This window comes from Saccoglossus kowalevskii, chromosome 21 (genome assembly GCF_978046115.1).
Source record: "Saccoglossus kowalevskii chromosome 21, keSacKowa6.1, whole genome shotgun sequence".
NCBI classification, from domain to species: Eukaryota; Metazoa; Hemichordata; class Enteropneusta; family Harrimaniidae; genus Saccoglossus; species Saccoglossus kowalevskii.
Genome location: NC_140661.1, coordinates 12,352,472 through 12,496,650, shown reverse-complemented (window position 1 = coordinate 12,496,650; position 144,179 = coordinate 12,352,472). Strand labels below are relative to the sequence as shown.

Genomic DNA, 144,179 nt, shown 5'->3' with positions numbered 1-144,179 from the left:
GCGTCATTTAAAAAAAAAAACGTTCCAATGTTATTCCATGAGCAAATAGAAAACTCATTTCCGTTTGAATTATGAAATTTATAAAAACTTTTAAAAACGAATGAAATCAGTTTGTTGTGTCAATAGTGATAAATACATTCCCAGTAAAGCCCAATTCGTAAAAGAAAGGTGATATTTTGGACGATTTCTCAATGCCACAAATAAATGATAAATTCGTTTCGTTTTTCTGCTCAACTTTGATGAGTCGATAGTTTCAGATTTTACTTTGCAGTGACGTCATGATTTTAATTGATTTTTCAGATCATACAAGGGGAGCTATACGACATAGACGACGAAATGCTGAAGTCGTGCGACCGACTAGAAAGTCATCCCACGCTCTACACTAGAGAACATTTCAACGTTTTGAACATGTCTACTGGTTCACAAGACTCTGTGTGGTGCTATCTAATGAAAGATTTTAAAGAGGAATTATTGAATTCACCCATGTTGCAGAATTATGACGGAGAACGCATCAATTGTGTAGTTCCGGGTGAAAGGCCAACTGTTTCTGGCATATACAGCTTCGTCAAAAAATCGTGAGAATGTGACAGATATGTGGCATTTAACCATAATAGTGACGTAATAGGGATGACAACGTGTTCCACCTGTCTGTTCAAACAAATAATAATAACAAGCAGCTTCAGTGGATTTGCATATGTTTTACATGATAAAATCACAATTGGACACATAGTGCATCATAAATATAATAGACACAGAGTGATGTTTCGGTAAAATTGTTGTTTGTTTTCCTGATATATTAATTTAAAAGCGGGAGGGTCGTCACCTGCGCAAGAACAGAAGGTCTATATTCGTTGAGACGTTTCCAAAATGTCTTATTCCAACGTTGAATATTGTTTGTGGGCAAGTGAATGAAGACGATAGAATGTCTATTTGTGCAAACCATGTTTTATGTAAACTGACAAAACTATCGAAACTGAAAACATATCGGCTTGTCCGATCCGGTCTTCGTTGCAACACAGTCCCTATGATTGCAACAAACACATCATATTCCTCAGATACAGTACTAAGCGCTTTCTTTTGATGGTCAGTAAGATCGTTCACAGAGAAAAAAGCTAGCAACACGTCGATTTTTATATTCCACAATTTTAATTTTACCAAGTATGTGTCGTTTCTATCATGAGTTCTGATTGGGTAGTGCAATTGAGCCCAAGTGAATCTTATAATCGCTTGAGGGCGTGCGACATGTCAGAATAGCCTAAGCTGCCAATAAGAGCTGCTAAAAATGCAGGAAGCCAAGGGTTAACGTTGAAGCTTTGGCCGAATAAATGGTCCTTGGCTGGCGAAGATCGATGTCTTGTGGGATCGAGCCTTGATTACTGTTGCAATAGTTTATTGTATGGTATAACGAACGTCCAATTATCTAAATTACAGCAGCTAGGATTGTTTCGAAGAAAAGAAAATATGACTATATTACAACGGCTTTGATTTCTCTTCACTGGCTTCCAGTAAAGGATCGTATTGTATATAAATTATTGCTGTTAGTATACAAAGCCCTCAACGGCCAGTCCCCAAATATATTACCGAAATGTTCCATCCATATGTGACATTCAGATAATCTTCAAACTTACGTACTGTGTCATGAATTTGTTTTCGCGTATCTGTTGACCGACTTAATTAACTGATTATTAGCGAATTGCTGTGTTATGTCTGTCATCGTGTAGGCCTATTTGAAGTTTTGGACGGAACTTGGCTCAGTGATTTGGAACTAATTACAAGATACCGTCGCTATTCTGACATCCGTAGTTATTAATGTAGTGAACGATTAATCAAAAGATATGACGTATTCAGTACTTAGTGTGATTGGCTTTATGATTGAAGGTTACGCCCTAGAGTCTTTTTACTGCATTGTAATTGGTTAGAGTTTTGAAAATGAATAAAGAGAGTTTGAGTTGGTCTTGGCGAATACTCCACGACAGACGCAGTAGAGAGAGAAGGCAGTCCTGGAGAGTCGAGTCGAAAGTCCGAGAGAGTCCAGGGGCGAGCCTTGAGGCAGTCCAGTCTTGGGCTAGTCTTGAGTCAGCCTTGCGAGAGTCTTGGGGACTTTTCCCCAGGGCGCTGTGTCTTATAGAGTGCTCTAAAAGATCGACTAAGACGAGAGCTGAAACGTATTTCGTTGTGTGTGCCTTATTTGATTGTAAAGTTAAAGTGACTTTCCCGATCCCGTACCTCAAGGGGACGAGATATAGAGACGAGACGAGTTCCCCCCCTGACAAGTGTGGAGAACCCGAGAGAAAGAGAATTTACCCCTGATAACTGTACCATTTTCACGTTTAGTAACATATGGAAGTCATGTTTGAATAACGTTGTTGGCTAACACGAGTCTCGTGGAAACTGTCAATTAAGTCGTGATAATTGCGTTTACGGATACCAATCTTTTTAGAAACTGTGAGGAACTATTTGCTGTAAGATAATATCTGTGGAAGAATGGCTGAGGGTACTAGAGGAAAAGCTAAAAAGAAGGATACGAATGGGAGTACGATAACAGAGTACTTACAACAAGATGGCGACTATGACCAGTGTGCACGTGGTAGAAGTGAAGACGATACATGCAGTGTTCAAATGGATGAAATAACACTAAAAATGATTATCAAACAATGCCTTACTGATTTAGAAAAGAAGATTGATAACCTTTCTACAACAGTGAATGGTATTCTAGGCGAACAGAAGCGGTTAGGGAATAAGGTGAGCGACATGCGACAGAAATGCGTTGATTATGAAAAATATTTGTAGTTCACTTCAAATGAACTCGATGACGTAAAAAAAACGCAATACTGCACTTGAAATAGCAGTGAAGGATTTAACAACGAGGTTACAAGTTGCTGAAAAATCTGAATTAACCTTGAGGCAGAAGAGATACGCACGTGGCTATGATTTGAGATTCGGAAGTATAACTGAAAGAGAAAATGAAAATTGTACTAATATCGTTAAGGATATTCTCACTCAGAAATTCAATATGAAGGAAGGAATTGACGATGAATACTTGTTGATAGAGATTAATAGAGGTATATTATGCTCTATTTTGCAGTAACAATGTAGGCTATGATAAATAGGTAATTGTTTCCATGCTATGTCTATTGTTTTCTTGGCTATATGGGCAGGGTTATATTTTCTTGTGAAATTAAAATCCTGTATGCAGTTGTGTATTATTGAGCACAATGGTAATATGGGTAAACTTTGTTAAAGGATAGATTCTGCGAGACACTTGTTGCTAGTAAATGATTATCGACACAAGTTGTAAGTCTGATCTCCTGGAATTTGTCTTGTTAGTTATTGCTTGTTTGTATTAATTATTTGTTCCTTTTGTTGCTAATGAATACACTGAAGATAATTAACTTTAATGTAAGGAGTTTGAGAAGTTCAGGTTTAAAAAGGGAAGCAATTTTTAAATTTATTCAAAATCAAAAAGCAGATATTGCCTTGTTACAAGAAACTCATAGTACTTCTGAAACTGAGAACCTTTGGAAAAGGGAATGGGGAGTGAAATTGTTTTTGCCCATGGAACCAGTAATAGCTGTGGTACTGCAGTTCTTTTTCGTAAAAATGTACAATTGACAATTAAAAATAAGACCGTTGATTGTCTAGGTCGATACATAATTTTGGATTTAGAGGTCGCAAATTTGTAATAATTTTAAACCTTTATGCACAAAATGTTGAGAAAGAACAAGTTCAATTTATACGTGGTGTTCAATCTGTATTAAATTCAGATTATCCATATGGTAATTTTAAAGTTGGGGGTGATTTAAATATTCCTTTGGACCCAATTATGGATAGAAGACGTTCTGTTGCTGAAATAGGTCTCATTATCGAACAGAATTACTTAATTTTATGGAATCTGTACATCTAATAGATACGTTTAGGAAATTGAACCCCAATAGACATAGATTTACATGGAGGAGAGGAGACACAGCAACACGTTTGGATTATTTTTTGGTGTCAGCTACTTTGCAGGAAGTCTAGTGAAACAATGTAATAATGAGATAACAATTGAGCTTGAAACGTCCGAAAGTAAGCGGGGCCAGGATTCTGGAAATTTAATTGTGCACTTTTGGAGGAGCATGAGTATACAGAAATGATGAAATTATTAATTACGAATACATTAAAAGATAATAATAATTTAGATGATCAGACTAAGTTTGAATTTCTAAAATATAAAATTAGAGATACTACAGTTAGTTTTTCTAAAAAGGGAGCAAAATCAAACAGAGATAAGGAAAAAGAATTGTACATTGAATTAAAAAAAATGAAACAGAAAATAGACGACAATTTGAATGACGAAACTTTAATGAAATATGAAATAATATAGAGAGAATTGGAGGACATTGGATCTCGAGTTAAATGGTATCAAGAAGGAGAGAAAAGTACAAAGTATTTTTTAAACCTTGAAAAAATTAACTATAGGAAAAAAGTTATAAATGAGTTACGAGTAGATAAAAAAATACTGAGAAAATTTTAAAGGAGATTAGACTATATTATGTTTCGTTTTTTCAATAAAAATAATATACCTTGTGTAAAAAAAGATAAAATAAATATGACTGAAGGCTTGCTTAGTAAGAAATAAATTTACTCTGCTTTTAAAAAATAAATAAATCCCCCAGGTAGTGACAGGTTACCACCTGAATTTTATCTATATTTTTGGGATGAAATTGGTAATGCTTTGCTTTGCTCATTAAATTCTGGATATAATAAAGGGAAAATGTCAGTAACACTGAAACAGGCAATTATTGCTTTATTACCAAAACCAGAAAAAGATAATATGGAACTCAGAAATTGGAGACCAGTATCTCTCCTTGATACCGATTACAAAATAGCAAGTATGTGTATTGCCAAAAGACTTGAAGAAATGTTACCATCAGTTCTCCATGAAGATCAATCTGCTTTCGTTCCAGGACGAAAAATAATTGATAGTATAAGATTAATCACAGATATATTAGATTATTGTGAAAGTAGAGAAAACCCAGGGGCGGTTCTCTTCGTCGATTTTACAAAGGCGTTCGACACTCTTGAGTGTTCCTTTTTAGATAAAGCACTTGGATTTGGAAATTCTTTTAAAAAATGGGTATCAGTGTTTTATAATAATATTGAAGTTGTGTACTAAATAAGGGGTTCTCAACCGGGTGGTTTGGTTTAACAAGGGGTATCAGACAAGGCTGCCTATTGTCCACACATTATTTGGTATTGCGATAGAACTATTAGCGATAGTGGTAAGATCATGTGATCAGCTTCAGGGAATTCAATTGCCATGTGGTTATAATAAAAAAAATCTTGTTTTACTGACGATACTACTCTTACTTGGGAAATAATAATTCAGTTAAAATTACTCTTAATATACTGAAACATTTCCACGGGTACTCTGGTTTAGAGGTTAATCTCAATAAAACTGAGCTTCTAATACTTGGTAAATAGAAAACACATTGGCATTCAATTGAAAGATTACACCCCCTTTTGAGCCAATTGGGTATTTGGGAATATTTCTAGGACATAATAAAAAGGAAAACTTAAAATTGAATTTTTATCAAAAATACTAAAAATTAGTAGTAAATTGGATATTAGTCACGAAATTTGTCCATAAAAGGGAGGATAATACTTGTAAAATCTTTTGGAGCACCAAATTTATTGTATTCTATGAATGCAATTTCTATTCCAGAACAAGGAATAGCAGAAGCGGCGTCATCACTTTTTAATTTTATTTGGGGTGGCAAAAAACATATTAAAAAATAATACCATAATTGGTGATAGAAGTCAAGGTGGACTACAAATGACTGACTTAGAACTTCTAAACAAGGCTTTTAAATTGGCATGGGCAATACGTATTATCGAAACAAAAGCAGTATGGGGATTAATACCAAAAAGTTATTTGGGGGTTTAAAGTTTCTATTTTCTTGTAATTATGGGGTTGTTAAATTGCACCACAACTTACCAGGTATTTATGGAGATATACTAACTTTTTGGTCACATTTTAAAGCTTATAAACCACCCAGTAATATCAATGAAATAATATCAGAACTATTATGGAATAGTAAGAATATTTTGATCAATGACCATTCAGTATGCTATATCAGATGGCTAAATGAAGGGATAAAGTATGTAAGTGATTTGTTGACAGAGGATGGTACATTTTTGTCTTTTCCTTGTTTTATCACAAAATATGGCAATATCACTGCTTTTTTTGACTTATAAGGGAATTATTGAAGCTATACCAAATGTATGGAAGAATATTATACATCAGGGGCCTGTTCTCTAACGATTGATAATAGAGGCATATCTAGAAATTATGTCAATATTGGAAAAGGAAAAACACAAGATTTTTATTTATTATTAGTGAAGAAGAAATTTGAAACTCCAACGTATATGATCAAATTTAAGAAAAAAGAATATGCGGAGGAAATACAGGAAAATGATTGGAAAAAAATGGGTATTGCCATATAAATTAACAGTAGAAGAAAAACTAAGAATATTTCAATTTAAAATTCTCCATCGTATTTTGGCAACAAATTGTTATTTGTATACTATTAAGATTAGAAATGATAAGTGTGACCACTGTCAGCAAATGGAAACAGTTTTGGAAAAATTTTCAAGATTTATGGAGATTATACCTTTGACATGTAAAACAGTTATACAAATAGCAGATAATGACATATTGAAACCATTTAATTTTATTAGGGAAGTACTTTTTGTATTCAAGCCGTTACTTATCCTTTAAAGCAAGTTTGTATTTATTTTTTATTAGAAGGGTTAGAGACGTGATGGCTATTGAACAGACAACATTGTCACAGTCAAAAGACAACAAAAAGTGGGGGGGGGATTTGGAGTATAGCAATTGGCATTCTTTATTTGGTTTTTTTATTGGGGGCGGGGGTGGGGGTAGACTATGATTGTGTTCCCGTTTTGAACCTGAACGTTATCTTTGAAAGTTATCGCTTTGAACTTGGGTTTTCCTAGAATTTTAACCTTCTTAATTTTGAACTGTATACTGTACTATCAATTGTTTGTTTTGTCAATATTTGTTTATGTAAGTGTTTAAAAAAAATTAAAAAATTAAAACAAAACAAAAAAAACACATGGTGGTAGGGCATTTGCTGTACATAAGTACATGAAAACTTGTTTGTTTGAGAAAGCATATAATTTGTAATTATTTATGCAAATGAGACAATTATTCCAACCAACCGTGCAATGTAACTTAATGACTAAATAAAAGTATATAACGAAATCTCCGAGTCATAAATAAAGTAATGTAGAGCGATTGTATTGGTAAGTGGACACATACAATAATGAATCATCTTTTTTATGCTGATGATATTTTGTTAGTTTCACCTTCTGTCAAATCATTGAAAAAGCTTGTTGAGATCTGCGAGTGTTATGGTGAGGAGTTTGACATTCTTTTCCACACTACTAAGACAGAATGCATGTCATATTTTCAAAAACGTCCCAAGCGTGTACTTGTATGGTAAACCTCTGGTTTTCGTCTCAGTGAACAAGTACCTGGGCTATATGGTGTCATCAGATGGCAAGAATGAAGCTGATATGAAGCGACAACTGCGGTGCATTTATGCTAGGGCAAAATTAATTTTACGAAAATTTATAAAAAGTTCAGACTACGTTAAGTGTTATTTAGAACGTATTTATACAGTATATATTGTTTGAATGTTTGGTGTGATTATCGTACACAAATTGTGAATAGAGTGGCTTATAATAACGCTATAAGATTGGTCTTTAGCATTAAACGGGCTAGCAGCGCTAGTTGTAATTGCGTGAATAGAAATATTTTACTTTGAATCTCTTCAGCACAAGGCATTATATAACGTCAGTCAGCACCTACTTACGAGTGATAATGATTTAATTCGTACTTGTGTCAACTCTGACAGTTTTTTCTTATCCATCTTATCCAAATTTTGGACTAATCTTAGACGTTGTATTTATTAGTGTTGGTGTTTGTTATGTATTTAATATGGGACTTTTTTTGGCCTGAAATAAAGGATTAATAATAATAATAACATCATCGATTACACTGCCCTCTTGTGATGGTTACTTACTTGTTGTGTTTTTGGTTCACGGGAAAAAACATATACGAGGGCGTTCAATAAGTAATGCCCCTGACCCATTTCCCATATTAGGAGATTAATGAAACTTGGCACAGTTATCAGTCTTTCTCTACATAGGAACCATCCAGAGTTATGCATTTCTCCCATTGTTTGATGCAGCTCTGGACACCGTTTTTGTAGAACACCCCAGGTTGGTCCTCCAACCATGTCGTAACTTCAGAAATCAAGGCTGCATCATCTGGGAACACTTTCCTTTCAAAATCAACTTCATGGCTGGGAAGAGATGATAGTCAGAGAGTGCAAGGCCAAGAGAGTAAGGAGGATGGAGGAGGATTTCATAGCCACACACCCGTGCTTCTGATCTGGCGACATGCGAGTTGTGGGCCGGAGCATTGTCCTGCAGGAGGAGGATACCTTTGCTGATCTTGCCCGGCCTCTTAATTTCATCAAAAGTGAAGGGTAATAGACTCCTTTAATTGTGGCATCCTTTGCCAGGAAATCTGTCATCACTACTCCGTCCAGGTCCCAGAAGACTGTGAGCATGACCTTGCCAGCGGAGGGCTGCACTCTTGCCTTCCCTGGAGGTGGTGAGTCCAAGTGCTTCCACTGCATTGACTGGGCCTTGGTCTCTGGATCATAGTGATAGACCCAAGTTTCATCTAGTGTAATCAGTCTTTTGAACAACTTTGACTCATCCTCTTGATACATCTCCAAATTCATCCTTCAGCACTCAACTCGTTCTTTCTTCTGGAAAGGTGTGAGCAGCCTGCGAATCCATCTGCCAGACACCTTATGCACATGCAAATGGTCATGAATGATACTTTTCACAGACCCTGTACTAATCTTGACCTATTGGGCGAACAGTTATGCATCGATCTTCTAAAATGGCAGCCTCAATTTGACGGACAGATGCCTCATCAATGGCAGAAGAGGGACGACCACGTCTGGGAGCTGTTTCCACAGACTTCCGGCCATGTTTGAATTCACGATGCAAGTATTTCACAAGGTCATATGATGGGGCATCATCACCATAAGTTTTTTCATTTCATCAAAAGTCTCCTTTGGTGTGCGTCCTTTCAAATGCAAAAACCGGATCAATGCGCGACACTCAACTGGCTCCATTTCACACCTGACTCAGTTCAAACAGAAACAACAAAATTTCATGTAGATCAGACAACTGGAAGTGGGTCAGGGGCATTACTTAATAAGCACCCCTCGTAGACTCTATTTTGGTCAAAGTCAGACGTCTTCCTTTTAAACCAACCTGCGCTGCGGGAGAGACAATAGATGGGTGAGTAAACAACGAAGTTTGGAGTGTCGTCTTTTCTGGACGCATACCGTATTTAGGAACTCAAGTTTTCGAAATCTCTCAGTTCGCAGTTGCATTAAGTTCCAGAAGAAAGCCACTGTTAAGACATATATCCTCAGATTGTATTAGCCAGTGAAGTAAGCAATGTCTTCGACCTCCACTTACCAGTGTACTCTTAGTTAAAAAAAACGTTTCTAGTTTGTATGTATTCAACACATATATTAGCTTCACTGGGTGAGTAGTTTACACATTGTCCACTTTTCAACTATTACTATTATGTGTGCGTGGTTACGTACATCATTTCCATCATGCTAACACACAGAAGGTGTTGATTATCATAAACTTAACCAGATATAACCTTCGATGCAGAGCCTATGCCTAATTCAGATGAATTGATTGTACGTTTGGCAGATGGTAAATATTTTACCAAACTGGATTTGACAAATGGATTTTGGCAGATTCCACTCACAAAGGCAGCAAAGGAAAAACAGCATTTCAAACTTTGAAAGGATTATACCAGTTTAAGTATATGCCATTTTGCTTAGTTAATTTGCTGGCAACCTTGAGTCGCATTATGCGAAAAGTACTTTGTAATTTGTAACCATGTACAAGTTTGTTGGGATTAGCTAAATATTATAGTAGATATGTGCCTAACTTTGCCACTATTGTTGCACCCCTGATTGACCTGACAAGGAAAGATCAACCTAGACAAGTAATATGGGGTGATTCACAAGAAAAAGCTTTCACTGATTTGAAATGTATATTGAGCAAGCAACCAAGACTGCCTGATTTTAGTAAACCTTTTATTCTGCGAAGTGATGCTTCTTATGTGGGAATCGGAGCTGTACTTTTACAAAAGCATGATGGGTATTATTTCCCATTAGCTTAGAAAAAAAGTGTTTGGCTGTAATATGGACAGTTAGAAAATTTCAACAGTATTTTGTACTTTACACAATTTGTTCTGCAAACAGACCACCAACCTCTAATATATTTACAGAAAGCAAAATTAACCAATGGTCGTCTTATGAGATGGGCAATGTACCTACAACCTTTCAGGTATAGAATTGAAGCAATCAAGGGTAGTGAACATATTGGTGCAGATTATTTAAGTAGGATAGGTTTGGGATAGTTTGCAATTGCCAATTCTAATTTATGTAAGTCAGTTATTACCATAGCATCACTAAAGAGTAACCTGTGATCCTCCAAGACATAGGCCTGTCTTCAGGGGAGAATTTTGTCACGAGGTCAATTTTTAGTTGTATTGCTTATATATATATCTATATAGTGGTACACAGTGCAGTCATGTATGTTTGCATAACAATGATGGTGCTATCACAGTGCAGAAGGGTGGGCCACCCCCGTATTTAAAATGAATGCGCCATTATCCAAAGTGTGGCTGGTTGAAAATCATGATTGGCTGAATTTAACTATGTGATTATGTACACCTGGTGTATGGAGGTTATAAAAGGCAGTCACAACTTAGCCATGTGCTTTCTTTTTCCGTTCCATTTTGGTGAGGCAAAGTCCTGCGCTTTCATTTCAATTCGTGTTGTTTTTTCTGAGTTTATTTGAACATTGCTTTATAAACCGTTCCTGTGGAATGTCTACCTGTTCTGGGATGTAAAGTGGACCTGCTGCGTGCTGTGGAAACGGACATTATATGACTCTATCAAGTACTACACCGTGAGATGTCAAGTCAACAGAAACCCCTGTTCCGTAAAGTCAGACATTGAGTCGAAACTCCGCCGTACCCTGTTATCGATTGCTGCGTAGTGCAGGTGAAATTGTGTTTTGTATAGTTGCGACCATACTGTTTTTATTCGGCCATGTACTTTAGTGACTTGCGAGTCACATGTCAGACTGCTTGGCCCTTCCACCAGTGACACCATTAATAATTTTCTGTTCCCAATTACTCAAGTAATTGTTGTTGAAATCTGCACTGGTCTAACGTGGGCTGCAATTTGCATATCAAAAATATCACGTCATAGTGTGCACTTTGATAAGACCTTATGCACTCACCCAGATTTCAGCACAGCATATTTCCCTGAATATCATGCCTTGAAACCCGTTCAGTTCAGTAGGGACGTGCACCATCATGGCTAGCTGACGTGGCAGTATGTTAAACTAGTCGTCGTGTTTTTCATTTCATATTTGCTAAGCTTAGTGATTTTCTAAGTTATTTGTAAAGAATTACTTAACACCACCATGCCTGGAGAGGTAAGTCTGCGATTATTTTCCTATATATGTTCTTGTTAGTTCCAATTCACAAACAGTACAGACTAAGTGTACTTAACATTGGGCTAGCTTCAAGTTGATTTACAAATAGCTTAGTTTGCTTTCAAAATTAGTAATTTGCTTGAATATGTCAAGATAAATTATACACAGAATAGGTGAAGACTGTCTGTGAATATAGTACACCTTTTAATGTTTAGTAATATGTTAGTTAATGAGAAGTAGTTCTCTATGTTTAGAAATATTTAAATAGTTTGGATGTAATTCTGTAATGTATAAAGGTAATTTTTATATTCTATTTTATCAAAAAGTAATGTTATTTAACTGAAATGTTCATCTCGGGTAATGTTTAGTAAATCGTGGGTGTGTACATACTGGGGGGGAGTGACAAACAAGCATGGTACTCATAGGAGGCAGTGCAGTGTCGAGTAGATCACTTCATAGGCATTATGCGTAACTAGATGCTCTAGGTATGAATTATTTGCATTTGACCTTGCCTGTGATGAAACTCAAGGTGATTTCCAGCATCATCCGTTAACCATCTTGTGTCCCCAATAAATCATGTAATCGCTGTTGTATCTTTTGAAATTTGCAATGGCTGCACTTTGTATATCAAAAATGACAAGTTATAATCTGCACTTTGATACGACCTACGCACTTATGATATAACCATTGTTCTGAATGATCAGTGCAGATTTAGGTACCAGGCACAAAGTGTTAATTAAGAGGAGTAGGTTGTAAAAATCATTTTTATGGAAAGTACATGTAACCTACTTGCCATAGTGTGGTCATCAATAATGATGTTAAATGACTAATTAAACTTTTATCTGGTCAAATTTTTCGCTTTCATATAAATAAAGTTTGTTTTTTACAAATGTTACTTGATATATTTGTGAATTTCTTGGCTTATGATTATCAATTGAAAGAACAATTTGTCCTCACTTATCATTGATTTTGAGTGAGATGAGATGGTTTTGGACACCACAGCTATCGCCAAATGACACATCGCATGATTTGCACATGAATGTGATTCTGAGTTGAAATTTATAGCCGATGCTTGAAATTGACATTAAATTCAGAATAAATCAATTTGGACATGTTGTATACAGTATAAAACAGTTATTTCCCTTTGCTGGTATTCTCTTCATGTTGTGGTTTCACGTAGTAATAAATTGTTTTTGTTTGGTAATAGGATATACCAGTGGCAGACATAATACTACATTTATAGGCATGAAACGTGGATATAAGAGTAATGATAATAAGCAAATTAAAATTATCACAATGCTCAATCCTCCATACTGAAATTTGTTCAAACGGATTGTGAAAATTGTCATGCTATGGAATATTTGTCAGGGAGATGGTGAATAAATTCGAGGAATATTTCGGGTCAGATATTTGTATGATAGGAAGAAAACTAGAAAACCAACTGTTAATATGCATTCACTACTAATAGTGAACATTGTAAATGTAGTTTACAATTTGTCCACTTTTCAACTATTATTAATATGTGTGCGTGGTTACGTACATCATCTCCTATTTATTTATTGAGAACTCCACCAGATCACCCACTTCCTGGTTTTGCGCTGTCCATTGAGTTTTATTCAATACTCTATATTGCATGTTGGCAAAGTAAATATAAATTCTCTGTGTTCAAATTATGCCGGGAGGGGGGGGGTGTATTTTGCTCGGTTACCAATTTCACAGTAAGACAGATACTTAGTTTTTCAATTAAATAGAATAAGGAACTGTCCCAATTAATGACTTGCACATACGCGCAGTAACATTGTCAACAATTGATGGGTTTCTTTAAATGCTACAACTACACCATTGCCATCATACAAATGTGTGATCTACACATTAAACGCTCTAGGAAAATAATTGGTAGCATTCACCGTAACAGGTGGTACAAAAAGCACTTTGCAGTGTGGGTATAAAAATCGCTGAAATGCAATCACTCGTCATTATTGGTAAGCAACCGATCACGTCACATGGGACTTGTTCTAATTCCTACAAATAACGCTTGCATTTCGTCACCGCAAGGTCACCAACAACAATATATAATCAAAAAGCTTTTAACGTCACCATGCTATGTAGTAATACGGCATATGGCATCCCCAGCAACAGACCATTCATTACAACTTAATAGGTGTCTTCGCGCACAGCTCCTACGTACGGACTGAGAGATAGACTTGCTTGCAGTCTGTTGTTGTTCTGGAATCGCAACAGACTGCAAGCAAGTCTAGCCGAGAGGTCAAAAACGTTAGCCCATGCCAAGACGAAAATTACATTTTTGAGCTTAAAAATATACTTAACATACAGATTAATGTAGTGTTTAGACATTGGTTCGATAACATGTTTATGACTATTCTTCATAACTGCATCGGGAATAGCTAGTGCCTTTAAAATTGACACACATACTCTCTATGTAATTTGCGAGACTTTGCTACACTTTGGGCTCAGAGGTCGAGGTCACAATATCGACGAACACTTTGTAACCCCGAATTTCTGGGCTTATGATTATCAATTATGAGAACATATCCTTCAATAGCCAATAAATGAAAAAACGCCCATATAGCAAACAAACTACATTTTGCTTGGTACAAATTAGGCTTTCAAAAAAACATTGCAAATTTCACGTTTGAACTATAGTTGAACACATAACTGTAGGAAATATGATTACTGTAATTGACAGAATAAATTAATGCAACCACTTTGGATGGTTACTTGTTCTGTGATCTTTTATTCATATAATACAGCGATTTTACTTTACCATACAGCCATATTTTGTCACCATTTTCTTGCTTGCTGCCCGGTTAGTAAATGCCTCCCCCAATTTTCTCTTCTGGCAGATATTTAAGATTATGAATTTTGTTGCTACTGAGGTCATAAAAAAACTTAAGGTAGAGCATGTTTTCCCTGACACATTGTTTGCCAAAATTTGATCAATGTGCTGACACGGTTTTATAGTCAAAGTTCAGTTTAGAACATGGGCCAGCTTGTGTCCCAAGACACTCACCTGATTTCAGCACAGCACATGTCCCTGAATCTCATAGTTAGCAACCCATTCGGTTCACACCATGGCCGGCTTGTAGGGACGTGACCACCATGACTAGCTCGTATTTTTCATTTAATCTTTGCTATTAAAGCTTTGTGATTTTCAAAGTAATTCGCTCAGTGTAATTAACATTTTGCTAGCTTCGAATTGACTTACACAAAGATCAGCTTGCTTTCAAATTCAGTAAATTGCTTGCATACATGAAGATAAATTATACACAGAATAAGTTAAGATTGTCTGTGAAAATAGTACACCTTTTAAAGTGTTTTAGTCAGTGAATCATTTTAGATAAGTAGTTCTCATCGTTTAGAATGATTTAAAGTGTTGGATGTAATTTTGTAATGAAATGGGTGGAATATTCACATTCTATTGTGACAAAAGGTTATGTTGATTTAACTGAAATGTTCATCTCAGGTTCTGTTTAGTGAACTGTGGGTGTGTACATACTGGGGACCGAGTCAAAGAATTCAGTATGGTACTCAGAGGAGGAAGTGCAGTTTCGGGGCAGATCACTTCATAGGCTTCATGCGTTACTAGCTGCTCTAAATCGTCCATTTGTCACGAGGTCCGTCTTGAGTTGTATTTCTTATTTATATCTATATAGTGGTACACAATGCAGTCATGTATATTTGCATAATAATGATGGTGTTATCACAGTGCAGAAGGGTGGGCCACCCCCGTATTTAAAATGGGTGCCCCATTATCCAAAGTGTGGCTGTGGCAAATCATGATTGGCTGAATTTAACTATGTGATTATGTACACCTGGTGTATGGAGGTTATAAAAGGCAGTCACACCTTAGCCATGTGCTTTCTTTTTCCGTTCCATTTTGGTTTGCACAAGTGAGGCAGGGTCCTGCGCTTTCATTTCAATTCGTGTTGTTTTTTCTGAGTTTATTTGAACATTGCTTTATAAATCGTTCCTGTGGGATGTCTACCAGTTCTGGGATGTAAAGTGGGCTTGCTGCGTGCTGTCTAAACGGACATCTTATAACTCTACACAAGCACTATACTGGGAGATATCAAGGTAACAGAAAACCCTGTTCCGTGAAGTCGGACATTTAGTCCGCCGTGCCCTGGCAGGTCTGACGGCTTAATAAGGTTTATAGAAATTTCCCGCGTAGTTCAGGTAAAATTGTGTGTTTTTGAGATATTTGCGAAAGGTTTGAATTTGCCAGAAGACCAGTGGACTGTAAATTTGGGGGCTTTGTTAACTGAGGATGCCTTGATGGTGTATACTAGTATGGATAGGCATGATGTGACTGATTATGTCATAGTGAAAGAGGCATTACAACGTCGGTATGATCTCACCGATGAAGGGTTTAGGAATTTTTTTTTATCTGCTAGACCTGGTAACTTGGAGTCCTATAAACAGTTTGTGGTTGGGTTAAGCAATAATCTGGAGTGAGGGATCGATCTGTCCAATATTAATAAGTCTTTAGCGGTTTGTATGATTTGATTTTACGAGAATTCTGATTTAGCATTGTACCTCCATGAGCGCACTCCTGCTAATTATCAGGAGATGGCTGAATTGGCCGATAAATATAGAGAGGTCCGTAAACTCACGTGGGGGGGGGGCAAGAATGCATCTTGTGTGAATAAACAACAGAAACCCCAAATTTCGCGGGGGAATTATGCAAATCATGGTAAACCTCCACGTCTCATCAAGTGGGTCACATTGCTTCAGAATGTCCACAAAAGAGTTTTGATCGGAGGACAGGTGAGACTAACAAAAAACCAAAAACATATTACATATGCCATGAGTTTGGGCATTTTTCATCTCACTGTCCGAGCAGTAAGTTTGCCAAGCCAGTAAAATCAGCAGTATGCATTAGCAGTGATAAACGCCATAGTACAAGTAATAATCATAGTGGTCATAATGAACATAGTATTGTGAAACAGGCAAATGATAGCGATAGTGAGCTTGAGTAGTGTCAGCAGTGACCAGGTGTCTATGGGAGACTTACCAGTTGTGAGTGGTGCAGTTGGTAGTTATAAAGTTACTGTATTGAGAGAAACAGGTTGTAGTGGCACGGTTGTACATCATATCTTAGTTAATTCTGATTATTTTACAGGTGAAGAGAAATTGTGTTAATCGATGAGATGTGTCGTAGAGGCCCTGTGGCTAGAATTCAGGTCAATACTCCATATTTCACGGGCGAGGTAGAGGCTTTATGTATACAGAAGCTAGTGTTTGATTTAATCATTGGTAATACTAGGGTGTTAGAGGGCCAAATGAACCTAACCCTGATTGCAGGTAGAGCATAGTGAAATCCCAGTATCTAACATTAGTGATGAAACTAGTAGTGTGGGGACTAGTAATATTGTAGTACATGATTCTGGTGATAAGGTTGAATCTTTTTGAATCACTTGTGGAGTTAATGAATCTGATACTAATAATGGTGATGTAGATGTTACTGGAGAGGTGGTCATTGGTGTTGATGAAACTAGTAGCGGATTACTAGTAATATATTGAGGTGTATAATTTTAGGAGTAAAGACTTGATTTTGATGAGTCTTGTGGTAATGAGAGTGTTATAGATATGACAGGAGACTTAAATAATAGTATTGATATAGTGCATGCAGTACAGACCCGGGCTCAGATTAAAGCAGACGCTAGGTCTATGCGACCATTGGTGGTGCCATTAGTGGATGGTGATGGTGCAGGTAGTAGTGAGAATCCTGTTGATGCTGATGTTTTTAGGCAAGCTCAACTAGATGATCCTACATTGTGTTCGGTGATGAAGAAAGCAGCTTCTAATGAAGAAAAGATGTTTGGAAGAAACATATCAGTGGGATTTAAGATTAAAAACAAATTACTTTATCGTACCTTTCAATCCCCTAGAGTTGAGCAAGGCAGGGTAGCTGTTCAGGTGGTTGTGCCAACTAAATATAGGTTACAAGTTATGCGATTGCCCTAAAACGGATCACTACTGAGGTTGTAGCAGAGGCCTTTGTTGATATGTATAGTAGGTTGAGGATACCAGAACAGGTATTGTCAGATTAGGTACGCAGTTAGTATCAGAGACGATGAAGGAAGTGAATAGGCTTTTATCTGTTAAACATCTTACTTCTACTCCTAACCATCCGTGCTGTGATGTTGGGGTTTTCTCCATTTGAATTGTTATATGGGCTTACTGTGCGGTGTTCCTTGGTTATACTGAAACAACTTTGAACAGGTGAAATTACATATTAAGTCTACATATGAATATGTTTTAAACTTGAAGGAAAGGTTAGAACAAACTTGCAGATTAGCCTGAGCCAAGTTGGGCAAATCACAAGCTAAATACAAGATAAATTATGATGGACGTGCTAAAGCTAGAAAGTGTTGGGGACCCTGTGGGTATATTGCAATGCGTTGCAAAAGGTATAATTGATAATCAGGAGATAAATACATCCTATCCCGTGACTGAAATAGTATAGACCCATTTTATAAAGAGTTCTGAATCAATAGAAGACGTACACATTAACGAGCAACTCGATGTTTATCAGAAGAAATCTGTTAAACTTGTGTTCAAATATTTTAAGTTATGTACCTGGCAAATGAGAGGGTGTTCATGATATTAAGTTAATTTCTGATATTTCTTTGTAATTAAACCATCTGATTCCACCTATGCTTCCCCTGTGGTCCTAATTAAAAAGGACAATACTATTCGCTTCTGTGTTGATTATCGTAAACTTAACCAGATATAACCTTCGATGCAGAGCCTATACCTAATTCAGATGAATTGATTGTACGTTTGGTAGATGGTAAATATTTTACCAAACTGGATTTGACAAATGGATTTTGGCAGATTCCACTCATAAAGGCAGCAAAGGAAAAACAGCATTTCAAACTCCGAAAGGGTTATACCAGTTTAAGTATATGCCATTTTGCTTAGTTAATTCGCTGGCAACCTTTAGTCGGGATTAGCTAAATATTATAGTAGATGTGTGCCTAACTTTGCCACTATTGTTGCACCCCTGATTGACCTGACAAGGAAAGATCAACCTAGACAAGTAATATGGAGTGATTCACAAGAACAAGCTTTCACTGAATTGAAATGTATATTGAGCAAGCAACCAAAACTGCCTGATTTTAGTAAACCTTTTATTCTGCGAAGTGATGCTTCTAATGTGGGAATCGGAGCTGTACTTTTACAAAAGCATGATGGGTAATATTTCCCATTAGCTTATGCAAGTAGGGAATTGTTAGTGCGTGAAAAGTCGTATGCAGTGATAGAAAAAGAGTGTTTGGCTGTAATATGGGCAGTTAGAAAATTTCAACAGTATTTTGTACTTTACACAATTTGTTCTGCAAACAGACCACCAACCTCTAATATATTTACAGAAAGCAAAATAAACCAATGGTCGTCTTATGAGATGGGCAATGTGCCTACAACCTTTCAGGTATAGAATTGAAGCAATCAAGGGTAGTGAACATATTGGTGCAGATTATTTAAGTAGGATAGGTTCGGGATAGTTTGCAATTGCCAATTCTAATTTATGTAAGTCAGTTATTACCATAGCATCACTAAAGAGTAACCTGTGATCCTCCAAGACATAGGCCTGTCTTCAGGGGAGAATTTTGTCACGAGGTCAATTTTTAGTTGTATTTCGTATTTAAAATGTGTGCGCCATTATCCAAAGTGTGGCTGGTGGCAAATCATGATTGGCTGAATTTAACTATGTGATTATGTACACCTGGTGTATGGAGGTTATAAAAGGCAGTCACAACTTAGCCATGTGTTTTCTTTTTCCGTTCCATTTTGGTTTGCACAAGTGAGGCAGGCTCCTGCGCTTTCATTTCAATTCGTGTTGTTTTTTCTGAGTTTATTTGAACATTGCTTTATAAACCGTTCCTGTGTGATGTCTACCTGTTCTGGGATGTAAAATGGACCTGCTGCGTGCTGTGGAAACGGACATTATATGACTCTAAGCAAGTACTACACCGTGAGATGTCAAGTCAACAGAAACCCCTGTTCCGTGAAGTCCGACATTGAGTCGGAACTCCGCCGTACTCTGTTATCGATTGCTGCATAGTGCAGGTGAAATTGTGTTTTGTATAGTTGCGACCATACTGTTTTTATTCGGCCATGTACTTTAGTGACTTGCGAGTCACATGTCAGACTGCTTGGCCCTTCCACCAGTGACACCATTAATAATTTTCTGTTCCCAATTACTCAAGTAATTGTTGTTGAAATCTGCACTGGTCTAACATGGGCTGCAATTTGTATATCAAAAAATATCACGTCATAGTGTGCACTTTGATAAGACCTTATGCACTCACCCAGATTTCAGCACAGCATATTACCCTGAATATCATGCCTTGAAACCCGTTCAGTTCAGTAGGGACGTGCACCATCATGGCTAGCTGACGTGGCAGTATGTTAAACTAGTCGTCGTATTTTTTATTTCATATTTGCTAAGCTTAGTGATTTTCTAAGTTATTTGCAAAGAATTACTTAACACCACCATGCCTGGAGAGGTAAGTCTGCGATTATTTTCCTATATATGTTCTTGTTAGTTCCAATTCACAAACAGTACAGACTAAGTGTACTTAACATTGGGCTAGCTTCAAGTTGATTTACAAATAGCTTAGTTTGCTTTCAAAATTAGTAATTTGCTTGAATATGTCAAGATAAATTATACACAGAATAGGTGAAGACTGTCTGTGAATATAGTACACCTTCTAATGTTTAGTATGTTTAGTAATATGTTAGTTAATGAGAAGTAGTTCTCTAAGTTTAGAAAGATTTAAATAGTTTGGATGTAATTCTGTAATGTATAAAGTTAGTTTTTATATTCTATTGTATCAAAAGGTAATGTTATTTAACTGAAATGTTCATCTCAGGTGATGTTTAATAAATTGTGGGTGTGTACATACTGGGGGGGGTGACAGAAACAAGTATGGTACTCATAGGAAGCAGTGCAGTGTCGAGTAGATCACTTCATAGGCTTCATGCGTAACTAGATGCTCTAGGTGTGAATTATTTGCATTTGACCTTGCCTGTGATGAAACTCGAGGTGATTTCCAGCATCATCCGTTAACCATCTTGTGTCCCCAATAAATCATGTAATCGCTGTTGTATCTTTTGAAATTTGCAATGACTGCACTTTGTATATCAAAAATGACACGTTATAATCTGCACTTTGATACGACCTACGCACTTATGATATAACCATTGTTCTGATCGATCAGTGCAGATTTAGGTACCAGACACAAAGTGTTAATTAAGAGGAGTAGGTTGTAAAAATCATTTTTATGGAAAGTACATGTAACCTACTTGCCATAGTGTGGTCATCAATAATGATGTTAAATGACTAATTACACTTTTATCTGGTCAAATTTCGCTTTCATATAAATAAAGTTTGTTTTTTACAAATGTTACTTGATATATTTGTGAATTTCTTGGCTTATGATTATCAATTGAAAGAACAATTTGTCCTCGCTTATCATTGATTTTGAGTGAGATGAGATGGTTTTGGACACCACAGCTATCGCCAAATGACACAACGCATGATTTGCACATGAATGTGATTCTGAGTTGAAATTTATAGCCAATGCTTGAAATTGACATTAAATTCAGAATAAATCAATTTGGACATGTTGTATACAGTATCTTAAGGTAGCGAGACTATTATTTGTGTTGAAAATTACGATTTTCACATTTATTTATTAATTGATGAAATGCACTAAAAACTTTCATGTGATAAAGTCAACATAACATAGAATGTCATGTAAGTTGGTTAAAATGTAGATTTTCTGAAGGGAAGCAAGGCAGCCTCAGTAGTGTTTTCCAAAATCAACAACACAGGTTTAATCTGTGTGCCTATAAGTTTCAAAGATAAACTCAAGACAAAGCAATGTTAGGATGTGTTATCAGTAGCTATCTGACACACAATGAGCGTTTCCAAACATTTGAGTGGTTTGTCTCCGCCCCTGTTTGTTTCACAGATTAGTCATTTGCATACGAATGTTTCAGACACAAGGTCACACAGCCACTGAAAAAAAATCATTGATTTTGGTGTTTTCATATGCCGAATTTATCCAATTATAGCTATCCCATTCCTTTATTTTTTTGGTTTCCAATAGCCTTACACATTTGGATGTCCCTACACATGTTAAAGCAGACCTTGATGGGAAAACAAATTGATTGTGCCGATAAACAAGCTTGAAAATCCTTGCTGTTACTTCATGAACGTTTTCTAGGAGTTTATGTTTTTCAAAATACAAGGTCTTTAACAAAAAATAACGTATACTTATTGTCGTCGGATTAACACAAAATTTTCACAGCTTTGAGGTGACAGTGAGAGGAACTTGAATGTGTCCAGACAAACTATTTCATCGATTATTTACCAACGAGTTGTGGTTTGAGTTGGGGGCGATGCAACTAAAACAGTAATTGAAATTCAGCACACTGTTTTTTAAAACGCGTTGCTTGCATAAAACTGACCAGACACATTCGATTTACCAGACTATTGAACAACTAGAAAAAGTGAAAAAAATACTTCTTATCGCCAGCATAAATGCGTAATTATTTTTTTTACAGAAAAAGTAATTTTTCACCTTTGATTAAGTAACGAGTCATAGAATGCAGATACAGGCATGGCAAACACACCTTTGTAAAGCTTGAAGTCTGGCGATTCTAAATATATATATTTTCCTGGGTCTATTTGTAGTCATTTGGTCACAATTAGAAGATGAAAACAAGTATGCAAATAATAGTCCCGCTACCTTAACTAAAACATTTATTCCCTTTGCTGGTATTCTCTTCATGTTGTGGTTTCACATAGTAATAAACTGGTTTTGTTTGGTAATATGATATACCAGTGGCAGACATAATACTACATTTATAGGCATCTGAAACGTGGATATAAGAGTAATGATAATAAGCAAATTAAAACTATCACAATGCTCAATCCTCCATACTTGTTCTAAAACTTGTTTGAAATTTGTTCAAACGGATTGTGAAAATTGTCATGCTATGGAATATTTGTCAGGGAGATGGTGAATAAATTCGAGGAATATTTCGGGTCAGATTTTTGTATGATAGGAAGAAAACTAGAAAACAAACTGTTAATATGCATTCACTACTAATAGTGAACATTTTTACATTGGTAATAAAGAGATGTCAATTGACTATTAGCTAGTTACGTTTTTGGCATTTTGTTTCGGGCAATCAACTTTACAGGAAAGGTTACACTAAATTGGAGAATTTTGAATGGCTTTTAATTTTTGATTCCAATAGTATTTGTAGTAATTTGTGTCATTTTAGCCTATCACGTAAAATGGTAAAGCATGTTGAAAAAAAAGCCGTGATAACATCGAAAGTCTGATTAATAATTAATCCTCTTGTTAACCGTGTTTTGAATGTTTTTAAACGTATGAATCAATGTATGAATGGCCGGCATGATAGACTCGCCATTTTGCCGATTTTAGGGCTTCCTCATATGGTGTTTTGGAGGGTACAGCTTCATACTGGACAATACAAATATTAAACTCTGTATATATTCTAAGGACCCTTTGGTTTGTTTACAGATACAACTGCCCAGGCTTCACTCTTTTATCATATAGATTGAACAACGCTTCCATTATGAGACAAGTCAGAAGTTTATATGCTCGGGGTGCAAAGTACCTCAGCCCCATCTGTTTTTCTGCTTTGTTACTGAAAATATAATCCAGTACATTTGCTATACCATTTTTTTCCGCCCACTATAAATTTGCATATCTCGACCTTTAGCCTTTGAAAAACACCCGACGACGAAAGACATGATGAACAATTTGAATAATTATTAAATAACATATATTTGTCAACTGGTAGGCGATTCCAATGTTATAACATCATGTATGGACTGTTGTAGTTCTTGATGTTATTTTCGAAGTACCCCAAATCAACGTACAATTAATGTAGCTGTGTTGACAATGTTGTGTCGGTAGATAGCTAAAACACCCCGAAACCGGAGTATTTTTGTTGTTCGAGTAAAATATCGTTTATAGGCACCTTTATCGGCGATGGTTTTTTTTCTCAGCTGGGAGCGAATGGATTTTGTTTGCGGTAATTTGATATGATGCATCAAACAAAACTAATAAAATGTTGCATTGTAATTTTGACGTGATCCAGCAGAAATGCACATTCCGAAAAAGCGTCTCCCGACAAATTTACATTTTCGGAACGAACTCCCAGAATGATTACGAGTATCTCCTGATGACTACTCTCGTATGTGTTGTATGCAACAAAATAATAAAATCTCACATAAAAGTATTCCCAAACTGAACCGAAACGACCACTGGTGCCATACTAAGTCATTAAAACACGACATTCCGCTGAGGCTGGAGTTACTATGGAAACGAGAAACGAAAACATGTCATCACGCCTTTAAATAGGTTGCAAGAGACAACCTGAATATTTTGAAAAAAATAATGCAAACTCTCTTGAATGGCGAGATATCTTGACAGATTCACCAAACTATGTAGGTATTCCGAACACAAAGGGTCAAACGAGGTGCACTGTCTGCGGCCCGACCACGAACTTCCACCAAACGGCGTAACATAGATTTCTTGGCAGACATTCAAATCGAGAACAAACTTTTCACCCTGCCAATGTGAAACTTTCCGCTCATTTTGTGGTAAATTCAAGCGAAATATATAGGACGCGTTCGATTTTATGCAGACACGATTTGTGAGACTCGATTGGCAATGGCGCCAATCATCGTCACAACGGTTTTTGACATTGCTGAAGAATACTGAACACATTTAGATTGGGCTGCCCACTTCAAAATGTCAGGCATATTTAGTAGGACAAACAGGGATCAACATTGTTGAGTACTCAGTACAGGTCAAATAATTATGGGGTTATGTTTAACTTGCCAATACTGTTATGACTTATCTTATTATAATTTTTCTGTCGTTACAACCTATTTAAGGTAAAAGCCTACTCAGAATTTTTGACAAAATTGGTCATAAATCGCATGACAATGTTTATTAGTTTATTATGTACAATCATGAAAGTAATCTCCTATGGTACAATAAAATAGCATTATTGTGTGTGTTACAGTTAAGTTTTTTGGGAAACGTGTCCTAATATTTCTTGAAAATCTATATTTTTAGAACAATTCCATAGAACACAATGTTAAAGAAAAATTGCATTTTTTTACACTTTTTAAAACCCAGATTTTTTAAATAATTCAGAACAACAAAAAGTAACAATATATGATTTTTTTCAGAATATGTCACCAGGCTAGATTTTGATATATTGCATATCTCTGCCATAGGAACCTATGGTAAAAGTGTTGTAATAGTGTCAACATGACGACTTTCCACATAAATACTACCTTCAATTTCTCGAAAATAAGGCTGGTGACCCCAACGGTTTTTAAGTCAATATCTTGTATTGCGTTGGAGTACAGTTTATTGCAAAATAATAAATTCTAAGGATTTTATTTCATGAGTATGCTTCTACCTTAAAAAATTAAACTGGCTGTTGAGACATTCAAATATCAATATAGCCACGAAAATGAATTTCCATACATAATTCATTTCGAGTGATAAGAGAAACAATCGTGACAAAATAGAAAGCTGTCTCTAAATCTGCATAACAATATATTATAGATAATGCATATTGGCATTGATTTTGTGTTCACAATACTCGTGTTTATCAACTATATAGTCACAGATAGTAAAATGTACGATGAAGGTTTGCTAAACCAACCTCTCAATATCAAACTTGTAACCCATCATTCCAACTATATTGTCGCGACGTTATGAGATACAGTGTATGTATTCCTACACATGACTAACACAACATTATGTTTTAACTTATTTATATGTGACGTGATGTTACTATTACTACCATTCTTAGATGTACAAAACTGTGTATAAAGCCGCTGCTAAAAATGATCGTATGGCGGTGTTACGTTTAGTGAAAGCAGGACTATCGGTTAATGTTCATCATGGTGGTGTGTATGGGGTAAGTCACACATTGTGTCATATCTGCTAAAACATGGACGTTCATAGTGAAACGGACAACCAACTCTGTTAGTTAGTGATCACAAAACGATACAACAATACAATTTTTAATGATCATGATACATAACGTTAAAAAAAACTATGCCCCAGTCCTTGAGATATGGCAGAGTAAGGGTAGACAAAATAGTCATTATAATTAATTAAAATAATTATGTTTGTATTGGTAGTGCACGACTCTCAAAGTCGCATTCCCGTTTTTACATTGGCGCCGTTTTTCGTGATATGCGTGAGTTTGCATAAGACCAGTCTGAGTAAGGATCAAAAAATGTTATTGTATTGTGATCCCGACCAAGAGATGCATTACCTATCTTATATTTTAAATATACTAGTATGGTACATTTTTATTAAAGGACTATCATAAAGCACAGCTGACATTTTCAATAAATTGTAGGACTTTCTTATTGTCCTAAAACACAATTTACTGAGCTACAAATCCACATTGGTCTTTGAGGGCCTTTTAAACTAGATGGAATAACGTCTCAGATTATGTTGGCATCATTCATGAAACTGTCTCAAACGTTAGAAAAGAAATATAATTGCGCATATAATTATTCCATATTCTTCGGAAATTATATTACATTTTTTACAAATAACAGTTAGCAGCTATTTACGACTGTTTTTATGTGATAAAATCGTTTTTTTAACATTATTCATACACGTAGTTACGCAAACTTCATCATACGTTTCTATTTCAGGGTAGATGGACTGCATTACATTATGCTGCAAGAAGTGGATATACAAATATAGTAAAAGTGTTGATTAACGCCAATGCCTATATGAATCCTCGCAACTTTCGTGTGAGTATATTCTTAGGGGCATCTCTTATGTCACAGATGTACGGCGATTCTCAAATGTTAATGCCCTTGGTGCACATGCTACAAACCTAGTTGCAGATTAATATATTTGTTGGTTCTGAACTTTTTTTGTTTAAATACTCGTTTAGTGCAGGCGACGCTTTCCATGAACGCCTAAATAACAGTTATTCATATGCCGTTTCGTCTGAAAACATATGCATTTACCATTGTTTTTTCTGGATAGATCCCCACTGCTTCTCGTGAAGAATTAAATTGTGGATCGTTGATATTATGCACTTGACAATTTGTTCAGAATTGAATTGCGTTTTTATCTAAATAAAAATGCTAATAATTTAATAGCACATGCTCAGGATATGGTGTAGATGAACTAATATCGGGATTGGACACAGTGGCGTACAGATATAGCGTCCTTGAAATGATGTTGTTTCATTAAAGTCAGCGTTTGTTACATGCAGTCAGTGAAGAAGGGACAAAGAGTCATGTTAGGCAATTAAGCAAAAATTACCAAACATTGTATGATCACATATTGAATACCAGAATTATCGTTTAGCATGGTTAGAATGCATATTGAGTTGCAGATTGTTACAGTATCATTACTGTTAGACTTATTAGGTGTACATGTTCATGACAATGTAGCAAACAATGCCAATGGTCAAGTGTTTTAATCGAGTAAAGCGTTAAGATGCTATGCTGATTCTGATAAACGTGTTCTGGTGCCTCATTGAGACCTGCAACACGTACTAAACACATACTAAATAGTGGAATCACACTCAAGTAGATATATCAGATTTATTAACATAACTAAAAAGGTGTGTGGGAAGAAGTCAACAACCCTTGTTTGCAGTTAAAATTACTGGCAAAATTACTATGTTTATTGGTACCCAATATTCTCATTAACTATATACAATCCACAATTCTTCAATTTCAACAAAGATTCACCCGCTGATTTCACAGTGCTACCCGCTGATTACCAGGGCATATTGAAACTGACAATTATGTGAACAGAAGAAATATAAAAAAAAGAATGTGATTAAGTCATCAAAAATATAGTTTAAAATCACCTGCTGACATTATATAACTAACCATACTACTAGCACATCAAGAAAGACAACTGGGTGATTTGAGTCACCTTAATTGCAGTGGAATTCTTGGTTTACTACATCACCTACCAGAAAGTCTGTGGAAATAATAAATTTCAATTATTATTAGGCTTAATTACAGATTACAGCCCCGAACGGAAACAATTAGGGAATGTACCCGGGTCCACAACAAACACCCTAGGGTAGCATTCCCTATAGAAAAAAAGGCCTCTCCTGAGAGGTCACCCTCACGTGTGTGAGGCCTGGTCCATTCATTCTCCCTTGTTTCCACTACCAACTGGTGCAGCAATTTTTCAGCTCCACTGCTACGCACGACAGGAGAACAGGTTACAGATTTATGACTGAGATTGTGACTGTTGGTGATCAACTCCATTACGGTAAAGGCTTTCTATTAATCGGGCCCCATTTTTACCTGTTTTAGTTGAATCGCCGGCTTAGTTCATTCCAAATTCTGGCGTGGTGAATTTTCTCGTTTTTTTCATGATCTCATTTCGTAATTTTTTCCTGACTGCATAATGCCTAAGTCGTTAAAAAGGACGTCCCGACGCAACAGTCAGGACGTAGGACATGCTCATCCTGCCTTAAACAAATGCCCGTTTGGATCCCCCGCACATCTGTTGCCATTCATGTCACTGTTGTGTCAGGGACTCAGGGGTATTGCCTAGAGGGTCTCTGTGATCAATGAGACCCTAAAACGTGGTTGCGAGGCGAGGTGGAAAGCTGAAGGAAAGCGATTAAAAGCTGGTAAAAAGCTAGCGATGTAATGTCTGATTCAATGAGTGAAAAAAATTTCTTCCTCCACTCACTTCCGATCGACAACCGAGATTGTTGGAGAGTTGTCACTCTCTGACGATTGAGACAAGACCTTCAAAACATTTATCTCTGAGATGATAGACATTGGCCAATAACGTGGAAACACTGGTGGCGGATCTAAATGAAGTTAGTTTCCTCGTTTGATGTTACCACGGCGGACAAACACCGTTCAACCATTTTTGCTGGAATCGGAGTTTCCAGTTACCATGGTTACCGATGTTGGTAAACAGCGTATTCTCACTGGGGTGCTGACATCGACACAGAGTACCGAGGTGGAATTGGTACAGCCTTTAGTGACTGAACCGGTTCAATCCACCGAGACTTCATCTGTACCGACACAGCCTGAGTTGCTTGCGCAATCACAGGGACTTACCTTACCAGTATTAGTCAAGTTGACCAGCTCTCCCATGGTGAAGAGATGGCTTGGAAGGCCTGGATACATATGATGCAGGAGGGTACGATGCAGGAGGACCTAGGGTGGGGGGGCAAGTCAGGGGGCACGGGCTGAGATACTGCCTGTCCCTCTGCCACCAGGGCTAAGGTCAGGTGTGTCCCATCCCCCCAGTAATCTCTTTTAGAGGATCAGTGGGGGACAACTCACATCAGTAGGAAAGGGAGCGTCCACTTTTTTTTAAAGAAGGGGGCCCTCTCCCTGGAGCGAATCGCCTTTTGCGTTCTCTTCTGTATTCCCCACACTCCCCTCAGGCTCAGGCTGACCAGGCATCGCTTTCTGCGTCTCACCAAGCCACGCCAGTTCACACTCACATAGCAGCACAGCCTGCTTCACGGGTTCCCTGTCCTGATCCCGGTACCCATACCATTAAGGCGAGAAGCGTCAGAAAAAGACCAAGACATGTGGCTTTTGTGGTGGGCGTTCGGACACTTCTGGGGACCAGCGGGCCGCGAAGTGTCTTTGAAGGTTTCTCCGGCTGCCTAGACATGGATGGTGGTACGACTCCAGGTCTCCCTCCCCGGAGTCCTCGGGCTCAGTCTCCCATCTTCGTCCTCCCATACTGGAGGCTGAATTTCAGGAAGCACTAGCTCCGAACCTTCATCCCCTCCTTCCCGTGGGATCGCGCCTTATGCAGTACATACCAGCTTGGCGCAGGAGAATTTCCGATCCCTGGACGCTCGCAGTAGTGTCGCATGGGTATCAGATTCCTCTTTGGTCTCCTCCTCCTCCTCATCCTCTCTCTGGTCCTTTGCAGAAGGACGAGGTCAAGGTGGAGACGATCCAACAGGAAGTAGCCAGCCTTTTTTAGAAAAGGGCGATACACCTAGTGGAGAATGTTTACGAGTTTACCGCCCTCCCTTTCAGTCTGTGCATGGCACCGTACGTCTTCACCAGAGTGCTGCTACACTGGTCGTCGGTCTATCTGAACCTATTTCTCGACGACTGGTTATTACACAACCGAGACAGAAGTGTTAGTGGAGCACGTACGATTGATGCTTATGCTCCTCCAAGAGTTCAACCCAATACCGTCCCACAACCTGTTTTTTCTGGGTATGCAGTTTGACACAGAGCAAGGACTTGTTCACCCCTCTCAGGAGCAATGCGACTCCCTTGCCAGCCAACTCAGGGTTCAATTGTCGGACCAAGTGATGGCAGACACCCTTGGTGGAGGCCGCACAGAACTTGGAAACGGGAATACCCCTAGATCCGATGACTCCCTCACTGACTCTCATTACAGACGTCGCTCCAGGGATGGGGCGGTCATTTGATGGACCTTCAGATCCAAGGGATGTGTCCGTCTGCATATTCGGACAGCCACATCAATTGGTTGGAGTTGCAGACCGTCCTACTCTCATTGAAACATTTTCAGGAAGTCGGACACCACCACAGAGTCATGCTATGGACAGACAACACTTCAGTAGTGTCGCACTCCCCCACTTTGTCGAAGCTAGCGGAGAAGATTTTCCTATGGTGCCTGGGAAACCAGGTGGAGCTATTGGCTCACCACCTTCCAGGGCGGACGCCCTCTTGAGACTAATTCAGTTCCAGAATACCGAGTGGCAGATCCCCCAATGGGTGGCAGACCATCCATTTAGTCTCGGGGACGGGCCCTGGATAGATTTGATTGCCAATCACAGGAATGCCAAGCTCCCGACATACGTGTCACTCCTCCCGGAGACAAGTGATTTCACCACGGATGCTCTATTGATCTCTTGGAGTCTCATGGATGCTTAAGCTTTCCGACCCTTCCAACTGGGGTACCTATTGGCTAGTGAAGGTCTGGTTCCCAATGTTACTGGAACTTCTAGTCGAGTCACCATAGAGTTGCCAAATCAGTTGTCCCAGCCGGACAGCACTGGGGCCTCGCTCGAGCAGGTGCTCCGAGCAGGGTTCTTGAGATCTCAGAATGTCTTCATTAACTATTACTTGAGAGACCTCCAAGGGAGGGTCTCTACAGGTTGTGTTCAGTGGTGATGGTCAGACAGTGTTCGTTGATCCAGCCTGCACCATCAAGGGGCCCTATGTTCGAAAGCATTAGTGCGATAGTGTCTTCAGCCGAAACCAGCCTTCTTTGCTTGATGGTGCTGGTTTCGATCAGTGCTATCGAACCCCAGCAATACACGGTTTTTGATGCATTAGAATTGTTGGGGCCCTATTTTATTGTTCAGTCGGCTGGCTTTAGTAGCTTCCCTAAATTGTGGGGTCTACTCTCGAGGTACCCGGTCCCTGAAGAGTCGTTCGAGTGGTTGTATCCCTGGACAAGACTCCTTGTTAGTGAGTAGTTTTAGATTTCTCTTTGAGCTGGGGGTATCGTATCAAGTCGAGTCAAAATGGAACAATCGTTATACTAATTAATTAATTGATTTATTACTTAATTAAGAAGGAATATAATGATATATACATTTATTAGAACGACATTGTAACATGCAGTCGCACTCTCATTGGATTATCATTTATTTAAAGAACAAGACACCATTGCATTTAGCTGTGCTATATAATCACACATCTGTAGTGAAAGTATTATTGGAAAATGGTGCCGATTCTGAAGTTACCGATTCTGTGAGTACAGTCAATGAGTCAGTGTTTTTATTTTTCATGGTGTCGTCACGTGTTACCACTAACCTTAGTTTTAGCAGGATGGATACTTTTCATTTCTTGATTTGTACCATATAATTTGTTAAATCTGATTACTAACCGTGGTGTATGCAACAATGTTACGTTACAGCTGAGATATATTACAAAGCCACAGACGAATGCCATTCATCATTGTAACACACACAATTGCATCAAACAAGATTCCTCATATTCAAAGACAACTAGCAGATGATATTTGAGGCATGAAGCCTGTTTTGACCAACCACTATAGAATGTCCAAACCACGATGAATTCGGAAATTCTATTGAGCTCAAAGCTCAATCAATAATGAGGCACCCCCTAATCACAATACCATCCTTACCATAGCCACATTCGTGTCTAGCTTGTCGAGTCAGTTATTTTATTCCTGTTGAAGATCAGACTGTTGATGATTAACTATTTGTCAAAGCCAACAAAAACTGCCATTTGCCAGACCCTGCCTAAAGATGGTTCACGCAATTGAACTCCATGTTACCTCATTGGCATTCAAAGATGGACCCCCACCCCTGAATCGTGTCCTTTAAACATGATTTTTGCATAAATTTAAAATGAATGATGCCACATCCTAGAATATAAGTAACAGAACAGCACCTTATAAAACATGTTTACCAGTTACTGTTATTATTGAGGGTGATGCATCAGACTCGTGATCGGTAGATTCTCGCGCTATTCTCATTCTTTTAACATTTAGGGCACTAGCACGACCTCAAATGACATGCATTATCAATCATACTAATTCTGAAAACGGATCAAAACATCTTCAGAACTTTAAAAAAAATATGGAAATATAAAAAACTGGAAACACTATTTATAACTCGCCAAAACTGAAAACTGTGTAAATTCAACCAAATCTATCTTGACACATCCAGGTGATTTCCTTGGTATCCCCTTCCCAACACGAAAGTATTTGTATCATAATCTGATTGGTTTTAGTTTTAATTCATAGTCTCAATACTGAAGCAATGGCAATCATATTCTCAATCAACAAAACAGTACTGAATAATGCTAATAAACCAGGTTGGAAATTGACATAGTTAGATTAAAATTGATGAAATTCAGAGTATTTTTATTCCAAATCTATCACAGAATATATTACAATATAAATTAAGTACAGTTTTCATTTATTTCTCAGAACACTGACACTCCGTTACTTTGGGCTGCAATGAAAGGACATACACCAATGGTGGAAGTATTAATAAATAACGGTGCTGATGTGAATGCTGTAAACAAAGTGAGTATGTTGTTGGTACAGGTGTATTATATCAGTGTTTACATTACTCTTATTTAATATCTGGTGATGGAAACATATTGCCATATATCATGGGGTATGGTATGAATACGCAATAACCCCCAGCCAAAGGCGGGTATACCACGAGATATTGCACAATCCACGACATACATGTACGAGCCGCAGGCCAATGCATATATGGAGTGAACTGTGCAACATCAAGTGATATACCCAACATCGGCGGGCATTATTGCTATTATATTATACCAGTATATTGACAATTCGATAAAATTAGTAAAAAAAGAGTTTACTTTCATCTACTAAAAGATCATGATTATGGCCCTTGAACATGAATATTTATAAGAATAGTATGTAGCTGTACGCTGAATGCATACGACAAATACATACGCAACACAGTTCAAATACAAACTAATTTTTATTCCGCATGAAAACGAACAGTATCCACGGTGAATAGAGCAGCATAAACACAAAAATTAGTGTAACAAAAGATGACCTTTTACTGACTGCGTCAACGCCATTTGAAATACAGAGTCGTGTACAGTTTGGATCATTAAAACGACGGATTTTCCACGTTTTTATTCCGGTTTTTGTACAATTTGGATTGTAATTTGCCCATTGAAAGTACAGTTGTGAAATAAACCGGTTTTGTGACTCATCATACTACTTGTAACTGTGGATATTTGACGTTCAAGTAGTTGGTTCGACCGAAATTTGAGACGCGGTGTGATGTGGTGTATCATGTACGGCGACCTTAGTCCCAACATCTGACCTGGATACATATAGTTTTGTGACAGTATGACTGAAAAGTTTTGTTATTGTTGTGGTGTAAGTTTGTTGATGTAAGATCGGATTCTCACATCGTTTTTGTGACACGTACATGATATGCCTTGTCTCAACTTCGGCCGAAATAAAGACTTTGCATGCCGTCGCTCTAATGCAGTGGTTGGTGTACACTCGGCACAAATCTGCAGCTTTCGAAATTACTAATTTATTTACTCATAGTGGAGAATTACAATACCATATATCGTTGTCGAATTCTGCGTTGTCCTGTGTTCTTTGGAACAGATGGCAATTACCCGGGTGCACTGCAATTTTGTCAACTAGAATTCGAACGCTGCCACGGAACACCGGATGTTATTGGTGGCATACATTTTTGTCTGTGACTCGTAGTTTTTTTTGCATTTTTTGTCCTTCAATCCCTCAATCTCGTCTAGTACTTAAAGATAATGTTTTCTTTGTTGGAGGTTTGCAATCCATCTCAGTCACAACACAGAGAACATAGCGTTCTGGCGGTCATTTAGGCATGGTGTTGAGGGACGGTGGTTTAGGTTTGTGTTGCGAACGACAATCACCCAACGACCGACGCTCACAACTTGGATCCACCATTAACAAAAAGCAATATTATGGTTATATAATTTTTCAGATGTTTTTAATTCGGTATTTTTTAATAATAATACCGGTCTTATGTATTTCCGTATTCAACCTGTAGTCAATTCATGTTCCAGGACCACTAGGTTTAGCCGTGCATTATCAGCCAATATACCATTAATTGCATGTGCAAATTTTGTGTTTGGACCAATCAATATACTGGTATAATATAATATACAATACATCGCGAAACATTGAAACAAGTCATGTTTATCAACATTTGTGTTGATAAACATTGATTTTCTCACAATCCAATTCGCCATTCTAATGAAAATCACAAGTATGAGTTTTGACCTGGGCGCGCCTTTAGAATAAGCTACTGTATGATGATGATAAAAGAATGTGCATCTCATTCTTAAGACTATCACATAAATATGTTCAGCATGAGATTATAATGTGAAATATAAAATTAATGCTTTCATATTCATACCAGGACCAGAATACTCCATTACACAAAGCTGCAAAAAAAGGATACGCTCCTATAGTAGAGATGTTATTAAATAATGACGCAAATGTGAATGCTGTGAATAAGGTGAGTGATCATGTTGTACATGTAGCGTCGTATTAAATTCAGCTTCATGATAATCCTAAGTTCCTTGCTTACTTGAGAGGCTCATACATGCTGAAAGAAATGTACGATATTCATTGTCTGTTCGTATTGTTTGCAATAAGAATAAGAAACAAATTTATGAATATCCACATTATCCCAATGAAATTTTGTTCATATTTTTATTTTGAGTGCCACCCACTCACGTGCGAATTTAGGAGAAGACTGCAAAAAAATGACGAACCCATTCACGTCAATAGGAGCGTCAGTAATCGAGTTTTGTATTACTAATAGTTTGAAAATTGCCAAACGCAACCCCACTGCGTGCCATACTATTATTTACTAGTCAGAAATATAGATAAACTTTGCATTGCGACATTATTTTGCCTATCTTGGCATCAAAAGTGCGAAAAGAAGTCAAAACAATTACTAGCACAACCGTCAGTGCTTAATCGTAATATTAATAAAAATTATGAAAATAGTTAGGGTCGTTAGTTGGTAGGTTAAATGAATCCTGCAAGAAAGGCATACGAGATTCACCAGAGAACAAATTTTCAGTTTCTTTTGGAGGATCGTCTTGTAGAATCTGAGACAAGTTTGATACATCAGACGCAGTGGACTCCAGTTGGCGAACTGGATGTATTCGACGTTACTGCATTTTTTAAATTTATGGAGAATGGGAAAGCGTATTGTATTGGTCGACATGTAAAACTGTTCTCGGATGGCATAGAAAAAAAGAAGGCAGTTTTTATTGTCTCGTTGTAATTAGTAGGCTTGATTGTCGTTGTATTGGTAAACTTCATGTCGGAATCGTGCATCTGTCTTAGTATTCGATGAAGGGTTATTTAAGTTGCATTTCCACGAGTCTTCCTTGCAATTGCGTTGAATATGGTCTAACTTATATCACTTGTAACACACGACTTCATCAATTGATAAATAAATAAGGTACACTTGATCGTCGTATGATATATTAATAGTGTCATCTAGTTTTAATTACCTTTTTGGCAAAAGCACAAAACGGCGAAAAGAGTTCACGTTTCTGTTCAGGCTTTTTACATCCCAAAGGTATTGTACGGATCCCACTGACAATACGGCCTTAATTAACTAGTTAATTAAGCCTCAAGAATATTATTTGGCATAAAATGACTTTTGTGGCTGGTTTAAACGGCGATTAAATGTAAATACGGGTATTTCCAAATCTGACACCATTTGTACATACCTTTTCGCCAGACTTAAGGGAGTCGAGGGAAAAAACGTACAGTGCGATTCACCTGGGAGGCAGCATTTATATTTCTTGCCACAACAGTATTAGCAATTGCTTGAATATAGTCTTCAGTATTTATACCAGGTATAAATTAACACTTAATTCCGTGGTTTCGTGCAAGTCCTTCAAATGGGTTGCCATGTGGAAACTTCAGCATGGCGGCCGCCATATTGGATTTATACAGTAGTGGGCCCACTATCAGAAAAACGAGTACTAGTAGTACAAGGAAGGACAGTGACCAAATTCCGAGTTAGGCCTACCAGTATGTTCAAAAAATACATAGAATGTTGTACAAATATAATAAAGTAGATAGAGGCAGTTTTTGCAGGCGCTCAGTTCAGACGCGTCCCTATGTAATTACATACATTTGCTCGACAATAATCGCCATCTAACTTAATGCTTTCGATTTTTTACCAGTGCCACAACACTCCATTACATATAGCTGCAAAGAATAACCATACAGATGCAATAGAGGTGTTATTGAATTATGGTTGTGATATAAATGCTGTCAATAACGTGAGTGTGTCGCAGCAGTGATATTATAGTTAGTTTGAGAATTTTCATCTACTTACTATTATACCACCTTTAAATTTCTGCGCTACAAACACGTATACAGTCTTACAATGTTATTGTGTCACATGACAACTTGAAGCAAGAGTGCTCCAATCGCTTCTACCAAGCCATCAACAGAGCTTTGACTAGATGAGAAACGAATAAAAATGTTTTTTTTCATTTTCGCGGCGAACCTGTGTGCAATGTACAGGTATTAGTGTAATTTAAAAAGGATCAATCAGTTTCGTAATTCTCTTGGTCTACTATATTCTCAAAAAATTGCGGTTGAGTAAACCATATGTGAAAATTTGTCGGAACGAAGATTCTACATAGAGTCGTGTCGTTTCAAACTTAATTTAATGGTTATTGTCATTGGTTTAAACAGTTTGTCAAGACGTCACTGGATGCATGTACAAAAATATGTCCTATTGTTTCACTTTGGATGAGTTTTTCATTTCAAATCAGTGTGAGGCTGTAAAATGTGTCAAATATGAGTTTATTAATGAATAATTTCGTTATTTGCTCCAGGATCCTATTTCAAATCATAAATCAATCATAGCAAAACTGTGTAAAATGTTTATCTCAAAGAGTATCTGAGATATTTAAATGAACACAAGTACAATCACAAATGTTATTATGTGACCTCATTCAACTTGTACCTTTTTTACTAATGGTAATACATATTGACAAATACATCTTGAAGATTTCCAAATAGTGTACGATAGTAATAATTTATCATACTTCTTTATACTAAAGAAAAATATGACTCCTGTTGATTGGGCACTCAAGGCAGGTTCACGTGGTGCGCTGCAAGTATTGGTAATGAATATACTGAAAAACGTACATCGAGTAAGTCTGGTGTTAATAAAGATAGTACGTGTTTGTTTATAAGCTATCTTCATCGCCATACACACAACATATGGCGTGGAAACATATAAATATTATATTACATATTCAGTGGCTGCAAATCAAACTTTTATGATTTTATAGTTAAACAAATTATGATGTAATCCATTTATTTACTTTAATCTCTTTTTCATTAATCATAGACAGACGACATGACACTTGAAGAGATACTCCGTAAACCACTGGTGTGTATGACTTCAAGTTTATCATTATATATGCATAGTTAGATAATTTGATTGAGAGCTATTTTGCCCCAGTTTGTAATGACAAAATTCAGATTTTTTCATTCAAAAATGGCCGTTCATCACACTTCCAATGGTTCGTATGTATTTATATTCAATAATCCCTTAAAAAAATTAATAAAGTATAAAGTGTTCCATAATAGTATTCAATTACAGCGAGCGCAAGATATTTACATACACCTTACTCCCGCACCCGGTAGGCAATTACCCAGGGACTTTGCAACATCCCCAGGCACTTTCCTAGACACTCCAGTGACCGTTGTAAGCGCAATAAAGTTACATGCACGCCTACGTGACAATTAGTCAAAACAACGGACCAGGGTTTCAGATGGGTTCAACTATTACAACGTGTAAGCGTCCAGTCAAATATTCATCGAACAATCATGTTTTACTTATCGTTGATAGAGGACACTTTATTATTTCATGCATACATAATGCTCGTTTATTTAATAAATTCTATTTTGAACGTTTCGCGAAAATAATAAACCTAGTTGATACAAATATTTAAAAACGTAATGTAATACCCTCGTGAGAACAGTTTAGTTTTGAATGCAGTTTCTTATTTTGAACAATTATTGCTATTATGTCAAGGCGTTTAGACGAAGAAACTGAGAGCGAGATTATTCGCCTCATGCGAATGATCGACGACGGGGGAAGTTGGACTAGCAAGGGTGACGGTTCAAGGGATTGTGCGGCATTTCTGTCGCATCGTTTGGATACGTTCCGAGAGGAGTAGCGGCCGTCGTCGACTGAATTAACGTTACTCAAGAAATTGTTGAGTTTATCGATTTTTTTCTGAGATCTGAAGGATATTTGAAACTGTTATATGGTGACGGTGTGGAGGTGAAACTAAGATTCCAGGGAAGAATAACTGGGCGATGAGTATTCTGGAAAACTGGCAATGGGACCAGCCATAATGCGAAAAATTGAATGGGACACTCACAACTAATATTAATAATATTACTAATATAAATCTATTCACAACATCTCACAAACTACCTATCAAAATAATTGATCTTTATCATTTCTTGTTAATATTCAATCCCAGTTTTATGATCGTATTATATTTCTGCCAAGTGTTCCAATTACCCCTCGTTTCTCGTGGCCACACATCACCGAGTCCGGTGTTTTGATTAACTGGCACGTGAGCTTGTATGTAACTTTATTGCCTTTACAACTGTCATTGGAGTGTCTAGGAAAGTGTCTGGGGATGTTGCAAAGTCCCTCGGTAATTGCCTCGCTACCGCGTACGGGAGTTAGGTCTATGTAAATATCTTGCGCTCGACGTAAGACACCTTCGAGAATGTCTTCATTTAGATAAATGTATAAGCATACCTGTCTATGCGAGCAAAGGTATTATATTTAGCATACATAGATATCCATTTCTCAGCATGTGAGGTCATATCCACCACAAAATATAGTCTCTAAGCCAAAATAGTTTCTTGAGTTTGCAAATACTGTCAATTTGCTAAACACGACCAATAGCTTAGAAAGTTGGTGTTCTTTCGTTTATAAACCATATATTATAACTGTCTCTTTTCAAAATATATTTAGGAAGCCATTCCGTCGATCAACATTGCTGCTTATCACAAAGAAGATTCCGACTGTGGAACTATCGATCTGAATGACACAAAGGCTGTGGATGCAATAAATCGTCTGTACGCGGAAGGTTACAATGTATCAGTGGTCATTAGCCAGAATAGTGGTGCTATTCAGCAGTTGAACACGCTATTCAAGAGTCGCGAAATCCACACTTTGTTGCTCAATGATGTAAATATAGAAGGTGTCGACCAGTTAAAAGTTAGTACCAGATTATACGTGTCCAAAATTAAATCATTTAACGATAAAAGGGTATTTTCCTGGCTTATGCCAACAGTTAAGCGTATCACATATATGCAAATTGATATACCAACGCTATGGAATATTGATTTGCTCGCTGACACACTCATAATATGTGACTGTACATTCCCCAAACGTTTGTGCATTAATCGTCATGAGCGATTTACATCATTTTAAAAACATTACTTTCTTTAGTAATTGTTTATAATAATAAATAATTCGTCGAAGATGTTTTCATTGAAATATTCTTTTTAATTATTCTATGATGTATTATTCATTGCACATTAAGTTGCTAATGATATGACAAAATGACTAGTTACCGTTGGACAGTTGCATATTGAACTGCTTTATTATGATTATCGCTGTATCTTATGTAAACATTCTCCTTATCTTAAAAAACAGTCATCTACATATGTGCGTAATTTATCTGTGTGATAGTCTAGATATTATTTCATTGTACCTGCACTCGCAATTAGCTGAAAGTTTTATTTACAGTGCAAACATCAAACATGTTTTATGTAATTATTAAAGCGTTAAGCATAATCATAATTACACATTATTGGTAAACAGGAATTAAGCCTAAATGTGACATGACAATTTATAGAAATACCAGTCATTATTTATAATATATCAGATTCTCTAAAAGCATATAGCATAGGAAAATATACATAACATTGAGCCAGCTTTTCTGCACATGTATTATTCAGACTTTTAGTAGTTATATTCACAATTAATATATGTATTTTAATGTAATTACACCAATAAAGTGTTGTATTGTATCTGCCATAATTCATACATACAGTCACATTATTTGTTCTGTGTATCTGGTAGTTCATAATCCCATAACAATTCAATGTACTCCATGTATGGGGGTGCATTGTTCAACATGTACTTGTCAAACACATCTAATAACCGTAGCTGTTGTGGCTCATGTACCAGAACCTCCATTGGCACAGACACTAGCTGCTACTTATTAATTTGCTACTAAGTTCACACAGTGGTGCATGAGCTACAGCCATATTAGGGAAATTAGACATGGAAAAGGCCATTGTTTGAATAGTACCTACGAGCAGGTGCATATGGCACACGATCTGAACGAACTGAAATTTTGTCTGAAGGTAGAGTTCAGGTTTCGGTGTACATAAACTGCCTTTGTGATATTACACATTGCTGATTTCCCGTGTAAACTGTGTGTCTCGCGTTGTGGGGAACCAAGCCAACCAAGGGTAGGTGAGTGTTTTTTGCTCAGCAAACTGTATACGCCGTGTGTCTGTGTGCGGCTCTTAAGTAATTGACATAATCATACTGTCCCTGGGTTTAGCACATAGAGCATTCTAATTACAAATAAATGTCTGATACTAGTACAAACAAAATTACCCTGGGTTAAGAAAGGGTGTGGGAGCAATGTGACAGCGAGAAAGGAGGTATCAATTTCCCAATGTTCGGCAAGTGGTCCCAACAACGTTTCATGTGGATGCCTTGAATATAGACACGATTCAATTTTGCCTTGAATTGACACCCCTTTCAGAAATGTTGCAGTCGACCATAATTGGTATGTACAGTGGGGGTAGGTTTGTCCAAGCAGCTTTTTAATGGTGAGAAGTAAGATTGTAGTTCCTACTATGTCTATGCACATGATTTTGACGCCGAAGGCTAGTGCTTTGACTTCTGTTCATCCGTCTGTCTTTCACCACTCTTAACTTCGATATGTTCTGTCCAATTTATTTCAAACATATGAAACATATGAATTCAACATATGCACAGCAACTATTTTTTTGATTTAACATTTTACTAGCAAAAATGCCGGAAACTGCCATAACGTATACCGCAAACGCAATTCTAGCCTCGGTGGAAATGACCGTCATTTTCGTGTGAGGATTTCTTTGCGCAATGCTTATATGGACAACATTCTATCTCGTCAATTTCAAAGGTAAGACTGTGCTTATTTTGGTATTTATACATTTATGAATTATAGTTTGCGTGTTGTATCCCGGTTTGGTGACCGTTAGAAACTCTCGCTATTATTGAAAGAAATGATTGTGTAAATTGAAAGTTTACCTCGTAATTTAAGAGGCTTCAAACAAACAGAATACAAACAGTGTGGCGGCGCAGCCATGCTCAAAATCATTACCACCATGCTTGCTTTCGACACCTTTACCTTGTCTATGATTTCCACAGGTGTTGTCCTATAAAATGCATCCTCGCTGTTCATAAACATGCATAAACAATAACCAACGTAACGGAAGTTTATTTGGGCCGGCGTGTACTCATTGAAAGTTTTAGTCTATTTAGTTTTCAAAAGTAGAAAGTTAATAAACATGACAACGTACTAGACTAGAATTATTGAGAAAACGCAAGTCAAGTTCGGTCAACAGAGACTATTTGAAACCAATAATGAAATTGAGAAATAATGGATAGTTCCAATTGGCGGCCATGTTTTTTAACTGTTGACAATGTGGTATTCCAGCACATGCGCAAAGCTATTAAGGGAACAGCAAAACAAAAGATTAGGGAGGGAGGGGTCAAATTCACGTAATCCTCAATTAGGTATATTATTTTTAATAATTAATTTGACAACTTTGTGGAAAGGAAACAAACACTGGGGAATTAGTTCATTCTAGACTTTGGTAGAACATGTTTAAAATAGCAGTGTAAGCTGATATGTTTGCGTACTAGGAAGAATCTGTACATAAACATGTTTTTTAATTAATTTAACAGTCGATGGAAGCACATGCTACAACCTCTGCTTTTGGCTGAATGTTTTTTTGCAGGTGCATACCCAGAATCATTTTTTTCTCAGAAAGCAAAGCCAGTACTATACCATTTATTATACCTAGTCATTACCATAATTATACGATAACTGATTACCGTGATATAACTGTTACAATTGTACGATTTAATACACCTGGTTCACTGTACCAACACTTCTGCTCAAAACTTTCTAAAAACATTCAGCTCAATCAAGCATCTGTATATTGTTTATATTTTTATTTCTGTTAAGTTCTATATACTAAAATAGGTCAACTAAATATTGGGGGTTTATCATTTAATACAGAAATCAAATAGCAGAAATTTCAAATATTACAAAAGCATATTATTCGCTGTGTGCAATGAATGCAATGTAATGAAAGACCCAGAGACTGGGATCGGTGTGTTGCACCTTTGCTATTTGCGCACTAAGAGGTCCCCAAGCTAGTTTAGGTTTTTCGCTATTCGAAAGGGTCTATGGATGGACGGTCAGGGGACTGATAACTGTTCTGAACCTCGGAAATCCTAGCTTCAGAAGTTATAGTTATAAATATAATTCACCTCGTATAATACTCATTGAGGGTGACCAGGTACTACTCAGATGGCATATTATTAAATGTGTTGGGGCAGTTTGAAAGTTATATCAAACAAACATCAAAGAGTAGGCTAAGAAAGGTTCTGATGTTCTGCAATCATCCTTGCTAATTCCTGAAAATTCGGAATGCAGTTCAGAAGTAGAACCTAACCTAACACAACACATGAACTGTGGGTTTGATAGAAGGCCAGTCATATGGTCATGGTGTTGATGATCCCGACTATAAATTTACACAATTGATTGAATTTGTACTTCCTGGTTAAGTTGGTAATGTAAGATATAGCACAAACATATTTGGCTGCCCCGGGAGACCAAAGGCCAACATGAATATTGAACCATTGACCTCTAAACCTTATTTCACTCTTTTGCCATGTTAGAAATGATAATAGAGAGATCAGACTATACGCGTCTCTCCAATAGTGATGAAAATATGTTTTCACAATTACAGGGTGGACACTACTACTAACCAAAATCGACCTAACCAAAGGGCTTTGGAAAATATATCTACCCCAGGAGATAGACAAACACAACCTATTCAACATCCCTGGGTCTTTTCTGGGTGTAAATACTTCATGGCTTAGTCATGCAGCATTCAATCATATTATACATGCTGTATTGTATCGTATAATGCTAGATCATAAAATTTAACAAGACTTAGAAACCTATATATAGATACTTTTACTGACATTTTCAACTGCATGGAGAAGGCTGCATGGGCTTACTTCAATATCATTTAAATGTCACATGGTAGGGATAGGAGAACTGCAAACTGTTTGGGATGACTGTCTGCTGTTCGGCAGGACCTACAATCAAATAATTTGTTGATTTGGTTGGGGTATTACAGAAAAGTCATCCCCAACTTTGCAGCTACCTCTGCCTCACAAAAAGGACCAACATACATTGTTTTCATCCATCTTGGGAGTTTCAGGATTATTAAAAAACCTATTTTCATTCCAGATAATATTTTCTTTATTCTTTTCTAGTTTACTGGAGTATAAGTTCATGTACAACTGTTTTATCTCTTTGTTTAATTCATCTTGCTCACTTATCTCTACACCTTCTTCCCTGAAAAATCTGTTTATCAGACTTTTATTATTGTATTTCTCCATTTGAAGAAAATATTTTGTGTTTTTCTCTCCAAATTCTATCCAGTTACACCTAGATCTAATCATTAATCATTCAATGTTCTGTTCAAATTCTTTCTCCATTTTTTCTCTAACTCTGTCTCTCTGTGTAATTAGTTCCTCAGTTAGCTTATTGCTCATATTTTTTTCTATTTCTGTTAATTCCTTTTCTAATTGTAACACTTTTTGTTTTCGTTCAGCAGCTCAAATTTTACCAAATCTCGTTGATTCTTGTTTAATTTTAAATGTTATCCAATCCCACTTCACCCCAGGATCCTGAAAATATTCTCCTTCCTGTACCCAACCAATCAGTTTGTTCTCAATCAAATCCAAATACTTATTATCTCTAAAGAAACTATTATTTAGTTTCCAGTAAGATGGCCCATGGCCACTTTCTTTCCATGACATTTCAAGAGTAACTGCTGAATGATCAGTTAAAAAGCATGATATAATATCTGTTGTCTTAGTATTTGATTGTAGGCTATCACTAATTATGAAATAGTCTAATCTACTTTGCACTACTTCAGGGTGGAAGCGCCTCTCAAGTATAATCTTTTTTGTCTGTATTTCTCACCCTCCATATATCAATTAAGCCAAATGACTCCATTATTTCTATTGTTAGTGTTTCTGCATGTTTCCAGGGTGTTGGATCTCCCCCTTTACAATCATTTTCCAGATCCATCACAAGGTTATGGTCACCTGCCCAGATAATGTTAATATTGGGGTCTTGAACATATTCTTTAGTTTTCTAAATATCTCCTTCAAAAATAACATATGATTAACTTCAATTGTTTGGTACATATGAGTTTACAATTACAAACTGTTTCTGAGCGATGTTAACAAATGTGATTAGAAATATCCCTTTAAGATCGTTTGTTACTTTATTAATGTTGAAATCTACACCCCTAAACACGGCGAGGACTCTCCTGCTATTGCTGGACCCATGCGAAAAAATCGTATGTTCCTTTAGCTGAGATGCCCAGTATTTAACTGTTTTATCAGTACTTTCCCGAGTTTTCTGTAACATAATTATGTTTGGATTTTTTTCTTTAAGCCATTTAAACATTTTTTTCCGCTTTTTATATTGTCCAAGACCTCTGACATTAAGACTTACAAACTTTATATTGGAGCCAATAACGCGCCTGAATTTTCTGTCAATATGAACACAGTGACAACCACGAGGTACCTCAAGTTTTCAACTCATTTTTTAACAATAAAACACTTAACTAACAACAGAGTAAACCTCTCTGAAACAAAACTCAAACAATAATTAAAAGAAACTCTTACTCCATAGGCCCAAACACGGTTCAGTGAAACCACAGAACAAGACATTGGGTAGCCTAACAAAAATTAGCTTACAATCCCAAAACAATGTCCAAACAAACAGAACGCCTCCCCAGTCACACACTATTATTGTATACAGCTGTGTTCGACATGTTTACATTTCATTACTAACCGATTATTGTTAATTCCGACTCTGTCTTCAATCAGCTGTTTCTCCTCCTGTGTATTTCTGTCCATCTATGAGCACGACGCCATTAAAAAACCGCACTTTATCGAAGGCTTCCTTCATCAAGGGCCTCATTTTCTTTTTTGTGTAATCCGATTCACAAAGGTCCTCCTGTACATAGATACCGCTTCCCTCGAATTTCGGTTTATTCATGAGAATTTCACGGCGTGTGGGTCGTCGAAGAAATTTTGCAATTATATGTCGTGGACGTTTTTTGTGCTTGTTGGCCAATGCGATGTGCGTACTCTGCTTCTCCTTGCTCTATGCCGCGAGAATATCATTTTAACCTCAAATTCTCTTCTTTCAGTGCTTCGATTTCCATTCTTGCCTCTTTCAACTCTGTTTCCATTCTCTCTAGATCTATCTGCGTTTCCTTGTAGTCTAGGTCTCTATGATTTCCTCCATTTGATCTTGGAAATTGGTCTGTCGCTAAGCCTTCCTAACGATCCTTGAATCTCTCTGTTGTGTGCATCGGTCTTTCTATCCAACCTTTTCAGTAGAGTGAACACTATTTCGATTGTAATTTCTCCCATGCAGTCATCGTCTTCGTCGCTTTTTGCACTGTGGTCTTTGCACTGAGGGTTATTTGTTGACTGTGATGTGTCTCCTCGTGGTGACCCAGTTTGAGAACTGTCCTTCCCGGATTTTATTTATAAAGTCATTGATTGAATCCAACCAGCCAGCCAATCAACAAGCACAGTGCACAATAACGTTATTTGAAAACATTCCAATGTTATTCCATCAGTAAAAAGAAAACTCGTTCACGCTTGAGTTGTGAAATGTTTAAATACTTTTAAACATGAATGGAATCGGTTTTTGTCAATGGCAAAGCCTCAATTAGTAAATATAAATTGATATTTTGAAAGATTTGTCATGAATTTGTTTTTGCGTATCTGTTAACCGACTTAATTAGTTGATTAGCGAATTGCTGTGTATTGTTGTCATCGTTTAGGCCTATTTGAAGTTTTGGACGGAACTCGACTCAGTGATTTGGAACTAATTACGAGATAACCGTCGCTATTCTGACTATTAATTCTGACAGTTGGTATTCGTAGTTATTAATGTAGTGAACGATTAATCAAAAGATATGACTTATTCAGTACTTAGTGTGATTGGCTTTATGATTGAAGATTACGCCCTAGAGTCTTTTTACTGCTTTGTAATTGGTTAGAGTTTTGAAAATGAATAAAGAGAGTTTGAGTTGGTCTTGGGGAGTACAGCAGAACAGACGCAGTAGAGAGTCCAGGCCTGGAGAGACTTGGGGCGAGCCTTGACGCAGTCTAAAAGAGTCTTGGGTCAGCCTTGCGATAGTCTTGGGGATTTTTCCCCAGGGCGCTGTGTCTTATAGAGTGCTCGATTGACCGACTAAGACGAGAGCTGAAACGTATTTCGTTGTGTGTGTCTTATTTGACTGTAAAGCTTAAGTGACTTCCCCGATCCCGCACCTCAAGGGGACGAGATAGAGAGACAAGACGAGATTTCCCCCTGGCAAGTGTGGAGAACCCCGTGGAGAAGAATTACCCCCTGATAGATTTCTCAATGCCACCAAAAAGTTAAAATGTTATAAATACGGTTTGTTTTCTGCTCAACTTTGATTAGTCGTTATTTTCAGAATTTACTTTGCAGTGACGTCGTGATTTCAATTGACTTTTAGACAATACAAGAGGAACTACCCGACATAGACGACGAAATTCGTGCGGCCGACTAGAAGGTCATCCCACGCTCTACACAAGAGAACATTTCAACGTTTTGAACACGTCATCTGGTTCACAAGACACTGTGTGGTGCTATCTAATGAAAGATTTTAAAGGGAAGCTACTGAATTTACCCATGTTGCAGAATTATGACGGAAAACGCGTCAATTTTGTAGTTCCGGGTGAAAAACCAACAGGTTCTGGCATATACAGCCTTGTCAAAAAATCCTGAGAATGTGACAGATATATGGCACTTAACAATCAAGGTGACGTTCAGAAAATAATAATAAAAAACAGCTTTTTCGTAATCCGTCATATCGTGAACAGCTATTTTGAACCACCTGGACATCCAAATACCCTAGTTACCTCGGGCATGCGCATTCGAATTTTTCTGAGTTGGAACGCTTATGCGAGAGCGAGACTGAAATTAGTGGATTTGCATATGTTTTACATAATAAAATCCCAATTGCACGCTTCGCTGCATTATAAATGTAATAGACACACAGATTAGAACTCGGCCATTTACAACTCCGCGGTTAAAACTGCACAGAGTGATGTTTCGGTAAAATTGTTGTTTGTTTTCCTCTGCCAAATATGTTTGTGCTTTTCATAAATACAGTTTTTTTGTAATTTTTACTGTCAATGTTTTCGACGGGTGCAGATTTGTTCTCTCTAAATCTAACTCTCGATTTGTCACAACGAATCTGAATTAGTCGCTATGCGTGTTAACACTCAAAACCCTGACAAAACCGTAATGTTTATTATTGATTATATCTTCTGGTACTAGACCACAACAAATACCAGTCACTGTATAATTATTTTACACCTTTCCTATCAGTTGTGTCTGGCGACGAAGCGGTCCTCGTAAATGTGGAAAAAGGTCGTCACAACGATGTAATACGTCCGTGAACGGAAAATAATATTTTTAAATTTTTGTTTTGCTTGTTTAATTCTATACACATTTTTTGCACGAGAGAATGTCTTCACTTGAACTTCACACGCCATACGTAGGATAAATGTCGCCAGTAACGTAGTAAGTTACATCCGGGTACTTGTACAACAAACGGCGAAATGCGAGTTATCACATGCCCACCACAAAAACATGTTCATTTTCCGGCCACAACATTTCTGAACAATGTAAATAAATGCATGTTTTTGTATTTCAAAAATTATGAATTCACACGTTAATACAGAGTAAAGTAACAGAATTAGTCGTTCATGTTTCGCTTGATAGACTTCCACTTACTTTATTTATTTATTTATTTATTTATTTATTTATTTATTTATTTATTTATTTATTTATTTATTTATTTATTTATTTATTTATTTATTTATTTATTTATTTATTTATTTATTTATTTATTTATTTATTTATTTATTTATTTATTTATTTATTTATTTATTTATTTATTTATTTATTTATTTATTTATTTATTTATTTATTTATTTATTTATTTATTTATTTATTTATTTATTTATTTATTTATTTATTTATTTATTTATTTATTTATTTATTTATTTATTTATTTATTTATTTATTTATTTATTTATTTATTTATTTATTTATTTATTTATTTATTTATTTATTTATTTATTTATTTATTTATTTATTTATTTATTTATTTATTTATTTATTTATTTATTTATTTATTTATTTATTTATTTATTTATTTATTTATTTATTTATTTATTTATTTATTTATTTATTTATTTATTTATTTATTTATTTATTTATTTATTTATTTATTTATTTATTTATTTATTTATTTATTTATTTATTTATTTATTTATTTATTTATTTATTTATTTATTTATTTATTTATTTATTTATTTATTTATTTATTTATTTATTTATTTATTTATTTATTTATTTATTTATTTATTTATTTATTTATTTATTTATTTATTTATTTATTTATTTATTTATTTATTTATTTATTTATTTATTTATTTATTTATTTATTTATTTATTTATTTATTTATTTATTTATTTATTTATTTATTTATTTATTTATTTATTTATTTATTTATTTATAAATGCACACCACAACAAAAGTAGAGTAAAAAACACATATTTTTATTGCAAACAGAAAACTGAATAAAATTGCACTAACTACAAAATACAAAACTATAAAAATACAAGACTGTAAAAAGGCTGGGCAGGGGGCCCCTTCGGTCGGTGGGTACCAAGGTCACGCAGGACCAGGGTCACACAAGGTCAAGGATTTCCTGCAAGAGCCGAAAATTTGGGGGGTGGCCATGAAAATGGCCGCCGCGCCCTTTAATGGGGGGCAGGATGGAATCCTTAGCCCAAGCGAAGGGCATGAAGAATGAGAGTGACCGAAGAGACCCCCATGAAGTAAGTATTAGTAGGTAGGAAGGAACACTCGGCCCAGGGGACATGCAAATGGCGACCTGGGGGAGTTGGGGTCCTGGGTGCCAGGCAGCTGTGCAACCCAGGTGGATGATGGGAATGGACTGCGGTCCAGTTAAGAGCATGGACATGGTGACAGGGGAATGTTTGTAGGGAGGAATACACTGTGCTCTCGACCTACGCTGTCAATGTATGTGGGAAAGGAGGAAGGAACACTCGGCCCAGGGGACATGTAAATGGCGACCTGGGGGAGTTGGGGTCCTGGGTGCCAGGCAGCTGTGCAGACCAGGTGGAAAATGGGAATGGACTGCGGTCCAGTTAAGAGCATGGTGAAGGGAATGTTTGTAGGGAGGAATACGCTGTACTCTCGACCTACGCTGTAAATGTAAGTGGGAAAGGAGGAACACTCGGCCCAGGGGACATCTAAATGGCGACCTGGGGGAGTTGGGGTCCTGGGTGCCAGGCAGCTGTGCAGCCCAGGTGGATGATGAGAATGGACTGCGGTCCAATGCAGAACAGGCACAAGGTGAATAAACACAAGAATACACAACGCAAGTTATGAAAACAATGTACTGAATCATATCGTGATTGTTAATGTTTTTTAAAAGCGAGCCACAAAAGCCAAACAGGTGTTTGGCCGAAAATAGATGAGTTACACGATTGACAATGCTTGGAATGCCTGTCTCAAAAGCTGTTCAGGTGTTTGAATGTAAACACGGTAGCAATTACTAGACCATCTACCAAGCGTTTGAATGAGGTGGTCGGGCAGATGGACACTTGCTGCAGTCGTAGCTGCTCCGATGCGAAATGAATGGCCGGCAAAAAGCTGGGGCTGCAGGCCCAGTCTGGCGAGGAGAGTGCGCAATGAAGTCGTAAACACATCACGGTTAAGCGGAGTTCTTTCAGGCAGCAAGAACAATGGGTCATTAGGTGTAGCATTCATACTTTTGCGAACAGAGAAGAATTGATGAAGTGTAGATGCTGGACATGACTGGTTGTGTGTAGGGAACAAACGAAGTTCGAACCCTCGTCGAAACTGGTCGGTCTTTGAAGTTTTTATACGAACTGATGCACAATCAACCTGTCCTGCAACCATGATAAAATTGACGTCACCAACGCAAAGGTTAAGTTTGGGATTGAAGGTTCTTGCATTGCATGTCAGTTCGCTGCAGCGAAGAAAGCCAAAGAAGGCGAGCAGGAAAGCTGTTTCGAGCAACAGGTCAAAATAAGGCCCGAAAACGCCATTACGAAGTAGGGCGCATAAGCCCTTTAAGATATCTCCAGTTATTGGCAAGCGTGGCCGAGTTGTGGAACCTTGCAGGCGGTGAATCCCTCGAAGCACGTGTTGGAGACGGAGGTATGGTTGACCTTGAGATGTTGTCAATGGGTTTGGGAGGCCTCCCACAATATAGTGATTTCTGATTCCCGCCAGGTAGACTTTGATTGTCATGAATTTGAGATGGAGAAATGTCGCACAGTGAGCGACAAAGTAGATCAGAATGTCCTCGGAAATTGGTGGGTGTGTAGTGGACCGACCCTGGATGCCAAACATGGCAGTGAATCGGAACCATGTACGTACTCCAGTAGAATATGTTCCGAGAGTCCTTGTGCTGAGTGATGCATGTTGACAAGCCGCCACTGCTTGATTTAGCCGAACATTACCACGGAGGGAATTTGGCATGGAGTTGCACTGGCTGTTGGGGCTGCCTCTCGAAATCGTTGGGCCTGGAAACGAGAAAGAGAATCGGCAATCGTATTAATTTTCCCTGGAATATGCTCTGCATGAAACATAAAATCGAATGAAGCTGCAGTGATAACGAGGCGTCGCATAAGTTTCATGATGGCTGGTGATTTTGATCGACCCTTGTTGATGATATGAACTGTTGCCATGTTGTCGCAATTGAACAAAATTCGTTTACGACACCAGTAGTGGCCCCACAAAATAGAGGCAACGACGATTGGGTAGAGTTCTTGGAATGCAATTGATAGTTTGGGGTCGTCGAGTGTTAGCTCTGGGGACCAGCGTTCATGAAACCAAAGGCCGCGGAAAAAACCACCATGACCGATGCCACTGGCGTCCGTATATAGTTGCAAGCCTGTTGCTGGTGTCAAATTGGCCTCAAGAAACATGGAAACCCCGTTCCATTCAGAGAGGAAACTGCGCCACATCAAGATATCTTGTTTACTCTCAGATGATATTGTGACATGGTGGTGTAATTTTTTGACCCCTTTTGACAATTCGATTAGGCGAGAAATGAAAGTACGTCCTGGTATGATGACTCGACAAGCAAAATTAAGGTGGCCAAGAAGACTCAAAAGTTCACGCTTGGTACAGGTTTTGCGAGTGAGAAAAGTATCGAGCAATTTGCGAATACGAACAAGTTTATCCTCGGGTAAGCGAGCTTGCATTTCAACAGTATCCAGAGTGATACCAAGATATTCAAGAACTGTTGATGGACCGACTGTCTTGTGTGGTGCTAAAGGGACCCCTAGGCGACGAAATATAAGTGTCAAGACCGCCATGGTGCGGTCTGCGTCAAAGGTAGGTGCATCAACTGTGAGGAAATCATCTAAGAGATGGAAGATAGTGTCAATGTGATAGTTGTTATGCGCAATCCAGCATATAGCAGAAGAAAGGTTGTCGAAGATCTTGGGGCTAGAACGTGATCCAAAGGGAAGACGAACAAAAAAGTAGAAATGTTTTTCCCAAGAAATTCCATAAAGGTGCCAAAGTGAAGGGTTGATAGGAATCAGTTTGAATGCATCCACAATATCGGTTTTACATAGCCATGCACCTTTCCCTTTCCTTTGAATAGCAGAAATGGCATCGTCGATTTTAACATATGACAATGAAAAATCATCTTTATCAATTAAATCATTGATGCTTGGTGTATCAATATTGTCACGTGGTGATGAAAGGTCAACAATTAATCGTTGTTTGTTTGAGTATTTTTTTTCCACGACACCAATAAGGCTACAACGATATACCGCAAATGGTGGTGTGGAAAAAGGTCCCATTAGGTAGCCTTTCTTGACTTCTGATGCAAGATGTTTAGAGACCACTTCAGGCTGACTGCGTGCAGAAAGAAGGTTGGGACATATAAATGAGGTTTTTGGTAGGTCCCTGATTCCTGTATCAAAACCATCTTTTAAGCCACTAATGAGGTATTCCACAAAAGACTGATCTGGGTGAGATAATAATTCTTGGGCAAGAATATCAACATTTATAGGTGTAGACACAGATGTAGGCAGTCAGGCTTTAGTTTGATTGTTCAGTGACTGGCATGTTCTGTGTGTTGCATTGTGGTCGGGAGAATGGCAAACGAGGCACACATGTACGTAAGAACAATTATTGCGTTTACAACCAGTCAAAGAATTAAAATTGTTGCAAATCTCTTTTCCTTGATATGAAACTCGCTTTCTTCCATTCCTGTCATGAGTTTGGGAAGGCTGTGCATTGTTGCCGTTAAAGTTTGGTTTTTTGCCTGTAGAAGACAACTGACGACAAGCCTCCGTAGTATGAGTCACGCTGTTACAAATATTACACGTATTTGCCTGAATACCCGCGAAAATAGAGGTGAACAAAGTAGTGTCTCGACGTGACCAATCGACTTTCACATTGTGGTTCAAAAGCAGCGCAGCAGCCCTTGCCGAGAATGCACGATGGTATTCGTAAAACGCCAGTCCTTTAAAACCTCTAGACATATCAATAATGTCTCGTTGGTAAATGTCAAGTTCGATACGGCGATCTGCATAAACATCGCAGATTACATTTTTATAAATCGAAAATGCAAGAATGAATTCTTGAATTGTCAGAGCGCGAGTTAGCCTGCTGTCTTGAATCGGTTTCAAAGTATAAGCCTCATCGCCCACGACTATGTGACGGTGACCGTCAGTTTGAGTGTAGCCTGGAACGAGTAGACAAGCAAGATTAATGTCCTTACCTGCCAAAATATCACGGCGGATAGATGGCGACACCAGTTCAATACGAGGTAGTTGATCTGACGCTACTCCGCGAGATCCGAACACATTGCTGTGAGATGAAAAGTTCTCAGTGGGATGTGCGTCGATGGGGCTGCTATCGTGCCATTGTTGTCTGTGCGTCTCCTCATTAATTATTGCGGGAGCCTGTCCGATGTTGCGTGGCGGGTGATTTAAAGCGTGATCGGCAGAAACGATGTCATTTGTGGCGTTGCTTTCAACTATAGGATTATTTCCATGAGAGTGATTATGGTGGTAATGCGTTACTGGATTTTCGGGCGATAGGTTACGTACCGCGGTATTTTGGGGTGCCGTTGATTGAGTCTGTTGTTGAAACATTCGCGTCAAATTAGAAATAGATGACTGCACTTGGACCTGAAATTCAGCAAACATATCCTTAGTAACAACTGCCGCACCGGGAGCCGAGGCTTGAACATTCTGGGCAGTAGAACTGTCCACATTTGGGCGAAATTGAGTAATAACGCTTGCAGTATTATTCCTTTGTTCCGTTGCTAATTGATCCGGAGTTCTTGTTGCTGAACGCGTTACTGGCCGAACGTACGGTGCGATGTGTGAAGTAGCTGATTTCTTGCTGGGACGACCTCTTCTAGGCATTATGAAAGAAATTGATCTCGAGCGGGAGACAAAAGATTTGATTTAAATTGACGCAGACTGAATAGAGTAATAGCGAAATAGAGCCAGCGAAGCGTAGCAAACTATGAATGAATGGGGAACAAAGAAAATCTAAGAAAAGAAGTGACGCTACGTGTCGAGTGCAAAATAAAGACTGATTGGCTGAACAATGTTGACCAAAGGAACAACTCCCTGGTGGACAAAGGTCAAAGGTGACTGAAATCGAGGGGCATGTTGCTTAGTGCATTTACAAAAATAGATTTGACACTGCAAATCTCCACTTTATTTATTTATTTATTTATTTATTTTATTTATTTTATTTATTTTATTTATTTATTTATTTATTTATTTATTTATTTATTTATTTATTTATTTACTTATTTACTTATTTACTTATTTACTTATTTACTTATTTACTTATTTATTTACTTATTTACTTATTTACTTATTTACTTATTTACTTATTTACTTATTTACTTATTTACTTATTTATTTATTTATTTACTTATTTATTTATTTACTTATTTATTTATTTACTTATTTATTTATTTACTTATTTATTTATTTACTTACTTATTTATTTACTTATTTATTTACTTATTTATTTACTTATTTATTTACTTATTTATTTACTTATTTATTTACTTACTTATTTACTTATTTATTTACTTATTTACTTACTTACTTACTTACTTATTTATTTACTTACTTATTTACTTACTTATTTATTTACTTACTTATTTATTTACTTATTTATTTACTTATTTATTTACTTATTTATTTACTTATTTATTTACTTACTTACTTACTTACTTACTTACTTACTTACTTACTTACTTACTTACTTACTTACTTACTTACTTACTTACTTACTTACTTACTTACTTACTTACTTACTTACTTACTTACTTACTTATTTACTTATTTATTTACTTATTTATTTACTTACTTATTTACTTATTTACTTATTTACTTATTTACTTATTTACTTATTTACTTATTTACTTATTTACTTACTTACTTATTTACTTATTTACTTATTTACTTATTTACTTACTTATTTACTTACTTATTTACTTACTTATTTACTTATTTATTTACTTACTTATTTATTTACTTACTTATTTATTTACTTATTTATTTACTTATTTATTTATTTATTTACTTATTTATTTACTTATTTATTTACTTATTTATTTACTTATTTATTTACTTATTTATTTACTTACTTACTTATTTACTTATTTACTTATTTACCAAATCACCCACCTCCTGGTTTTGCGCTGCCCTTTGAGTTTCATTCAATACTCATTGCATGTTGGCAAAGTAAATATAACTTCTCTATGTTCGAATTATCGGTTACATATCATAGTAAGTTCACAGTGGGATAATTATTTAGAATGGAGAACTGTCTCCATTATTAAATGCAGTACACAATAGCGCAGTAACATTTTCAACAATCGAGGGGTTTCTTTAAAAATGCTACAATGACACCCTTGCCATCTTGCAAACGTGTGATTGGTAGCATTTACCACAACAGGTGGTACAAAACGCATCTTGTCGCCATTTTTTTTAAAATCCAAACTGCAGTGTGAGAAAAATTATTGTTGACAAAATCTAGACAGTGGACAGCACGATGATTGTTGTGCTTCAATGAAAGCTACATTTAATGTGTTTGTCGTAAACCGAAATGCAGTCCCTCGCTGCTATCGGTAAGCAACCGATCACGTCATATGGAACTTGATATAATTCCCACGAATAAAGCTTGCATTTCGTCACCGCGTGTTCACTCACAACAATACATAATAAAAAAGCTTTTAACGTCCCAGTGCTATGTAGTAATATGTAATTATCTTTTGATACGGCACCCCCAGTAATAGACCATTCATCACAAACTAAATGTGTTAACTCAATTTTGTATTACTGTACAGTTTATTGGGCTTGATACAGTGCCGCGGGCAAGTCAAAATAGCATCTAATACATGTAGTTAGTTTTGTTACTAAGCAGCACACGGAAGACAGGTAACAACACTAAACTCGAGGAAGACATAAAAGTGCTCTCTGGCTTGTCCGTTTTGACCGTGGCTTAAAGAAAATCATTGTTCGCTATTCTTGGTATATCCTATATCATGTTCAAAATAAAGATCCACATCGAAGGATGTGTTATTTTATGAGTAACTATTCATTTTTGAGTGTTTAATTTTTTCCAGTTTTTCACAGGCTTAATGAGCGGTGGTCGTTGGGCTACGCATGCGCGAGATGTGGGTTCCATGTGATCAATGATTCGACTTTGACTGTTGCAGTCCAACGGGTACAAATTGAGAAGCTTAAGGTTACCGAGCATTACGTAACAGGGTAATTTCCTTGGCGTTTCTCGAAGTTATCAAAGGAATCACGGGCGGTAAGTAGTGCGCGTTCCGTCCGGGTCAAAACTAGTACTCGTAGTTCCCATTAGAACACAAATATCGCACATGCGCGTCGCGACGACCACTGCTCTTTAATATATACGTTTTAATGTTAACACCAAACTTAGATGAATTACCCCAAGTGGCCTATGAGACGACTGAATTTAGGTGAAGCGAAAGCCTCGAGTCCTATCTAAACAGCGAACATTTGTAAGGCAACAAATAATAAAAAAAAACGTAAAATGTTTAGTAATTAGTCGTTGCCTAACCCATTTCACCGACTGGATATCAACCAATGGATAACCCACGTCTTCAATTAACATCAACCCATGCCGTTGCTGTTGTTGTTGCTGTTGCTCAAGAAATGTTAAAGCTGGAAGGTCTTCATCTGCGCATGCGTGGGAATTTAGTCCCAAGCGACGATAACAACACACGCTAAAACGAAAAGGCTCTGGTAGACGCTTGTTTATAAACAATGATGGCCATCTGACGTATGCACAGGTGACGACTCCCACACTTTAACTGGTGACGAGTCTTCTCCGCAAATACCGGAGTACCATGGTCACTCATCCATTTCACCACACGGATCTCAACCATTTTCAGTTAAAGCGACTACTCGTTTACATAAGTTCTGGTAAAACACGCCTTTTGCAAGGATTGTTTAATTGCGCTGTTTCTAAATAGTTGAACGCCCTCTATAGTTCAACAAACAAATGTATGGCAATGACTCTAGGTGGCGCTATGATTATCTAAAGTGCCTAAAAAAATAAGAACATGCACTTACTGTGATCTGATTCCCTTTGCGAGACGCATCGGGAAATGTGTGTAAAGTATAAAGGTTCTGTTCTGACGTACAGAGAACATTATCGAAATGCGTTCCAGCCCAGAAAAGTGATAATATTTATAAATCATTGCATGATCTAATGGTAGTTTTAATATTTTGACAATAAACTTAGGTTAGTGCGAGGATTTTTTTTATGAATTAATTGTCCATAAACTACTTTAAATTTAGTCAATTTCTAGCCGCGACGTCATCGGACTGGGGAGTTCTTTCCCAGGCTTCTCGGACTTTGTTTTCGTCCTTGGAGCTTTGCAGCCGACCCTTTGTACATTTGGTATTGCAAACATTGTCGCCTAAATATTGGTGGCCACAATGGCACCTTTTCGTAGTTTCATATAACGTGTAACTTATTAAGCAAAAGGAGGCGAAGCACTAATGTCGGTACGCCGCAATGGGTCTTCACTGATGTGTTTGTATCCCAAACAATATGATATAGTCATAATGTTTGTTTTTTTATCAAGATGGAATATGAGACTAAATTATTTGAACTCGTATATATTTCCCACCGCTATCTATAGGGATAGACTGTTTAATATAAAGGTAATCACCTAGGTGTTTGGATATTCTGTAGTACTGAGTACGATCATGAAAATGTAAGCAAAGATAGTTATGAACGTTTCATGAATTTCAATTAATAGTTGACCAACCACAATGTCCCATTGAAAGAACTTCAAGCTGTGGAAAACGTTTATTGTTTTCTGAAACAAATATGATGATACAACTTTTAATTTCTTTTAAAGATTTTCCTCAAGCTTTAACTAATTAAAATCTCCGTATAAATACGAACTCCATATAGTTTCTGGTGCTTTGTTTTGGAGGTAGTCACATTTTACCGATAGAGGGAGTTTCTTGTGTGGGTGAATAATTAATCGCCAATAGAGGGCGGGTGTTGAATCACATGAACTTTCACCCATTCTTGGCAGGTCAAAGTTGATTATTATGCGCGCAATCATAATCAGTACTTTGTCATCGGCCTCTTTTGTATATTTACGGTGCAATTCCGTCGCTACTATGGCCACCAAGACACATCGTGTTTTTGTTTACGGGACACTGAAACGCGATAAGCCAAACCATTTCCTGATGAGTAATCCAGAGAATGGGAAATCGCAATACATCGGTGAGGCGCGGAGCGTGGATCGGTGGCCATTGGTGATAGCGACACCGTTTAACATTCCCTTCGTATTAGACAAGAAAGGCCACGGACATGTGAGTATTTTAACAACCACCTCTGTCTTTCCTAGATCAATTGGGGAATGGGATATGCACCGTTATCCGTAGCTCTGTACGGTACAGGTACATGTTTGCGAATGCGGGGTGCTAGTTTTCACAAGGACCGTCACCAAGTCTCAATTTAAATACAGTCGTACCACCAGAAACTTGCAATGTACGCAAGGCTGCGTCACCTTTTGAAGATATTGTGTACGGTAGCCCTTGATTCATGGCGTTGTCAGAATGGGCGTTATTTATACTGGTCGTCAGCTGCCCATTCAACACCGTCATGCAAAATGAAGCGTATTTGTCTAATAAACAATATACGGAATGCGCATGCGTACTGTTACGGATAAATCGTCGTTCTGGCAGTTATAAGTTTGTGTTTGGATCATCTTTATTTATTCAAAACAATGCAAGTTTGTTTTCGGCACATGCCAAGATCTCTAATGTGAATGCCACTTGCGATGTGAATCCAGGGCTATATATAAAAATATATGCAATTAACCAAAATAAATAATTACAAATTATTGCAGATTCTCTTATATGATTATCACTACACAAAAACTTCCTTGTATTTTAATTTAGTTTTTGTTGAATTTCTCATTCTTATAATTTTCCTCATGTCGATAATTATAAACAATTTTGAGAAACCACTGTTTAGTAATTTTTGTTTAATCATTGTTATTTTCAGACTTAATTTTACAGAATTGTCACAAATTTAATTGATTTTCAGATAATACAAGGGGAACTTTTTGACATTGATGACGAAATGTTGAAGTCGTGCGACAAACTAGAAGGTCATCCCAAAGTCTACACAAGAGAACATTTCAATGTTTTGAACATGTCGACTGGTTCACAAGACACTGTGTGGTGCTATCTAATGAAAAATTTTAAAGACGAATTATTGAATTCGCCTATGTTGCAGAAATATGACAGAGAACAGATGAATTTTGTAGTTCCAGGTGAAAGGACAGATTCTAACATAAGTTCCTTTGTTAAAAAACTTAATTAACAGCAATAATTGGAATTATGTAATCTCGATAAAGTAACATGTACTGGAATTTATTCTCATCATCCCAAGTTTGATTAAAAACGACAAATCATGTCCATAACTGATCACTGATCCATTCAAGTTTTATTGAATGATTTTATTACCAAAATGATTGTCAGTTGGTCACATTTGATTAAATTACAAAACCAAAAAAAAACGTTCATGTGTATTTTATGACCAGTCACTGTAGGCCTGATAAAGACATACAGAATAGACACGGTTGAAAACAAAATGACAACCAGTTTGTGATCTTGAATCAGATCTGAAAAAAATAACACTGAATCTGCAGCCAACTCGTCTTAGTGTTTGAGAATTAGGATATGGCCCTGTTTTACATTTAAACTGGCACTATTCTTATCAAATAAGGATTACTGGTACTGTAAACAAGATATTTTTTTTTCTGCATTTCAGAAAGCTGCAAGGTATAGGAGAATATAACTACACATGTTGTGATATAGAACAACTGAATACAATGTTATTTTCCATTTCTGTAACTCATGTAAAGATTTAAATTTCAAAATAAAAAAAAACTAAAGTTCCGAAACAAATTTTAATATTCTTAAAGCCGGAGAGTAGTCACCTGTGCATGCGCCAAATAGCCATAGCATGTCATTGTTTACAAACAAGTGTCTACCCATGAGCCTTTGCATTTTTAGCTTGTTGTTATTGTCCTTTGGGACTGAATTCCCACATGTGTGCAGTTGACGACTCTCCCACTTCAATCAATGCACACTTTCAAAAATCTTGAAACTGATGTACAAGTGTACCACTCACTGCACCACAGGGAAGGACAAATTACACACCAGGACATTTTCATACAAATTTTTAATCAAATATTTTATTTTAAAAGAAACATCTGCATTGATAACAATATATATATCAAACCATCACCACAAAAATGGTGTCTTTAAAGTGTTTACATATTTATACATTACATATTCCAAGAAGTACAAAAATTTGGAAAAAAAAAATATGGGAAAAATAAAATACAAGATTCTTTAAACAGATATGGCTAAACGATGACATCACTGACCCCCCCCCCCCCCCAATTGTGTCTGATTATGTGCAGATTTAGGAAGCATGTGGTTGGCTAGGACTAGACATTACTATTAGCAATGAATCAGCACTATAGTTTACTAATCTGTATATTAGAAAAGTACAGTAGTATCCTGTATATAAGTTAACTTCAACAAAATAGCATCCCCCTCATCACATCGTTATCAAGGCTGTGTAAGGAAAAGGTTATGCAATAGATGTGATATGCAATGAAGTTACATGTAAATTGCAAGAACACAAACACAAGTGCAAATGAATGAGTTGGAGCGAAATGGTTATTCACATCCTTGGCTTGAATGTTTTCTCATCTTTGAAAAGTGTGTATAGTACAGTCCGAACGTATCTGAACTGCCATGCTATCTTTGCCTTCATTTTCTAAATGGTGGTGGTTTTGAAAAGCAAGCTTTTAACTTTTGTAACCTTCCTCCTGCTCAATTTTGTACAAATCATGTCAATTTTGTTTAAAATTACATACAAGAAATTATATACAATTGACAAAATTTATTCAAAAGTTGTTAGGTCATGATATTTCAAACATTCTGATTATTATTTTGCCAAAAAATAATATAAAGAATATTTGCATTTGTGGTACATGATTATTAGTAATATGAGATTATTATGAGGATACCTTAAAGTATGGATGAAGACACAGCTTGAGTATCCATCAACGCGCATCCGAGGTCAATGCGCGTCATACTTTCTGAGTGCATACTTTGAGGTATTCTTGTAATAACCTTATTATTATACATCTTTTCCTTCCAAGAATACATCATGGGAATGCCAAAATCCAAAATGTTTGGAACAGAATCAGCGAACTTCTTTGTGTGGAGTCCATTAAAACTTTGGAGGCAGCCATGTTTGTTTTTATTATTAGAGGACGCTTACGTGCGTAATCATCCATATTTGGAATTCACATTTCCTAATATGGTAGGATGAAAATACCCTGCAAAATTACGGCACGCTGTAACTTATGGCGTTAGGGTGACAGATGTATAAGAATTCTAAACATTTCGTTAAACTGCTAGGTACAATACGTGTTGGTTTCCTACAAGGATGGGTCATTCTGTTCATTATGAAGATCTGGTTGAATACATAGAATTACAATAACGTATTTATTGTATTAGTAGCATATGCGCTTATATGTAAATTACAGAGTTGTGTTTATGGCCAAAATAAGTCGCATTTTAATAATACAAAAAATACAACTGGTGGTTTCCAAATTAGAGAGAGGCTTCTTTTAGAGCAAAAACGGTGATCATTTCAGTTTAGTAGCAAACATGCAGTCTTTAAAATATAATTTTGATATGTTCACACCCCATCGCCATGGAAAGTTACGAATTCTAAAAGTTACTTTTTGTCACCTCGCTTCCACCACGTGCGAATTATAACCTGTATACATTTGTTTACATATATTGTCACAATGTAATATTAACCCCTATTGCCAATGGGGTATTATGTCCATTTTGTCCAAAAAGTAACTAAGAAATTGTAGAGAAATATATAGAAAAAATTAATGTGCAAAAAATTGCTCTAAAAATGTTTTTGGGGACGAATTTCAACACTCTAATGATTAACCTTTGCACCACCAGATTTTCTCGCCCAAATTTGTCTCTAACTTTTTTCTCGTATTCTTCAATATTTCTGGAAATGAAGCTAAATTTTGGAGCCAAAAGACAAAATGAGAGTCAATTTTCAGTTTTTACTCAAAAAATTTGGCTACATTTGTCCCAATTTTCTGAAGGAAAGTGCAGTTTATAAACAGGACTATTTTCCGAATTTGTAGTGAAAAGGGGGAACTGGTGGTGAAAAGGTTAATGCTCATGGGAGACAGAAGCAAAAATGTCATAAAACCAGTCACAGAACCGACACAAAGCTTCAGCAATGACCAAAAACTCATCAACTACATATCCAATACCATCTGCCAAAAGTTTCAGAGAAAAACACCAATATTCACCAACACTACATAATCCTTATTGCTCATCAACTTGCTGGGCTGCCGCCAATCATCAAGTTTTTTTTTTAGGCTGAAAAAAGTGAGCTGTGTTTGGTCAGTACGCAGGTAAACTTGAATTTTCTGGTAAAATGTTGTGAAAATCTTTATCACACGTTTCTAAAAGTAAAGTAAAAAAAAAACATTGAATTATGCAAACAAAGCCAAACCATTTAAGTCTTATGTATGTTTTACATACCCACAAAAAGGATTTTTTTTTTAACACCAGATGTCAAACACTTACACATGTGCGAGGGAATGCAAAACATATTAATTTTAATAATTTGCCCATCCTGAATAATGCAAAAAAAATATGAAAATATAAAAAATAATGAATTAACTTTATAAGAGTTAATAACACTATTATTAAAGTTCGCACGTTTGAAAATAGTAACAAAAAGAACCTCTACATTAATATTAAAAGTAAATGTACAGTAAATTAAGTATATATTAAAATAATATTAAACTAATGTTAATTTAATTTTATAAACCCCAGAAATACTAACAAAGTAACATGATATGTAAATAACAGGACACTACATAAATATAATCAACATTATGCTAAATATCTCCATAATCTGGAAACTGGTAAATATGGAAGTAAATAAACTGTCAAAGTATGTACGGTAAGTTTCTATGCAGAATAAGATATCAGTTAAAGTGAGGTCAGAGTTCATGATAATTTAGGTCAGTAAAAGTGTAGTAGCAGATAAGGGCAGTGTTTCTAATAATAATAATTCCTCTTTTGAAGTGATGTGTTCGATAATAGGTAGTTTAAATTAAAATTGTGGTTTTAGAAACAGGCAATTTCAAATACAATTACAATACAACAAAAGAGGTGTAGCATGGTAAATGTCTGTCTTTGTACTCGTTGTCTGTGTTGGTGGTATAACTTACATTTGTATTCTGTGGTTATAACTAAAGTAGACTGGCACAGTCTGGGTGATTTATTTCTTTTTAAAGTTTAAATGGAGGTGTTTACGCGAAATCAGCTGTAACCGCGTTCACCCCAAATTTCGCTTTTTATTATTATAATTTAACTGAAAAAAAATCACCACAGCTGGGCCACTCTACAACTAAATCAATTGTACCCAATAGCTTTCAAAGTTATTTGAAAGATTGAATTATTCTAGATTAGACCAACAATTTAAATCCAAATCTGAAATTAAATGAGGTATTTTAAAATATAAAAAAATAAGGTCCGAGTTCAAAAACAAATCATTTCAAAAGAATTGTTAAGTGCAAAACTATAAATTAACATATCAATCAAATTTGGCAGTTTTAAATTAAAATACTGATAGTTTAAAGTACTTGATTATAACTTACATTATAAGGCAGTGAAAATAAATTTAAATAAACCTGACGCAAATGTCAATATACTACAATTGTTAAAACTACCTTTTTCTCTAAAATTTGATTTTAATCGAAGTACTCAGAAAAATTATCTATTTAGAATAAAATTGTGTTGTAGTTTAAATATCGATATGACTTATTTTGTAATTCACTGAACTTCAACCAATTAACTTTTTGGTCGAAAATTTACAAAGAAATTATAGAAAAATATCTATATCTTACATCAATGTTGTGACAGGAAGTAGCAAGTAGCAAACCAGTAAAAAAAAAATTAGAAAAAAGTGCCATTGTTAATTAAGATGAAAAAAAAAATAATGAAATTTTTTCAACTGGTTTCATTTTCACGCCATTATATCCTATATTTTTAATATTTATTATTTTCTAGACACTTGATTAATATCAATCCAGTGAAACCTTGAATAGAACAGTGTCGTTTTTATCAGAAACATGATTATGGTTTCAATCTTTGCATAAAATGCAATATTTATACAACTGCAAAAAATGTGTCGATCACTGGCAGCTTTATTCGTCACTTTGTCATCAATGATAAGGTTAGAGCTAAATTGAAGATCATTAATAAGTCATGTTTGTCGTATTTTCATTATTATTGGTTTATACCATTAGTATACCAACAAATGGAAAACAAAAATGAGATAACCAGAAAATTGTTCAAGTCTCAATTGTCATAGAAAATGATGAAAATTGAAATTTTTTCAAATCTCAGAAATTTGCTCAGTACCATGGGATGACAAATTCATATAATATTATTGATATGAAATCTGACGTTTTGAAACCATTTCAAAAAATTTACGTTTAATTTATTGAGTTTCCAGGTTTCCCATTTTATACATGGAAGTTTATCTCCCATAATGCATTGTATATACGCAATAACATGATCAGCAGTGAAACAATTGGAATTCGTCTCAAATTGACTTAACTGAATTTGAAGGGTGATTACTAACAAAATTTGATGGCGATATGCAAATTGCTAATTATAATTCATATTTTTTCAAACCATGACTTGTTTGAAATACAGGAATGAGAACTAACTTTAAGAAATAAATGAAACATGAGTAAACTACTATAGATTCACAGGGATTTGTTAGAAGTGGTTTTCAGATGGCAAATCCTTGTTTAGTGACCCTTGAACCTTGACCTTAGGAATTTTCAGTACTATCAAATTAATCAAAATATCACAAAATACTAAACCTGAAACAAATTTAGTTTCATGGAGCTCATAAAAGTTCCAAACTTGGCATGACCTTAATATCAAAGGTTTGAAAACAAAAATGAATTAGATCTACAATTTGACGAAAACTATGGATTTTTTAAAGCCAGTTTTCATGTCACAATGCATCATTATTGGAATGAGTCTCATGCAACATATACAATGTGCGTAAAATAACAAAAAATTTTACACATAGAGAACAAAAAACAACTATGGCGCTTTGAAGATTATATCAACATTTTTATAAGATAAAAAAAATCAGCAGTAAAAAAAAAATTTTCATAAAAAAATACAAGTTTGCAGTAATCTTTTTCAAAGATCAAAAGGCTACTTTCAGTCAAAGTATCTAATTTGTCCACCATTCATAGTATCGTCTCTACATGTGCATCTTGTGTGTCTTCTGTTCTCTGATTAGATTTTGATGACATCGAGTGAACTGTATGTTTGTGCAATTCAAAAAAATTGTTTACAATGGTAATTACAGTACAAAAAACTTTTAACCTAATTTTGACAATTGTTTGAATTTACTAGCTTGCCTGTAAAGGTGAAAATGCCTTTTAATGAATGTAAAAAAAAGACTAACAATATAAGCATTCATATTTGTGCGAGTCCTAGGCACATGCATAGTTCTGATGACAGTGACACTTTACTGAAAATTCACTGCGTCTCCTTGCCTTTGGAAAGTCAAATCTTAACAGCTATAAAATTTTGTGTTTTTTTTTTCCATAAAACTTATCGCCATTCAACAAATATTTTTCCAAAAAATAATATAGTGATGATAAAATATTGCAAGGACTTCTGGGTATTTTCATTTCATGTAAGAACTTATTTGCTCTTATTACACAATTTTCGTATCTCAAGAACAAACAAGCAGCCTGTCGGCTGAGATAGCTCCGCTGTTAGCAATGCACATGGCAATTAAAGAACAGAAGATATCATTAGAAAATGAACAAATCTGAGAGAGGTCCACATGTAGTACCTATATGTATAATATATCAAAGCAATTGGACTTGCGGTTTTCAACAAGAAGTCGAAAATATCACTTTTTACCAAAAATTACAAAAATATTCATCAAAATTAGAGAATTAAAGATATCATCATGAAATGAACAAATCTGAGAGAGGTCCACATGTAGTACCTATATATGTAATATCAAAGCAATTGGACTTGCGGTTTTCAACAAGAAGTCGAAAATATCACTTTTTACCAAAAATTACAAAAATATTCACCGAAATTAGAGAATTAAAGATATCATTACAAAATGAACAAATCTGAGAGAGGTCCACATGTAGTACCTATATATGTAATATCAAAGCAATTGGACTTGCGGTTTTCAACAAGAGGTCGAAAATATCACTTTTTACCAAAAATGACAAAAATATTCACCAAAATTAGAGAATTGAAGATATCATTACAAAATGAACAAATCTGAGAGAGGTCCACATGTAGTACCTATATATGTAAATATCAAAGCAATTGGACTTGCGGTTTTCAACAAGAAGTCGAAAATATCACTTTTTACCAAAAATGACAAAAATATTCACCAAAATTAGAGAATTAAAGATATCATTACAAAATGAACAAATCTGAGAGAGGTCCACATGTAGTACCTATATATGTAATATCAAAGCAATTGCACTTGCGGTTTTCAACAAGAAGTCGAAAATATCACTTTTTACTAAAAATGACAAAAATATTCACCAAAATTAGAGAATTGAAGATATCATCATGAAATGAACAAATCTGAGAGAGGTCTACCCAAGGTACATATACACCAAGTATCAAAGCATTCAGGCTTGTAGTTTTCAAGAAGAAGTCGAAAAAGTAAAACATTGACACGGACGACGACGACGGACAATCACTCATATGATAAGCTCCGCTCGACAAAGTCGACAGCGGAGCTAAAAACAGTAAAACTTACCTTTCAATAAAAGGCTGTTTGTTCCAAAATGAACACTTGTTAAAAGATTCTTATTTCGTCTTAAATTGAGTAAACCACGGCACCAACACTGAACACATTCAACATAACATTTGAACACTTATTTATATCAGACGCAGAAGCACTATAGCGATTGTACAATGCAAAATGTTTTTTGTAGTTTTGTATTTTGGCAGTTATCACTCATTTAATTATTATGACAAGCATAAAAAAAAGGTATATAAAAATAAGATTATCATGAGAATACCGCAAAGTATGTACTTAGGTGGTACATAATTGCATCTACCTCCATGTAATATGAATAACAATTTTTGTTTATAATAAAATTAAATATTGGCATATAAATCAATAATATCTCGTGAGTAAATATGATTAAGATCGTCAAAGACACAATTTTAAAATGTGTGTTTAACTGAAATGTTTATGTTACAAATGTGATTTCTTTAAATGTAGTTCTATGTAGAACTGTACCAGCCTTGGTTTACTGCTGTTACTGGTTAGGCATACCAGATTACTGCAATTGTTGCAGTTAGAGTTATCCCTCACACAAAAGTGATTATCACATAGCTGAAGGAGTGAGTCATCATCTGCAGACGAAAAGGCAAATCATCACAACGCCACCCGATTCAAAATTTTGTTTCCAAAATACAATGGTGACTATGCTCTTGTAACCTATTTTCATCTTCCACAAGGGATGTTATTAGTTAATATAAGACAACCCTAAGAAAAACAAGTTCTCCATTTGTCTTCATTATTGAGACCTCTGTAGGTATTGATCGTTACTGGCAGTGATAATGGATCAGCAATATATAGAAGGTTATGTGGCAAATTATATTTGCGACTGTTTTTTTCGGCTGCTGCCAATTTTCGCGATTGCATCTAACGCATGGTAAATGATTATTACAAATCTATTTGTAGTAAATTCAAGTAGAAAACTAATAGGTAAATATATTTGGTCAACTCCGGGCAGTGTTCCCCCTAGCACGCAGAAGAACGTGTGCCATTATCATTATTACCCATATTCCATTGCTGGAGGTCAAAGTTCACAGGATTTGGATCCCTATTGGCAGGCGGACACATTTCGTGAAAAACGGCATCTGTGTCAATACTCGGTGGTTCAAACGATGCTGGGTACGACTGTGACCATGGCAATGTCGAAGACTGTTCAATCTCAAAATCAGCGTCACTTAGTTGCAGTTCCCTCAGTGGGGCATCCATGTTGTGATCACTTTCCAATATCTGCGTTAAACTACGTTTTACATTGTTTTCTGTTTGCCATGCGCCAGGTGTATTGTTGCTAGGCAATGGGGCAGAATGGCTGCGGTTATAGGAACTCTCTGATGACAAACCATGAATCATCAATGCTTCGTTTCCATGGTAATGACCAGACATATAGGTTGACTTCTCACCGACATATTGAAAAGATTGATGCATCTCAGAATTCGGCATAACCATAGCAACTGATGGTAACTGTGCAGTTGCTGTGGTTGCAACAGTCGCATTCATTAAAGTATGTCTAACATTGGACTCCTTTCTGGTGTATGGATACGACTGTTGCCTGCTCTGTCTATTCCTCATAGAGGTGGGTTTGATAGGGCTGAGATTGTTCACAGTAACATTAGCTGTGCCAAAACCGGAACTACTTTCGATAGGTGTAAATGAAAACGCCGGATGACCTCCTACTGGGCTACAAACCCCAATATTGCTATTTGGAGACATCAGAGGAACAGGAATGACTGGTTGGCATGGTGATGTGTCAGTTGAGTTCAGTGATGTGTCACTGTTCTCGTCTTTGCTTACATCAGACAATCTGTGGGAAGGTGTTGATGCAGTGTCCTGACCTTTTTTCACTACCATGGGTAAACTCAAAGGCATCATATTATTTTTTTCAGTTATAAGAATCCCTTGGTTGGAATGAGAATTCATATTAGCTGGCATAACATTTTTTCCATTGTTACTCGACTGTCCTTTCATAAACATGGCAGTCGTTGCCATGGGAACAGATGTATGAGTATGTATTGCCTTCTCTTTCATTGACATATCCGGGTACTGACTAGCTGAGGTAGAAATCACATTTTGTTCAACATCATTTTTAGTGGCATTTGGCTTTACCTTTACAATTTGAGTTTTTCTATTACTTGATGCAGTTTCAATTTCTTTCTCAATAGGTTCAAAGGTCACACTGTGTTGCCTAGTTCCGGGGCCATCTTTCTCAGTCACCTTGGTATCAAGTTCAGTCATCAAATGCTGCTCGCTCATTTCTCTTTGAAATTTCAGAATCTTCCTTTCTTGAATTTTTCTTTGTAGCTGCTTTCGAGCTTCTTGGTGCGGGGGTATCGACGGCGGCCGGCGAACAATTCCAAAATCTCCCAACCCAGCCTTGGGTGTTTTTGAGCTCATCTGCATATCTGCTAATACAGTAAAGGCAGCCATAGATTTTGTGGAAACGCAGTTACTACCGACTAAGTAACGTGCCAAGTCTAATAAAGTATCAAAGGCTCGTCCCAGAAGTTTCTGAGCCCACTCACAGACCAAGAATGACGCAGCAGACATGGTTTGATCTTCTTCCTGTTGGTTGGAGTGGTGATTACAATTACATGGAGTATTTTTGTCAGGATCAGTCTGAAAAATAAACAACTTAAGTTAGTAAATTTGAATTTTTAAAGCAATTGGAAGAAAAGCTGCTATTTTTTTCACTTTTGAGCTATTTTTTTTTCAAGATGCTGCCCAGTACAGTAGCTCTTTAATTTAAATTCAGATTTCTCATTTTTGTAAAAATAGACAAAATGACATTATTTTTACTTTAATTTGAGTAGATTTTACCTGATTATGCATGGCCTTTATATTAGACATTATAAAAACATTTTGAATAACTGCTATTCCATGACTCCAGCCAGCACCCACTGGACCAGGATTCAAGCCAGGACCCTTTAGTCCAGGACTTCAGTTATTTCAGTTATAACGCACTATTTTTTGTTTATTTTTAGGCAGTTTAGCAAACTTGATTGGAAGTAAGAATATAAGTATTCAGAAATTTCTTGGCTAGAATCCTGAACTGAAAAAATCTGGCAGTTTAAATGACAATTTTTATGGGTCCAAGTTACTAAAATAGTCTTGAAATCAGTAATTTGGTTGTGAAACCTTCTTGTCCAAGAGTTTGTACTTTGATATTTGTTATTATATGTTTGCCTGTGATGGGTATACTCACCATACTGTCGGGTGTATTATCTGGCAAATCTAAAATCGGAAGCGATGGTGGTTTGATTTCAGATTTCTTACGTATACCACTGTAACAATATGTGGGATTTAGTTAAGGTAAAATAACAATTATATGAATGATGTACAGCTCTTATTCTTGAAAAGTGCCTTTTTCTGCAATTTCATAAATTTTATTACGGTTAAATTTTCAAAATATCAAATAAGGAAAAAAATCACTATTATTAGATAGCAGCAGAAATAAGAAAAAAATATTTTTTCTGTATTCCAAATCTAATATGATTTCAAACTCAGCGTGGTCAGTGTCGGTGTAGGTGAGGTGTGTCACCAGAGTGAATAGAAATGAGGTCAGATTATAGGTCAAATAAATTCCCACAATTCACATATATCAGATTCTGTCAAGTATAATAAAATACCCGCTCACAGTTTCCTGGCATGCTGCCAAAACATGTTAATGCAAGATGAAATTGTCTGTTTTTGTTTGTTTTTATCGTGCAATTTTCAAATATCAGAAAAATGCCATCTATTTCAAGTACAGATAAATAAGTTAAAACGCATCCCCCGGGTTGCGGATGAATTTTATAGAGTATTTGAGCAAAACAATTTATTATTTTGGCCAAACACGAGTAGTTCTGTCAGTCACATATTCTATCTTTAAGGAACACATTGTTAAGATTATTGTAAAGCATGACAACTCAAAATGACTGTCATGTAATAACTCTCCCGCCAAGAATTTTGTCATTCATCACATATCTCACATGGTATTACAGTGTTCTTCTTTAGTTTACAAAACAAATGGATCATCCAAATAAACCGCACTGACTACTTTGCACAATAAGTTAATACCACGGATATAATATAATTCTGCATTACAGGTTGATGTAAATTGCCCAAAATTCTTGAAATATTGCACATCTGTAATAATTATTAACATTTTCAGTGCCAACCTTTCTCACCCAAATTTGTCTTCAAAACATCAATATTTCCGGAAATGAACCCTAATTTCGGAGCCAACAGATGAATTTTGAGTCACTTTTCAGTTTTTACCCAAAAAATTTTGCTATTTTTGTCCCAATCTTTTGAAGGAAAGTGCAGACTATAAACAGGACTATTTTGTGAATTTGTGATGAAAAGGGTAACCTTTTGGACACCATAATTTGTTGATGGATGAGTAAAAAGGGCTATGGCAAGATAATGTGTGAAGCTAAAGCTAGACTATTCTTCATATCCAATATGAATATTGTTGTTATAAATCACCACCATCACAATTAAACAAAGTTATTTAAATTTGAGAGCATTTTGTTTCACTGAATTTACTTGCGAATAGTAGATGACATTATCATCTGATAATGTAAAGCTATTACGTCAGAAAAACTTCTAATTTTGATAGTGGTGATTTATTATTCCTGATAAAATATTTTTACACCTTCTTGAGCATTTTTCTACATTTTTCTTTTCAAATAAACATAATTTTCCAAAATTGTTGAAAAAACAAGCAGCCAGTCGGCTGAGATATCTCCGCTGTTAGCAATGCACATTTCAATTAAAGAACAGAAGATATCATTAGAAAATGAACAATATGTATAGTATCAAAGCAATGGGACTTCAAAAATATCACTTTTCACCAAAAATGACAAAAATAATCATCAAAATTAGATAATTGAAGATATCACCACGAAATTAACAAATCTGAAAGAGGACCACATGTAGTACCTATATATGTAATATAAAAAAAATTGGACTTGCGGTTTTTAACAAGAAGTCAAAAATATCACTTTTTACTAAAAATGACAAAAATATACATCAAAATTAAATAATTGAAGATATCATCATGAAATTAACAAATCTGAGAGTGGTCCACATGTAGTACCTATATATGTAATATCAAAGCAATTGGACTTGCGGTTTTTACCAAGAAGTCGAAAATATCACTTTTACCAAAAATGACAAAAATATTCACCAAAATTAGAGAATTAAAGATATCATTACAAAATGAACAAATCTGAGAGAGGTTCACATGTAGTACCTATATATGTCATATAAAAGCAATTGGACTTGCGGTTTTAACAAGAAGTCGAAAATACCACTTTTTACCAAAAATGACAAAAATATTCATCAAAATTAGAGAATTAAAGATATCATCACGAAATGAACAAATCTGAGAGAGGTCCACATGTAGTACCTATATATGTGATATCAAAGCAATCGGAAGTCAAAAATATCGCTTTTTACCAAAAATTTGAGATTTAGACATGAAATGAACAAATCAAATAAATGAACAAATGTTCTGGTCACCACTCGCATCAGTTAAAAACAACTTTTTTTACATATTTTTGTTTTAGTAAAAATAAAATAATTCAGTTTTCATGAAAAATCATCAATTTAATGACAATTTCAGAATAAAAATATAAAAACACCTATTGATTTCGTAGACAACTTGACCAGAAAAGCAGGTATTCTATGCAGGAAGCAGGGGACGTCAAACTGAATACAGAATGTCAGTGAGATCTGCATACTGTGGGGGTGACTTGACAGGATAAAGTACCTGTTCTATAGTGACTACTGCCCTAGCTGGAGCACAAAAGGATATTTGGAGTTGCCACGTGTTCCCAATCTTCTTGCTTTTATAGTAGGGAAGACACACTTGATAATTTTACCAAAGTCAGCTGGGCTCAGTACACTGTGATTGGAGCTTTCACAGAAAGATCTGAAAAATAATATATATAATAACAGCGGCTGCCATAGACCATATTATAATTCCAAATTTGAGTGCATTGTGGGATAGTTCTATGTGAATCAAACAGTGATCGAACGCAACTCTGCCAATCACAGAGCATACCTGCTTGTGCTACCTTAACTACCTATCCCACAATGCTCTACAATTAAGAATTATACTATGGTCTATGTCCATATGCATATATGGGTCTCTTCATAATCATCCTCATACCCGGTAATACATGCAAAGTCTGTTTTCAACTTCAGTTGCCAGTTGAAATCTTGAGGACAGTCACAAAGTAACTAAAGAATCTTAAAGGCCTATGTTCAATGCATGATCTGAGATATCTGAGATTTTTATAATTAATAAACATACCACCACCAGGTGAATAAATTCAAAATCCACCATAACGAAAACCGGTTAATCTTTACTGCTAATGATTTCAGGATTATAAGACATTAAATGAAAGTGGTTTACAATATTTAAATTGGTTGGTTGGAAATATAATCACCATAAATACTGTCAATAACTAGGAGTTATGTAGTACCGTAAAATCTGTATTAGAAGCCGCATCCCTAATAGAAACTGCATCCATTCTTTTTGAACAATTGAGACCAAAAATTCACCATTCCTCATATGTGTAGATGCTCTAATAGAAACCACATCCCTTCCATTACATTGTACCATTTTAATAGAAGCCACGGTTTCTAATACAGATTTTACAGTAGTATTGGTACTCTGCACTTGAATGCAGCAGAACAGCGCATATATATAGGGAAGATTAACATAGCAATAAATGTTTACATACTGATAGCAGCCAGTGTGATAGGTCATAGTTATCATAGTTTTTTTATGATGTGATAGTTAAAATATGACCATGAGTAATAATTATGTTTAGACTGTGAGTGTACATGTGTAATGCACAGTGTGTGCTATGTCCACCCGTTGACAGCAGAACAATAACAAAACAGTAGCAGTTGCCATGGAAATTGAATTAAAAATGCAGGCAAGCACCAAAATGCTGGACATCCCTTCTTATATTTCTGTTTGAGTGTGTGAGCAGATACACTAGACAAAATTTTATCTGAAAATAAAAAATAAGTTCTACGTCCATTGTGAAACAGAGTTGACGTTTGCAATCAATGATCATATTAAAATTAAACACACCCACTGAAAATTTATTAATATCCATAATAAATACCGTAACAAGACTCAGTAACGCTTGCATCATAACTAAGGCATAATTATTAAACGGGTTTTAACTTTGCATATTTCATGAATAGCTAAATATGGTAGATAAAACCAAGTAAACATGCAAAAGTTAACTCCATAATGCGCAGTATTCCTCCTTACAAACCGGTGAATTTAAAACCTAGTGAATATCCCTGCAACACCACCCTCGCGAGAATCCAGTGAATATTTCTCTTTCTAAAAAAAACATGTTGATCAACAACACAAAAAAAAAAGTTTTTTATCAAATATAAGATTGTTCTAGTTTATTTTGTCATAGTTCCTGCATGTACAGGTGACCCACAAAAACTTGACTGCACACCATGCAATATTGTCTCAAATTGACCTACCGGTAGTCATAAAAATATGGTAGTCAGGTAATTTTAGGAAGGAATAAAATTAAATACAAAAATGAATGTTTATGAGTGATGAGTCTACAAGTTTGAAATGTTCAAAATTTGAAATTCATCAGTTAAGGTTGAAAATTATTTTAGTTGTTCATCAAAAAAAGTTTAAATTTTCATTCAAAGCTTTGAAAAAAATTGCAAATAATATTATAGAAGTTGATGCACATAACTTCAAGTTTAACATAAACTTCTTCAACACCCCACCACACCCCACCCCACACACAGAACACATCGTCTCTTACCTGTAGTCTTCATACACTTCATGCTTTGGTAACGATGTACTTTGACTTTCCTCAAGATGGCTGCGTATCCAGTTAAACGCATGAGTTTGTTCGGCTCTCGTTACCGTCATGGTCGGTGTACCTGATCTACAGTTGAAAAATAAACGACAGAAAACAGAAGCTCTTATCAATATATATGAACTAAAATCTGTGAAATCTCAAATATGAGAATTTCCAGTATGTACTCAACATTAAAATTCCATTTGCACATAATACTGGGAGCTCGATGAAGCACAATAATCAATTACTTCAAGTATGTTTATTTTTCAATCCTTTCATGGCCTTCATTTTTTAGGAAAATATGCTGCTACAAAAGTTTTCAATTTTGAAAAATATTCCTTGAATTTAAAGATCATTTTAGATAGAGATGACAACACATCGCATTGTCTGAAGATTTTTATCAACATTTTTTAAAGCAAATTTAAAACGGATAAAAATGATAATAAAATGTTCCTCCTTTTTAATGACCTAGGTAGTTCATGTACAGAATGAAATATTTTTAAATAATTATTTGAAATATAATTAACATAGTATAGAAATAAAAAATATACAATGAATAATAATAATATTTAAAAAATTCAAAACCATGGTTTTTGCAGAAAAACAGATTTTGAGTGTAAAATTATTCGGAGTTCAACCACGCACGCTTCTAGAAGTATATTCCATTGTTTTATGTGTATTACAGTTATCAGGAGTCTTATAATAGTCTTAGGGAGTCTGCCAAGTAGTCAGAGATCCTGCTGTTCAGTGATGCATATGCGACACTCTGCGAGACTTTGCTTATCATGGACGCACAAAGAGACGTACTGATTACATAAACGAACCAAATAGGCATCATTAACAAACAAGTTTACATTTAGTGTACACTGTACAAAAATACAAAATACAAAACAAGAGCATGGTTTACCTGGCACTTCCTGCAACTATGTATCAATGAACAATAAGGTCAGAGGTCAAGACCTTGAGTGGAACATCTTTATTGAGAAATGACATAATTGTCATATATCCCATACCAGAATTCAAATACCAATATTATTATTTTACATAGATTGGATTTTGAGGCTAGAGAAGGTGAAAAATAACTAAACACAAGTATTTTAATCATTAAGGTTTTTATTCTTTAATTTATCAATTATATTGTTTGATATACAATTTTTTTTTGTACCTAATCATTTTCCAAAATAAACTAAAAAAAATATATTATATAAAAGTATCATATTTCAAAAAATCATATTTTAAAGTGATATCCCACATGCATTAACTAAAAAAAAACATAGTAAAATCTTTTCCTCCCAGGAATACATCATGGGAACACCAAAATCCAAAAAGTTTAGAACAGAATCAGCGGACTTCTTTGTGTGGAGTCCGGTCAAACCCTGGGGGCAGACATGTTTGTTTTTTATTATTAGAGAACACTTACGGATCTAATAGAAAATATCCCATAAAATATCGCAAAATTATGGCACGTTGTAACTTATGGCATTACGGTGACAGATATATAATATTATGTAATAATAATATTTATTTCCTTTTACTTCCTTCTAAGAGGTATGAGAGAACAAAATATTATACATTACACAATAAATTTGAAAGAATACACAGCAGCAGCACACGCAATAACATGTGTGATTAGGTGAATAAATGGCACCAGCTTCAAAACAATTTAATACTAGTATATACAAACCATTACAGAAATTAAAATTGCTTCATAATATAATTCAAAATATAATTCATAATATAATTGCTTAGTTGTTTTGGCTGCCGTGGTTACTTTTTAGTCATGTGATGCTGCTTACATGTTGCACATCTCATCATAAGCCTTGTACATGTAGCTCTTGATCCAACTCTCATTGAGATCTCACTCTCACTGTGATCTCACTCTCACTGTGATCTCACTCTCACTGTGATCCCACTCTCAATGAGATCTCACTCTCAACAAGATCTCACTCTCACTGTGATCTCACTCTCACCGAGCTCTCACTCACAATGAGATCTCACTCTCAATGAGATCTCACTCTCAATGAGATCTCACTCTCACTGTGATCCCACTCTCATTGAGATCTCACTCTTAATGAGATCTCACTCTCAACGAGATCTTGGCAGCCATTTACATCAAAGGTCTATTCAGACTATGAAAAAGTGACCGACAGATGATGAAATATTCTTTACAAAACTACATGAAGAAGAAATAATTCCTAAGGGACAGGGACAGAATTTACACATGCAAGTTGTGCTGTTCAATGCTCTATATTTGAAAAAAATAAGAATTTGTTTCTGGTCGGTATACACGTCAATTAATAAGCGGGATGTTCAACACTGTTTCTGAGATAACATTGTAAAATTTAAGAAAAACATGACAAAAAAGAAGAGAATCAAAAAAAAAGGCCATCAATCGCACCATTAGAAACAAAATGTTTTGTTTTTTGATCTCAGTTTTAACCAATGAAATCATACATGTAGCTAACAATTCAGAGTTATGCTCCAATCTTTGAGAATTTTAAAGATTTTCGTATTTATAAAATTGTTTTGATCATTGTTTCAATTTTTTGACATTTCATCCGACGACAAATGTTTATTAGTTTTATGTCACAAAATTTGGTCTATTGAAGAGAATTTGTGACAAATTCAAACATAAATACACATCTACACGACTGAGCATGTTACCACATGTACACTCAATGCATTATGGGAGAAAACTTCTCACTCTATATAATGAAAAACTATTATCCTGGATATTCACCAACTTATATCTACGATTTCGTGATATGAAGAATTAATTTCACTAAAGAAATCAGTGAAAATTAAAATTTTTACCATTTTTACATGTATCTCGAAAAAATTGTTAAATGCGTCAACCCCAATTTTGTTCATCAGTTTTAGTTATCCTGGAGCAGGACTTGAACTTCACTGAGGCATCGAAGACCATTGCTTTGATGCCTAAGAGTTTTCTTTAGATCTGTTTGATATATTATTCCTATATGGTAAAGCCTTTTTTGTTAGGATAAACTTAAAGCAGGGGGAGACGTCACCTGTCGTCAGATGGCCATAGTGTGTCAGTGTTTACAAACAAGCATCTACCCATGAGCCTTTGCATTTTAGCGTGTGTTGTTATCATCGCTTGGGACTCGATTTCCATAGGTGCGCAGGTGACAACCCTCTCGCTTTAATTTGAGCTAGGTCATTCTGTGAATTTATAATGTTAATATAAAAATTGAAGTGCTTTCTGATTGGTTGAGACAGTCATGCATAATTAATGAGTTGTTATCCCACAATTCCTTGCGTTTTTCTTCTCGTGTTGTCTGCCAATGAAAGACATATAGATCACTCTGATTCTTATTCCAGCCTTGTTATTCAAGATAGACCACTACCACGATCCAACACTTTTAATAAAATTTGATTTTGAAAATTGGTGCCTTCTCAACTTCAAGTTCAAGCCCTGCTGATAACCCATAATATTGAAAGCTTGAAAAAGCTGACATACCGGTAAACTGCAAAGTACTTTATTTTGGCTGGAATTAATTTTTACTGGAATGATTTTATGGGTTTTTGGTTTGGAATTTATTTTCACTGATTTTTGACAAGTTGAATGTAAAATATAGGAAAAAAGTTATATTCACTGGACTTTATTTTCACTGAATCATTCCTTCAGCGAAAATAGCAAAAATTAATTCCAAGCGAAAATAAAGTATTTTACAGTATTGTTTCGACCTAATCTTGAATAGAAAATATCATTTCCATTTTCTACATATATATATATTTGTTAAAATGAAAGATCACGATAAAACAAATATCTTTGTTCAGTTAAGACACACTGTAGGATAGTATAGTATAGGATCACCATAGTTACCTGCTTTCCTTGTTATTACCATATTCTTCATTACTACCAGTCGGAAGACGGAGATATAAAAACAACTTTTCTAAGTCTGTAAATTTGTCTACATCTGCCTGCGATAAAAAAAAATCACAATAAGTCGTAGGAGTCTGATCAAGTTTGCACAAAATATTTTTGGCAAGAAAGAAAGCGAGCATGCACTTCGGGACAATGTAAATTTCATCATTCAACACACGCTGCTCCCGATACAACGTACATGTACAAGTAAGCGACAGAACACATAGAAATAGAATTTAAAGACAGAGGAGAGATTATAAGAGTAATCGCAAAAAAAAAAAAAAAAAAAAAACTTTTGATAGGTAATGTGAGAAGGCTATAATCAATTGGCAGATATGGAAATTCTATTTTTTTACAGGGGTGACATGAACTCAATTGTGAGAGACATCTTATAAGAATGTAACTTTGACTAAAATTGACCCTCATCTGACTCCCCTGTCATTGTGTCCAATACGCCAGACAAAAAAAAGTTATTTATAATTCATAAATATTATAAATTCTACACTTGTGAACAATTCTTAGAATCAAGACACAGATTTGAACAACACAGGGAGGAGGAGCAGATAACCATTAAGCTCCTACAAATGCATAATTCAAATAGAATCTGATATTGGGAACAAAATGACTTTTAAGTAGGGCCTATAATCAACTGAATCCTTTCAAAATAAATCTAATCCATCGCTGGAAACCCTTCAATGCAGACTAAGACTATAAGAACTACAAAAAAAGATTGAATGAGGTTGAAATAAAATGACTGAAAATGTCAATCAATTGCTACGTGCCGACCATGAACTGTGGTGATTTAATTTCAAAAAAATCACCTTGAATCAGGTATACTAGAAAATGTTTATCGGATTGCCCAATTTTCACAAATACTGGGCTGACTGATCATTTTTTTTATTTTACTTGATTACCTATTAGTAATTAATTTGAACAAATTTGTATCAAAATCTAATCAGGTTTGATGTTCATGATATAGTATCTGTGTAGCAAATTTCATTCCACTCCAGCAGGTAATGTCAGTGGGAAAAGATTTGACAAACACACATACACGTACATAAAGACACTGAAACAGGTAGAAAACTACCAAATAATTTAGTGATAGGAAAATACCGATTCAATTTTTAATTGCTTTTTGACAAGCCATGCTTTTTTTTAATATTATTGAGCTAACAAAGTGTGTCCGAATCATTTGAAATTTATACAAACAATATACATGTGTTTTACATGCATTTGCGCCCAAGAGCAGATGATCACCGTGTAATGGCAGGTGTATGTTTTCTTCATCGTAGGGACACAAATACCCCCATTCTGGTTGCAATATTTTCTGATCTCTCTCAGCTGAAATTAGTGAAGTTTATTCCCAAAATTATCACAGACTCTGGTGACTGCCACCATCTTGAACTCCTGGCTAACACTAATTTTTACAAGGGGTAATCTTCACAGCCACCATCTTGAACTCCTGGCTAACACTAATTTTTACAAGAGGGAGTCTTCACAGCCACCATCTTGAACTCCTGGCTAACACTAATTTTTACAAGAGGTAATCTTCACAGCCACCATGATACATGTACATGTACTCTGAGTGTTTCCATTCTGAACCATATATATAATATTTGGGTGAAAGTACCTGCATATCATATCAAAGAAAGCTTAGAAAGAACTCCCGTGTGCTGAGAGTTTTGGAGACACATTAAAAATTAATTCAAAATTACTTATACTTGAGATATTGATGGAATAGCTGAAAACTAATTATGCAAAAAAGGTAACTAATATGAACAGATTTAGGTGTAAAACTAATAAGGTCTGCATAATGTACCAAGTTTCATTGGAATGTGATTAGAACCAAAAAAATATTAATTATTATGCTAATTAGAGAATTAATATGAACAGATTTTAACCCAAAATTAATCAGGCTGTCTATTGTCCTAGAGCATTTATGTACCAAGTTTTATTCAAATGTGATGATCAATACTTGAGATATTAGTATTAATTAATTATGTTAATTAGGTGTTTAAGAAGCATAAATATTTACCAAAAACTAATATGGTGCATAGTCTTAGGTTCATTGAAATGTGATGGGTACTATTTAAAAGTTTCATTGAAATCCAATGAGCAGTTTTTAGACATCAGTGCAACAGCCATAGAACAGCAAAAAATTAACTAATTATGCAAATTAGGTAATTAATAGGCACAATTTTTTATCTCAAAATTAATCAGGTCTCTGCATAGTCCTAGAATATCTATGTCGCAAGTCTCATTGAAATGTGATGATTAGTACTTGAGATATCAGGTGAAAAGCTGAAAATTAACTAATTATGCTAATAAGGTGATTAATATGCACAAATATTTACCAAAAAACTAATTAGGTCTCTGCACAGTCCTCAAGTAACTATGTACCAAGTTTCATTGAAACGTGATCATTACTACTCGAAATATCAAAAGCTAAAGTTAATTAATTATGCAAATTAGGTAATTAATATGTACTGATATTACCCTAAAACCATCAGGTCTGTGCAGTGTCATAGGACACCTATGTACCAAGTTTTATTGAAATGTTATGATTAGTACTTGAGATATCAGTGGAAAAGCTGAAAATTGATTAATCATTATGTAAATTAGGTAATTAATAATATTAACAGATTTTTACCAAAAACTAATCAAATCTGTGCATTAGTTCAGAGCATCCATGTGCCAAGTTTCATTGAAATCCAATGAGTGGTTCTTCAAAAATCAGTGGAAAAGTCATAGAACAGCTAAAAATCACCTAATTATCATGCAAATTAGGTAATTAATATTCATAGATTTTTACCAAAACCTAATCAACTCTGCGCATTATCCCAGAGCATCTATGTACCAAGTTTCATCAAAATTTGATTAGTGGTTCTTGAGATAACGGTGGAACAAAAAAAGTGACATACATACATACATACATACAGACATACAGACATACATACAGACAGACAGGGTAACTGCAAAGACTCAAAAATGATTTGGGAATGTGATACACATACCCATTGAATTAGAAATTGCATGTTTTAATCTCTTGAAACAAATCATTTTTCCCACCAAAATCTTTGTGAAACATTTTGTAAATTTGTATGTGTTTTTCTATGATCTATTTGTTAATTTTTTACCAAACTTGTTTATAAACAAATTTGTTACATATTTTTCCATTGGCTATATAGTTTGGATAAAAAAATTTTATGAAAATTATGCAAATTTATTTTGTACCTGAAGTTGACTTGAGCGTTCAAAATACGAAGTCCACAGCCACCCTAAATTTGTTACATATTTTTCCATTCGCTATAGGGTTTGGATAAAAAAATTTGATGAAAATTATGCAAATTTATTTTGTACCTGAAGTTGACTTGAGCGTTCGAAATACAAATGAAAAGTCCACAGCCACCCTAAATTTGTTTCGCCGCTACATCAAACAATAATGATCGAACATTTACACAAAAAGGAACATGCATACTTACCAATATTATATCGATCTTCTTCTTTGCATACTGACTGCAAGATGATGAAATCAAAGTACAATCAATTCATTGAAATGACGGAAGATTGGCAAGTAACATACATTCATGTACATTCATGTGGAAAATTGTGTAAGTCAATCATGGGCGATTGGGAGGCCTCCTGCTATCATATGCATTGCTGCATTTCTTAGACTTTTATTTTGTAATCTTTATCATTAAGGTCAATCGCGGGCAATCGCACTACATATGTGCGTAAAATTTATCCATTTTTTGGACTTCAAAAATCATCAGCTTTTGAAAAACTATTTGAAAAATTTAATAGTGGACATTTTGGAACAATTTCTATACAAGTTCTTGTTAACCTTTTCTCCACCAGTTCCTTCTTTTTTACACAAATTCACAAAATAGTCTGCACTTCTTTCAGAAGATTAGAACAAAAATAGCCAATTTTTTTGGAATGAAAACTGAAAATTGACTAAAATTTTTCTGTTGGCTCCAAAATTAAGGTTCATTTCAAGAAATATTGAAGAATATAAGAAAAAAGTGAAGACATATTTGGGTGAGAAAGTCCGGTGGTAAAAAGATTAAAGGATTAATTCAAAATACAAATAAAATGTACCCATCTTATTACTAGAAACATTTTTAATCACAAATGGTATTAAAAACGCCATTTTCATGGCTATTTGACCCATAATTTATGCAAAAAGTATTTTGACGGCCGTGTGTTATCTGCATTTTGCGGAAAAAAAACAGAAAAATCGGATTATCCGTTTTAATGGTAGCCAACTACCTTAAGAACAGATACGACTCATAATCGAAGGCAGGAATTCAAAAGTTATTTTACAGAGGTATTTTCTGTAACTGAATGACGGTGGGAGCTGAGACTACGTGGTTTAGAGAGGGTGACATAAATGACAATGTAAATTAAGTGGTTTGTATGTGAATGCATCAGAGTAGATACAGCAACTGTGGGAGGTCCGAGTCGTTTATATTCTTCATGCTTTCATTATAGAAAACATGAAGAAGAAAAAATGCAGTCACCAAACAAAAAATGTCCAGGAATATGATTCAAACTCAATGCGTAACAGATTTTTGGATGCATTCACATACAAAATTTATACGTGAAATTGCTGTTACAAACAAATGCAAGCAAACCCTACCAATGCCCCCACCCCCAATGCTTGCCATCACCAGCACCCAACCCTGATACAAGCATTCCATTAAAACTTTTGAATACAGGTGATAATTTTGAATGTTGTCGTTCTTGTATGTACCATACAATAGTAAAAAAAAGTAATTAATTGACAGGGAATGCGAGCTGAGTTTGGACCGTCATATGACAGGTCTGTTTTACCCTACTGATAGGTATGAAATGAAATCACAAGCAGTTTCAATTTCATTAGCATATCAACAAAACATTTTGAAAGTAGTTAATTAGTATGCAAATTAACTAATTAACATATGCAGATTAATTACAAAGTAGTTTTGGACATTATGCCATACAAAGTTTAGACTCGTTTGAGAAAACTGTTGTTAGCGTTGGACATTCAACGACAAAAACAGAAAGCATATTCCAAGTTTAAACTCATTTGAGCAAACAGTTGTATATATCAACAAAAAATGCCGAGTGTTTTAATTACATTTGTAACATGCAAGTTAGCTGAATGAAATATATAAATTTGTACAAAAATCCAATCAGGTATGGAGTTTATAACAAAGTATATGTTTACCAAATTTCATCCCAATCCACCAAGTGGATTTGAGATGTCAGTGGCACAATATTTGAGACATCTGCATTTGTCATTAGTAGCAAACACTGCTATACAAATATTACATTATGTAGGTAGTATGTAATAAACAATGTCAGATGACCTTGAATCAATAAAATTCATATCAGATTGGCAAAATCGTGAGAAATGCGTTGAAATTACAGTTAAGTGAATTCCACGTTCTAGACATATTTGTTAGGCCACAGGAGGCTGCTCCAATTCAATGGAGTCACTGCGGTCTCCCAGATGGTATTTGACCAGTAATCTTGGTCTATGTCACATGTGAACAGCAGGGTGTGATCCTTACGGAAGAGACATCTATGTCTGATATGATGCAACTATTACTGTAGAATACTTTATTTTCGCTTGGAATTAATTTTCACTGAAGGAATGATTCAGTGAAAATAAAATCCAGCGAATATACATTTTTTCCTATATTTTACAATCAACACATCAAAAAGCAGTGAAAATAAATTCCATACACAACACGCAAAAAGTCTTTTCAGCGAAAATGAATGCCAGCTAAATAAATTATTTTCCAGTATTTCTTGAGTACCTTTCTGTGCAATCCATGCTCCAGATAAATTTCTTCAAAAATTATTGGTATACATAAGTTTTGTTATCAAAATACCAGAAATTAACCTCACTTTCAACAATGTTCCATTTTTAGTTGCAATTACATATTATTATATTTGGAAGAAGCCTTCTTAAAAAACTTTTACACAAAAGTAGCACTGTTTGCGCCCATCTACACAAGAATCATACAATATACCCCAAATCTACTGTGCCTTAAAATTTATACAGACATTTTTCAACATACCAGTATCTTGAATCAAGTTTTGAATTTGAAATTTTTTATAATTATGATTATTAAAGCTATTAAATCTCAAATATTATGCATAAATTATAAATGGGTGCTGTGTGGGGCAGGTGACAACATATCCTCCTTTCCCCTTTGTACTGCTTGAACTAAAACAAAACCGATAAAGCCGTCAGAGAGGGAGACAGACTAGACCATCATTCTTCCATGCTGTGCAACCAAGCAGGAACAGCAGACAGACTTGACTGTTCTAAATCAGTACACAGAGTACGTAACTACATCCAGCCTCATGAAAATATTGGTCTTGAGATATCAGTTTATTTTTTTTAACCCTTCAGAGAGACATAATTTTTTCAGAAAATTTGAGTGCAACATTTTTCCTGTTTTTATATATTTTTTAAAATATTTTTTGATCATTTTTGACCAAAGAACATAATTTCCTATTGGCCACAAGTATTAATCAAAATTTTGGAAAAATTATTGAAAAATTTCACTGGATTTAAAATTTGCAAATGGTGACATAAGTTGACTGTGACACTCAAAGGATGTATTATCATATTGAGTTTGTAATCAAATAATTTGTCTACTGTTTTGTGGTATGGATCCACTGTAAAAAAAAACTTTTTTTTAATTTAATTCTATTTTTATGTTAGATTGTGTTAGATGAACGTTATTTCACTGATCTCCGATGCAAAATATTACTGATTTTTAACACACACTTGAGCAGTAAAAAGGCATATACTGTAAAATGACCATCTTTGGTTACCACTGAGTTATCATTCCAGGCATATTCAGTGGGTTTTAAATTCACGGTTTCATCATTTAGATAATGTGTTCTGTGCTAAATCTCACATACTGTAAAATGACTAATTTTCACTGGGTTTAAATTTCACTGATTTACCATTTCAGGCATATTCAGTGGGTTTCAAATTCACGGTTTCATCATTTAAATAATGTGTTCAATTTTACATATTCACTGGGTTTTAATTTAGCGCATTTTTCAGTCAGTTAAATAAGCAAAATTAAAACTCAGTGAATAATTAATCCCTTTACAGTAAAGCATGCATGTATGATGCATACAGTATGTTATCCCAAAATTGCAAAATTACAGAAATGTCACTTTCATTGTCAAATATAGCAATTAATCTACAAAAATCAACATAAGAGCACATCCAATCACTAACATATACAGCGATGAAATTTGAACTACCGGTAACCCTTTATCAACTTTATTCCATTCCCTTACAATAACTGTCGTTCATCTACTCACTATCAAACCCAAATCCTTCTATTGTAACAACTTCTATTCCCAATTTCAGCCACATTCTCCCAATGAAGCCCACACTCCCCTATCATCACAACCCCCACCCTCCCATCATAAACAGCCCCACCCCCTTGCCAGTCAGCCCCATTATATCCATGTCCCACTATGTAACAAATCATTCAACACAGGAAGTATGCAAGACTTCATCAAAAGCAAGATAATAACTAGTGTGGGATCAAATAAAACTCGCTACTTTCCCTGGGGGCAGTAGTAGGGCTTTTGTTGGCACGTGCCAGTTTCTGAAGCAGTACATAGAGGACTACCACTAAATTGGGACACTGATGTTACAGCTCATAAAATATCAAACCTATTTTCATGGCACACTTGACATAGGACCTTTAGTTTAACTTTTTCTGTTTAAATAAAACGCACAACTTTGAAGTTCAGAAAAAAAAAAAGAAAAAAAAAAAGAAAAAAAAAAAGAAAAAGAAAAAATCTGGCCATTTGTTTTCCAAAATCAATTGCACACATGTGTTCAAAAATGTGCTTTTATTTTTCAAATTTTTCTTTAATTTTCTCTAAAATTCTGTTTAAAAAGCAGTTGAGTCCAAGCATATTCTCAAGACAGAATTTGGTCGATTAAAAAAAAATGTCAACAAAGAAGCTGCTCTCTCTGATTGGTCTGAATGCAGGGTTGGGTAGCCAATCAGACACAATTTTCTAAGTAGCTTTGCATTGACTTTGAAAACAACAATGTACACATTTTGAATTAACATGTGATCAAGCTAACATTTGTATCTTTCATCTTTCAGACCAATTTTAGATGAAATTTAGGGATGACGTCAAAAGATCGATGTCGGATAAAAAACTTATTTGCTTTAGCTTGGGGGTGGGGGGTTTTGACCTCAAAAAGTTTCCATCCTACAAAAAGGATTTTATTTTTTAATGAAGTCTTGGAAAAATCTTGGAGTATTTGTAATTCGTTTTTTTTCTATCCTAATCATGGACAGAAATAACAGAAAATGAAAAAAACAAACATCCAAGACGAGAAAATGGTTTGGTTCGATTGTAAATATGTGCGTCAAATGAGGTGCATTTGTAAAGTCTTTTTACACCCACCCGACAACCAACTGCTATGCCATACTACTGTCCGATTATCAATTTGTATTTAATGGTAAATGTACTCTGACGCCATGACCAATATTTATCAATTAAGTTTCAGTGGGGGGGGGGGGCGGAAAAAACTAAAAGAATTAAGTTTCTCATCTGATATTGATCTTTTGACGTTGTCCCTTAGACATTTATCTATAGAACAAGTATTTGTAGTTTTTTGATAACAATTATAAGTGCCTTAATATTTTACATACTTCATGTTGTCTGCTTATTGCGAATAGAAATTTAGCACCCTGTAGTTTAGGAATGCAAAATTTGTCACATTTTCAGTATAAATTCTAATTTGAAAATCTCTATTTTGAAACAATGAAGGTGAAGGTGCTGATTTTGATAACTTTTTTTTATAGTTTTCATGATTTTTTTTGTCAATAACCTGCTAAAATGTTACAAACAATGTCACGTGATTAATTATTCACAATAATGATTTTATTTTGGACAAATTAAAATAGAAACAACCATGTTGAGTTTAGTATAAAGAGATGTACAAGCCATCTTGAGAGTCACAAATGATCATAGTTACAGCGAAGTAATTTGGTTGGAATTAAAATTGTCGTTATCATCTACGCACGTTGCCCACATTTGATCGTTTTTATGCATTGAATGATGTTTTATGATTGTATTTTTAGTAAGATCTCGTAACCATGACAAACGCTATTAAATGAAAAGTATTAATTTGACAATGACGGTAACAGTGTCCACCTTTGCGAAGAACGGAAATGATACTAAGTAGTAAACAGGTGAAAAAAATGAAAAAAAAACTCTTCTAATTTTTTTATTCACGGAGACTGTTGATATCTTGATAAATTTATTGTTCATTCTCATAAAATATTTTCAACAATATTTTCTCATGAAATGTACATTTCTCTAGTCTATACTGTTATTTTGACAAGTCAATTTCTTAAACTATTACTGGCTCTTTTATTACACAAAGTTGATAGGTTAGGTGAAAGGCCATTATATCAGGCGAGTTGGTTCTATTGTTGGATATTTGATGGACCAAGTTTTTAGGTCGGGCGTGGTGAATATTTTATTGGGTCAAGTAAGGAAAGTAGAAATTCTACCAGTGTGCATGTTGGTTTTAAGAATTCCTTGCATCAAGCTCAGGGTAAAGTATGTACATCAAATATTGTTAATAAATTTTGGTCAAAATCACTGACTTTGCGGTTATTATTGGTTTGTGGTCGTGATGTTCTGGGATCATATATTGTACGAGTGTCTTCAAATGTCATCGAAACACAAACGATATAAATCTATACATACATTGTATTTAGCAATAATTTTGGCTTACATTTTCTACATGCGTGGTGTGCACATCATGTTTCAAGTCTAAATACACAGGCTGAAAAAAACAACATGCACAGTGTAGTGTGTACCCAGGCAATTGAAACTCTGCTCAGATGTTCATTTCTTTAGGTTTTTGGATATTTACTTCAGCTTAATTTGTCATGTCCGTTTCGTTAGGCCTACTTTTGCGACACGATATGATGCTGCATGATCGTCATTGTGAGATATCTGGCTGGGGGGGGGGGGGGGGGTCAACTCAGGCTAACCTCTGATTTCAATTCCAACATAAGTAAAGGAATGGAAATGAACTTAAATGATTAATTTGAATTAAAGTGTTTAAAAAATTAAGCATTAAATCTGATCTATGGTTTATCAATTGTTGTTAAGTTTTCTTCCGCAAAAAGGTCAGTAAATGGGTGGAATAACGCTACGAAATAGGGTTTCAGTGACCTCCTTGGGGGTAAATCTATTATGTCGGTTTAATACTGAGGAGGAACAGACATCAATTAACGGAACAACACATTGATATATTAGGGGGTAATACAATTGGCGACAATGACTGGAAGGTATCTAGCAGAAACGGATATCAAGGACCAGTGAACAAGCCCATCAGATGACACCTGCTGTACTGGCCATACAAACTAAATCTTATGTTACATGTCCAAATACTCTCAGAATTCTACGTCACTCATTCTCCGCCAGTGCTTCCATAACCCTTTGAGTGACAGTTATTTCACCAGCTCAAAATTCAGTGCAAATATTTGTTCATTCTGTAAAATTGTCACTAAATTCTATCATTTTGGACCATAAAGACAGTTTCAGATAGTGCCTTTAGTTTTTGATCAAAAGGTTTGTCATTATTTATCAATATTTCACGTGATAAAGTGAGCAGACTATATAAAAATGAATTTGCAGATGTGGCCACAATTTGACAATGGTGTTGGCAAGGGTTAATTAAAATGTGGCTATGAATAAATACAGTGTTCTGATTTTGAAAGTAATTCCTTCATGGAAATACGTTTGGCTAAGGCAGCCACGTTCTGGCCATGAGCAAAATGCTTTTAAACCCAAGATTATTCCATGCATAAATTAAACAAATAAATCATGATGTGCAACGACATGTAGAAGCTATATCACAGTTTATTAAACAACTGCAGGGTTTACATTTCATACAAGGATCAAAGACAACAATATGTAAGTATGCCCCTGGTACCCTTAAAAAAATACAGAATTTCCTAATGTTATTTATATATATTTCATTAAGTTTTATCAATTTTGGTCTTGGGTGCCCTCTCAACTACGAAGATCTTCTTAGCCCTCTGAGCGTAGTCATTTTTAACTTTTTCACCACCAGTTCCCTCTTTTCATCAAAGCTTCGCAAAATAGTCTGGTTTATAGTCTGCACTTTCTTTAAGCAGTTTGGGACACAAATGGCCAAATTTTTTGAGTAAAAACTGAAAATTGACTCAAATTTTGTATGTTGGCTCCAAAATTAGGGTTCATTTCCAGAATTTAAGAAAAAAGTGCAAAAAATTTGGATGAGAAAGTCTGGTAGTGAAAAAAGTTAAAATGACTACACAAGTAAAATTCAATACAATCTTCTAAACAATCATCTACCATTTTGCGGTTCCTTTATTTTATTTTTACCTACATGCTATCAAACACAACTATGTTTATCAATCTGACACATACTCAAACTGTTTTGGTTGGGACGGAGTAGGGCTGCAATTATCATTCACCGACGAAGACTGTTACCAAAATGCAAATCAGATACACAAAAATGCAGATGTTTAAGCGCAAATGTGAACAGGTACACGGACGCAACTTGCTGAACTATAGGTTTCACACCACTTTTAGAATTTGTATCACGACATGAGGGTTGCATACTCAAAAACATGACTTTTTAGCTAGAATTTTAATTCAGGTAATTTAGCTATTAAATCTGTAATTTCGCCAATTCAAGATGTGGCTAATTTCAAATAAAGCATATTCTCACAATATTGTTTACATTTTAGCTAAATTAATTAAGATTTTATTAATTCTTGCATTGAATTATATTCGCTAAAATTGTGAGTAGCTATTTGAGCATGTTTTACAATATATAGGTATCGATGTTTTCCACTTATTTCAGAAACAACTTTTGGCAATTTGCTTGTATTTAAAACTACTTTATTTAAAAGTAGTCTGAATTGTGTGTGGAATTTTAGCGAAAAACCAACTTTATTTGAAATGGCAAACTGTTATATTTAATAACCTTTTCATCACCAGACTTTCTCGCCTAAATGTTCCTGCACTTGTTTCTTATATTCTTCAATATTTCTGGAAATTAACCCTAATTTTGGAGCCAACAGACAAAATTTTAGTCACTTTTCAGTTTTTACCCAAAAAATTTGCTATTTTTGTCCCAATCTTCTGAAGGAAAGTGCAGACTATAAATGGAACTATTTCTGAATTTGTGATGAAAAGAGGGAACTGGTGGTGAAAAAGTCAAAAGTGAATGATTAGTTGGGCCAACCTTTCCATTGTGGCCTAAATTCAGGAACTTTCATCATTTGTGACAATTCTGTTTAGGTACTAATACATTTTTTTAATTTTTTTTTATTTAACACATGGTCTGGTTTTAGGAAAAGGGATACTTTGTTGGAATCAAGCCAATAGATTTTCGCTATAGATACTGTATACATGTGTCAGTGGGTTCTTTTACAAAGGGTTTGAAACATCCTGGTTACCCACTGCACTGAGCATATCAGTTTGAACCATAAACAGTAACAACTGAAAAACAAAAAAAACACTCCAGTGTTTTTCCAAAGCATATTTGTCACTCAAAATATAATAATAATAATAATTATTATTAATAATAGTTTTTTTGAATCAGTCACTGGTAGCATAGTGGTTGTCACATCAGAATCATGATCGGTAGACCCAAGTTCAAATCCTACCTTAGGCTGAACATCAAAGGGTCGACCCCTACCCTGGGTGAGTGTGCCACAGACTCAATGGGCAGGCCAATTCCACTGGCCGAGATTCATTCACTAACGAATGCGACTTTGGGGGAACCTTGGTTAAAGTCTGCAGGTTCGATCGAGCCTGGTTGACGCCAGGATAGCGCATTAAAATTGCCATTTGACAGAGAGATGGCCACACAGCCCTGTCATGTAGTCCCAAACACGAATATGACTTCTGTGTCAAAATGCACTATGTGTCAGTACTAGAACTTGCACACAAAAAAGTCAGGAGACACAAAAACATTTAATAATAAAAAAAATAGTTTTCATAAATAAGCGCTTTTAAAAAAAAAAATTAAAGAAATGAAAGCCGTCATTTGAAAACATTAAATAATGATAGAATCAATGAATTTATAACAACACATTCACACATATGTGTTGCACTTTGTCTAATATACAATTGTGAACCCACCTCCCTCCTCCTAGGGCCCACCCTGGGTTGAAAAATATTTCGCCTAAAATGCTTACCAAGTGAAAATATAATTAAGAATGTTTAGTCATACAATAGGAATAATAAAGAAAAATATTTAGCCAATCAAATCCCACTTTGCTAGCCATTATCAAACTTGTGTATAGGTAGAGGGAGCCCTATCTCTAGCAACTAGACAGGATCTGGAAGTGCTCATGTGTAGTTTTCCCGATTTGTAAGCATTTCCGTTGTTCATGAGTAGTTTTATGGAGTGAAAAATGAACTGTTGCCAATTGTTATATGATTTACTGCATGTCCAACTTAATGTTGGTGCTAAATAAACTCACAATACAACTCAGGGCTTTTGTATTTTTGTAGTTGTTTCCTGACCAATAATTAATACCCCAGGGAAATACATCTGTAGCGTTTTCCATAAAACAAGATAAGATTTAACACTTTTTATAGCCAACAGGCTTTAAATTTGGAATGACAATTTGTATATAACTTCTTCAAAAATTAATTTTGGTATAGTTTTGATTTGAAATATAGTACCGTAAAATCTGTATTAGAAGCCGCATCCCTAATAGAAGTCGCACCCATTCTTTTTGAATAATTGAGAACCAAAAATTCGTCATTTCTCATATGTGTAGATGCTCTAATAGAAGCCTCATCCCCTCTATTGCATTGTACCATTTTAATAGAAGCCGCGGTTTCTAATACAGATTTTACAGTACTGTAGATTGCTTCAGTTTTGCAAGAGAAATTTTGTTGAGTTTCTACATCATCAGATTGTCATACACAAGAACCAACCTGAAGCAACTTCAGTAATTCTATCAATATAGCAAAGTCAACCTAGCATAGTCACTACATATGTGGTACCGGAAATTCATCAGCTACTTCAAAAATGGTTGGTTTTCACTAAAATTCCACTTACTATTTAAGGCACGGTTATTCTGGCATTATACATGTATGTAATAAAATTAATTTTAAATTACAAACATGCAATTGGTTTCCAAAGTTGTTTTTAAAATAGAGAGTTTTACATTTTTGAGTACCAATGTGATTTTACCCCTTCATACAAATTGTAATGGTGGTGTAAGACCTATATTATTTCCTAACTGCATGTCGGGCTACACCATAGTCTAGCGATTTGGTTTTCAATCAGCGCAGATTCTAGATGTATTTTCTAACAGGGGCTTTTCAAGTCTAATTTCAAGGTTTAAACTAATTTCAGATTATAAATAAGTATCTAATCATTTTACATGGCTGGGTTTCCACTGTGGTGAAATACTTTCAGATTTGGCTCCAAAACTGTGCCCTTTAACGGTTTCACCACCAGACTTTCTTGCCCAAATGGGCCATTCCAGTTTATATCTGCACCCCCCCTGTTGATGAGTTTGTGTGTTTACTTCATACAGGGTATAATTTCCATGGGTGTATAAGTCATACAAAGTTTTATTTCCAAATCACCATTTACCATACAGTAATGGAAATCCAAAACTATAGTTCCTACGTATGGTGTTGATGAGTTCCTTTGTGACACCATACAGAGTAGGATTTCCAAATATAACTCTCATCATATGCTAATTTACCAAGTTTAAAATTTTATATCTGATAATGGAAATCCAAACTAGTCCTGATTCACCATGTTGATGAGCTCAATCGTCCCACCATCATTACCTAATTCATACTGGCCCAATACAGTCAGAATTCCAAGTTTTTTCAGTCATACTGTTGGAAATCCAACCTCATCAACCGGTATGTGGCGAGATAAACAAGGCCATATTTTATTTAGTAGCCATAACTGCCTGGATTTCCAGAATTTTTTTTCTCCATACTCGTCTGGATTTCCAGATTCTGTTTCTCCATATACAGTTGGAAATCCGACCTCATCAACAGGGGGGTGCAGATATAAACTGGAATGGTCCAATGTGTTTGCACTTTTTTCTTATATTCTTCAATATTTTTGGAAATGAACCTTAATTTTGGAGTCAACAGACAACATTTGTGTCAATGTCCAATTTTACTCTAATAATTTGGCTATTTCTGTCCCAATCTTTTGAAGGAAAGAGCAGACTATAAACAGGACTATTTTGTGAATTTGTGATGAAAAGAGGGAACTGGTGGTGAAAAGGTTAGAAATGCTCATACATATGTATGCAGGATCCTTAAAATATGAATTATTTTGACCATATAACTTGTTACTTACATAAGTGCATGTGCTGCTAGAAGAGCAAATACAAATATTAGGAATTGAAATCATGCACCAAAAACTATGCAATAAGACAAACAATGTGGTATCAATCACTATGGTATTCTTTATAGTGGAAACCCAGAATAGCACACCACAGCAATGACCTATGTTGAGCCATAGGAAGATTGACTTGCGTGCACAGTCCACATGTTGATTTTGAAACATCTCTGCATTTGGTTAAATTTGTGGGTGCCTTAATTTTTTTTTCTTGCATACCGGTAGTTCAATATAATATATCATTTTTTATGACACTATTCATCTTTATTTATGACACTATTCATCTTTGGCAGGATTTGGCAGTAGCATGCAGTGATAACAGACATACCAGTGATTGCAAAATTCAATAAGAGGACCTTACAATGCTAGAACAGTAAGTAGGATTAAGTATATCAGTACTGAAGTCATATAGACCCCCCTATTCTTTGCATTCAATAAAGAAATTAAGTTTACTATAACTAACTAGCAATAATATTAGAGAAATGTTTTTATTTATTATAAGTACAAAAAATTATAATTAGAAATTAATACTAGAAGTGCATCTCTAATCAAAGTGTATACATTTTTTTGTAGGATTTTAAAGTGAGGCTCTGCAATCCCTGGGATTGTACCAGTGCATTATGGGAAAACACTAGATGCATCACTATTGGCTGCGATTTGTGTATTTATTATTGCAATCGTGTTATACATCCTTTTTTACATGCAGAGCACTGCGTACTAAACTCGATGATTGATTAATGTTGAATTTGCAAACATGACTTAGTGTTGTAATTAGCATATAAATAAATAGACCATACGTCTAACTATCTTGTTAGTCTAGTGCAGATAATTGAGCAATGTTATCTTAGAAAAAAAAAATGCGATGAAAAACACAATGAATCACAAGATCAGACAATTTATTTTTAAGCCATGTTACAGACTAAATTGGACTTGTTCTTGGCACAGAGTATACATTTTGATGCCATATAAAACACAAAAAACTTTGCCGGGCTTCATGTACAAGACTGCACTAATTGACGCTGTTCATCAAACTGAAACATTTGCAGATACCAATGGATGTCAGTTAGCTCACAAATAATGTTTGTGTAGTCAAGGAGCCGTGAATTCTCAATCATATACACTCAATAAATTTAAACTGGATTATGCAGCCAGATGACCTGCCAAAATCAGTATGAAATTATTAAGACTTGATTTTTTTCAGGAATCTTGAGTTCAAATGAAATCGACTAATACGGTAAGCAAGATGGGTCAGCTTGTCGACTATGTGGGGGTTGAAAAAAATTACTGAAAGCACAAACTGAAATGCTGTGGCCTTTAATTTCCTATGATTCTACATTTTCTGACACATTAATGACATATACCGGGGAATTTATAATTATTTACATAACGAAAATTCTATCTGGACTGTGACGAAGCAAATTGGCTTAGAGGGCATGCTGGCTGGATTATTGACCTAGATTTTGTTCATCCAAATTACTAGAACTCAATTTCAAGGTTATGTACCAAGCACACAAAACTAGGCTAGTACGTCATTCAAACAAAAAGAGAGCTTTTCTCCCCCCCCCCCTTGTGAGAGAAATCACTATTAATATGAAGATCTTATTTAGCGACAGAACTGACATTTCTTTTTAATTTTAATTTTATACAGCCAATACAAGCAATCTATTTGCAAACCTGTTGTAAATTACAATGTAGTCAACATTTCTCAAGATGACAACTGTATTTTTATTTTTAAGGAGTCATTGTTCAATAAGTATTTTAAAGTATTTGTTTGCCTTTAAAAATGGTTTATTGAAACTTTTTTAACAATTTTATAAATGTCTATGGACTGGAATATTATTTATTACTATATATGTCACTTTTATAAAACACATGTTAGAAACACTTAAATGTAACAAACTCTGGGAATCTAATAATCTAAAAATATAAAAAGAATTATTCAATATAAACTTAAAGATACATATAATAATGAATGGATGAAACAACTCAATACAGACAACAATCAAAATGTTGGCAACAAATTAAAAACATACCTACCGGGAAAGGAAAATTACAAATTTAAAAATTATCTAAAAGTAATTTTGAATCATAAAATAAGATCAGCAATTACAAAATTAGGAATTTCAAGCCATAACTTGCCAATTGAGAAAGGGTGGTACAATAATATCCATCGAAAACAAAGAATATGCAAATTGTGCGACTCATCTGAAGTGGGTGATGAAAAAAACCATGTTATGACTGTTCAAACTGAGATATTAAATCAAATAGAGAAAAAAATTTCACATTATTAGCTTTCCAGAATTTGAAAAACTAAATCACGGATGTAAATTCATTTATTTGTTAAGTGCTTTGGATACTCATCTTATGATACCTTTCGCCAAATATGTTAATTCTATTTTAAATGTAGTTAATAGTTGTATTTAGTGGCCATACTGCTGTATTGTACTATATTGGTGTTGTGTCAATAAATTATTATTACTATATTATTTTTGTTCCATCATGTCATCTGTAATGAACAACATCAAAAAATTTATGTCAGATAAAAAAGAAAAAACTTTTCTCATAAATTTTACCTTCTTTTCGGGAATAGTGAAGCACTGCTCAGAAGTTTTTATCATAAAAAGCACATTCTATGATTGGTTTATTGTTATATCAAAAATATCAAAATAAATATTTTTTTTATATAAATAACTTTGTAACTTATATAAGCTTAGATCATTAAAATGTCAGTTTATTATGAAGAAAAAAAAAATTTCTTTGATAGAAATTTTTTCAGGGCTAAAACCCCTACTCTAAAAAAAAAAAAAAGACATGTAGCATCACTGACATTAGCATTGTCATATCGATATCACCATATCAAATCCCTGATTTTGTAGCAGCAAAAAATTAAGCAGGTACATGACAATTCCAGCTTTAGGAATGATCTGAGAGTGCTACTTCAACATTAATGTCATTTTTTGACAAATTTTTACAAAGTTGCATTCCACTTTGCAAGTACGTGAAACATCGCTCACAGAACAAGATAAAAATTTAAAATGTGTTAAATGCCCACACAATTTCTATATTAGACGAAGCAAGAAGTTATATGAAAAAAAAAAGTTCTTTTATTTGTAGATTAATTAATGGTTTAACAAATTACTATCTATTACCACAGATGAGTCTGTAACATATGTTGAACAGTTCAGTTTTGGAGAAGTCATTCATGGATGGCCGACTACCCATGCCATCTACTAAGCACATTTAGCTTATGCTGGCCGGCTAGCGAGCCAAAGGAGATAACAAAATTTTCTTCCACATTTTCAAATTTGTTATATTGCGATATTTTAATAGTAGTACCTTATACAAGCTCAGCATTAAAACAAAATACAAAAAATACATGAATATATGCATGAACAATGTAAGGCAATACTCTAAAATAGACTTTCCACTGAAGCCACACCATGTGGGAACAGGAAAAAACTTATGTGTAGCTTGGACGACATTAAAAACAGATAGCACTGAAATGAAATGTGGTATTTCATCAGGAAAATATTTCCCACATATTACTATTTCACGGATTATGCAAATTCCAGTGGGTGATTGGGTATCTGAACAAAAATCACCATTTTGATGATTTTTTTCGTCAATTTCAAACATACTGTAATTGCTTTTTAAAAAGCATGTGCGGGTATGTAAATAACAGCGTCTATGGTTAAATAAGTCTTATTTTAATGACTTAGTATACAATTACATGCAAACTATAGTTTAAGTGTATGCTACTGAGTTTTTTAATGTCAGAAAACATTATAATCAAGGAAACAAATATAAGGGAATCATTTTCCACATACATCATGATAGATTTTACTTTTGAAAAAAAACTCAGTTTACCGTAAAATCTGTATTAGAAGCCGCATCCCTAATAGAATTCGCACCCATTCTTTTTGAATAATTGAGAACCAGAAATTCATCATTTCTCATATGTGTAGATGCTCTAATAGAAGCCGCATCCCTTCTGTTGCATTGTACCATTTTAATAGAAGCCGCGGTTTCTAATACAGATTTTACAGTACTACATCAACTAATGACAGAGAGACCACAGTGTTTATATTTGAAATACAGTACAAAAATCAACTCTCAAACTAGCTGATATACTGACTGTTTTGAAAAAGTGAAATTTATCATCTGAGCAAATTTTGTTTTTCAAAACATTTACAGCATGTGCAATTATGATTTGAACAGGGAGTTAGCAAACTTCCTAAGAAAGTCTCTATAAACATTGCAATATAGCGAGGACATTCTTATTAACGTTATCAAATGATCTAACATTATGATAATGATTTGTTATATTTTGTGACAATCTCTCTTTCCCTGGCGCCACTTGATTTTGGACTAATTAATTATTGCCTAAGTACATCCTATGGCTATAATATATTGCAACATTGTTGTGACTATACAATGGAAGTTGTAAATTATCTATACAAATCGTATTTGCAGTTGCTTTAACAGTCTGTGGGCAGTGAAGGGGGTTATTGGAACATTGATAAAGACTTTCCAAGGAAAGCTGCAATGCAAGTTACCCAATGAATTTCATTAGCACCGGCTGTAACAATATTTAATTTGACTTTCTAGGTGAAATAGCAAAGTGGTTCAGTGTTTAGGGGGAACACTGGAAGTATGTGGCAGCATTTATTCTTCTTGAATGACTGAAATCATACATGTATACCCCCACCCCCACCCCCACACACACAGTGAAATAGTACAAGAACATATGATCTCAAATATTTGAGTATTGTGATAAGTCTGCAGTTTATCAAACTGAAAGTGTAATTATTATAATATAATATGCAAAAACACTATGAATATACAATATTAGGTCTGTTTTCTGGCTAGATTGTTTTGAAGGCAATTTCAGGTACACAGTCATAGAACTTTTTTTGGACTTTTATATACATATTTTATTGAGGTTTAGCAAGATGGATAATGATTGCCCAAAACTCTGTTAATAATTAAAGTTTCAATTGCACATCACGTGATTTCATAATATCATTAAGTAGCTATCGTGTAAACTTTATATCATCACCCATTGGGTCTAGGTACTGTCTAGTTAAAATGTCTTTAATAAATAAAATAAATAGGATATATTTACCTGACCATGCATTCCACGCCTTTCCATGATTCCGATCTTTTCATAGATCTTACTGAATTGATATCATACAATGGTTCTTCCATTTTAATTGATAGGGGAGTTGTATGGGAGCTCAAAACCCCACGACCTCGGACGAGTAAACCTGTTGTCCCTATCAGTGTCACTCAATCAGGTGTACGAGTTTCCAATTTCTAACTTTAAATAACACGACTATATCGTGCGATCGCGGCTTAATTGGGGAGCTATAACGAATGGATGGTCAAAAACAATCCATTCCCACAGGAGAGGGTCCATCTTCGTGCCGATCACAGCACGAAATGTGTCTCTCTTTAAATACATGTACCCCTACCACGAACCCTGCACGATGCATTCATTCATAGTCAATCGAAGGATATCCCAAGAACCCACTGCCCAGAACCCGCATGGACCAGACCACCTAGCCAGTGGTCTTTAAATGTAAATACCCTCTCTCAAATAACACGGAATATGATATAATTTGTTTGAGTAAATATGTGCACCCAATAAAATATTGGTAACTATGCAAATGATTAATTTTAATTATTTTCATTATAAACAACAAATGACTGTAACTTTTATTCGCGGAGTTAAGTATTCCAAAATCTGCCCATGCGTGGTTTGGACTTCCGGAAATGTGGTTCTCGTCAGCGAAGTCTTCCTGATTCAACGTGTGTTTTGTGCTATATATGTTGTCATTTTGACTAATTTGCCCCGGTAAATATGGGGGACAAAGCACTAGACGATTTCTTTGCCAAAAAGGACAAAAAGAAGAAGGTCAAGAGTAAGCAAAAATTCACAACTACTGACGGAATTGCGAAAAAATTAACAGAAGGTCCAAGCAAGAAGAAAAAGGACCGTGAGGAAACCAGAACCAGTTCGTCTGTGACGTCTTCGTCGGTTACAACGCCCGACAATCAAAATAAAATAGACGAGAAGGATCCTGGAACGAAAAAGGAGGTAATAAGACGGAATGGTGCAATATGAACACTTTAATATTCATATTGATATCGTATTGCAGTTCCGGGCTACACATGTGACATGCGCGCAATTGTGGCATGGCAACCTGTGAACAGAGGGGTTATATATTATGCAAATATTAAGTGTGATAATTTTCACATCACATATGGTACTGTAACCAATTATAATCAAAAGAATTTCCCTTTATAGGACAGGAGCAGACTGAAATATTCACTTCATGAATCAGAAATAACATACTTAATTTATTTGCATGCACGACAGTGACATTTTGTGGCTTCGTTTTAGTCTTTGAACACACCTCTGCCCACATATAGGTCGGTGTGCGTAAAAAATAACAGCCAAAGGTAGATACAGAGATAAAGGTGTGCAAGCTGATGAAAAAACCATTCTGTGCGTGGTAAGATCAGTCACTTGTAGCGCAAAATGAGACTTGGACAATAAATATAGACCTTGTGAACACTATTTCTTGATTCGCAGTCAATTCACATTTGTTCCAACACGTTTGTCCCAAAAGTTGATTCGTTCCAATTCACTTTCGTCCTAATTCACATTCGTCCCAATAAACTTTCATTCCATTGCTATTGGTTAGCCTCACGATCTAGTTGCAGGGCAACTTCCTCTATATATTGGTAACAAGATAATCATACTTGATGCATATAAAATACAATCTGAAAGCGCAACATGTCCTTACAACAATATTTATTGTGTTTCCGGATATTCAGAAATAAACAACTGAATAACTTATTGCAAAGTGGGACACAATAAATGACCAGGGTTCAGCCTTCGAGGTACTGTCGTATGGACGATGAATGCACGACTATGATTAGATACAGGTTGCCGTGTTCAGATCTTGTTGTGCGTATTGGACGAGCGAGTATCAGGCTAACGTAATAAATTGAACAAAATGACTTTGGGGCGGATAAACTTGTGGAACAAATCAACAATCTACCCCATTTCTTATTTTGTGTTGCAAGGACTTGGTCAGACACATAAAATTGTGTGTGCTTGTTTGTAACCATGGAAAATCTTTTCTGTGGAACTATTTTCTATATTTCCTCATTCAAGAAGGCAAAAATATGCAATAACTCTACAAGTATGCAATGATCCTAGACAAAACCTCAAAAGAACATTGTATGTAACAATCTCTTCATGAAAATATCTAGTATGACTCACTCTTAGCATTTTTAGAATGTTCCTTTGTATTATGATTTGTCTTTGGGTCTCATCACATCTCGACAATTACGCACCATTTTTCTACTTTTGACCTCATTTATATATGGTTTTTGGCGACCGTTTTGAATAGTTCAGTCACCGTTCAAAAATACTTGCACAGCTCTACACTGGAACTTTATGTTGCATATCTAACTGTGTTAATTTAAAATTAGTTGAGGTAACTGTTCACAAAACAAACATTGTATGCCGATGTCCTGAGGGTTTTACCTCCAAGGCTAGGCTACACCTTAATAATAATAACAGAAGATTTGACTCTGTTTCTTGATTAATAATTCTATTAATCGTAATTTTATAATAAATACAATACAATGCAATAAGTTCTGGTAAACTATTAAAGTGGTGGCTCATGGACGATGAAAAGTATAATAATTTCAAATACTGATGCAAACCCACAAATAAAGAAGACATATTAAATGGAAAGTTCTTCTTGAAAATTCTTCCTGATTCTGATACAGTCTAAACGTCGACCAAGCCCCAGACTCTTTTCCAAAACCCTTGCAAGGCGCTAAAATCACCGGATCGGCATAGATCTCATTTGGGGGGTTGACATTAAAAATAAGTTGTCTATACATTGCATTTGTTGGTGTCATTAGCATTCTAATTTAATCAGACTGGGTATAACAATAATACTGAATGTCATTCAATATTCAATAAAGCTACCTAGGTATGACTAAATTGATCATTGATCATTTCCACTACACATTTCTTGTTCAATTCTCAGTAGCTTATAGACTCCTGCTTCTTTAGTTCACATACATTGTCACCAATCTGTAGTACTTTGATTAAAATGTTTACCTGCCAAGTGACAATGTGATGAATATATTAGGACTATTTCAACATTGAACTAAGATGAACAAAATGGTGGATTTGATGAAGTACTCAAACAAATCTGTAGTACTTAGATTAAAATGTTTACATAACAAGTCACAATGTGATGAATGTATTAGGACTATTTCAGCTTTGAACTAAGATGAACAAAATGGTGGATTTGATGAAGTACTCAAAGATATCACATAACACTGAAACCTACAAATGGCGCATCTCCAAACTTTTTCACTTTTCGCTGCAAATTTTAATTTTGTAGTGGTGAGAATTTCATTTGGGTTTTACCCTCCACAGAATGTCATAATCATAAGCAATTAATCTCAACTGTTTTTTCAATTTCATTAGAATGAGGAAACTGAATGGAAGGAATTTGACAGCCCTGAGGAGAAAGACTACACTGGATTGGGTATAAAAGCATTACAAATAGCGTAGGTGGTTTATGTTTACAGTACATTCAACTTGTCTCCAGGTTACTTGAAGGTAGAAGCCTGCTCATAAATGCAAATACCCAGAATTTCAGAATGTATACATTTTGCCAAAAATTGTACTCCTGGGCAGTATAAGGATAGTGACTTACAAAAAGGTGTTGTTAACAGCCTGATTTTCGAGAAAATAATGGTTGTATTTTAGTGGATATTGGCCATGTTATGTCAGTATTATGACGCCATATCTCAGATTGTAGGCTGAAAAAAATTGTATATTTTGAATTGTGCATTACTTTTTGTTGTTGTCCTAATTATTTCAAAAAAATGGGTTTTAAAAAGTGTCAAAAAATGTAATTTTGCTTTAACTTTGTTTTCTATGGAATTGTTCTAAAAATATTAGGACAAGTTTCTCAAAATACATCGTTGTAACACAAAACTATACTATTTCAGAGTGCCATGGGACAGTAGCTCAATGATTTTTCATAATAAACCAATGAACTATTGTCATGCGATTTATGACCAACTTTCTCAAAAATTATTAGTAGACTTCTACCTTAAGCACCTAAAAAAATTATCAAAATACAAAACACTTTTACAATGAAAAAACACAAATGTTCACAAAAAATGTCGTTACTTGCATACCATCAGAACTTACAAAGTAAAAATTATTAGGGACTGTGGAAAACAGATCTTCATTCATTATATTGTCAAATGTTTCAATTGCCGGCAAACTCAAGATGCACATACTCCCCGTATTCATATATTTCCCTATATTCTCTGCATGTTTTGACTCTTCCGACCAAGCAGGTCAGAGTGCTATCATATTTGTGCAATTCTCTTTGAATTTCAGAATATTGACAGTGGCACTTTTTAACACTCTATAAAATGAATTACTGGTGTTGAAATATGATCTGTTGGTACTGATTTAGATTAAAAAAATGAAATACTTAAGAAAATTACATTTTATTTGAGCATGCCTAAACAACAAATTTGTTCTTCTAGTAAAAAAATTGTTAAGACTATGAATGGACACAATAGACTGGGAAACTAAAGGTTACTCGATGCCAAATGTGTGTTAAAATTATAGTAACAAACTAAATCAGCATAATGTACACAAGCTTACTAACTTGGAAGGCCTCATTCAAATTAGATGCAAATTGTACACTTGCTTACTAACTTAGAAGGCCTCATTCAAATTAGATGCTTGATGTACACTTGCTTACTAACTTAGAAGGCATCATCCAAATTAGATGCAAATTGTACACTTCCTTAGAAGGCTTTATTCAAATTAGATGCAAACTGTACACAAGCCTACTAACTTGGAAGGCCTCATTCAAATCAGATGCAAATTGTACACTTGCTTACTATCTTAGAAGGCCTCATTCAAATTAGATGCAAATTGTACACTTGCTTACTAACTTAGAAGGCCTCATTCAAATTAGATGCAAATTGTACACTTGCTTACTATCTTAGAAGGCCTCATTCAAATTAGATGCAAAGTGTACACAAGCTTACTAACTTGGAAGGCCTCATTCAAATTAAATGCAAATTGTACACTTGCTTACTAACTTGGAAGGCCTCATTCAAATTAGATGCAAATTGTACACTTGCTTACTATCTTAGAAGGCCTCATTCAAATTAGATGCAAAGTGTACACAAGCTTACTAACTTGGAAGGCCTCATTCAAATTAAATGCAAATTGTACACTTGCTTACTAACTTAGAATGCCTCATTCAAATTAGATGCAAAGTGTACACAAGCTTACTAACTTAGAAGGCCTCATTCAAATTAGATGCAAAGTGTACACAAGCTTACTAACTTAGAAGGCCTCATTCAAATTAGATGCAAATTGCACACTTGCTTACTAACTTAGAAGGCCTCATTCAAATTAGATGCAAAGTGTACACAAGCTTACTAACTTAGAAGGCCTCATTCAAATTAGATGCAAAGTGTACACAAGTTTACTAACTTAGAAGGCCTCATTCAAATTAAATGCAAAGTGTACACAAGCTTACTAACTTGGAAGGCCTCATTCAAATTAGATGCAAATTGTACACTTGCTTACTAACTTGGAAGGCCTCATTCAAATTAGATGCAAATTGTACACTTGCTTACTAACTTAGTAGGCCTATTCAAATTAGATGCAAATTCTACACTTGCTTACTAACTTGAAAGGCCTCATTCAAATTAGATGCAAAGTGTACACAAGCTTACTAACTTGGAAGGCCTCATTCAAATTATATGGAAATTGTACACTTCCTTAGAAGGCCTCATTCAAATTAGATGCAAACTGTACACAAGCCTACTAACTTGGAAGGCCTCATTCAAATCAGATGCAAATTGTACACTTGCTTACTATCTTAGAAGGCCTCATTCAAATTAGATGCAAATTATACACTTGCTTACTAACTTAGAAGGCCTCATTCAAATTAGATGCAAAGTGTACACAAGCTTACTAACTTAGAAGGCCTCATTCAAATTAGATGCAAATTGCACACTTGCTTACTAACTTAGTAGGCCTCATTCAAAATAGATGCAAAGTGTACACAAGCTTACTAACTTGGAAGGCCTCATTCAAATTAGATGCAAATTGTACACTTGCTTACTAACTTAGTAGGCCTATTCAAATTAGATGCAAATTCTACACTTGCTTACTAACTTGAAAGGCCTCATTCAAATTAGATGCAAAGTGTACACAAGCTTACTAACTTGGAAGGCCTCATTCAAATTATATGGAAATTGTACACTTCCTTAGAAGGCTTTATTCAAATTAGATGCAAATTGTACACAAGCCTACTAACTTAGAAGGCCTCATTCAAATTATATGGAAATTGTACACTTGCTTACTAACTTAGAAGGCCTCATTCAAATTAGATGCAAATTCTACACTTGCTTACTAACTTAGTAGGCCTCATTCAAATTAGATGCAAATTCTACACTTGCTTACTAACTTAGTAGGCCTCATTCAAATTAGATGCAAATTGTGCACTTGCTTACTAACTTAGAAGGCCTCATTCAAATTAAATGCAAATTGTACACTTGCTTAGAAGGCCTCATTCAAATTAGATGCAAATTGTACACTTGCTTACTAACTTAGTAGGCCTCATTCAAATTAGATGCAAATTGTACACAAGCCTACTAACTTAGAAGGCCTCGTTCACATTAGATGCAAATTGTACACTTGCTTACTATCTTAGAAGGCCTCATTCAAATTAGATGCAAATTGTACACTTGCTTACTATCTTAGAAGGCCTCATTCAAATTAGATGCAAATTGTACACTTGCTTACTATCTTAGAAGGCCTCATTCAAATTAGATGCAAAGTGTACACAAGCTTACTAACTTGGAAGGCCTCATTCAAATTAAATGCAAATTGTACACTTGCTTACTATCTTAGAAGGCCTCATTCAAATTAGATGCAAATTGTACACTTGCTTACTATCTTAGAAGGCCTCATTCAAATTAGATGCAAAGTGTACACAAGCTTACTAACTTGGAAGGCCTCATTCAAATTAAATGCAAATTCTACACTTGCTTACTAACTTAGTAGGCCTCATTCAAATTAGATGCAAATTGTGCACTTGCTTACTAACTTAGAAGGCCTCATTCAAATTAAATGCAAATTGTACACTTGCTTAGAAGGCCTCATTCAAATTAGATGCAAATTGTACACAATCTACTAACTTGGAAGGCCTCATTCAAATCAGATGCAAATTGTACACTTGCTTACTAACTTGGAAGGCCTCATTCAAATTATATGGAAATTGTACACTTGCTTACTAACTTAGAAGGCCTCATTCAAATTAGATGCAAATTGTACACTTGCTTACTAACTTAGAAGGCCTCATTCAAATTAGATGCAAATTGTACACTTGCTTACTAACTTAGTAGGCCTCATTCGAATTAGATGTAAATTGTACACTTGCTTACTATCTTAGAAGGCCTCATTCAAATTAGATGCAAATTGTACACTTGCTTACTATCTTAGAAGGCCTCATTCAAATTAGATGCAAATTGTACACTTGCTTACTATCTTAGAAGGCCTCATTCAAATTAGATGCAAATTGTACACTTGCTTACTATCTTAGAAGGCCTCATTCAAATTAGATGCAAATTGTACACTTGCTTACTAACTTAGAAGGCCTCGTTTAAATTAGATGCAAATTGTACACTTGCTTACTAACTTAGTAGGCCTCATTCAAATTAAATGAAAATTGTACACATGCTCACCAACTTAGTAGGCCTCATTCAAATTAAATGCAAATTGTACACTTGCTCACCAACTTGGTCGGCCTCATTCAAATTGGATGCAAATTGTACACTTGCTTACTAACTTAGTAGGCCTCATTCAAATTAAATGAAAATTGTACACTTGCTCACCAACTTAGTAGGCCTCATTCAAATTAGATGCAAATTGTACACTTACTTACTAACTTAGTAGGCCTCATTCAAATTAAATGAAAATTGTACACTTGCTCACCAACTTAGTAGGCCTCATTCAAATTAGATGCAAATTGTACACTTACTTACTAACTTAGTAGGCCTCATTCAAATTAAATGAAAATTGTACACTTGCTCACCAACTTAGTAGACCTCATTCAAATTAAATGCCAATCGTACACTTGCTCACCAACTTTTTATTGTTTTCAGTGAAAGAGCTGATACAGATGATAATGAACCTGAAGAAGATGAATATGACGATGAAGGAGAATTAATTATTAAACCAAAAGATGTTGCAACTGGTCCTTGGAAATCGATGGACGCATCAGCACCAGCGACAGCTGCTGCTCCTTCACCTGCTTCTGTACCTGGTACGCACATCATATCCATTTAGAGTTTACTTTGAACCATCAAATTTTCACTGCCCAAAACTTGCGCTTGGTCATTGTGAAATTTTGAGAAAGTCCCTTTTACTCTCCTGTCTTGGCTGCTACTCTGACTCACACAATTTGCAAATAAATTTTCCTACCTCTAGCCATCCAAATTGTACTGCTCATTCAGTTTGAGCAATTGCCAAATCTGGAATTAGCTTTTTATCGCTGCTGTCAACCTCTGTATTTAAAGTGGAGCTAGTCATACTCATCTATCCGGCTGCATCAAGTTTTTTTCTGAAAAGTTCAAGTTCAATGGTATGTATGTACCTACCTCTCCATTTTGTGACAGTATCTTCAATTCTCTAATTTTGATGATTATTTTTTACATTTTTGGTAAAAAGCAATATTTTTGATTTTTTTTTTGATCTGATTGTAAAGTGCCTGTGAAATGGCTGCAATTTTCACGCCTAAAATTATCCATTGATACATAAATATTATTAATTTTTATGTTTCTAAGCATAAATAATTTTTTTTAAGTGAAAAAATGTGTTTTAAACTCAGTCTACGGAAACTTTTTTTTGTGTATTTTAAAACGAGGCTCCTCATTAGCTTCTCGTTTGCATACAGAAATTCCCCTTGTGATGTCAGAAGGGGAAGTAGCTGGGCAGCTTGCATTGCCGATACGTGTAAATAAGGCAAATTTCTTAATTGTGCTGTTTTCTCGTCTTTGACTAAATTGCCACTTATGTATTTGTTCTTCGAGGAAGAATGGACCATAATGAACACATAGTATCAAGTTTGTTGCATGGGGTTGAGTCAGATGCGAAATATGTCCGGTCTAGTGTAGCAAGTCACCGTGGTTGTCACCGTCACCGGAGCACGTTTGTACACTGTCGCTGGACTCCGGCATTGAACAAAATCAAATTTGACTGCTGAATGGTCTTGTTATTTAGCAGGTTACTAGACACTATTGATTTATAAAATAGAGAAATAATTAAAAAAAAACGACAAAACACAGTTACTAAATAAATGACTGCCGCGTTGTAATGGTTGAACGCATCGGGTCATGAGGGGGACAAGTGCGTGAATGGCGGCGTTTAATTGGATAACAAAAATAATTGAGAGCGACTCACATACAGACAAATTCAGAGTGGATTTAGCGTGATTTTCATGATTATGGCATCATATTAAAGAAATACATTGACAGCTCAAGCCCGGATTCTTATTCCGTAAATTATTACGCCGATCAAGCTGCAAGTAAAGGCAACAAAGGTGTGAATTCGACATTCAACACCAATAACCGAACAATTCAGACACTTTTAGCCTGCGAAAATGAAAACATCCGGAGGGCTGCGTAATTTCCTGTTTGTCCGACGCTTCGTTTTCGCGTCATTATCAAAATTACTGCTACCTTTTACATAACACGGGTGGTCTCTATAAAGTGATAATCAGGATCGCAAAAAAAAATCAAATCATTTGAAACACATACTCGACGTCTCTCTCCCTTCTGAAATCCGTCTCAGTGATCATGGGCTGGTCTGGAATCTATTTTTTCGAAAACGTTTTGTATTTTCGGCGTTTCTCGTTAAAACCTAGTTGTTTTGTCATGGACAAGGACAGTTTTTCAAAAAAAAAAAGAATCTGAGGTGAAGTGGACACTGCATATGACGCTGTTAGGAGGAAGTCCACCCCAACCTTTTCTCGTTATTTTCACGGTATATCGTTTAAAAGTACAGTTGTACGTTGAATGACACAGTGATATAAAAGTACGGCCCAGGGGTATGGCTTCCTCTCATATTTTTGCATTTGGTGGCGCACTTTCGGCGAGAGTCAGAAATCCGGAAACAGTCGACCGTTTCAGGATAGGTGGGCGTGGCTACAGCACGGGAAATATCTCAAATTTACTTGGATACGAGTAATCATTTTCAGCAAAAAAATCAATAATTGCCCATTTCAGTGGGGCACAGATCTAAAATGGGAAGCGTGTGGGTGGGCATTGCACAGGCACTTTAATATAAATTATTAGTTATAACTTAGGTGGTCTGATTGCTTTGATATTAGTTATTAGGTAACTTAGGTGGCCCTCTGAGATTAGTAAAAGAGGAGCAGAGGTCTGGATAAAAACAACTTGTATGTGCTGCAAAATGCCCTAAATGTCGGGTATAAAATGGGCTGTGAAGCAGACGACAAACGTCCGCTTTGCCTGGCGTCATTTTGCCTCTAAAGAGCCAGTCAAATGATGTCATCAGTGAACACTGATAATTGAACCCATTCATTCTAGTACTAGTCTAGTTTCTCGAAATCCCAAATAAAAAAATCATGGTTGCGAGAAATCGGCAGAAGAACTAACCTGAAAGTGAAGACCCCTTTAATTTTGTCTTATTTTAATTATGAAGAATATTTGTCTTTTTTGGTAAAAAATACCTTTTTTGACTTTTTCTTGTAAATGTAAATTGCTTTATGTAGATACTTTAGGTGAACATTAGTCAAATTTGTTTATTTTGTGATGTTACAATCAATTCTCCTCTTGTTTTGGTAAATACTTGTCATTTTTGGTATTAACAAAATTGTATTTTTGACTTCTCATTGAAAAATAGCTACTTTTTTGTAACCTGACTTTTAATTTTTTAAATGTAGACAGACCTCAGTAAGATTTGTACTTATAGAATGTTTACAACATCCCCAGGTTTCTGCCCTTCACTGTAACTCTTTATTTTGACCACTTTATAATTGCCAATATTTATACAGTTTCTTGAGTTACAACATCCTAATATAAGTTTTATATTTTCATAAATATTGACAAATTCTCCTACATGTGCTACTTTAGCTGTTTTCACGTGTTCCTCTGTCAGCAATCAACAGCATCTTACAAATGAAATGCATTGTAAAGAGGTTCACGTTTTGGCATCATAAAACTTTTAGTGATGTACTGAAATTTTGTGCGCATCAAGTGAGCGTCTCAGATAATGCGTCTCAACTACAGATTTTGCACCATATTCGAAACAAAAATGCAGTGAATTTGGACTGGAGCAAAATACACCTACTGTAAAATCTGTATTAGAAGCCGCAGCTTCTATTAGATTGGGACAATGCAACAGAAGGGATTAGTTTCTATTAGAGCATCTACACATGAGAAATGGTGAATTTTTGGTTCTTAATTGTTCAAAAAGAATGGATGTGACTTTTATTAGGGATGCGGCTTCTAATACAGATTTGATGATACTTATACATTCTCAGCTCATAAATTGAAGCATCAGAAAAAAGGCATTTTCTACAACGAAAATGTTTCACAAAAAATTACCAAGAATACAGCAAAATAGTTTAATACAAATGGTTAAAACAGATAAAATTTCAAGATACTTACCTAAAAAATTGTCTAATTTGACCATGAAGAATTTCAAAATGAAGCCTGTTTTCGGCAAAACATCCTGAATTAACTAAGCATGCATGGTAGCCACATAAACTATCCAACTGTATTTATGCATTCTGACCTCTTAACTCAGTTTCTTGGAATCACAGCGTTCAGTTCCTACCATTCACGCATAACGCAAGAACAGAAAATCCCTTATTTAATCGTTATTTGATAATTATAAGATAGAACTTGGATGAGATTGTTGAGACTTTCTCATCTGGAAACCACTGCGAGAGGAAAGCTCTACAGGGAAAACGATTGTTTTCCCTTCTTATCATATAACTTCTTCTAACAAGGAAGCTTCAGGTCCCCTCAACTACAATCCACTCTACTAAAGAACCTGTACTAAAAGTGTTGGCATCCACCTGGTATTAAAATATATTTTATAATTAAAAGAAAGAAAACTTCTCCTACTCTTACATAGTGTAGCCACTCATCAAAGCATATGGACTTTATACATAATGTGTAACTTGTACAATGTAATTTACTCCACTAGAAATAGATACAAGTAAATCGGTGCAAGGAGGCGTGTATAGACCGCCAGGAGCTAGAATGGCGAAGACTACAACGGCAGTATCCCAGCACCACCGAGGTGGTAAACAAAAAGCACCTGATGTGCATAGCGAACAACAGTTTCCCACATTAGCAGCTAGCCTTGAAAAGCCTCCAGCTGGAAGGTTAGTTTGACTTCGTGCAAATGTTGTTTTGGGAATATTTTGCTTGTAACTTTGCAATAGAGTATTTATTTTACCTGTTATATATATATCATCATTTGGGGAAATGGTAGATGACAATGTTCGGATATACAACTTACAGTTAGTGCTTCTGTGTACATGTATCTGTGTACCTGTTGCACTGATATCTCAAGAACCTATTATCAGATTTTGATGAAACTTGGTACATACCGGGTAGAAGGAATAATTCTCTGATCTCATTAGGATGAAATCTGTGCATATTAATCACTTAATTTGCATATTACTGAGCTGATTTGAAACATTTTCATTTGTTTCTCAAGTACCATTCAACAGATTTTAATGAAACTCAATACAGAAATGTTCTGGAATAATGCTCAGACCTGACTAGTTTTTGGTTGAAATGGGCATATTTATGACCTAATGTGCATACTAATTAGCCAATTTGAAGCCTTTTAGTTTTGTTTTCATGCACTGTTCAACATATTTTAATGAAACTTGGTACATACGGTAGATACTCTTGGTTTGGTGTTTCTCAAGTAAGTACAATTCAACAGATTTTAATGGAACATGTTTCATAGATATGGTCAAAATATTTTAATAACTTTGCATGCAGTAAACGTTTTTAGGACAAATTGGTCACTCCATGACACCGATCAGTATATCAATATTATTTCTTTGATTCTATTATTTTAAGACAGTAACATGTATCAAAATGATGACCTTGTGCTGAGAAAACTTTTTTTGTTATAGTTTGGAGGACATGGAGATAAAAACCTCAAACACGCATGTTTGGCATCCAACATTGGTAAGATTATTACCATGATCCAACAAAGTGTGTACACGGTCACAACAAACTTCTCTATACATGTATATCTGTTCATACCGCTGTGCTGTCTTCTTGTATAAAATATCTTCTCAATATCGTCATGCAATTATGTAATAAATATGTCATTGTTTTTTTTTTATTTCTTGCAGTGATATATACGATAAACATTTTGAAAAAGTAACGAGAGGCGGCCGTGCATCAACTGATGATCTTCCTGGAAGTCGTGGTCCTAAACTAGATTTAGAAAATAAATACCAAGCACTCAGTAAACCCTGAAGTCTGTTAGTGGGGAAGAAAGGGAAGGGAAAGGCAGGGGAGATTCGTCACTGTCAGTAATTGTTACTTGGGTGTGTGGGTGGGGTCATTCCCTTCAGTGGACTTGTAGTTGCTGTTAATTTACATCCCTGTAATTCAATTTTGACTTTGAAATCTACTAAATTACAGCATCTTTTCAAGGATGGGGGAGGAAACACTCCATTGAAATTAAATTACAACTCTTAGAGCTGGCTAACACGATTCATGTCATATACTTCACTTGCAAAGCTCCTTGCCATGTAAATTTTCATCATTCAATACACCATTCTTACAAATAGCGCCCTCTAGTGACGGGGTACGTCTGTGATGTTAAAATGACATATATGGGTGAAGGCAAGGTTGTGCAAACCGTCAACCATGTTTGGTTGTGGCGTCAACCTTTCATTCTCTAGATTATAATTAAATTTCCCCAAAAAATGATCTCCATTGACAGACTACAGATTAAAATGTTGTTGACAATTTGCCCTTTGTGATTTAGATCATAGAAATTTTTCGTCACTAGAGGGGTGACCTTGAAAAATATGTATTCTGATTCAATTTATCATCTCTTTAAGCATAATCATGTAATGTTTTTCTCGTCCGCAAACTTATTAATGCAAACATGTTTTCAAAATATGCTGCGTTCAGGGGGTAATGGTTGTGAGAGTATTTGATGACCTTTTTTTTTTTTAAACCATGGGCACAAAATCCATATATATTGTGAGCGCTTTTGATTTGTTTTCAATTAAAATTTTTTAATTTGAGAAATATCGAGTCTTACCGCCAATATCCAGCTATGATTCCATAATATGACTTACACTGTAATATGCTGTTAAAAGTGATTAAAAATCATAATCCAAAATATTTAACGTGTTGAACTTCTCAATATTTACAGAGAAATTAACTACCGGGGGTACATGCATCAATAGGCAATCTAATCTTGTCGGAAACTGATTAAATAGTTGTAAACAGATTTGTTGTGACAACTCTATCATGTGCAGGTGAACTTTCCTTATTTGAATCGTTGAAACAAAATTAAACTTTGTCGTGTTTCATATATTTGCACAAGAAATGGCTCTATGTAAATTCTCAAATATCCTCAAGATTCCAAAATTGTTCATCCTGAAATCAAATTCTCACATTTGATTTGTTATACAGCTGTGTTGCGTAATACTTGCTGTCAATGTTTTGCCCCCTTCAGATAAACTACCCCAGTTGTTACATTATTTAACATAACATTAGCACCCCCCCCCCCCCCCTATAAACAAACCAACCTGCACAGGTGCCACCCACATTTCAACTCGTGTTGCTGGACAGATATAGTTTTACTATTTTTTCTTTCTGAAAATATGGGTATAATGACCAAACGTAAGCATTGGCTGGTTTCTCTTGCAACATGAAATTACCGCAAACTTTAATTTCGTAAGCGAGTTGATTTCTTATGACAAGTGATTTACATAATTGTGACTGATTGGCTACCCAAACCATGTGTGAAATCTAATAAGAAACTTGACGAGTTCTTTCAACAAATGTCTTTTATAAATACTTCCACTAAACTGTAATTTGGTGGAGACTAACAACATTATCATGTCATTTAATTGTAGTAGTACTGCTTTCAATGATCTTGCTGTTCGCTGCTTGACTTGTATTTCTACTATTTCTAAGGAAAGCAGTGGTCTCGTTGCACATGCCATATTTGTTTTATTCCCCATCTTTTTAAACGTTGCATGCTCTTGAACCACATGCAAATCCAACTTTGTCACAAAAATTTGGTCATGCAAACGTAATGTACGTTTCCACATACTACTGCCCTTGAAGCGTTTGACAAGTTGCACCATGGGTAAATTCATGTACCCACAATGCATCTTGTTTTTGGACTGAAAAACTAGATTGTATTATTCCCTAAGATGCTGCATTGTACTTGTCAATAAAGAAACTGAAATGTATGTATGTGCAAACAATGAGAAGTCAAAATTAAATAGTATTGTAACCAACAATGCAAATAATGAATAAAGTTATTTGATTTGGTGTTTATAATATACCAATGTCATTTATTGTTACAAATTGTAATGGATTTTTGTTACAAAATGGAATTTTCCATTACTAGTGTGGGGTGTAATGGAATGCAGCCATTCAAAGTTAACCCAAGAATGGCCTTGTAATGCGCAATGTGACTAAGTCTCCACAGATCACTACCAAACTCGATTAAAAAAAACAAAAAAAACGTTGACATTCATGTCTAAACTATTGTAACTGTCATTGCCAAGTTTGAACCAAATCTAAGCACATCTGAGAAAAGAGTCCAGATATACATGCACAGGGCATCAAACATGTGAAACATCATACAAACATGTCTAAGCATATTCCAAGTGCTTTTTTTTTAAATAGCTGTTTGAATCAAAATATATAAAAACTGGACACGCATGTTTGAATCAAATCAGCCTAAAAAAGTTGATTTACCGGTAATCACTATACAACCCTGGAGTATTGTGTCCACTGCCATATTACAATTTAACACAAGAAGCAAATTCAAAAACTTCTATGATTCATGTATGGCGTAATAAAAGAATACAAAGTTATCCGTGAAATTGAACATGACAAAAAGTATTTTGAGGGTATTTCCATACCTAAGGCAATATTATAGGCCATATTCCCTTCGACATTGAACTAAAAAAATTAAAATTATGTTTGAAGTGCACGCAATATGCAAGATTTCACACTGATGGAAATCACCAATTTACACAATACAAAGATAAAATGCACACAGTTTTATTGTCTCAAAAAATCATATATACTGCCATGTTACTGGCAGAGATAAAGTTGTGTAAATAGACTCAACCAAAAATGGAACGTTTTGAGCTTAATAGACAGCAAGTTTGTATTCCAAATTACGATACTCAAGAATGATTATTGATATCACTAACTAGTGAAAAACAGTGGTTACAAAAATTGATTACGTTAACATGTAAACTAATTTCGTGAGTCAATGAACTTGTGAAACTCGGTCATCACGAAAGCCATAAAATCAACAAACTCCTCACAGCCAAAATTAAGTTGTTTACAGTACAACTGGTAGTAGGAATCCTGCTATACAGTCAATGACAGACACAAACAATGATTTACAAAAGATGCAACAAGGAATCTGAGAATGTGGAATATTTTGTCAGGTTAATTCCCCCATTCCAGGGCTTTGACAAACTCTTCTTCTGTGAAAGACAGCATTTTGGCAGCTTCTATGTGCATCTGAAATCAATAAATCAGTCAATATTATTTTTGAAAATGACGAGAAGCAGAGACTTCAAACTGATAATGTATCCTTTCAAGTCAGAAAAAGGAATACATTAGATGCTCTGATACCGTTTGGATGCATAGTGAACAATGGCTGGACCACTCCCAAGATGCACTGGTGCACACTTTAACACTATTGGTGTTTGTGTGAAAACCAGGGTATGAAGTTTGATATATGCCACTATTTTGAATAAGACACTGGTAAAGAGTTTTCTACATCAATGCAATACTATAAATTCCAAGATTGTAGTGAATGTTTTGAGAGGCACTCTTGGTATCAAATCTTGGGGGAAATTAGGAATCCATTTTGTTCAAATTTTATTTCATAAAAAATGCATTCTACCTACACCAGTACACATAATATATGTATTTTTCATCATCACACCAAATTTTGAAGTAATAATTTTACCATAGAAACCAGTGTGAAAATGCCAGTTTTGATCATTTCTCATGACAATTTGAAGCCTTTCTATTTGAAAAATTGTTTGTGACCCATATTTTTTGTTTTCATTTTCGGTATCCTGATGGTGTGAACCCATACTAAAACAAGCAGCCTATCGGCTGAGATAGCTCCGCTGTCAGCAATGCACATTTCAATTCAAGAACTGAAGACATCATTAGAAAATGAACAATATGTATAGTATCAAAGCAATCGGACTTACAGTTTTTAACAAGAAGTCGAAAATATCACTTTCTACCAAAAATGACAAAAATATTCACCAAAATTAGAGAATTGGAGATATCATCACGAAATGAACAAATCTGAGAAAGGTCTACATGTAGTATCTATATATGTAATATCAAAGCAATTGAACTTTTGGTTTTTAAGAAGAAGTCGAAAATATCACTTTTTACCAAAAATTACAAAAATATTCACCAAAATTAGAGAATTGAAGATATCATCACAAAATGAACAAATCTGAGAGAGGTCCACATGTAGTACCTATATATGTAATATCAAAGCAATCGGACTTGCGGATTTTAACAAGAAGTCAAAAATATCACTTTTTACCAAAAATGACAAAAATATTCACCAAAATTAGAAAATTCAAGATATCATCACGAAATGAACAAATCTGAGAGAGGTCCACATGTAGTACCTATATATGTAGTATCAAAGCAATTGGACTTGCGGTTTTTAACAAGAAGTCAAAAATATCACTTTTTACCAAAAATGACAAAAATATTCACCAAAATTAGAGAATTAAGGATATCATTACATCAAAGAAAGCTTAGAAAGAACTCCCGTGTGCTGAGAGTATTGAAGACACATTAAAAATTACTTGTACTTGAGATATTGATGGAATAGCTGAAAACTAATTATGTAAATCAGGTAACTGATATGAACAGATTTAAGTGTAAAACTAATAAGGTCTGCACAATGTACCTAGTTTCATTGAAATGTGATTAGAACCCAAAAAATATTAATTATTATGCTAATTAGAGAGTTAATATGAACAGATTTTAACCCAAAATTAATCAGGCTGTCTATTGTCCTAGAGCATTTATGTACCAAGTTTTATTCAAATGTGATGATCAATACTTGAGATATCAGTATTAATTAATTATGTTAATTAAGTGATTAAGAAGCATACATTATTTACCAAAAACTAATTTGGTGTATAGTCCTAGGTTCATTGAAATGTGATGGGTACTCCTTAAAAGTTTCATTGAAATTCAATGAGTGGTTTGTAGACATCAGTGCAACAACAGCAAAAAAATAACTAATTATGCAAATTAGGTAATTAATAGGCACAATTATTTATTCCAAAATTAATCAGGTCTCTGCATAGTCCTAGAAAATGTCGCAAGTCTCATTGAAATGTGATGATTAGTACTTGAGACATCAGGTGAAAAGCTGAAAATTAACTAATTATGCTAATAAGGTGATTAATATGCACAAATATTTACCCAAAAACTAATTAGGTCTCTGCACAGTCCTCAAGTAACTATGTACCAAGTTTCATTGAAATGTGATCATTACTACTCAAAATATCAAAAGCTGAAAATTAATTAATTATGCAAATTAGGTAATTAATATGTACTGATATTACCCTAAACACTACCAGGTCTGTGCAGTGTCATATGACATCTATGTACCAAGTTTTATTGAAATGTTATGATTAGTACTTGAGATATCAGTGGAAAAGCCGAAAATTGATTAATCATTATGTAAATTAGGTAATTAATAATATTAACAGATTTTTACCCAAAACTAATCAAATCTGCGCATTAGTTCAGAGCATCCATGTGCCAAGTTTCATTGAAATCCAATGAGTGGTTCTTCAAATATCAGTGGAACAGTCATGGAACAGCTTGAAATCAGTTAATTATCATTCAAATTAGATAATTAATATTCATAGATTTTTACCCAAAACTAATCAAATCTGCGCACTAGTTCAGAGCATCCATGTGCCAAGTTTCATCAAAATCCAATGAGTGGTTCTTCAGATATCAGTGGAACAGTCTTGGATGAGCTAAAAGTCAGCTAATTATCATGCAAATTAGGTAATTAATATTCATAGATTTTTACCAAAACCTAATCAACTCTGCGCATTATCCCAGAGCATCTATGTACCAAGTTTCCCAAAAATTTGATTAGTGGTTCTTGAGATAACGGTGGAACAAAAAAAGTGACATACATACATACAGACATACAGACAGGGTAACTGCAAAGACTCCCTTTTGTGCTACGCACACGGGAGTAAAAAATGAACAAATCTGAGAGAGGTCCACATGTAGTACCTATATATATCAAAGCAATTGCACTTGCGGTTTTTAACAAGAAGTCGAAAATAGCACTTTTTACCAAAAATGACAAAAATATTCACCAAAATTAGAGAATTGAAGATATAAAGATGAAATGAACAAACCTCAGAGAGGTCTACCCAAGGTACATATACACCAAGTATCAAAGCATTCAGGCTTGTAGTTTTCAAGAAGAAGTCGAAAAAGTAAAACATTGACACGGACGACGACGACGGACAATCACTCATATGATAAGCTCCGCTCGACAAAGACGACAGCGGAGCTAAAAAGTATGATCAACATGACAATACACCAAAAATGGTTACAATACACCAAAAATGGTTACAATACACCAAAAATGGTTACAATACACCAAAAATGGTCACAATACACCAAAAATGATTACAATACACCAAAAATGGTTACAATACACCAAAAATGGTTACAATACACCAAAAATGATTACAATACACCAAAAATGGTTACAATACACCAAAAATGGTTACAATACACCAAAAATGGTTACAATACACCAAAAATGGTTACAATACACCAAAAATGGTTACAATACACCAAAAATGGACCACTACCAGATGTGAATACCAACCTTCTGTCGTTTGAGTATGTCAATAAGTTTTAATTGTTTCTTGAAACCAGCCATCAATTCGGCTTTTTGCTTCTCTAGCCTTTTATTTTCTAACTGAAGTTGTTCAATTCTTCGTTTATCTTGATCCATGGTATCCTATCAAAACACACAATGTATTTTGTCATTTTTTTTGTTTTTTATAAGAGAAAATTTTGTAGCAGTGAGCATGGGATTAACACAGATACTCACAGAGACTAATGACTATCTATCTATCTATCTATCTATCTATCTATCTATCTATCTATCTATCTCATTCCTACATAATTTCACGAAAATCACAAAAATGGTGATTCTTGGAGGCCTAATAGATTTGCAGTAACTGCATAAGCCAGTTGAATGACATAGTTGGATCAAGAATAGGGTACTGATACTCCCAAAGACATCAATGTCGTTAATGACCCCAAAACCAGGATTGGGCATGATGTGGTAAGCTGCGTTGTTTGTGCATTGACACATCAGTGTAGCCTAAAAGAGCAAGGTCAAAATATGACTTTTCCTCCCAAGTAAAACTGAGCAGGAGATTATAGTTGGAGAGATCAATGCCAAGTTGGCAATATGCTCTGCTGAGGTTGCATTTCTAGGGAAGGCAGCCAAGGCTGAGTGTAAGAATACAGTCAATCTTGGAGTTGACAGTGAGATAATTAGGTCAAACAATTCAGTGGATAAGGATACTGTTGTTGTCTGGAAAGCCTAAACCCATCAAAACACAAAGCGATAAAATCTTTCTTGTCAATTATCATCAATTGCGAAGTGACAAGTTGATCAATTTCATCACTGGAGGTCACAATTTACTTGAAAGAAAAAACTATTCAAATATACAAGGTTGCTACTCACTTTGGAACCTTGTCTTGATTTGTGAAGTTGTGATTTTAATTTCTCAATCTCTTCCAATGCACGGTTCAATCTTACTTCTGTTGCTCCTTGTGTAGCCGTGGCTTGTTTCTGTCCTCTCTTCAATGCATCTAATTCCTGTAAACAAAGATGAATGGTGTGGTTCAGACTTACCCTACTCAAATCGACTAAGTATCCAGTGTACTCATCTTCAAAATACCAAGCACCCTCTAACAAAATGAAAATTTTGCTCAGGTCTGGAGGCTTATTTTATGTCGAGTAACAAGTGTGTTCTCATTGATTTACAAGCACACCACCAAGTTTACACCAATATAGCTTGTTATATTGACCAAGCCAAGATTTATGGACATGAGCAGCAAAATCTGTTAATAAACATGGTAGATTAGATGTACAGCATGCATTCGGAATGTAGTAGTAGATAAGCATGCATTCGGAATGTAGTAGTAGATAAGCATGCATTCTGAATGTAGTAGTAGATAAGCATGCATTCTGAATGTAATAGTAGATAAGCATGTATTCTGAATGTAGTAGTAGATAAGCATGCATTCTGAATGTAGCAGTAGATAAGCATGTATTATGAATGTAGCAGTAGATAAACATGCATTCTGAATGTAGTAGTAGATAAGCATGCATTCTGAATGTAGTAGTAGATAAGCATACATTCTGAATGTAATAGTAGATAAGCATGTATTCTGAATGTAGTAGTAGATAAGCATGCATTCTGAATGTAGCAGTAGATAAGCATGTATTATGAATGTAGCAGTAGATAAACATGCATTCTGAATGTAGGAGTAGATAAGCATGCATTCTGAATGTAGTAGTAGATAAGCATTCATTCTGAATGTAGCAGTAGATAAACATGCATTCTGGATGTAGCAGTAGATAAGCATGCATTCTGAATGTAGCAGTAGATAAGCATACATTCTGGATGTAGCAGTAGATAAGCATGCATTCTGAATGTAGCAGTAGATAAGCATGCATTCTGGATGTAGCAGTAGATAAGCATGCATTCTGAATGTAGCAGTAGATAAGCATGCATTCTGAAAGTAGCAGTAGATAAGCATGCATTCTGAATGTAGTAGTAGATAAGCATGCATTCTGAATGTAGTACTAGATAAGCATGCATTCTGAATGTAGCAGTAGATAAGCATTCAGAAATTCTTCAGCAGCTGTGAATCTTGTTTAAGGGAATCAAGAGGTGCTAGAAATTGAATAATGTAACATGTACATTGTGGCTACTGTAAAGAGAGTACCTAAACCACACAAATAATTTGCAAGTACGTATAATCGAGTTGGTCTATCATTATTAAAATAAATGAAAAGTCAGCACTGCACAGCACTTATAAGTTGCTGATGTTGATTGCTAAACATCATTTTTACACAATTAAAGAAGAATGCTATATAACATTATATCAGGGTATGACATACTTTTCTGAGAGCTATAACTTGATTTTCCAGTCCATCACCTTTGCTCTTAGCATCTTGAGATATTGTCTTATATTTCTCAATCTGTGTTTGTTGACTTTGATTTGTTTTCAGTAATCTTCTTTTTTCATCCTCTGCATCTTTTATCTTACCCAGTAATTGGTTATTTTCTTCATCCTGCATCGAAAAACAAAGAAAACATTACCGATTGGTAATCACATGTGCATCACATGTACACTGCATGTACATCACATGTACAATATATGTATATTACGTGTAGATCAAACCATGTCACGATTGGATGCTTTCTCTCTTAAATCAAAGCATTAGAGAAAACTGAAATGAGATGAGCACTACTTACACGTTTACTGTATTCATGTGATATTCTGTCCAATTCTTCCTGCATAACTCGCACTTTGGCTTTCAAGAACCTTATTGTAGCCTCTGTAAAAATAAGTTTACCTCATGAGTGCTAAAGACAAAATATTGTCACTGTTCACAAATTGAAACCCACATAATTTTTCATAGTTTCCACCAAATTTTGATCAAGACTTGTAGCAAATGGAAAAGTCTGTCGATTTTATCAAAAATTATCAAAAATCTTACAGAAAAATACATAAAATTGAAAAAAGTTTGCATCAGTAGGGAAAATGATGGTGCTGAAAAGCTTAAAGCGCGGTGGTCGTCGCGCAGCGCGTGTTCGAATTTCATGTAAATAAACAATGTATTTTACACACATTGTGTATGTCGCTATGAGTCCCATATCGAACAGGATGCACCACGACGACTGTCGCCCTTTAACAATTAAAATCACAAGTATCCCATTTACAATAGACTGATTGCAGATCTTGAAATTCATGGAAGGCGAATACCTTGATACCCCACCAGCTTAAATGCCTCGATATCCCTCATTCGTTCCATCATCACCAGTTTAAGGCATTTTTTTAGCAATTTTGGTCTTGAAATTGGGTGCCCTCAAAGGTAGACCATGATATACACAGCCACCAGATTGACATGATGAACAGTTATTTGGAGGACTATTATTTAAATTAGTGACTCAAAAACAAAAAATGGTGGATTTGATTATGTTCTCAGACATGACACAAATAACAGAGATTGATCTTTTCACCATCAGACTTTCTCGCCCAAATTTTTCTGCACTTTTTAGCTCCGCTGTCGACTTTGTCGAGCGGAGCTTATCATATGAGTGATTGTCCGTCGTCGTCATCCGTCGTCGTCCGTGTCAATGTTTTACTTTTTCGACTTCTTCTTGAAAACTACAAGCCTGAATGCTTTGATACTTGGTGTATATGTACCTTGGGTAGACCTCTCTTAGGTTTGTTCATTTCATGTTGATATCTTCAATTCTCTAATTTTGGTGAATATTTTTGTCATTTTTGGTAAAAAGTGATATTTTCGACTTCTTGTTAAAAACCGCAAGTGCAATTGCTTTGATATTACATATATAGGTACTACATGTGGACCTCTCTCAGATTTGTTCATTTTGTAATGATATCTTGAATTCTCTAATTTTGGTGAATATTTTTGTCATTTTTGGTAAAAAGTGATATTTTCGACTTCTTGTTAAAAACCGCAAGTGCAATTGCTTTGATATTACATATATAGGTACTACATGTGGACCTCTCTCAGAATTGTTCATTTTGTAATGATATCTTGAATTCTCTAATTTTGGTGAATATTTTTGTCATTTTTGGTAAAAAGTGATATTTTCGACTTCTTGTTAAAAACCGCAAGTGCAATTGCTTTGATATTACATACATAGGTACTACATGTGGACCTCTCTCAGAATTGTTCATTTTGTAATGATATCTTTAATTCTCTAATTTTGGTGAATATTTTTATCATTTTTGGTAAAAAGTGATATTTTCGACTTCTTGTTAAAAACCGCAAGTCCAATTGCTTTGATACTACATATATAGGTACTACATGTAGACCTCTCTCAGATTTGTTCATTTTGTGATGATATCTTCAATTCTCTAATTTTGGTGAATATTTTTGTAATTTTTGGTAAAAAGTGATATTTTCGACTTCTTGTTAAAAACCACAAGTCCGATTGCTTTGATATTACATATATAGGTACTACATGTAGACCTTTCTCAGATTTGTTCATTTCGTGATGATATCTTGGATTCTATAATTTTGGTGAATATTTTTGTCATATTTGGTAAAAAGTGATATTTTCGACTTCTTGTTAAAAACCAAAAGTTCAATTGCTTTGATATTACATATATAGATACTACATGTAGACCTCTCTCAGATTTGTTCATTTTGTGATGATGTCTTCAATTCTCTAATTTTCGTGAATATTTTTGTAATTTTTGGTAAAAAGTGATATTTTCGACTTCTTGTTAAAAACCAATAGTTCAATTGCTTTGATATTACATATTTAGATACTACATGTAGACCTTTCTCAGATTTGTTCATTTCGTGATGATATCTTGGATTCTATAATTTTGGTGAATATTTTTGTCATATTTGGTAAAAAGTGATATTTTCGACTTCTTGTTAAAAACCAAAAGTTCAATTGCTTTGATATTACATATATAGATACTACATGTAGACCTTTCTCAGATTTGTTCATTTCGTGATGATATCTTCAATTCTCTAATTTTGGTGAATATTTTAGTCATTTTTGGTAGAAAGTGATATTTTCGACTTCTTGTTAAAAACTGTAAGTCCGATTGCTTTGATACTATACATATTGTTCATTTTCTGATGATGTCTTCAGTTCTTTAATTGAAATGTGCATTTCTAACAGCGGAGCTATCTCAGCCGATAGGCTGCTTGTTTCTTATATTCTTCAATATTTCTGGAAATGAAGTCACACCTATTCTTTTTTAACAATTGAGAACAAAAAATTTATTGTTTCTCATAAGTGTAATTGCTCTAATAGAAGCCGCATCCCCTCTGTTGCATTGTACCATATTAATACAAGTCGCAGCCTCTAATACAGATTTGACAGTAATAGAGCATATTACGGTACTGAAAATTGAGATTTTGTATTTAATTAAACAGAGACAAAGCCAGGGTTATTCACTCAGGATATTTGCAATGAGAAAACCAAAACTAAACCAATCAAATTTTAATCAATATTCCAGTTTTACAAATTTGCCAGTAACTTGTTTTTGAAGATAACTTTCACATAGTTTACTAACCTGATCCCATTTCTTGTGCTGCCTGTGGCAGTATATCATCCTCCATATCGTCATCGTAGTTCACATTGTGGTCCTCGAGTCGACTCTCTATCTGACTTACAGTGTTGGACAGCGTGGCAACATTATCACCAATATTATTAGATTTCGTTTTGGGTCTGAAAAAAGTAATAATTTATGCTATTCTATTAAAATCAAGCGCTCTAGCGGCTATTATGCAGAGATCAAAGGATTAGAGATATTATTGACAAAAATAATTTTGTGTGGTTTTGCAGTTCTTTATCACTGTTACATCAAGGTTAAACAAATTTGATAGAGTGAAATGTTATACCAATACAGTTGGTTCTATCTGATGTCCTACTATTAGTCTAGTGTCTTGTTCTGAATTCCTCCTCACAGTGCTATTAAAAAATACATCATATGTAAGCATCACAAAGAACCTTTTTTTTAATGAGATATTCAAGCAAATATTCAGTAATCCTTTGCATTCAGGGAAGTTTGCATAAGTTGTAGATAGAACCATAAAAGATATGTTGACAAAATAGAGAATTTTATGAAGAAGTTTTACATTTGCACTTATCCCAATGGCTTGTACAAACTGAGGTAACAAAAATAATAATTTGTTTTTATATAAGTGCCGTTCACGTTACCAATCTCGACACATGCTGACTCGATCTCGACTATGTGTATGAGAGCGGTCATGACTGAGTTGGCATGACGATTGCAGCTTGATATAGTCGGATGCTGCAGTAATGAATAAAATGAATGCAGAACATTGTCGGCGACACATATTTATGTTCCACTGCAATCGGCTGTAACGCTACGTCAACATGAAAAATAACTGTTCTTCGAATCATTTGTTGCTATTCATGTGCAAGGTTACTCATAATAAATACCATAACAGCAAATTGATAAGATTTCAACAAAGTAAGTAATATTGTTATCATATATGTATTGTGTGTTATGTTTGAGTCCAACAACAATTGACGAATGAGGGCGTGATTTCGGCATTAGCTGGGTGGGTGCCGAAGTGGGTGCCGACTGACATGAACACAACTGCTTTAATCCTCTTTGAACACGAATTAATAAAAATGTCGGCACATCCCACAACATGAACGTATCTAAAGACAACAGTGTTGTTTGAAACAATAGGCTGTCGCACTTGATTACATTTTGCACGCACACACGCACACAGTAACTGGTTGGCCAGAATCAGTCATTTGTACAAGAAGATAAAACGACAGTATGCGCTGCTGCTGTTGTGTACATATACATGTTACTGTTAACCTTTTTACCACCAGACTTTCTTGAGGGAGGGAACTGGTGGTGAAAAGGTTAATAAAACAACTTATGGAAAATGTTGTCACAGCAACTCATAAGCTAGTTTTTATTAGTTATACGACATTTGAGTGCTTGTAAGCGAAAATGGAAACAAATGATGTCACAGTACGACAGTCACAAGTATCGTAGTACACACATGGCCACACCGTGCTCGAGTCCAATGACTAAACATTCAGATATTGAAAATGCATTAATTATTCACTGGGTTTTAATTTTGCTATATAAGTATAATGCGCTAAATTAAATCCACATGAACAAGTAAAATAACAATAGAACTCATTGTGTCCACTTAAAACCCAGTGAAAATAAATGGTTTTACAGAATAGTATTAGTTCGTCTAATCGTAATAGTTTCATGATGTATAGTTTGCTTTTCATCAAAATTGAAATATATTGGTCAGATGATGGTAAAACAGATTACATGTAAATAGAGTGATCACAAGACAAGCTCTCTAAATGAATCATTCATAAAATATTAATTAATATTTATTAATTAAGTTTAATTTACTTTGATTTTTTGGTTCTTGACTGTGGTCTTGAAGGAGGTTTACTTCTGGATGATGATGCACGTGTCCCACTTTGCTGGGATAATAACCTTTCCTGTGAATGGAATATACACAATGTACTTATTCATAGATTGACAAAACCTACTGTATTGTATTGTATAAAAGTATTATTTTTTTTTTACACATATCACTCAAAACATAACATCACAAGTTGTGGAGATAAAATTGAACCATAATACTTAATAATACTGTTCTTTGACCTGGTAGGTCAAATCGATAATTAACCAATGAAAATGATGGATGATGCCAACGTGTTTAAATTACCGTAGCTCATTTTAATATGTTAATGTTATTGAATGCAGCACGGAAGAGATTTGCCGATATTGTAGTATGATCTTTTGGCTTGGATTTTGATGGGAAAGCGACATAATTTGTTTTTAAACAAGCAGCCTATCGGCTGAGATAGCTCCGCTGTTAGCAATGCACATTTCAATTAAAGAACTGAAGACATCATTAGAAAATGAACAATATGAATAGTATCAAAGCAATCGGACTTACAGTTTTTAACAAGAAGTCGAAAATATCAAAAATTACAAAAATATTCACCAAAATAAATTAATTAGAGAATTGAAGATATCATCACAAAACGAACAAATCTGAGAGAGGTCCACATGTAGTACCTATATATGTAATATCAAAGCAATCGGACTTACAGTTTTCAACAAGAAGTCAAAAATATCACTTTTTACCAAAAATGACAAAAATATTCACCAAAATTAGAGAATTGAAGATATCATCACAAAATGAACAAATCTGAGAGAGGTCCACATGTAGTACCTATATATGTAATATCAAAGCAATCGGACTTGCGGTTTTTAACAAGAAGTCAAAAATATCACTTTTTACCAAAAATGACAAAAATATTCACCAAAATTAGAGAATTAAAGATATCATTACAAAATGAACAAATCTGAGAGAGGTCCACATGTAGTACCTATATATGTAATATCAAAGCAATTGCACTTGCGGTTTTTAACAAGAAGTCGAAAATATCAGTTTTTACCAAAAATGACAAAAATATTCACCAAAATTAGAGAATTGAAGATATCATCACGAAATGAACAAATCTGAGAGAGGTCCACATGTAGTACCTATATATGTAGTATCAAAGCAATTGGACTTGCGGTTTTTAACAAGAAGTCGAAAATATCAGTTTTTACCAAAAATGACAAAAATAATCACCAAAATTAAAGAATTAAAGATATCATTACAAAATGAACAAATCTGAGAGAGGTCCACATGTAGTACCTATATATGTAATATCAAAGCAATTGCACTTGCGGTTTTTAACAAGAAGTCGAAAATATCAGTTTTTACCAAAAATGACAAAAATATTCACCAAAATTAGAGAATTGAAGATATCATCACGAAATGAACAAATCTGAGAGAGGTCCACATGTAGTACCTATATATGTAGTATCAAAGCAATTGGACTTGCGGTTTTTAACAAGAAGTCGAAAATATCAGTTTTTACCAAAAATGACAAAAATAATCACCAAAATTAAAGAATTAAAGATATCATTACAAAATGAACAAATCTGAGAGAGGTCCACATGTAGTACCTATATATGTAATATCAAAGCAATTGCACTTGCGGTTTTTAACAAGAAGTCGAAAATATCAGTTTTTACCAAAAATGACAAAAATATTCACCAAAATTAGAGAATTGAAGATATCATCACGAAATGAACAAATCTGAGAGAGGTCCACATGTAGTACCTATATATGTAGTATCAAAGCAATTGGACTTGCGGTTTTTAACAAGAAGTCGAAAATATCAGTTTTTACCAAAAATGACAAAAATAATCACCAAAATTAAAGAATTAAAGATATCATTACAAAATTAACAAATCTGAGAGAGGTCCACATGTAGTACCTATAGATGTAATATCAAAGCAATTGCACTTGCGGTTTTTAACAAGAAGTCGAAAATATCAGTTTTTACCAAAAATGACAAAAATATTCACCAAAATTAGAGAATTAAAGATATCAACATGAAATGAACAAACCTAAGAGAGGTCTACCCAAGGTACATATACACCAAGTATCAAAGCATTTAGGCTTGTAGTTTTCAAGAAGAAGTCGAAAAAGTAAAACATTGACACGGACGACGACGACGAAGGACAATCACTCATATGATAAGCTCCGCTCGACAAAGTCGACAGCGGAGCTAATAAAAAAATTAGTTGTTTTCATAAGATAAACTGAGCATTTGAAGAATAATTTAACATTGTTTACAGCTTTAACAGCTCATTGTCGAAACAAAGCTAACCCATTCACGCTAGTCGCAATAAACATCTATACTCTTGAATAGGCGTCAATGACTATGGTGAAACTTTTAGGCATCAGAAAAGATTAAAATAACACTTTAAAAAACTGCGGAAAAATCGTCCTGGGCGATTTCTTGGTCTCATTTTATTTATTTTTAAACCCAAACTGCTGCAGAATCCGGTAATAGGATAAAACTCACAGGACATGTGCCAAACAGTAAATATTTCACTATTTCACCACCAGTTCCCTCTTTTCATCACAAATTCACAAAATAGTCCCGTTTATAGCCGCACTTTCCTTCATAAGATCGGGACAAAAATAGCCAAATATTGTTTGTTGGCTCCAAAATTAGGGTTCATTTCCAGAAATGTTGAAGAATATAAAAAAAAAAGTACAGACAAATTTGGGCGAGAAAGTCTGGTGGAGAAAATGTTAAGATGGGAATAACAAGAATCTATCATGAAACTACAGAATCTTGTTTCAATTCAAGTGACAGATAGTCATTTTCTTTATCTCACCTGTTCTAAATTATCTGTTATTGAATGTGGTTCTGTGTCAAATATGGGAGAATTGTTGATGTCATATTCATATTCATCTGAATCCAGGATTCCTCTGCTTGCTTTACTCAACATACTTTCTTGTCCTCGCTACAGAAACAAACAAACAAACAAACCAACCAAGAATTAAAATTTAGTGACATCAAATATAGATATATCAGTAAGAAAAAAATCAAATAATTTACCATGACATCTTCAGCTTGTTGGATTAGACCAGCTGTTTTCGCTTCAAGTTCAGCATTTAAACGTCTGAAACAAGAACATTACCAGACTCAATATTCATTGCATACCGAGTATGAGTGATGTCAAAATTAAACACATTGCACTGACATCATTGTATACTATACTTGCTCTATTAGAAGCCTCCTTTAAGTGAATAAAGTGGCTTTGGCCTGTGGAACCCTGGGGTACTGTTTGACTGTATTTTGGGAAAGAGTTCCTGAAGATCACATCACCCCTAACCTGACCCCTAACAATAACACTCCAGCCCCCCAATGTAATTCAATATGCCCCTCCAGATAATTATAAGTGACCCAAAGAGGGGTATATACAATTGGGGAGGGGTGGGGAGGTGTACTGGAGGGGTGGGGTTAGGATTAGAGTTATGGGTGAAGGGGCCCTAAGGAACCCTCACCGTATTTTGTTGTTAAAGATGTAGTGTTGGCAAAATTTGGATTGAAATATGTTACCGTAATAACTCAATTACCGGTAATTCGCGGCCTCTATTAATTCACGCACCCATTTTATTTTCAAACGCTAGTTTTTAAATGTATCCTTTCAATTAGCGGCGTTCAAAAACATGTTTAAAATTGTATCCTAGTTTTTATGTTATCAGTACTTGGTGTAGCCGCAATCGCAGACAATCTCCGTCATCACAGCCTTTCAGTTAGCAAGCAGTTCAGGTTCGTTCAAGATTTGACCTGAAAAAAATCATTCCCCCACGACACTACAGATGTTGGGCAAGATTATTACTTAGTCGATAAATATCCATCGGTCAGTACATCGATTACGAATTTCCGTGATGGAAAGCTTAGTACAAGGCTTTTCATCGCTGGTCCACAGGGTTGCATCGACCATGTGTTCGCCACTTTGGAAAGTGATTTTATTTTATGACGTCATTTAAGTGAACTGCCCTATGGTGCGTAAATTAACGTTTTTGATTGGTCAGGCGATTGACCTTGTGTCACATTTTCATCATAGATGAAAGTGTTTGAAAAAAAAAAAAAAAAAACAATCATGTAAACAATGAACACATGGCTACAAAAATGCAATCAACGGGGCAGAAGACCACCTTATCCGAAGCAACACTGAAATAGCAGGAATCATTGCCAATCTGCTTTTAGACAACGACAACGAAGATGGTGATTCGTTTGACAGTTCACTGCTGACGACCTGCCGAACAATTAATAATTTGTGTCTGTCGGTACTGCCTAGAAAAATTAAAAAAAGGCAGTGCAGCCAGACGGCCACGAGTTCATTGTTTGTTTGTGTACAGAGTGACCTTTGCCATTTCACTCTTCCATTTCAAGTGTAACATGGTGCGTGGTCCTTGACGCAGTTCGTGGTCTCTGCCAGACTATACGCCACGAATGTCGCTAGCCACGAGTCTCAGAGGCACTAAAACAACGTCCTGTAATCGTGTTCATTGAAAAACAAAACAAATCACTAATAAATTTATAAAAACAGCTCTTTTTTTAATCGATCTAAAAGTACTCTTTTAATCGCGCACCAAAAACCAATAAATTCCATTTTCATGCTATTAATTCGCGCACTTAATAAAAATACCGTAATTATTTTTACTACCGCGAATTAATCAAGTTTTTACGGTAAGTATTATGTGTACCGGTACTACAGTAATAATTACAATTGGACTCACAAGATATCTGTCTTGTCAATAGCCGAGAAGTTCGGCAGCTTAGTTTATGATTGAGTTTTCAGCATCTTAAGGTTTCATCAAGTTACTGAATTGCTCGTTTTATTCTCTGTTTGAGATAACTGGACTATTTTACAAAATCTATTTTCGATGTGAAGCATTTTCCATTAAGATCAGTCTGAGATGCACACAAAACTTTTTAATTGTTTCTGAAAGAGCAACTAGTTCCCTTCCTTTTTGGTATTTATAGAATGACTATTTTACTCATGTACTTCCTGGGTTAAATGTGTTCATAGTACACTCCTGAAGTAGAATTTGCACATTATAATAAAGACAAATAATAACTTAGTCATTAAACAGTGTAATGCATCAAGTTTTGGTCAGTAAAAATCACAAATGACGTAACTTTCAGATCTAATTTTAGTCAGGTTACTCAAAATTGAAACTTAGTTTTGACAACAATACCACTTTAAACATGTGACCAGTACAACAACCACTACTAATACGATATATTGTAAATTGTTTTAGACAAATTTTCAAGAGACAAATTTACATGAATACATGCATCTTGAGTGAAAATCACAGAATTTTGTAGCAGTGAAAATGTCACTGGATGTCTAAAAGAAACAAAGTTACAGCATCTTTCATGAAATGTTGTCCTCATCGACTCCACTGTATCATCCAATTGTGATCATTCCTTGCCACAACATTTAGCTACGGTAACATACTTGTACTCCTCTTCCCTGCTCAGAAGATCTTGTGATGTTCCTGATTGTCTACTTTGTGTTGCTGATCTCCTTGCCTTAGGGAAAAAAAACAATGGAATTCTGCATCAAATTATACTTCAAAGAATAATTATGAACAATGCTTTCACTTCTGTCATCTGATTGGCTGGAGATTCAACTAAGACCAGAAAAAAAATTTAAAAAAATTCTGGGCATCCATCATACGTCAGTTCTCACTTTCGGAGGTATGCGTTTTGATTTCTTGGATCAGTGGGAAATTATTACAAAAATTACATAGCCTTATATACCTTTGCTACGATCAAATTATTTTTTTACCTTCATGATGTAACAGTGGTCTGGGTTTTGTTTTGCCAGTAGCTTTGTCACCTCCATAAAGTGAAAAAACTCCATTGGTAACAAGGGAAAGCATGACGATACTTGTTTTTAAGACGTGTATCATCGGTTGTTTTGAAAGTACATGGTCAGCACGTCATGGTTTGGCACGTCAAACGAAATATAATTTAATGTAAAAGTTGCGATGATCCTAGAATGAATTTGAAATTGCCCCCCCCCCCTTCCTATTTTCTCCCTCAAATAAAAAAGTTAGTCGTAAAATCTCCGGAAGGCCGTCGCAGAAAATAATAAGATTGAGCAGCATGGTAAGCAATTATAAATCTTTTGTGTAAGTTAATATCGCTGGATACTTTTTCACTGAAGTAAAACAGTCCCAGAATATTTTGATAACATAACCATGTTGTCTTGTTTCAAAGAAGATGAAAATAAATAATGTTTACCTGGGACGATGGGCGACTCGATTTTTCCGCCATCTTGCTATTTGACTCCCTAAGTATGTTATTTTGTGGGACCCTCTAACTGTATGTATTTTGCGTTCGCCGTTGGTGGCGTGCACATAGAACTTCTCCTTCTGAAACTGTTTACAGTGCGTCTTCACTGATCGCGCCCAATACAATGAGCTTTGGTGAAATTTTGAAGGTAGAATGCATATTTTGGCGCTTAAATCTGTGTCATGGTTTACTGTCAATCTGTTTATTTTAGAAAAAAAGGTAAAATAATACGCATAAAATAACATTTAGCGGCAGTTTCAACCAGAATGAAAACTATTGTCAATTGTTCATACTTCCAGACACGATAAAGTACCTTTAAAGAGACTATAAATCGTTTTTCACCATATGTTACCGAGCAAAAGTTTGAAATATATGCTTGCCATATAAAACAATAGTAAAATGACCCAAAACAGAAAAAACATGCTATTTTCATTGTACTATATTGGCCGATTTCCTGAGTGCGTGCGTGTGTGCGTGTGCGTGTGTGCGTGTGTGCGTGTGTGCGTGTGCGTGTGTGCGTGTGTGCGTGTGTGCGTGTGTGCGCGTGTGCGCGTGTGTGCGTGTGCGTGTGCGTGTGCGTGTGCGTGTGCGTGTGCGTGTGCGTGTGTGTGTGTGTGTGTGTGTGTGTGTGTGTGTGTGCGTGTGCGTGTGTGTGTGCGTGTGCGTGTGCGCGTGTGTGTGTGTGTGTGTGTGTGTGTGCGCGCGTGCGTGCGTGCGTGCGTGCGTGCGTGCGTGCGTGCGTGCGTGCGTGTGTGTGTGTGTGTGTGTGTGTGTGTGTGTGTGTGTGTGTGTGTGTGTTGGCAATAACATGAATGAGTGGGATAAAAGATTCTTATATTTTTGCTTTTTAAAATATGATAAACAAATTCTGTGGGTTTTATTTTGTGAAAGGCGTCAAAATTAACTTTGGCCTTCAAAAGATTAATGAGCCATGGATGCAATCCCGACAAAAGTATTTAGACTAACCTGACATTCTCTTTCATTGTTTTTATTGTAATTTGTTCTTGAATACTAACATTCGATCCAATTTTCGTTGATTTATTAAATATTTAAGTATTAATTTAATACATAAAGATATACAGACAAGCCGGGATGTTGAAAGGTTCTATGTTAGGCCCAAGAGCCTGAGTTTTAATCCACGATTTGTACGATGAGATTTGGCAACAGTTTGTTGGTTGGTTGTTGCCATGGCAACGGTGGATACAGGATTTTTATTAAATGAAAATATTAATATAGCTAACCTATAATTTAATTATGTTCATACACAATTAATAGTCGCGCTTTAGGTTCCCTGGTTCTTGGGCTACATACGCGAACAGGGTCAAATCGACATAGATTCACTTCCGGTTAGTAGAAATAAGCTGTGTTATTTGCAACTTTTTTTCAGTTAATGTATGAATTCAAAAATTAAAACGTGTTGTCTAGTCTAAAATATTAGTATACTAATATAGATGGGGTGTACTCAGTCAATAAGACAACATACACGAGAGTGTTCTTCTGGGGAATTACAGGGTCTGAAAACTAGCAATCGGAAACATTCGTGTGAATTGCGCCCTCACTGTTCCGATGACAAAATCCTGTAGTTGTCGGCAGATGGCGCAATTAAATGCACTTTATAATACCTGTACGAGTATGTGTGATTTCTGTACGACTCATTTAATAAAACTTAAAAACACAGGAGATGTTCTTACCATAGTGGTCATGTAACAATTTGGTCTATACGTGGGTACGTGATATCAGTTCAGTGTCACGTGACATTCTCTGATCGTAACACTGCTAAATGGAACACTCCTGTGCTGTATTGGACCCGGTTCATTGGTAGTGTGTTGACTCTGAATGCGTGCATAATATACCTGCCAGAAAAGATAAGTTCCTGGTCCAAGCAATGGTTGAGGATGTTTAGCTTATTTCTAAAGATAGAGCTGAATTGGTATAGACTAGACTAGACTAGACTAGACTAGACTAGACTAGACTAGACTAGACTAGACTAGACTATAGACTAGACTAGACTAGACTAGACTAGACTAGACTAGACTAGACTAGAATAGAATAGAATAGAATAGAATAATATTCGAAATAATGTAATAAATTACATACTTTATGGCCAAAAACGAACAAAGTAACACACACTAATAATAAATAAAACCCAAGACACATTTAACAATTAGCATAAATTTCTAAGATTGTATGACTAAAGACTCCTAGACTGTTGGCAATGGAACTATCTTTTGAATTCAACAGTTTCTCAAACACGATCTGCTTAGGCAAAACTCTAAAATTCTTCATTGTTCATTGAGATTGTTCTTCTGAATTGGCACCTAGCAGTTACCATCTCTTGGTTCTTGCAATCTACGTGAATTAAACTAATATTTATTAGTTGTCTGAGATCACATGAGATTGATATGACAGTTTGGCAATTTAAGCCACGTTGCGAGAAATTGTGCATCTGATTGGAACATTTATTGTCATTATTTGTTATCGTAAGCAATTCTGTGAACGCACTATTAATAAAACATCACTGTACGTGTTCATATATACGGGTACACCAGGATTCTTATACCCATGGCAGAACTAAAATCAATATATTTCCTTTAATATATATTTCATTCACCAAATAAATTACGAAGTTAAAACTTAGTGTGTACTCATCGGTCTGCGCAACAGTCAAAATCGACATCTGTACTCATATGAGACTCACGTGCGTTAGTATCAATATCGACATGTGTACTCATATGAGACTCACATGCGTTAGTATCAATATCGACATGTGTACTCATATGAGACTCACATGCGGTAGTATCAATATCGACATGTGTACTCATATGAGACTCACATGCGTTAGTATCAATATCGACATGTGTACTCATATGAGACTCACGTGCGTTAGTATCAATATCGACATGTGTACTCATATGAGACTCACGTGCGTTAGTATCAATATCGACATGTGTACTCATATGAGACTCACGTGCGTTAGTATCAATATCGACATGTGTACTCATATGAGACTCACATGCGTTAGTATCAATATCGACATGTGTACTCATATGAGACTCACATGCGTTAGTATCAATATCGACATGTGTACTCATATGAGACTCACATGCGGTAGTATCAATATCGACATGTGTACTCATATGAGACTCACATGCGTTAGTATCAATATCGACATGTGTACTCATATGAGACTCACGTGCGTTAGTATCAATATCGACATGTGTACTCATATGAGAATCACATGCGTTAGTATCAATATCGACATGTGTACTCATATGAGACTCACATGCGTTAGTATCAATATCGACATGTGTACTCATATGAGACTCACATGCGGTAGTATCAATATCGACATGTGTACTCATATGAGACTCACATGCGTTAGTATCAATATCGACATGTGTACTCATATGAGACTCACGTGCGTTAGTATCAATATCGACATGTGTACTCATATGAGACTCACATGCGTTAGTATCAATATCGACATGTGTACTCATATGAGACTCACATGCGTTAGTATCAATATCGCTTGCGCATCACCCTCATTCTTTCTGGAACAATTGACCTATCAATTCGAACTGAAGACGAAAAATGTACGTGTTTGACCTTTGACCGAGTCGTTCCAGGTAATGTACTGAATACCCATGCGTTTGCAATCGTATTTCTACACAGTATATTGACACTAACTGGAAATATATGTGTATAAATATTGAGTAAGAATGTTATTAATATAAACTGAAATACTAGTAGACGTAGCCATATACGATAAAGAGCAAATGTCAATGGATCTGAACTCAAACTGGAGAGATTGGTCGTTGATGGCGCAATACATTTTTCGGTGGCACGCTTGGTTCGGTCCCTGGTTCGGTCGATAATGTGTTTGTGAAGTGAGAGGTTGTCCTTGGGGTCAGTGAACCTTACCAGTACATTGTCGCACAGTCACTCTACGAGTGTGATTGTCGTCACCTGTTGAATTAATCTTTCAATATGCGCTATGAAGTTGAATATTGTTAAGTGAAAAGAAACAAACATTTGTTGTGTTGTAACACCGTCTGGATACTCTTTATTTCTACATAAAAGCATTTGACTCAATCTGGTATGTGGGTCTCTTACATAAGCTCATCGACAATGGAGTCAATTGCAAATTTTATAACATTGTAAAAGCTATTTACACTAATTTTGTAGTATGTGTGAAAGTTAAAAATGGTTTGACCAATACTTACCTTACTGAAAAGAGCATTAGTCTAGACAGGAAAATTGCCCTGCTTTTTAATATATACACAAATGACGTTAAAGAACATGTTAACTCTTCCGGTGACCCACCAACTCTGTTAAACAACCAAGTTCCATGGCTATTGTATGCACATGATTTGCTTTTGCTGTCTCAGACAAAAAATAGCCAAAAATGCTATCAACGCCCTGCAACCATACTGTGAAAAGTTCGAAATTAATATTACTAAATCAAAAGTAATAATATTCAATAAAGCAGATACACGTCTAGTCGAACTTAAATTTTACATTAACAATAAAGAGTTAGAAAGAGTAACTTCTTACACTTATCTTAGGATACATTTCAATATAACAGGTAGATTGCATAACTAGGCCTGAAAGACAAAGCTTTGAAAGCCTCCATCAAAATAAACCAAATACTTTTTTTCGGAATCGTTCATCTCATTGCGAATTCATCTAAAGATGTTTGATGCAGAAATTAGACCAGTCCTTCTGTACTGTGCGGAAATCCGGTCAAGTGAAATCGTTAAACACACGAAGGACTTGTGTGACTTCGCACCTCTAAGAATGAAAAAAACTTCACACCGAATTTAAAATAGTTTGTTGAAAGTAAATAGCTAAGAAGATAATTTCTTATTGTAGAAAGCACTAGACAAAAGATAAAATATTGGATGGGAGGACAAGAGATATGCCGGAAAATACACTAATGAGCCAAGTATATAAGCTTGGTTTGAAAATGCACAACTTTGGTACACAACTGAAATTGGGTATTTAGTCTGATTCAAAACTGAATATTTGGAAAAACAATGAATTAAAATACAGTAAAGCATTAATAGAAAACACTCTTGAAGCTCAACGAATGCCAGAAAGAATGCATACACAATGAAGACAAACCATACCAACAAATCATAACAAATAAATATAACGTACATAGAATTAAAAACAGATTTTGCTCGAGTTATACTTGCAAACAATACAAACAATAAAAATACGCTCTATCGCAATGATGCACCGATCGCTGAAATCAAAGAAATTTAAAATGAGTAACATTTCTTTCAATCATGTCAGTTATACACCAAAGAAAGTTTTATTCATAAAATACAACATTATTCAAGATATCAAAAACAATAAGAGAATACTAACAAGTTAATATTTTTAACAACAAGAATAGAAATATTATGAATAACTGTTCAATTAAAAGTGAAAACAGCTGCTTCAGAAAATACAAATGAACTATATTTGTGTAGAGATTTGAGCGTCGTGTTTGGGTTTCCCTTTGTTGTTAGTTCAGTTATTTCTTGTCTTCAGAATTTATTATTTTATTGCATCTTTCATTAAAACCTCAGACATGAGATACGATAGCAATAAAGGTTCTATTCTATTCCACGTGCAACATGATTGGGCAATGCAATGTCACGTGTTTTAATATCCCGCTGATAACTTTAGATTCGCGCGTTTAAATTGCGTGTGTTTCAGTTTTTAAAGTAACAAATAGGCACACAATGTTCTATCTTTGACTTGATATCCTCGGGGGGGCGGACATCCGGGCATTTTCACCGCCTGGCAACCTGCGGCGGTGAAAACAAAGACCAAAAACTCACAGAAAACGGTACTTCGGGATGGTTGTTGGGACTCCTCTGAACAGTGTAACAAGATTAGCCCTACGTGTGTAACATATACAAATTTGGTTGTTCGGGATTACTTCAAAGTTGAGTTTGTGTTGTTTTCTCGAATTTTCACCGGTTCCACCGGGGCTCGACCGGCGTTCCACAGTAGCGCGCACAGAGCCCGTAGAAATGCATGTACAGTGGTGCGCGTCGTAGCAACGTGGAACGTCCTGTGACGTAGCTCCGCCCCCGAAGATTACCATGAAATACTGAGTTCTCGGATCAAATCGCCCGGATCGATCGATAAAACGCGGTAGTTTACATACCACTGGTTGTAGGAGTTGTGGTTCACGGTACGTTACAATGACGTTTGAGTATGTGAACTCGTGTTGACCTAATTTATTCTGTGCTAAGTTCAAGTTGTTAGTGTCTAACTTCACTTTTCTCATAGCTACTATATCGTACGTATTTGGTAGTATATTTGTCAGAAGCGTGTTATGGTAAGCAAACTGACTTTGGGGAAAATATGCTGCATGGTGGGAAATCTGTATGAGGGTGGTCTGAATGGATGATTGATGTCCAAATTTATGACCGCCCAAGTGATTCCGGAATCATATCCGAGACGTCCGATCACATGCACCGTGACGTCATGCTTCTTGGGTGTGGAATTGTATGGGAAATTAACCCAGTACTGACTGTAAGTAATTTGCCGTGCTATGGGTCCGATAGCCAGCAGTCGTAGCTTAAAAGTGTCACTCCACAAATAGTCTAGTCTATAATTATTACGCAATGAGGTGTAATGTTTTATTTTGGCTTAAAAACGGACGAATAAATGGCAGATTTATTATTTCTTCAACGACGAGTTGGGTTTGTTTTCGCACACAGAGTATATGGGACTATATAACAAAAAGTTATTTTTAGTTTATTATTTTTTTCCCTACATCAACGAGCATGTGTATATGTGCGTCCGTATGTGTATAGTTATGTGGACCCAGTGATCTCTAAGAAGTTCTAGTACCTGGTGACTCATAGGACATCAATGACTCACTGATTACACATTGGTTGTGTAAACCAACCCGGAGCATCTATTTGGGTTAACAAAATATGATTTGGACAATATTTCAGTAAATTAATATCTCCAATTTTGAACCCATATTTGGCAGCACGATCCTCGATAAGTTAGTCACATGCACTGACTTTTACCCATGAAATATTGATCTTTCTAAAGTCTTCTTTATTGCACATATATGTCCAAAGTATTCTCAAAAAAATTAAAAATGAACAAAATCAAAATTACCAAAAATCATAAACTAGCATGTAGTAATTGGCGATGGCCGCTGAACCGCATTGCTGGTCGGTCACCATGACAATGGAGTGGCATCAACGAATCAGCTACGAACAATACTTTGAATTAAATTGAACTAAAAAAAAACAATAGTAAGTGAATTCACCAAGCACCCGAAAAACAGCAGTGACACTAATGATGTCCGGAAATGTTACCTAGCACAAACACGTTTGAATGAAGAAAGAAAAAAAAAAGTACTTTGTCACATAACTTTGCCATATGGCATAACAAAAGAACATTGTACAGAGAAATACAAGTGTATCAGTTACTGAAATAATGGCGGCGATCATTTCCCAGATTTCTATTTCAATGTAACAATATGCACTGTTTTAAGTATACGTGTTGTGTCCCGACAAATAAGCACGTGGTCTATTGATGATTGTGGGTTTTATAATGTTCCGCTTCTTGCAGAACGCTTAATAGAAGAATATTCAAATTGCTGAAATTAAAATAACATTCCCCATATGGTTAACGAACACTAATGGACTATAAAATCATTGGATGACGTCATCCAGTTTCCTGTTATTTGGCGACATCGCGGATGCAGAGCCTTTCTAGTGGTGACGTCATGATTCATTCGGGTACAATTGTGCATTCATTTTATTTATTTTTAATTTAATATTTATATTTAGTAATTTTGTATCGTTAAACGTTGTTTTCGCAGCAAATGTGGCTGTATTCGTTTGATAAAATAATGAAACGCACGGAAACGCATGTGCTTCGAATTACCCTATATCACGGACGCACCATAGGTACGTGTAGGTTAGCTATGGCACGCGTTCCTTTGTTGATATCGCCCGTGAGATCAATATTGGAAATGATGAAGTGTGCGCGGGTTGAATGCCGTGAAAGTTCAAGTACGTTAAAGAACATCCCGAATCTTCAATGGTTCGTCGCCACAATCCACCGATTCTTCAATTGAACTCTAACCCTCGACAATACTCAACATTCAATGATCAAACTCGTAGAAAAAAATAATAACATTACTTAATAAAAAAAATAATTTGAGACAAACGATAGAATTATATAGAGTGACCAAGTTCAAATTCAATACAGTCAGAATGTCAGAATATTTGATAGGGTTTGGGAAATCGTCAATATACATAATATGGCTGTCTGGTCAGTGACCTTGTGGGTCCCATGTTACTTTTCACCAATCAGAAACGCCACAGTCTTTAATGATATTAAATGTATTTGCATATTGCGCAAGTAAGACTGGGGCAAGGCGATAAATTATAAGCCAGTTAAATATGCATTCACCGTAAAAATGTGACCCATTAAAAAGTCATTGGAAGAAGTCGAATTGACTCTCACTAATGTTATCTGCCTAAAAACACATCGAACCACGCAGTGTCACTGCTTGACCGCCCTTCTATGGAGATTTCTGTAAGAATGAATGTTTAAAAACATCACGGCAATAATCACTGACGAGTTTATGAAAGTATGGCGACTGACTGTTATCGATAGGACAGGCGGTGGGGGACAAACTGTGAATTTCATTGTAGACATAGTATCGAGATCACAGTCCATCCACACCGGTGTTGAGGGACTGTGATCGAGATGGAGTACAATGTGAACTGTCGTGTCGAGTCAACATTTTTTTTTTCTCAACAGAACGCGGCGCGACGACCACCGCCCTTTAATGACTGTGTCGCCTTATCCAATTACCACATTCAGTTGTTTTATTGTAAATCCAATTCTAGTTCCTCTGTTTATTTTCATTTTGTCTTTTTCTTGTTAACCGTTCTCAATCTGCATTAGTGTTCGTTTGTAGTATACCATATTTAATGATTACCCTGGCAACCAATTTGGAATCGACTAGTGGCGAAAATCTACACTGCTATTCTAAAACATATTTTCTCCGAATGTTATCATTTTAATCTGGTAGGAGATATAATCCAATCAAATTCGTGCTAACAAGTCTAGCCCCCCCCCCCCCGTTAGCGTATATACAATGTATATACTAGTATGTGTGAATTGAGTGTATCAGTTGTATCAGTCCATGGAAAATGTGTACATTAAAGTTAGGTGCATGCCTCCAAGTTGAAAAGAAAATGTGTAAGCAAAATATGAAATGGTAACACAATCGCACGAACGCTTGTTTTTGATATTATATATTTATTCTAACAGAAACTGTCAAAATTTGTATTGAAGAACAATTGTACAAGACAGACACGCACTTGAAGGCGTTAGACAACATTAACGATGCCGGCGTTTGTGATAAAAACAGACATCTCACACAATTTAGATATACTTATCGGATAATCAATAGAGAATTAACAATACAGTGGATTAGTCGAACAATAATAACATTGTCAGCGATATGCGCGATAGCCCAAGGCTGTAGTTCATTGATAGACACCCGGCCCAGGCACTGTTATAGGCTATATCGCAAAGTTCTTATCGACACAGTTGAATACCGCGAATGCTTTTAATACTGAATGCACACATAAATATCGTAGCCATTTTCTGAAAGTATAACAAACGATTTGCATATAGTCCAAACAGAGAACGTCTTTTCTATCAAATCCACGCTGTTGACGGATGTTCCGGTGCCGTATGGTTTCAATTCTTCCATATTGACTTTATTTTAACGACTGTCCACTAAATAAAACAACATTACCATTATTATAAATCAGACCACCCGCATATATCAACGATCCGCCCCTAACGACAATGACCAGCCCTCCTGCACAACAGCTTTCTCGTCCCTGGCAGTTCGATGATTTATTACGCCCCACTCTATAGTCATGGCAGCGGGCCTGATATGTCTGGGGCGTGTTGTGCGATCATTTGGCGGCGACTCTTGGATTCTTTTCTTCGATACAATTCACGCATGCTTGCGCATTTCATTTTCAACTGTAAGACATTTAAAGCGACCAAGGGGTAAAATGTGTTAATTGAAATAATAACCACACTTTGCTTAAATTTTGTCTAAGTTGACGGCAGTTTTTTGCGGAAACGCGGTGCGACGAAGTAATGGTACTGCGATTATTAGTGGGAATGTAACGATTGCCGCTGCAATTGAAGATAATATCATAACTAGACTTGTTGTTTGTAGCTCGTCGGTTCCCCTTTGTAGCATTGTTCTCCTGTGACTGGTCTCTATCGTACTCTCGTGTCTATTCATTCGGCCACAACCGATTGCAATTCAAGTATACCCAGACTCGGGAGTTTGGGTCCACCCAAGTTTGAAACTTTTCTAATTTGCCTGAAACTCCTGAAATGTTTTTTTTTTCGTGTTACCCACCAACTGATGTTAGCGTTGAAAACAAATTCGGAGTCGTCTTCTTAGGTTACGTGTTTCTTTGACGGGACTTTGAGTAAGCTTGGAATAAGTACACTTACTAACCACTCCCCTTCCATTACCATATCACAAAGCGCTCTGGTAAAAATACGCTGTAAATTAAAGGGGCTGTCCCAATAGGGATTCGGGAATACGGTCCCCTTTTTTGGGGGGAAGGAGACGTCTTCAGCTTATTACCGTGACGAGGTTCAACTCAGTATATTTGACATTTTATATAGAACATTATCGTTACGGTACCTCGCAAACATGCGGCAGAAAAGTCG

The 144,179-nt window shown here is 35.3% G+C and overlaps 4 protein-coding genes and 1 pseudogene across 4 annotated transcripts; 3 read left to right on the top strand and 2 right to left on the bottom strand.

Moving 5' to 3' along the window:
* LOC146729633 (putative gamma-glutamylcyclotransferase CG2811 pseudogene) overlaps positions 1-669 on the top strand; it is a 1,576-nt pseudogene extending 907 nt beyond the window's left edge.
* Positions 670-58,352: 57,683 nt separating this feature from the next.
* Positions 58,353-59,868, top strand: LOC100367836 (putative gamma-glutamylcyclotransferase CG2811). The gene is made up of 2 exons (XM_002737063.2): positions 58,353-58,654; positions 59,394-59,868. Exons 1-2 carry the CDS (start codon positions 58,388-58,390, stop codon positions 59,670-59,672), a joined length of 546 nt encoding a protein of 181 aa, XP_002737109.2. The 5' UTR covers positions 58,353-58,387; the 3' UTR covers positions 59,673-59,868.
* Positions 59,869-68,255: 8,387 nt separating this feature from the next.
* On the bottom strand, positions 68,256-100,031 carry LOC144356507 (uncharacterized). Its single transcript, XM_078011205.2, has 7 exons — positions 99,599-100,031; positions 82,499-82,532; positions 78,975-79,072; positions 75,089-75,214; positions 73,084-73,200; positions 70,486-70,576; positions 68,256-69,899 (listed from the first exon to the last, which is right to left on the bottom strand). The coding sequence occupies exons 1-7, from the start codon at positions 99,679-99,681 to the stop codon at positions 68,256-68,258; spliced, it is 2,193 nt and encodes a 730-aa protein (XP_077867331.2). The 5' UTR covers positions 99,682-100,031.
* Positions 100,032-100,227: 196 nt separating this feature from the next.
* On the top strand, positions 100,228-113,982 carry LOC100367682 (protein CDV3 homolog). Its single transcript, XM_002737062.3, has 5 exons — positions 100,228-100,573; positions 102,998-103,080; positions 107,728-107,888; positions 111,800-111,980; positions 112,974-113,982. Exons 1-5 carry the CDS (start codon positions 100,337-100,339, stop codon positions 113,098-113,100), a joined length of 789 nt encoding a protein of 262 aa, XP_002737108.1. The 5' UTR covers positions 100,228-100,336; the 3' UTR covers positions 113,101-113,982.
* A 1,889-nt stretch (positions 113,983-115,871) lies between these two features.
* On the bottom strand, positions 115,872-133,458 carry LOC102809492 (testis-expressed protein 9-like). The gene is made up of 11 exons (XM_085495229.1): positions 133,377-133,458; positions 132,586-132,659; positions 130,170-130,233; positions 129,946-130,074; positions 127,099-127,190; positions 125,254-125,408; positions 122,439-122,521; positions 122,081-122,254; positions 120,635-120,769; positions 119,762-119,896; positions 115,872-116,361 (listed from the first exon to the last, which is right to left on the bottom strand). The coding sequence occupies exons 1-11, from the start codon at positions 133,407-133,409 to the stop codon at positions 116,287-116,289; spliced, it is 1,149 nt and encodes a 382-aa protein (XP_085351355.1). The 5' UTR covers positions 133,410-133,458; the 3' UTR covers positions 115,872-116,286.
* Between the last annotated feature and the right edge of the window lie 10,721 nt (positions 133,459-144,179).

Bases quoted from the DNA above. Each gene is read 5' to 3' on its own strand.
- LOC100367836 (XM_002737063.2), top strand. From the start codon at position 58,388: ATGCGCGCAATCATAATCAGTACTTTGTCATCGGCCTCTTTTGTATAT. The intron at 58,655-59,393 runs GTGAGTATTTTA...ATTGATTTTCAG, and splicing joins ACAAGAAAGGCCACGGACAT to ATAATACAAGGGGAACTTTT.
- LOC144356507 (XM_078011205.2), bottom strand. From the start codon at position 99,681: ATGGAAGAACCATTGTATGATATCAATTCAGTAAGATCTATGAAAAGA. The intron at 79,073-82,498 runs GTAAGTATGCAT...TTTTTATCGCAG, and splicing joins AGAAGATCGATATAATATTG to GCAGATGTAGACAAATTTAC. The intron at 75,215-78,974 runs GTAACTATGGTG...TTTCAACTGTAG, and splicing joins GGTAATAACAAGGAAAGCAG to ATCAGGTACACCGACCATGA.
- LOC100367682 (XM_002737062.3), top strand. From the start codon at position 100,337: ATGGGGGACAAAGCACTAGACGATTTCTTTGCCAAAAAGGACAAAAAG. The intron at 107,889-111,799 runs GTACGCACATCA...TTACTCCACTAG, and splicing joins TTCACCTGCTTCTGTACCTG to AAATAGATACAAGTAAATCG. The intron at 111,981-112,973 runs GTTAGTTTGACT...TATTTCTTGCAG, and splicing joins GAAAAGCCTCCAGCTGGAAG to TGATATATACGATAAACATT.
- LOC102809492 (XM_085495229.1), bottom strand. From the start codon at position 133,409: ATGGCGGAAAAATCGAGTCGCCCATCGTCCCAG. The intron at 130,234-132,585 runs GTATGTTACCGT...TTCTTGTTTCAG, and splicing joins AGCAGGGAAGAGGAGTACAA to ACGTTTAAATGCTGAACTTG. The intron at 125,409-127,098 runs GTAAATTAAACT...TACTTTTTTCAG, and splicing joins TCAAGAACCAAAAAATCAAA to ACCCAAAACGAAATCTAATA.